General features: G+C 42.5%; 1 protein-coding gene across 1 annotated transcript; it reads right to left on the bottom strand.

Moving 5' to 3' along the window:
* Positions 1–82,338: 82,338 nt before the first annotated feature.
* LOC115459046 (sentrin-specific protease 6-like) lies at positions 82,339–139,455 on the bottom strand (the record flags this gene model as incomplete). Its single annotated transcript, XM_030188911.1, has 6 exons — positions 82,339–82,858; positions 88,607–88,757; positions 88,851–88,919; positions 114,066–114,154; positions 120,195–120,298; positions 139,019–139,455. Coding segments are annotated over 6 exons (1,051 nt in total), but the record flags the coding sequence as incomplete, so codon positions are not given.
* Between the last annotated feature and the right edge of the window lie 4,724 nt (positions 139,456–144,179).

Below are 144,179 nucleotides of genomic sequence, written 5' to 3'. Positions count from 1 at the left end.
AGATCATTGACTACAATATCACAATAAGTCTACTAGGGCCCCATCCCCATACTGAGCCTGTTATTTAAAAAAATGCACTTTCAATCCCTTTCTGAATTGCAAAATGTTTGACTCGCTTTTCAGTGGTTATTCCTAAACTGTGGAATCACCTTCTTTGGGGGGGTGGGGTCTAACATTACAAATTATTTCTAAGGAGCATAAAAAAACCTTGAAAACTGGATCTTTCCTTTAGGTTTGGTTTTTTGTTTTTTTATAAATAAAGTGGTTAATAGAGTGAGGATGTGAGTATTGGGTTTGTATGGATTTTAGCTTATATTGTATTTTTAGTTTGTTATATTTTAATGTTTATGTAGTGATATGTACCATTTTGGACATTTTTGAAAATGGCAAAGCAGGATGTGTTTAAATAAATACATTCCAGAATATATTCTAAGGGACTGCTACTCCATGTAAGTGGGACTGCTATGGAAAATTCCCTTGCTCAGCAGCAACCTTATCTCTAGTGTTAGCATGCACTAATTTTTAATCCACGCCAAAAGGTTTGTGTCTACAGTGTGTAAGCAGGGCCCTAAGTTTGTTGATAGCTTTTACAGACAAAGTCTACCCATCGGCTTACTTCAAAAGCCAAGACCATCAGTTTAAACTGGACAGCCAGTAAAGCTGAGGAAAGAAGCTAAAGTTTTCTCCCTCCTTTTTCACTTGGCAAAATTCTTGCAACTGTGCTCTGGATTATATGCCGTTCTCTTGTGGCCTTTGCTGGTAAGCCAATAAAAGCTGGACCAACAATCCATCACACTGTAGCATGATACGAGTTTAATTGTCAGAGTTATTGATTTTGCTGAATCAGATACAAATGTAAAATATACAGCTGCAAAGACTTATTGGAACAGTATCAGATAAATTCCTTAACAAAGGCTAGCTGGGTGGATACCCAAGTCCATCAACACATCTCCAAAGAACAAAATTCTGAAGATGGACAGCAATCACAGAGACTGGAGGTAACCAAAAGACAGTGAAACTCCACCTATTCTCAGACAATGACAGAGACTGAAAAGCCCATCTACCTATCTGATCTGACAAAAAAAGCCCACCTACTCTCAGACAAAGACTCTTGCCATCCTGTCAAATGCCTTCTGGATGTATATCACAGCAGATGTCCAGACAGAAAGTCTTATGATGTCATTAAATATGTGACCAGTTACCATACTCCATCTCAAAACTAGATGAAACCAGTTTTCAGCTAATCCCGAGTTTTCACTGGATCGAGTACACCCCACCTGACTTCAGCCTATGGTCCAACAAGATATTATAAAAAGCCTGGAAAATGCTCAGTTCGTTCTTCTCTGGCTCTCTTGCACTCTGGCCCTGCTCTCTTTGTCCGCTTCTTGATCTGGACCTTCACTGAGTCTTGCTAGACTTCACCACATCCCAGATAAGACTTTCTCCAGGCTCCAGCAACAACTCTGCAACAAAAAGACTGATCTCCTTCAATCACTCCAACCAACAGCCTCCGTCAAAGTGAGTTACCATTAATCCAGCCTAATTTATAATTTAGATTTGCTATCTTGAAAGCACATTCCCCTTGTGAAAGATTCCTAAAAACTGCCTCTCTCTTGTAACATTATTACATTACCTGCATTGTAAATAAACATTTTAAAGTTAAATATATGGTCTTTATGTTCTGAGCACATGTCATTAAACGTTACAGTGCAGGTTAATGTAATTCAACAATTATTTAATTCTCCCTTTTCTTACATTTGCTCATTCTTATCATATTACATTAATTTAATTGGTGAATATAATATAATATACTAGTAAAAAAGGCCCGTTTCTGACACAAATGAAACGGGCGCTAGCAAGGTTTTCCTCAGAGTGTGTATGTTTGGGAGAGTGACTGTGTGAGAGACAGAGTGAAAGTGTGAGTGCGTGTGTGTGAGAGAGAGAGTGAGTCTGGGTGTGAGTGTGTTTGTGAGAGTGTGTGTGTGAGAATGAGAGTGTGTGCAAGTGTGTATGTGAGACACAGTGTGAGAGAGAGGTGTGTGTGTGCGAGAGAGAGAGTGTGTGTGAGACACAGATTCTCTGTGAGAGTGAGTGTATGAGACCAAGCGAGTGTGTGAGTGACTGTGTGGCACATAGAGAGTGAATGTGATACAGTGTGAGACAGAGTGTGTGAGAGTGAGAGTCAGAAAGACATTGTATATGAGAGAGAGTGTGTGAGCCCTGCCCTCCCAATCCATGGCCATCTGTCCCCTACCCCCTCCATTCATCCTTTTCCAGCAATCCCCCTCTCCCTGAGCCCTGCCCTTCCAATCCATGCCCATCCATGCTCCTCTGTCACCTGCCCCCTCCATTCATCCCTATCCAGCAATTCCCCTCTCTCCTGAGCCCTGCCCTGCAATCCATATCCATCCATGCCTATCTGTCCCCTCCATTCATCTCTATCCAGCAATTCCCCTCTCTCCCCGAGCCCTGCCCTCCCAATCCATGCCCATCCATGCTCCTCTGTCACCTGCCCCTCCATTCATCCCTATCCAGCAATTCCCCTCTCTCCTGAGGCCTGCCCTGCAATCCATATCCATCCATGCCCATCTGTCCCCTCCATTCATCCCTATCCAGCAATTCCCCTCTCTCCCTGAGCTCTGCCCTCCCAATCCATGCTCCTCTGTCCCCTGCCCCCTCCATTCATCCCTTTCCACCAATTCCCCTCTCTCCCTGAGCCCTGCCCTCCCAATCCATGCCCATCCATGCTCCTCTGTCCCCTGCCCCCTCCATTCATCCTTTTCCAGCAATTCCCCTCTCTCCCTGAGCCCTGCCCTCCCAATCCATGCCCATCCATTTTCCTCTGTCCCCTGCCCCCTCCATTCATCCCTATCCAGCAATTCCCCTCTCTCCCTGAGCCCTGCCCTCCCAATCCATGTCCATCCATGCTCCTCTGTCCCCTGCCCCCCTCCATTCATCCTTTTCCAGCAATTCCCTCTCCCTGAGTCCTGCCCTTCCAATCCATGCTCCTCTGTCACCTGCCCCCTCCATTCATCCCTATCCAGCAATTCCCCTCTCTCCCTGAGCCCTGCCCTGCAATCCATATCCATCCATGCCCATCTGTCCCCTCCATTCATCCCTCTCCAGCAATTCCCCTCTCTCCCTGAGCCCTGCCCTCCCAATCCATGCTCCTCTGTCCCCTGCCGCTCCATTCATCCCTTTCCAGCAATTCCCCTCTCTCCCTGAGCCCTGCCCTCCCAATCCATGCCCATCCATGCTCCTCTGTCCCCTGCCCCCTCCATTCATCCTATCCAGCAATTCCCCTCTCTCCCTGAGCCCTGCCCTCCCAATCCATGTCCATCCATGCTCCTCTGTCCCCTGCCCCCCTCCATTCATCCTTTTCCAGCAATTTCCCTCTCTCCCTTCCATGACCTCGCATCCATGCTCCTCTCTCTCCCATGTCCCAGGCTGGCCCGCCCTCTTCTCCCCCCCCCCTTCGCATCCATGCTGTCGTTTCTCCCCTGCCCTCCCGCTCCCATTGTTCTACTTTACTGCCACCCTCTTCTCTCCCCCCAACATCCCTTTTCTTTTTTTTTAAATTTACCTCCGTGGCGGTTCCGGCAGCGCAGCGTCAGGGAAGGAGGCGGCGCTCCCGACGTCTAGCCTTCCCTTCGCTGTGTTCCGCCTTCTTCTGACGTCATCCTTGACGTCAGAAGAAGGCAGAACACAGCGAAGGGAAGGCTAGAGACGTCGGGAGCGCCGCCTCCTTCCCTGACGCTGCGCTGCCGGAACCGCCACCACGGAGGTAAATCTAATATAATAAAATGCACCGTGCGTGGGTGTGATCCATTTGTTTGTTTGTTTTTCCCGCCCTCGACGTCATGACGTTTGACGCGAGGGCGGGGCAGAGACGGCTGGGTGGCTTCACACCATGAATCCACGAACCCTACAGGGAGTGTTTGAGTGACTTCAGAACGTTGTCTTCAGAACGTTCACGGTGCGTTTTATTATATTAGATAATATAAATATGAATGTATTATTTTACAACACTTATTATCAAAGCCTGCATTACAGATCAAAAAGCTTCCTCATTTAAATATGGTCTTAATTGCTTCACTATACAAGCACTGAGTCACTCACACTATCTGCAGCTTACAAGAACCTTCCTTATCCAGAAGCACATTCTAAATCTGGCAAAACCCTAATGGGAATTTTATGTTTCAACAATTTTTATTGATGAATCGACATGTCAAACAAAACCAGAAAGTTGAGGAAACAGTATTGTAAATTACCAACTTTACACAGTAAAACAGTAAACATATAGCATCCTTCCTTCCATCATCAAATTTTTACCCATTGTTCTCCCTCCCCCATCCAACCTGCTCTCCCATTATCGTATTCTACCCCACCCACAACCAACATCTTAGGAACCAACCTGCCACCCCCCCCCCCCCCAGTCTCAAAACCCCATCCTCTCCCCTCTACCAACCCATTCCCCTCCCTCCCTTCAGAAGCTATCAGATCTCACCGCTCACCAACACTGAGCGGGAATGACCTAACTCGGTCCTGTCTCATAAAGTATTATTTATTTATTTATTGATAGCATTTATATCCCACATTTTCCCACCCATGGGCAGGCTCAATGTGGCTTACATCAGTCTGCAAAACATACATTAATTCAGCAAACAAAGTCATTGAAGCAAAGAGATTAGCAAGTAACAGCAAAGGAGAGAAAAAGGAGAAAGAGTAACAGAGTTCAATATGTCGTTACGGCTGCAGTAGTTCAGAAGCTAGAGATGCTAGACGGGTCTGTAGCGTAAGCTTTTCCAAATAATAGGGTCTTTAGAGATTTTCTGAAGGCCAAATGATCTTGAATAGATTTTGCAGATTTTGGTAAACAATTCCACGTGTGAGCGCTAACATAGGGAGAGGTGGATGCGTAGGTGGTTTTATACTTGATGCCACAACAGGCTGGGTAGTGAAGATTCAAGTACATGCGTGACGATCTGGAAGAGTTCCTAGGTGGTAAGCTGATAAGGACATCCATAAATGCTGGAGCTTCACCATAGAGAATTTTATGCACCAGGATGCAAACTTTAAAAGTTATCCTGTCCTTGATAAGAAGCCAATGCAGTTTCTCACGCAGTGGTCTTGAACTTTCAAACCTCGATTTACCATAGATCAGTCTAGCAGCTGTAATCTGGGCGGTTTGAAGTTTTTTTATGAAGCAGGGCTTTGCACCCCGTGTAAATTCCATTGCAGTAATCAAGGTGACTTAAGACTAAATGATTGAACTGAATTGCGGAATACATCTCTTGGAAAATATGGTTTAATACATTTCAGTTTCCAAAGTGAGAAGAATACTTTTTTAGTGGTGGAGTTTTTTGCTGCTCCAGTGTTAAGTTTCTATCGACAATTACACCTAGTAGTTTTAGAGTCTCTGAGATTGGCAGGGAAAGTTCTGGAGTGATTAAGGTGATTGGTTTGAACTTATTATAAAGAGAGGAGAGTATAAGGCAATGAGTTTTCTCAGTGTTGAGTTTTAATTTAAATGAGTTAGCCCAAGCAAGCATGGTGTGTAGACCAAGTCTGATTTCCTTGCCTATTTCGCAAAAGACTACGCCCCTGTAGGCTTAAGGTCTGGAGATATGGGTTCCAGATCGCCAGGAAGGACTTACGCCCCCTTAGGGAGCTCCTTGCATCCCTAGCCACCCAGGATGCTAATAAATGAATCTGATTCCTCCAATGCCAATATGCCGGAGGGTCTGTAGATATCCAATATTGTAAAATAACTTTTCGGGCTATAAGGGCTAATTTACGGCACAAAAGAACTGCAAATCTATTCATATTAATAAAGGCCCTAGGAGCATCAAGTAGCAATTGTTCCACCGAGCATCCTACATCTCGAGCTAACATCAGACTTATAAATCTTTTGATCTGCTCCCAAAAGGGTTTAACCTTCGGGTAGCTCCAGAAAGTGTGTGCAATAGTGTGAGTGAACCATTTACATTTGGAACAGTTATGATCGCCCCTCACCCCCACATGTGCCAATTGTGCCTTAGTCATATAAGCTCTAAGCATTACCCTCTAGCCACATTCTCTTAGTCTTGTACCTTTAGTCAACAAGGGAATGCTTCTACGTGTGGCAGCAACATCCCAATCCCCTATAACCACTCCAGGTCCTCCGCCCATTTGGATTTTAAGGAAATAAAATCCCTATCTGGATCTCCTTTTAGCAGGGCCTCACGCAGGTTCGATACTGAGTATTCTACCTCCGAGACTTCCTGGAAGAAGTCTCTAATTCGTGTGCCCAAAGGGATCCGCAAAGCTGACCTATCAAGAGAGGATATATATTGTCTAATCTTTGCAAAGGCAAAACGATTGCCCCATGAAACACCCAACCTTTCTTGGAGCTGTTCAAAGTTTATCATTTCTCCCTCACTCGACAGTAAGTGCTCCAATCTTAGAATGTCCCGTTGTTCCCAGAGTTGAAAAATAGGGTTATCTATCGCTGGAAAGTTAAATTGCTGGTTCGAAACATATGTGTTGCCCCCCCCCCCCCCACACACACACACAATTTATTCACTATCACCCTCCATAGATCCTGCATTGAATTCAGAGATCCAGGAATTTGGGCCCTCCCAAGGGTGCAACGACGAGTAAAAATCATAAGGGGCATAAAGCGCCTTTTCTAATTCTATCGGTGTATAAATTTGCGTCTGTCCAAACCAATCTCCCATATGTCTCAGTAGGCATGCCCAGTTATATTGTTTTAAATCCTGAATACCCCCACCACCCTGACTCCAGGAGCCACGCAACATATCCATCCTGACTTTCGGCTTTTTGCCTGCCCAGCAAAATTTACTAAACAATTAATAAGCCTCTCTCAGATCTTTCTGCAGTAACCTCAATTGTAAACTCTGAAGTGCATATAACCACCGGGGAAATATGTCCATTTGTACTAATCCCACTCTTCCCATTAAGGACACTGGAAGGTCTCTCCAACTAGTTAATTGTTTCCTATTGGCCTCCATTAGAGCTGTTATATTTAATCTATACAGAACGCCTATATGCATTGTCAGGTAGACACCTAAGTATTTAAAGGAGCCAACAGCCCACCGTAGAAGGAACTCTAAACCCCATAGGGCCTTTACTTGTGGTTAAGATGGTAAGGCCTCTGAATACTCTAAGTTAAGATGGAATCCCGCAAAATTCCCATATTCCTTAAAAGAATCTAACAAAGCCCGTAAGAAAGTCTGTGGGCTTCTTAAGTGGACCAACAAGTCGTTAGCAAAAGCTGCCACCCTGAAGCAACGGGGACCAAGCTGAACTCCCTGGATATCAGGGTTCTCCATTATATCTCTTATCAGAGGATCCAATGATAAGAGATGCCCCCTTTCCCCGCTTCTCTTTGTACTATCAGAGGATCCAATGATAGTACAAAGAGAAGCGGGAAAAGGGGGCATCCCTGTCACGTACCCCAAAGTACTCGAAAGGATTCAGATTCCTGCCCATTAACCAAGACCCGCGCCTGAGGGTCAGCATATAATGCCTTAATTACCGAGACAAAACAGCCCGTAAACCCATAGGCCTTCAAGGAGGCAAAAAGAAACTCCCAATGCACCCGGTCAAAGGCTTTCTCAGCGTCAAAGCTGATAAGAATTGACGGGAAGTCCCTCCGACATCTATATTCTAGTGTAGACAGAATGGTATGTAGATTCTTATCTACCATTCTTCCCCCCACAAACCCCACTTGTGCTTCGTGTATCAGATTGGGTAGAACCGTAGCCAGGCGGTTTGCCGTTATTTTAGCAAACAGCTTCGCCTCATAGTATAGGAGTGATATAGGTCTGTAAGATTCCGGTCTTGTAGGGTCTCTACCTGGCTTAGATAAAACTATAATTTGAGCCATTGCTAGCAAGGGGGGCATTGCTTCCTCATCCACACATTTATTGAACAGATTAGTAAGGGGGGGGGGATAATTTCCAAGCCCATCATTTTGTAAAATTCTGCCCTAAAGCCATCCATTCCTGGTGCTTTCAATAGTGGGCTCTGATTTATCAGCACTATCACTTCGTCTTCTGAAATTGGAACATTCAAGCGCTCCGCTCCCTCTCTTTCTAAATGAGGGCAGCTTTATGTTATTTAAGTATAAGTCTCCTGGAAGGCCCTCCTCTGTCGGTTCCCCATACAGTTTACCGTAATAATTATAAAAAGCTTCGCAAATGCCCTCATCTGTGTGGACAACTTGGCCCGTACTATTCCAAACTTTGAGAATATTCTGTATCCCTCCTCGCAGGCGTGTCAACCTCGCCAACAGCCTACCTGCTTTATTACCGTGCCCATAGAGTTGATATCTATAATATGTTTATGATTTAGTTGCTCGCTGAAGTAAAAGCGAATTCAATGCAGTTTGTATTTCTAACAGTTTTTGGTGATCTTTCCCTGTATGAGATTGCCCATAGTGGCTGGGCCCTCCGCAAGACAGTCCCCAACCACAATTCTTTATCCTAGAGAGACTCTTTTGTAGTGTGTATAGCTTATAATTTCCCCCCTAAGTACTGCCTTGGCAGCCTCTCAAAATAACACCGGGTCCTCTATGTGTTCTACATTAGTTAATTTATAGCTTTCCCAGTAGGCTGTTGGCGAGGTTGACATGCCTGCGAGGAGGGGTACAGAATATTCTCAAAATTCAGAATAGTACGAGCCAAGTTGTCCACACAGATAAGGGCATTTGCAAAGCTTTTTATAATTATTATGGTAAACTGTATGGGGAACCCACAGAGGAGGGAGGGCCTTCTGGTGTCTGTTTATTTTGGTAATAAGAGACCTGATTAATTTTTGAGCTGGGAAAATTTGCCACTTAATGCTATTCTATAAAGGACACTCCAGGATGAACGCTCTTTATAAAATAACAAGTAGCGCTAAGTCTTGTGACTAAAATTGGGAACAAGGACACACGCCTGCTGAAACCAGGTGTAAATCCTGGCATGTAAGCTTGGCAAGCACAATCCCAAACACTATGCATAATTTTTGGGAATGCCCATGCCCCTCCCATGGCCACAACCCCCTTTGGATTGCGCACAAGAGAATTTAGGCGCAGTTCTTTATAGAATTACGCATAGGCAGTTGCGTGCACAACTCCAAATTGGTGCCAATTCACGCCAATAACTGATTGTTAGCAGCCAATTGTGTTAATCGCTCATTATCTAATTTAGATGTGCATGCAACTCAGAATCAAGTCCAAAATTTGGGTGACCCTTATAGAATCCTGTTTACTAAGGTGCGCTAGCGTTTTTAGCACGCACTAAACGCTAGACACCCATGTATTCCTATGGGTGTCTACTGTTAGCGTGTGCTAATTTTTAGGACGCCTATAGCATGGCTTAGTAAATAGGGTCCTACATTTTTCATGAACTACTGCTGCTGCTGCTAAGGCAGCATTCGGAGGCTAGGGGTTGGAGAGACATAGGGAGAAGACAGCCTGGCCATTATGCAACAGTGACATCTACTGGCTCAGAGGGTTATCACTTCAATAGGTGGTTTAGATGGAAGAGATAAAAACACCTGGAAGCTGTCCATGAATGCTCATGGCACTGTACCCTTAATTCAGCTGAAAGCACACAAGAGCACAAGGAAGAAGCATACAAAAAAAAATGGAAAACCACCATAATATAGAATCTGGAAAAAACAAACACACTATCAAAAAATAATCTTCAACTAAACAAACAGTTATCTCTCTCTCCTTTGTTCTCATATTAAAATTAATCTTCCAATGCCAAACACTTCAGACACAGCAAACCCAATATGAAAAATAAAGTGGCATGTGCAGTATATTGATTTTGTTCTTACGCATGCCTAACCTAGTTATCCTGTTAATAATCCCCGGGAGACATACCCACGCCAGCACTCTTAGTGCAATTAAGTACACCCAGGCGTGCTCAACAGTGCTCTGCCTGCAACTCTCGTTCACACCCCGAGTGTGTGGTAACTAGTAAATACATGATGGCAGCCACCTGCTCAGGTACTGTGTCTAAAATAGCATTCAACTTTCTTCTCATAAAGCTAAAATCGCACAATTAATTTGGAAAATGGATCTGCAAACCAGAAAGCTCATATCACTTATCAAACTTTTGGTAAGTAATAAGAGTCTTCTGTTTTGAAGTCCATTTTTCCAATAATTTTGTGGCTAATTTTATTGGAACAGAGATGATTGCCTATTCAAGTGATTTAACCCTAGTAGCGCTTTAGAAATATCAAGTAGTAGTAGTAATTTCCTATTTTGTTTTCAATACTAGTTTATCAAGATTAAATAATAAACACATTTCTAACACTGATACTTCCAAAGTATTAAGAGGAAAGAGCAAAATTAAACCGCCATCTGTATGGTCAGATTAAATACCATGCATCAAACTTTTCACAGTCAGCATATCGTGATCTGTATCATTCTACAGAAATAAATTAATCAGATCTCTTATTACCAAAATAAACAGACATCAGAATCAAAAAGGTGTTTGTTAATAAGAGCTACTCTGTAGCTTAGTTCCTCTCTAAATTTTCTGTAAAAACTAGTGAACAGAAGAATACATTTTTTAATTATTACTACTACTACTACTACTTAACATTCTAGAGCGCTACTAAGGTTACGCAGCGCTGTACAAATTATTCCGCTACTTTTCCAGCACCAAAAAATACAAATCAAACATAAGCCTGTTCACTAGCACTAATTACTATGAGAAAATGACTAATACAATCTGAATAAAAATCAGTGGTTTTGTTTTTAAACCAAGAAAACCTGAATTCTTTTATTTAAAAAAAAATATATATATCTTGCTGACCATTCGGAGCCACTGTTACATCAGCTTTGTTTACACAATGTATGTTCCTGTTCTTGTCTCTTTGACTGCTTAATAAAAAGATTTAAACATTAAAAAAAAAAAAAAATTTTTCATAAAGCATTTTGAAAAAAAAAAAAAAAAAAAAGAGAACCCTAGTTTGAGAGACATGATCAATAATCTTAATTTCTAATTATATGCCATGACTGTGTTAACAACACTATAGGGAGATAAAGGACAACAGACCTCATCAAGCTTTGCAGATGGTGTACCTGCACAAACACACATACGCAAGCCCTCACCTGTTACTCTTAAACAGTGATCAGCATGCAACTGTGAACATTCGGTGCTCAATAGGAAGAAGCAACGAATTATGAAGCAGAAATGTCAGTCCAAAAACTTCAGGCAATGCAGAAATCAGTCCTATTTTTACCACAGTTTTATCTCCACCAAAGTACAGTAGAGGAGTAGCCTAGTGGTTAGTGCAGTGGACTTTGATCCTGGGGAAGTGAGTTCGATTCCCACTGCAGCTCCTTGTGACTCTGGGCAAGTCACTTAACCCTTCATTGTCCCTGGTACAAAATAAGTACCTGAATATATGTAAACCGCTTTGAATGTAGTGGCAAACACCTCAGAAAGGCGGTATATCAAGTCCCATTTTCCCTTCCCTTCCCTCTCTCTACTTGTGACTCAACAGCTGAGAACTGTCCAATTGTGCAATCCCTACTTTTCATTCATCATCAAATATGATTCATCCCTGATAATTCATTACACCTCTTGCAAAGGTAGCAGAAGAGCTATATATACAGTATACATAGCCTTGCGCAAGAGTTATAAGGAAGAGAGCTTTTCCCCCACACAGTACAGCAAGAGACCTTTGCTTTGCATTTTCAGTCAGGTGTGCCAAGAATGCTTACCTTTGTGATATAGAACTTATTACCAAAACAAATTACCTTTGCTTTAAAAGGTACACAAAAATGTGTCAGCTTATGTTTTTCTGGTTGGGCCTCCTTCATTTCAGTATGACTGGGTGTGTATTGTATTTCACTCATAGTCCTCCCTTTGATTTCTGTAAATGACCGAAATTAAAAAGGCAGCACCCAAGAGGAGTCTCAAAATATCAGTTTAGTTTCCTGACTCTCCTTCCAGGAGAACAGAGTACAAAAGGAGAAAGAAAACAAAGGTTCAGAACAAACCAGCAGCCAGGCTGTATGGCTGGCAGTTGTAATATATCAGTGGCATAGCCACAGGTGGGCTCAGGTGGGCAGGGGCCCACCCATTTTGAGTTTATGACCACCAAGCAGCAGTGAACCCCAGGCCCCGCCAGCAGAAGACCTCCTCGGAAGGCACCCAGAGCTCCCTGCTGCCAAGCTTGGAGGTTGGCGGCAACAGTCCTGAGCAGATGCCTGCACCCCACACATGCTCAGTTCTCAGAAAAACTAAGCATATTCAAAGCGCCAGTGTCAGCAGCTCAAGAACACTACCACTGATTGCCAAGTTTAGCAGAAGAGAGTTCTGGGTGGCTTCCAAGGAGGTTTTCAGTTAGCAGGACTTGGAAATCCCCGCCAGCTCAGGTATCTATATTTAAGTTGAGTGGGAAGAGGGAGGTGGGGGGCAGAGAGGACATTTCATACCCACCCATTTTGCTCATAGGACCACCTATATGGCAACACCACTGGAACATATCCTTGGCACTATGGACAAGAATAAATGGGCACACAGCCCTCAATTACAGTGTCATCCTGAAGCTTTTTTGTTTGTTTTGTTAATTTGTGGTTCTCATTTCTATTCTCTCCAAATAAATTTTATCCTTTATATTTTTAATAGGCATATTTTAAGAGGCACATAGATTAATATGCTGGCCATTTCCTACCAAGGGATTTCTCACCTTTATGCAAACATAAAATCATAATAACAGTATGAGCTACTGGAAGTACTGAGAAGTACAACCTATGAATTCCCTCCAGGAGGAGTCCAATTTCTACCACCATTCCGAATGGGGAACAGCCAGCTACTGCCATTACAATCTAAATATTACACATCAACATTAACTCTCCAAAAACACATGAAGAGGCTCATTTTCAAAGTACACAGACTTACAAAGTTACATATGTTACTATGGAACATGAGCACCAGAATAACATTCTTTCAACACATACAATCACCCACCCTGGATGGATCTGGATGCAGCTTGAAAAACAGCCATATATTTAAAGCAGCTACTGAAGTTTGTTTTGGTTAGCCTAACTATTTTGGGGCATCTCTGATGCCATCAGCCATCCTTGTAATCAGCTCCAAATGACCAGAGATGTTTTTCCCCCATCACTAAAATCAAGAAGGTAAGAGTTTACAGTTACCCATATAAATGTATATTGTTCCATTTCAGAACACAGAGATTTGACTACCTGTAAAATAATTACCGAGAATCAGCCTGTAGGGAAGAGAAAAAGAGATTTAACAATTTTGGCAAAGATTCTAGTAAACGGCACAGGGGAGATAACGTTAAAGAATGACTGTGCAAGACTGGAGACAATCCAGCTTCATTTCCCGGATACACTTGGATGTCTTTTTGAAAATGCCCCTCTTAACTTCTAAGTCCAAAATCAAAAAATCCCATCCATCTCACAATCATAATCAAACACATCTAGATTTCCTTTTTGATTATGGCTGTGAGATGGACATTGATGATACAATGAAACCCTCTACTCAGTGTAAAGCGGCGGCTAAGAAAGCAAATAGGAAAGGAATGGGGAAAACAAAAATGAGGATGTTATAATACCTTTGTATCGCTCCATAGTGCGACCGCACCTCAAATACCATGTGCAATTCTGGTCAAAGAATCTCAAAAAAGATATAGTGGAATTAGAAAAGATACAGAGAAGGGCGACAAAAATGACAAAGGGGATGGGACGAATTCCCAGGCTAAAGCGGCTAGGGTTCTTCAGCTTGGAGAAAAGATGGCTGAGGGGAGATATGATAGAGGTCTATAAAATAATGTGTGGAGTGGAACGGGTAGTCGTAAATCGCTTGTTTACTCTTTCCAAAAATACTAGGACTAGGGGGCATGCAATGAAGCTACAAAGTAGTAAATTTAAAACAAATCAGAGAAAATATTTCTTCATTCAATGTATGATTAAACTCAGGACTTCTTTGTCAGAGAATTTAGTAAAACAGTTAGCCTAGTGGGGTTTTAAAAAGGTTTTGGATAGCTTCCTAAAAGAAAAGTCCATAAGCCATTATTAATATAAGATGGATTTGGGATTTCTTCATCGTAAAAAAATTCTCTCCCAATTATGTCCCGAGAACCCCCAAAGTAAAAGAAATAACAGGAGGTATTTTACCATCAGAGAGGGGTGAAGTTGGGTTGATCATAGTGGTTGAGGGAGGGGGGGCCAAGAGACCCGAAAGTTATTTGTTGGTACATAAGGCTGAAGGTTTGCCTAGGGTTCCTAGTATCCCCGCAGGGTCTCTATAGTCCGATGGCTTGATTGAATGCCTCTTTTGGCTTAGAGTGGGCTAAATGATCTTGAATAAAGGTGAGAAAGCGCATTTTCATTAAATGTGAGCACAAAAAAAAAGTTGATTTTTTTTTTTCTTGCATTTGTTTCCCATCATGAATAGAACGAAGCACGAGGCCAGAGTAACATTAAAAACATAGTGCAGGAGTGACTAATTCAGGAGCAGAAGAATTATATACATAAGCACGCCCTACTGGGAAAAGACCAAGGGTCCATCAAGCCCCAGCATCCTATCTCCGACAGCGGCCAATCCAGGCTTCAAGAACCTGGCCAACCCCCCCCCCCCCCCCCCAAAAAAAAAAAAATAATAATAATGTTATAAGTACACAACTTTGGAATGCACTACCCCAAATCAACTCAACGTATTAGAAAAAGGGAAAAAAGACTAAACGTCAGCCGGCGTGGCCTAAACAGTAAGATAAAGGAATCATTAGAGCCAAAAAACAATCCTTCAGAAAGTGGAGAAGAGAACCAACTGAAAGTAACAGGATAGATCATAAGGAATGCCAAGCCAAATGCAAAGCGGAGATAAGGAGGGCAAAAAAGGACTTTGAGAAGAATTAGCGTTGGAAGCAAAAATACATAGTAAAAATTTTTTTAGATACATTAAAAGCAGGAAACCGGCCAAAGAGTCGGTTGGGCCGCTGGACGAAAATGGTGTTAAAGGGGCGATCAAGGAGGACAAAGCCGTAGCGGAGAAATTAAATGAATTCTTTGCTTCGGTCTTCACCGAGGAGGATTTGGGGGGGACACCGGTGCCGGAAAGAAATATTTGAAGCGGGGGAGTCGGAGAAACTAAACAAATTCTCTGTAACCTTGGAGGATGTAATGGGTCAGTTCAGCAAGCTGAAGAGTAGTAAATCACCGGGACCTGATGGTATTCATCCCAGAGTATTAATAGAACTAAAAAATGAACTTGCGGAGCTACTGTTAGAAATATGCAATCTGTCCCTAAAATCGAGTGTAGTACCGGAAGACTGGAGGGTAGCCAATGTTACTCCGATTTTTAAGAAGGGTTCCAGAGGAGATCCGGGAAATTATAGACCGGTGAGTCTGACGTCGGTGCCGGGCAAGATGGTGGAGGCTATTATTAAGAATAAAATTGCAGAGCATATACAAAAACTTGGACTGATGAGACAAAGTCAGCACGGATTTAGTGAAGGGAAGTCTTGCCTCACCAATCTAATGCATTTTTTTTGAGGGGGTAAGCAAACATGTGGACAATGGGGACACCGGTTGATATTGTATATCTGGATTTTCAGAAGGCGTTTGACAAAGTGCCGCACGAAAGACTCCTGAAGAAATTGCAGAGTCATGGAATCGGAGGTAGGGTATTATTATGGATTAAGAACTGGTTGAAAGATAGGAAGCAGAGAGTAGGATTGCGTGGCCAGTATTCTCAGTGGAGGAGGGTAGTTAGTGGGGTCCCGCAGGGGTCTGTGCTGGGTCCGTTGCTTTTTAATGTATTTATAAATGACCTAGAGATGGGAATAACTAGTGAGGTAATTAAATTCGCCGATGACACAAAATTATTCAGGGTCGTCAAGTCGCAGGAGGAATGTGAACGATTACAGGAGGACCTTGCGAGACTGGGAGAATGGGGCATGCAAGTGGCAGATGAAGTTCAATGTTGACAAGTGCAAAGTGATGCATGTGGGTAAGAGGAACCCGAATTATAGCTACGTCTTGCAAGGTTCCGCGTTAGGAGTTACGGATCAAGAAAGGGATCTGGGTGTCGTCGTCGATGATACGCTGAAACCTTCTGCTCAGTGTGCTGCTGCGGCTAGGAAAGCGAATAGAATGTTGGGTGTTATTAGGAAGGGTATGGAGTCCAGGTGTGCGGATGTTATAATGCCGTTGTATCGCTCCATGGTGCGACCGCACCTGGAGTATTGTGTTCAGTACTGGTCTCCGTATCTCAAAAAGATATAGTAGAATTGGAAAAGGTACAGCGAAGGGCGACGAAAATGATAGTGGGGATGGGACGGCTTTCCTATGAAGAGAGGCTGAGAAGGCTAGGGCTTTACAGCTTGGAGAAGAGACGGCTGAGGGGAGATATGATAGAAGTGTATAAAATAATGAGTGGAATGGATCGGGTGGATGTGAAGCGACTGTTCACGCTATCCAAAAATACTAGGACTAGAGGGCATGAGTTTGAAGCTACAGTGTGGTAAATTTAAAACTAATCGGAGAAAAGTTTTCTTCACCCAACGTGTAATTAGGACTCTGGAATTCGTTGCCGGAGAACGTGGTCGGGCGGTTAGCTTGACGGAGTTTAAAAAGGGGTTAGATAGATTCCTAAAGGACAAGTCCATAGACCGCTATTAAATGGACTTGGAAAAATTCCGCATTTTTAGGTATAACTTGTCTGGAATGTTTTTACGTTTGGGGAGCGTGCCAGGTGCCCTTGACCTGGATTGGCCACTGTCGGTGACAGGATGCTGGGCTAGATGGACCTTTGGTCTTTCCCAGTATGGCACTACTTATGTACTTATGTACTTATGTAGAATCATCTAAATTTCAGAAAATTATTGAAGACCACCTTGTTCAAGAAGGCTTACCTTCCAGACTCCCTAAATTACCTCTTCTTGGTGTCAACAAAATTCATTGACCCTTTTATCTTGTATTATCTTTGCTGTTTTATATGATACCTATTTGATTACTATTACATTAATTGTACTTTTCTGAACTGTAGCCTACCTACGGTTATGTGTAAGCCACATTGAGCCTACAACTAGTGGGAAAATGCAGGGTATAAATGTGTTAAATAAATAAAGTAATTTGCATGTTGATTGCATTCTGCTTTCAGGAGAGAACATATCCTACTGTTTACAGAATAAATAGCAAATGCAAGCAAAGCTGTACTATTTATAACATGACTCTGATATCCAACCTGCAGTTTGTGGTGCACTGCTCAGTGGTTGAAGCTGAGGAACATTCTGAGTATTTGTATTTACATTAGTTTTCTGCAGTTGTCATTCTAATGTGCAGGTAGAAAATTTGTATATGAAAACCACAAGTGATGATGGTAGCCCTTTCACAACATGACAAGTTGGTATGTGACTTTCACAGTTCTCATAAGAACATAATAGCCAAATTGGGTCAGACCAATGGTCCATCTAGCCTAATATCTTGCTTCCAACAGTGGTCAATCAAGGTCACAAGTACCTAGCAGAAACCCAAATAGTAGCAACATTCCATGCTACCAAGCCCAGGGCAAACAGTGGCTTCCCCATGTCTGTTCCTCCAGGAACTTTTCCAAACCTACTAGTTATAGCACAGAATTTCATAGCTCAGTTTTTCCATGTCATGTTGAGTTGTATAACACATATATTATAAATTAAGAACATTTATTTAATGACTTTGTTGATTGCCTAACTCTAAGGCTTACAGCAAAGTACGGTCAACTGATATAAATACAAGGAAACATAATAATGACAGTACATAGAAATTATAAATATTGGTGAAACAAAATTTTCAGTGCAGACAATCCCAACTTCCTCTTCAAACCCAACAAAGAAAGACTGAGTAAATTAACTACAAAACAAAATTATTTCTTGCTCCTAGAACGAAAATAGGTAGATATGTGAATTGATTTGCACTTTTCTGACCACTGACAAGTCAGTTATGACCCATGAACTGCATAGCTAAACCAGGCTCAAACTTAAAATGCTTGAGCTGCATATTTCTTTACTTTTTGCTGAAGCTGTGAATACGAGGTCATGCTGATCTAGCAAGGAGCGCTCTTCACCATCCCCTGACAGAATTGGTGTCACTGACTGTAGCTCAGCAAGGACACAAAGAATGTTTACACAGTTTGAAAGTGAAGATGTGTTGAGGTTCCCAGACAAAACAGTGATAAGACCCGAGTTTTGGAAAGATTCCTGTAGCAAAGTGGCGACCGCAATCTTCTGTAAAAGAAACCTTGGACTTCTGTTTTTCATAAACATTTAGATATTGTGTTCTGTATTCCATAACATTCAGATAGTGTTTTCCATTTTATGTAAACAGTGAAGTAAGACAGAAAATAGTTGAATTTGGAAGGCTGTATGATTTTCCATTGTACAAAAGAGTATATAAGTAACTGCTGTGTGGTACTTAGACAGAGGTTGAGATGATCAACAGTGAGTAGGTCTTTACCACGTTGGTCTCTCTCTTCCTCTCATAACAAATCGCTATTTGTTATTGCCTGATTGCTTTGTCATTATCTAGATTGGTAAGTAATAAAAACTTTCTACTTTGGAAGAAACATAGCTTCTGTCTTTTCTGTCACCCCACATCATGAGGGTGGCTGGTCCACTGTATCTTGGGGTGGGTGTAAGGAGGCTTATTTGCCCCACAGTTCCAAATAGTATATTTCCTATGGTAAGTAGAAATATATCAGAGAAAGAATTCCCATATATTATAGCCCTTCCCTGAGACTAGGTAGTTATCAGAAGGGACAATGGACTCCACTATAAACATATGTAAGGACTAGGTTCTGTGTTTTGTGCATTTGAGTAACAGCCCGACCTCTGAAATTCTTTCCTCGAGGTTTGTTTTTTTTTAGTGTGGAAAATTAGTAGTACAGGAAGCCTTCAAAAGCTTTCTACAATCTTGGATAGCTAATTATGGATTTGATTTCTCACTCTGTTGCTTACTTTGTCCTTGGATCCGTTGATTTCCCTGTCAACGTTCACAGAGAAACACTGGTAATGTTGCATGTGATTACTGCTTCTGCTACATATATATAGTCACAGTAATAAGATTAATTTTTGTAGAGAGTTTGTAAAAGCAAAAGAAGTCATCCGAAAGAGACTAGGCACACTTAGAACATGGTGCAGAGACAACCATCTCTAGTGATACTTTGCATATTCTTTGTGTTGTTTTGCTTGGCCTTTTCAGGCCCTTGGATGATTATTTCTTGTTCTCACATTTTCTCCTCAGCATCTCATCTTGTGGAGTTGATCTTTTAGTAAATGAGGCCTTAATTGCAATTCCTAAGCTTTTTCTTTTCTCCCTCCTTCCTCCCCCACAGGCATAAAATTGAGAGAAACAAGTCTTAGTAAATCAGGCCTGAAAGGAATGAGACAATTACAGTCCTGGTGTGTATTCATAACGGCAGCAAATGCTGACCACAGAAGTGCTCTTATTTGGATTTGGATTTAGCACTCGCCTCAGTAGCTCAAGGTGAGTTCTGTTTTGGTACACTAGGTATTTCCCTGTCCTCATCAGGCTTCAGTCTAAGTTTGTTGGGATAATGAGGGTAAAATGACTTGCCCAAGAACATAAAGAGCAACAGCAGGATTTGAACCTGGCTTTTTGCTGGTTGTCAACCAGGTGCTCTAGGCATTAATGCTAAAAATAGGGGCTGCAAAATAGATAGTGTTGGGATAGATAACTCTATTTATCTGCTTACTAAAAAGAGTAGCCAGGGACATTCTGGCTGGAGCCAAAATTTATCCATATATCACAGATGGTAACATAGTAAATGCTGTCAGATAAAGACCTGCACGGTCCATCCAGTCTGCCCAGCTATGCGGTCAGAATTAAATCTGGCACTCTACACAGGTTCCACTTCTTCATGATCAAACACTGGTATACTTAATCTCTATTTCTCCGGCCAGTTTTTGGCAACAGACTGTAGAAATGTGCCTGGCACAGGTCCTTCTTCCCAAGTATTAGAGGTAGTGTCCTATTGTGGATTAAAAACTGGTTAAAAGAAACAGAGAGCAGGGTTAAATGGTCAGTATTCTCAATGTGGAGTGGAGGAGTGGCCTAATGGTTAGAGCATCAGTCTTGAAATCCAGAGGTGGCTGGTTCAAATCCCACTGCTGCTCCTTGTGATCTTGGGCAAGTCACTTAACCCTCCATTGCCTCAGGTACAAACTTAAGATTGTGAGCCCTCCTGGGACAGACAAATTATCCAGTATACCTGAATGTAACTCACCTTGAGCTACTACTGAAAAAGGTGTAAGCAAAATCCAAATAGAAATAAAATAATAAAGGAGAAGGGTAGATAGTGGGGTCCCCCAGGGGTCTGTGCTGGGACCACTGCTTTTTAACATATTTATAAATGATCTAGAGATGGGAGTAACTAGTGAGGTAATTTAATTTGCTGATGACACAAAGTTATGCAAAGTTGTTAAGTCGCGAGAGGATTGTGAAAAATTACGAGGACCTTACGAGACTGGGAGACTGTGCATCTAAATGGCAGATGATGTTTAATGTGAGCAAGTGCAAAGTGATACATGTGGGAACAAGGAATCCAAATTATAGCTACGTAATGCAAGGTTCCATGTTAGGAATCACCAACCAAGACAGGGATCAAGGTGTTGTCATTGATACTGTAAAGGGGGGTCCGCTTCCTCCTCTTGGGTGGAGCCAGCAAGCCTGCGGGGCTCCCAGGGTTCCAGGACAGAATGCTGCTGATACTGGGACTCAGGGCCAAAGTATTTTATTATCAAGGCAATTTCATACCAAACCATGGAATCTCTTTCTCCATTTGTCTCTCCTGGTGACAGAGCCTCCAGGAAATCTGCTCTTCCCTTCTCACAGCTGGGGGGAATTATATACTGATGGCGAAGCCATGGCAACTGAGCTTCCTTGTCACAAACAGCAGACGAATTCAGGAATTGGTGGGTTGTATCCATCTACCAGCATGTGGAGATAGAGATAACAGAACTCTTGAGAGTAAAGAGACGGCCAGCCCCTCTATCCGTCAGTATATCTCTATCTCCATCAGGTGGATGGACGGCTTCTCTCCAGCTCCTGGATTCAAGGCCACTGAGAGTGCTCCTGGGCCATTGGCCAGTTGAGTTTGGAAGGGGTGTCTGACTGAAGGAGTCAGCTTTGGAGGCACACCTTACTGCAAGGTCCCTGCCTCACCTTGTACTCTCCATTATCAGGCATTGATTTTCTCTGGTTTGGCTCTCTCCCTCCCTCCTCACTTAAAACAGAACAAAGCAAGATGGGGGTGGGAGATACAACTGTAACAGTTGAAGAATTGTTGATAAACAATTTTATTGTAATGTATGTATTTTTTGTGGAATGGTCTCTAGCAGTGTTTAGCATGATTTAGTACCAACAATCCTTTACAATTTAAGAACACTAGGGAGGGTGGGAGGGGTGGGGGGTGGGGTGAAATTGTTAAAATGTTTGATGATGGATTCTATTTTCTAGTTTGCTTGTGGAAGTTGCGATGTTGGCATTTCGATCTCGGCCAGAAATTGAATATTCTGTATTGTGTTTGTCATCAATAAAAATGTTGAAACCTAAAACAGAACAAAGCAAAGAGAACCATAAAATTTATTTAAAAAAAGAGATTTGTTAGAGCGGAGGAGAATTGTGTTCTGTCTATATTGTACAGCGCTGCGTAACCCTAGTAGCGCTTTAGAAATGTCAAATAGTAGTAGTGATTGCTGCTGTTGTTGAGCCAGAGCAGTTTCCCTTGACTCCAGTTGCCGGTTCTTCGCTGCATGGGGGGGATCAGCTGGTAAGTGTTGGCTTCGGGTTTCTTTCCTGATAGCAGGACAGCATAGCGGCGGAAACGGTTAAACGCTGCTCCTGGTGTGGGAAGTGGTGATCGGTGCCGGGAATTTGTAGCGCCAAGTGCACTGAGGTGCCTGGGGACGAGGGCCCTTCTTCCTTTGGGGAAACGGCATTTTCCCGCGCTGAAGCGCACAGTTCTCACACGATTTTGTCTGGAGCTGCTGATGCTGTTTCAGTAGCATTTCCTGCTCTCCCACCTTCTCCTTCAAGTGGGGTTGTTTCGGGGGGGGGGGGGGGGCAGAGATGTGGGTGGCTACCGGGCCAGCGGTCCCCGTTGCTCCAGGGGAATTTTTTTCTCCAGAATTTGTGTTATTAATGCATCAGGCATTTGTCATGAAGCGGGCCCTTCCCCTTTCGTCCTCAGGGGTTCATATCCCTTGTCACTTCTTGGGACGCAAAACGAGGTCAGGGGGCCTCTGGGGAATGATGGGGCTGCGTCCAAACGCATCTTATTCGGTTACCTTTTAGGGTTAATGCAGTGGATTGTGAATCAAAGGACCCAGGTTCAAGTCCCACTTCAACTTTTTTTTTCTTTTTTATAATGCTGAGCCTTCTAGAAACAGAAAAATACCTATTATACCTAAACTAGTAAAAAAGGCCCGTTTCCAAAACAAATGAAACGGGCGCTAGCCAGGTTTTCCTCGTAGTGTGTATGTTTGAGTGAGTGTGTGTGTGAGAGTGACTGTGCGATTGTGTGTCAGAGAGTTTGTGTCTGTGTGGTTGTGTATCTGAGTGTGTGTGTTTCAGAATGACTGTGCGACTGCGTATGTGAGACACAGTGAGTGTGAGAGAGTGAGTGTGTTCCCCCCCTCCTACTCCTCTCCCCCCCCCCCCCCCCCCCCCCCCTCTTATGATAGCTAAAGTAGCATCCCTTCCCTTACGGGCGAGGGCAGGGCGAAAACACTCATGTGCAAACTTTGATCTACACCACCACAGATTTAGAATGTTGGGACTTATGGAGGCTTCATTAGAATGTTGGAGGTGCGTTTTATATATAGAGATATATGACACCTACAAACCTGAAGGCTATGCAAGCTGCATGCATTCAGGTACAGTGGGTATTTTTCAGGTCCTGGACGGATCACTTTTTTTTTTATAAAAAAAGAGTTGAGTTATAGTGGGGTCTGAACCTGTGTCCCTTGGTTGTCCACTGCACTGACCACTAGGCTACTCCTAATTACTAGGCTGCTACTCTGTTCTACGGGGACATCTGTGTGGATATATTTTTGAAAATGATGCCAGATGTTCATGTCCCTGTTTTTTATGTCGTTCAAAAGTAAATGGCTAAGTGTTGCCATACTGGGACAGACCGAAGGTCCATCAAGCCCACCGTCCTTTTTACAACAGTGGCCAATCCAAGTTACAAGTACCTGGCAAGATCCCAAAACAGTGCAATACATTTTATGCTGCTTATCCTAGAAATAAGCAGTGGATTTTTCCCAAATCCATCTTAATATTAATAATGGCTTATGGACTTTTCTTTTAGGAAGCTATCCAAACCTTTTTAAAACCCCACTAAGCTAACTGGTTTTACTAAATTCTCTTGACAAAGAAGTCCCGAGTTTAATCATACATTGAGTGAAGAAATATTTTGTAAAAGACCTACATACAGATATAGCAGCATCTCAGGAGACTTGGAGGCATATAAATGACCTAGAGATGGGAGTAACTAGTGAGGTAATTTAAATTTGCTGACAACACAAAGTTATTCAAAGTTGTTAAATCGCGGGAGGATTGTGAAAAATGACAAGAGGACCTTACGAGATTGGGAGACTGGGCGCCTAAATGGCAGATGACGTTTAATGTGAGCAAGTGCAAAATGATGCATGTGGGAAAGAGGAACCCGAATTATAGCTACGTCATGCAAGGTTCCATGTTAGGAGTCACGGACCAAGAAAGGGATCTAGGTGTCGTCGTTGATATGTTGAAACCTTCTGCTCAGTGTACTGCTGCGGCAAAGAAAGCAAATAGAATGTTAGGTATTAGGAAAGGAATGGAAAACAAAAATGAGGCCCTTATAATGCCTTTGTATTGCTCCATGGTGCGACCGCACCTCGAATATTGTGCTCAATTCAGGTCGCCGCATCTCAAAAAAGATATAGTGGAATTAGAATAGCTGTAGAGAAGCCAATGAAAATGATAAAGGGGATGGGATGATTTCCCTATGTGAAAAGGCGAAAGCGGCTAGGGCTCTTCAGCTTGGAGAAAAGGCAACTGAGTGGAGTCGAACAGGTAGCCATAAAGCATCTGTTTACGCTTTCCAAAAATACTAGGACTGGGGGGAATGCGATGAAGCTACAAAGCAGTAAATTTAAAACGAATCTGAGAAACGTTTTCTTCACTCAACGTGTAATTAAACTCTGGAATTGTTTGCCAGAGAATGCGGTAAAGGTGGTTAGCTTAGCAGAATTTAAAAAAGGTTTGGACGGCTTCCTAAAGGAAAAGTCCATAGACCATTATTAAATTGAACTTGGGGAAAATCCACTATTTCTGGGATAAGCAGTAAAAAAAATGTTTTGTACTTTTTTGGGATCTTGCCAGGTATTTGTGACCTGGATTGGCCACTGTTGGAAACAGGATGCTGGGCTTCATGGACCTTTGGTCTTTCCCAGTATGGCAATACTTATGTATTTATGTAGTGGAATAATGTACATTATGGGATGAAGTCCAAGTATTGAGTGAAAATGACAGCCAAGGTTAGATGTGAATGTTAAAGACATTGCTTATATGGACTTCAATAAAATTATCTAACATAAATGATGCAAATGGAAGACTTGGACACTTTACTTACTCTTCTCAAGATAAGTGATATTCCACACTATCTACTAGAAATTTTAATTTGGTAGCAAACATTTTTCAAAGTGAAACAATTTGTAGGTAGAGCAATGATGAAAAAGAACACTTATCAATGGGTACAGCTGTGATTGGCTGAAAAAGGGTGGGGTGATTTTTGAATGCTCTATCAAGAAAACAACACAGAGGTTGGAAGACTGGACATCCAAATGACAGATGAAATTTAATGTGGACAAGTGCAAAGTGATGTACATTAGGAAGAATAACCCAAATTATAGCTACATCATGCTAGGTTCCAAATTAGGAGTCACCACCAAGGAAAAAGACTTGGGTGTCACTGTAGACAATACATTTAAATATTCTGCTCAGCATACAGCAACGGCAAAAAAGCAAATGTAGGGCCCTGTTTACTAAGCCGTGCTGTAGGCGCACTAAAATTTAGCGTGCGCTAACGAGAGATACCCATTATATTCCTATGGGTGTATCCAGTATGTTTTTTCTAGCGAAAAAGGGGCCGGTACTTAAATGCCAGGCCACCCTTTAGGGGTGGGATGATCACTGAGGGACCTACCCCACAACAGCCAGGTCCCCTGCAACCAGTCACAGAATCTGTGACAAAGGCAGAATTGGTGTGTAGAACCTGAGCTCTTTCATTAAAACTTGAGGACCATGGGTCAAATTTAGCAGACAATAGAAAAGGTGCCGGTACTCAGTACCCCCTCAAAAAAAAACCTGGGTGTATCCAGCATTAGCGTGCACTAAAACATTTGTGCGTCTACAGCACAGCTTAGTAAACAGGTCCCAAATTGTTAGGAATTATTAGGAAAGGAACAGGGGGGGGGAGAGCTGCATGCTTGAAAGCCAAGGCATTTCTCAATAGACAAAAGAAAATGCATTTGAAAATGCTCAGAAAATCAAGGACACGTGGTGGGGATGGATGTCATTGACACACACTGATCAGCAGTGTCATGACCCTACACGGGAAGATATCTGGCAGCTCTCCTTAAGCACATTAGAAACCAAAGTGGCCCCAGCTTAAAAATTAATGAAGACCACTGTGTTATTGAATATCAGCCTAACGGCCCTGTTTACTATGCCACGCTATAGGCGCGCTAGCATTTTTAGCGCACGCTAACGCTACAGACACCCTAGGAGTATACGAGCATCTCTAGCGTATTGCGCATGTTAATTTTAGCTCACGCTAAAAACGCTAGCTCACCTTAGTAAACAGGGCACTAAGTTTGTATCTATGTGCCAGCATTTAGGCACACCCACTTATGTCAAGTCAATAGCAGGCATAAATGTGCACACCTAAATGACAGCAAAAAAACATGCATTCTTTACTCAGCACCAGGCCTTTTCATTGATGCAATGTGCATGTGCACGTGTGGGACTCCCAATGAAATTATCCGAAAATACTTTTTTTTTTTTAAACAAATAGGAGGAAATATTTTTCACTCAAAGAATAGTTAAGCTCAAGAAGTTGCTGGAGGATGTGGTAACAGCCATAAGCATATCTGGTTTTACAAAATGGTTTGGGCAAATCACTGGAGGAAACAGTCCATAGTCTGTTATTGAAACAGACATGGGGAAGCCACTAGTTACCCTGGGATTGGTAGCATGAAGTGTTGCTACTAATTGGGTTTCTACCAGGTACTTGTGCCCTAGATTGGCCACTGTTGGAAGCAGGATACTGGGCAAGATGGACCACTGGTCTGACCCAGTACGGCTATTCTTATGTTCTGGTTTATATTTATCCACAGCTCTGTTTTCAAATAGGAGAAAAACTGTAGAACTACGGGGATTGTTCAGTAACAATGCTATTTCCAGACAGATAAACTCGCAGAGGAACGAAAAGTCATAGCGGCTGAATTCATCCTCATTCTGTCAAGATAAACGTGTAGGGTCAAGCCGTACTGTCCAGACACGTCACGAGAGTATGGGCTATTTCTACCCTTTGTTCTGGGATCAGCCGCAATACACACTGTCTGTACGTCAACAGGACACCCCTTTTGCTAACACGCTGCAAACAACGTGCAATGAAGTATTTAAAAGACTGAAAACTAAATCTGAATGAATAAAGGGCTCAATGCTACTCTTTGTTTGAAGTGCTGCTGACAGACTATATCTGACATAGTTGCTACTTGTGTTATTTTTTAATAGGCTCTTTTCATTCCAGCCAAACTAATAAGACAGCGAAAACGTTTCCTCTGACCAAGCCTTGGCATCCATCGGATAAGCACAACAAAAACAAACGACAACATGTCATGCAACTTCAGCCACACTGTAAACCCCAGGACAGGCAAAGTGGCTGCCTGAGCCTAAGCGATCTGCAACAACAACAACAAAAAAAAGAAGTTCCTCGGGATCTTTGGCTCCAGCTTCTGGGATCCTGAGTCAATCATTCACTAACAAACAAAAAGTAGGCTTTCTTCTTATCCAAAACAAAACCTCATTTTAAATACAATAAAGACAGCGCGTCAAGAAACAGCTCCTGTTCCTCCGGCGGATCGGCTGTCAGCAACAGCACCTGCCCAAATCGCAGTTCTCTGCTAGGGGATCCCCCCAACCGAAACCCCGCAGAGGGAGAGATGATCCTCGCTTCCCTTATCAGACGCTCGGCAGCTGCAGAGAGAGAGAGAGAGAGAGAGCACCGCTGACCCCTGCCCTCGCCGGCCCGGAAGCCCGAAACTGAAGAGGAAAGCAGGAAAGGCAACATGAGGAAAAAGAAAAAAAAAACAAGGAGAGCGGCCTGAAACTCACCGGGTCGTGCTGGGGCGGAGGCGCCAGTACCGGACTACGAGTGTCGTCGCTGACCGGGTTGTTGGTGCAGCTGTCACTGCGCGGCCGCGTCTGCTGCTCCTCTTTTCCCGGCTCCCAGTCAGAGCAGAGTCCAGAAGAGAGGGGGAGGGGGGAGGGCTAAGGAGATGGAACGCCGGTGACGTCAACACTTCGCAGAGCCGGAGCGCGCGGATAAAAAAAAGGAGAGGCGCGAGAGCGCGCCGCCTACTCAGGAACGGCCTTGCACCTGCGGGCCTGCGGCGGCCAAAGCTGGGAAGCGCACCTTGGGGTGGAGGTGAGAAGAGAAGAGGCAGCGGGGAAGGAAATGCCGCTGTGGAGCTCGAGCCCCCCATCACACTCCTCTGCCCCCAGTTAAAGTGCGGTCGTTTGGTGAGAACCTTACCAGAGATGAGAAAACTCACTCACTGGAAGCGTAGATGCTAACTTTTCAAAATTGATTGCGGGTGCTAAACGCAGCACAAATATCGCCCCGGATACAACAGGGAGATGTGTTCAATATAGGGGGGCAGAGATGCCAAGTTACCTAGTTCCAGATTGGAGATTTTGGAATGGTCATGGATTTCTCTGCAACACATGCTGGTGCATTATGGGACTACTGATTTCAAAGGCCAAGATCAAGCACTACAAATCCCACACTGCTTTGGGATGTAAGTTCCAAAGCAGGACTATCCCAAAATCCCCAGTCTGGAACTAGGTAACTTGGCATGGCTGTAGGGCAGTATTTCCCAAACCTGGCCCTGGAGGCACCCCAGCTAGTCAGGGTTTCAGGATAGCCCCAATATTCATGAGAGAGTTCCACATGCTGTAGAGGCAGTGCGTTCAAGTCTTCTAACATGAATATTTATTGTGGGTATCTTGAAAACCTGACTAGCTGGGGTACCTCCAGGACCAGGCTTGGGAACCACTCAGCATCCTCTGCAGCCACAGTACTAGCACCTATATTTGGAAAATATGGAAATACTCATTTGAATGCTCTTTCTATCCCAAGGGATCTCAACCCAGTCCACACCAAACCAGTCACGTTTTCAGGCACCCACAATGTATGAGCGAGGTTTGCATACAATAGGGGCAGTGTGCATGCAAATTTCTCATACATATAGTAGAATCCTACCCTATAAATAACAGTACAATACTCATAATATGCTTTCTAATATTATCAAAATAGTTTATGATAATTCTTACACTCTTTAATTTACAAACTCTTACTCCTGTCCAAGATTCCACGCACTCCACACTCACACGCATACACACTACCCACTATTGCACTGTAGAACAAACCTTGTTACAAAAAATTGTAGAATATCACATGAACAACACAATATGTAGTACAACAAAAAACATTTGTACTTGCAGTACTCAACGCCCGCTGGGCGCTACCTCCAAAGTCCTCCAAAATGAGTTCCTATATATAACTTGCAGTCCATGTGTCTCTCCAATTAGAAAACCAAAACTTCTGTCCTGAAGAACTTGAAAACCTTCAGCACACTCGCTCAACAGTGCTCCCCTCCACGGATAACTACAAACGTCATCAACGTGCACCACACCGCTAGCGCTGCTTGTTCCACCAAGGCGCCAACCGCTTGAAAAATCCAATATTGTGTCTCAGCTATTCCGTGCACATTAATATTCTCTCTCCACAGAGGTGTCAAATCAATGTACTGTTATTTATAGGGTAGGATTATAATAGATCATAACAGGATTAAGTTTTTCACTCTATGGGGAGGATACATATAGTAGAGAGATGCGGTAGCCTTGTTAGTCCACTTCTAAACGCAGTCAATAGAAACAGAATAAAATTAAAAGTCATTCACAAAGGAAAAATATTCAACATAAAGAAATCCTTCACATGCTCATCTTCCAATGTAGTATATGTCATCCAGTGTAAAAAATGTGACGAAGGGCATGGGAGCCAACTTTTCAAAATTATTGGGGGTGCTAAGCCCAGTGGAAATAACCCCTCCCTGGACATATACAAGGAATTTTCTCAACATTGGGGGTGCTCAAGCACCCACAGAGCCAGCTCCTATTACGAAGGGTGCTATATTGGAGAAACAAGCCAGCTGCTAAAGAAGAGATTTAATTTACATAGACATCATATGAAAAATGCCAGTGCCAACCAGGATGTTACCTCTGTGGGACAGCACTTTACAAAACCAGAACACTGTACTAATGATTTTATGGTGAGAATACTTAAGGGAAACTTTAAAACAATACAGGAATACAAGACCTTTTGACGCCCACCAGACAGGACTTAACAAAGATCTGGGTTTTCTAGCCCATTATAAACCATTAAATTTCACTGCTTTGTCACCCTCTGATCACCATGCATATCTCCCTGTCCCCCATCCTCTCAGCCCTCTCTGTTTCTCACCTAGCCCACCCCTCCCTCATCCTTTCAGACTGTCACTGAAATACTTTGATGTTTCACTTATATATGCTGTTACTTATCAAAATTTGCTTATTTTTGATCTGACGAAGAAGGGCTACCTTCGAAAGCTAATCAAAAAATATATTAAGTTCAATAAAAAAGGTATCATCTTATTTTCTTTTCTATGTTTTATTTTATTCTATTTCTATTGACTGCTCATACATATACATTGTGAATATCTTGAAAGCCAGGCTGCCTTGGTGTGTCCTGGCTTATTAGAACAGGACAGTGGTTCCCAAACCTGTTCCTGGAGGCACCCAGCTTCCTGCTCCAGAACTTCCAAGGAAGCTGAGTGAGTCTACAGTTCCTCCAACCTAGTCCTTGAATAGCCTAATGGTTAGTCACTTAACCCTCCCATTGCCCCAGGCACAATTTGTAACTTGCTTTGATTGTAACTGACATAACATATGTAATACTGTAACATAGTAAATGACGGCAGCTAAAGACCTTATACGGTCCATCCAGACTACTCAACAAGGTAAACTCATAGTATACGGCATGATGTGATACAACATATGTATGCCTAATCTTGATTTGCCTTTGCCATTTTCAGGGCACAGACTGTAGCAGTCTGCCCGTCACTGACCTTGTTCTCCAACTTCTGAAGTTGTCATCAAATCCCCAATCCAGCCCATCCAAATCTGTCCAGCCATGTTCAGGGCACTGATAAACAAATTCTATACAGCTCACAAAACAATACACACTGACACATAAAGGGCTAACAAAACCAACACCCTTTCCAATTATAACATCTCACCATACACGGAAACCAATTACCATACACGGAAACCAATTTTCCTTAACTACTAAAAAGATTATTTGTACAGCCTCAGACGTCAGCCACTACATTTACAACATCACAAACTAACCCAGAGCTATCATGTCACCCATTCCAGGAGGGAGATGTTTTGGCCAGTCCTGGATTTCTGCCAACCTCATCCTGGTGCATTATGAAACTTGCAGCACTGAATTCAATGGGTAAAATCATAGACTACAAAATACTACACTGCTTTGGGATATAAGTTTACAACCAGGACTGGCTAAAATGTCTCCCTCCTGGAATGGGTAACTTGGCAGGTTCTCAGGATATCCACAATGGATATGTATGAGACAGATTTGCATATACTGCCTCCATTGCATGTATAATTCACATGCATGTGGATATGCTATAAACCTCAGTGAGTGAATATGCCCCAAGGACTGGGTTTGGAACCACAGTACTAATCTGATCCAGTGTCCAAATGGTAATATCCAGTGATTTGTGGCAGCCTCACCCATTAATAAAGCTTCCTTTTAGAGCAAGTTTCCCTGCTTTTGTCCTGTACTACTAAAAGAAGCTTTTTACATCAGAATACTGGATGGCTTATAGTTCAGCCAAGTGAAAGTGCCTGTATTGCTACCAGCAACATCCCTTTTATTCTTAAGTAACAGGGCAGTGATGTACCCACATGCCTCTCATTCTAAAAAGAAGGTCAGGTGGGGCAGTACATTAACACCACAGCTGCTTCCCACAACACAAAGCCTGACAGCCACATAACAGAAACCTCCAGATAAATTCACAACCTGCTTGGACATAAAACTTATTGTCCATGGGGGGGGGGGGGGGGTAGTGTAAGGGATACTTTCACTTAGCTACATAAGCTGTCCTCAGTTTTGAGCACCATAAGATTCCTCTTAAAACGTTTGTAGATATGGGATAGGAAAATATATCTTTGGCGATGATAAAGGAAGATCTCATATTTTAGAATGACGTCATTAACCTTTTTGTGGTGAATGACATAGGAATACTATTGAAATAAGGATTCTCTAGCCAGGCAGAGTTGTTTCATTTGAAGCCAGAGGTCACTGATTCTAGCTGGGCTGCATTTCCTTACACAGGAAGTAGGAACAGTTTTTTTTACTTATTGAAAGAGAGTGGAGGACAGTCTGAAATAGTGAAAGGACATGCATCAGCCACACAAAAAAGATCTAATCTTTTTCAGAGACAAGGAAGCAGTAGAACTAGAGGTCATGAGTTGAGGTTGCAGGGTAGGAGAGTTAGGAGCAATATTGGGAAATACGTTTTCACAGAAAGGGTGGTGCATGCCTGGAATGCCCTTTTGGGGGAGATTGGAAAGACAAAAACGGAGATGGAATTCAAGAGTGTGTGGGATAAACACAGAGGACCACTATATTTTTAAAAAAATTGAATCAAATTTAAAGCAAAATTTAAACAACCTCATCTGGAGTGAGCTGCCACAGCAGCTTCAAAGGTTGGGAAGTAAAACACTGGGCAGACTTCTACAATCTAGGTCCTGTAAATGGCAAAAACAGATCGGGATCAAGGCCAGAGTGGGCTTCAACGGCAGCTCCAGTAGTTGGAAAATAGGACCAGTGCTGGGCAGACTTATATGGTCTGTGCACCAAAATTGGCAGGGAGAGAGATTAATTATACCAGTGTTTAATCATGAAATGAAAGCTGAGCAGAGTGCCAGATTGAACTCTGGCCACCTTGTTGGGCAGACTGGATGGACCATGCAGGTCTTTATCTGCTGACATTTACTATGTTACTATGAGATGCTCTAGCTGAAATGGAGAGGTACGTAATATGGTTTCTGAACAAAGCATACTTCAGGTTTATAGGCTATTGTAGCATCTACGTTATTTTTCCTTTGAACAATTGCGAAAAGTATTGTGGTTTTAGAAACATGAGGGCAGATAAGGGCCAGATGGCCCATCCTTTCTGCCCTTCCTCAGTAACACTAACTCCTCCTCCTTTTCCTAAGGGATCTTGTCTGATTGCATACATAGGAATTAAAGTGAACAACTAGTTGGAAAGTGCATACTAAAAGCATGATGCAAAGATACAAATTAAACATTTTGAGAGTGGGTAGAAGGTAAGGGGTGCCCACAAGTAAGAAAGTGGGTTCTTTGTGGGTAATGCTGTAAAATAGGTGGCGAAAACAAAAAATCCTAAAGTCACTGGTAATAATTTTGTTTGCAGTAAAATAGGTGGCAACAGTTACATGCTGGAACATGCGTATCTAATTAGAAGACTGGCATGTAGGCGTGAATATGCACTATATGCTGTTCTATAAATAGATATAGAGGGGCATTTTCGAAAGGGACATCCAAGTTGCGATTTGGACGTCCTTGCAAAATGGCGAAATTGAGGGACGGGAAAACCCGTATTTTTGAAACAAGATGGACGTCCATCTTTCATTTTGAAAATACCGTCAGGGACGTCCAAATCCTTAAATTTTGCCGTCCCTAGATTTGGACGTCCCTAGACATGGTCGTTTCTGATTTTCGGCGATTTTCAAAACCAAAGACGTCCATGTCAGAAAAGACCAAACGCAAGTCATTTGGTCATGGGAGGAGTCAGTATTTGTAGTGCACTGGTCCCCCTGACATGCCAGGACACCACCCGGCCACCCTAGGGGGCACTGCAGTGGACTTCATAAATTGCTCCCAGGTACATAACTCCCTTACCTTGTATGCTGAGCCTCCCAAAACCCCCTACCCACAACTGTACACCACTACCATAGCCCTTACGGGTGAAGGGGGGCACCTATATATGGGTACAGTGGGTTTCTGTGTAATGTTGCATATTTGCAGGCTTATTTTCGAAAATGAAGGGCGCCCATCTTTCGACACAAATCAGTGGTCACTAACCCCCTCCCATCCTAAAAAAATACTTTAAAAATATTTTTGCCAGCCTCTGTGCCAGCCTCAAATGTCATACCCAGCTCCCTGGAGCAGTTTTAGTGGGTGCAGTGCACTTCAGGCAAGTGGACCCAGGTCTATCCCCCGCCCCCCCACTTATGGTGGTAAATGTGAGCCCTTCAAAACCCACCACAAACCCACTGTACCCACATGTAGGTGCCCCCCTTCACCCCTTAGGGCTATGGTAGTGTTGTACAGTTGTGGGTAGTGGGTTTTGGGGGGCTCAGCACCCAAGGTAAGGGAGCTATGCACCTGGGAGCAATTTGTGAAGTCCACTGCAGTGCCCCCTAGGGTGACCGGTTGTTGTCCTGGCATGTGAGGGGGGCCAGTGCACTACGAATGCTGGCTCCTCTCATGACCAAAGGGCTTGGATGTGGTCGTTTCTGAGATGGGCGTCCTCGGTTTCCATTATCGCTGAAAACCGGGGATGACCATCTCTAAGGACTACCATCTCTAAGGTCAACCTAAATGTTAAGATTTGGGCGTCCCCGACTGTATTATTGAAACGAAAGATGGACGCCCATCTTGTTTCGATAATACGGGTTTCCCCCGCCCCTTCCCGAGGACGTCCTGCGGGGACGCCCTCAGGAAAACTTGAGCGCCCCGTTCGATTATGCCCCTATATGTCTTTCTCTGTATTGTTATTTGAATATTTGTATTGCTATAATTGTCTGTTCCTTATATTTTACTTATTCTTGCTGTACACCATCCTGAGTGAATTCCTTTAAAAAGATGGTAAATAAATCCTAATAAATACATTATGTGCATATTTCTGGTGTGACTCTAGGTAAGTCACTCACCCCAGGATTCTATATATGGTGCCTTAATTTCTACACGGAAGTTGAAGCGTATTCTATAACAATGCGTGTAACTTAATTGGTTAACTAGCTAATCAACACTTAATCGGATGTTAATTATCAGCACTAATTGACGTTAATTAAAATTTACACACACAACTCGCTAAGCGTATTCTGTAACGTGGTGCATGTAAATTGTAAGTCGCCTAGTTGAAATGTGGTCATGGTTATGTGAGTGGAATGGGTGGGTCATGGGCATTTCTAAAATCTATGCGCTTTATAGAATACACCTGCTCCGTGCCAAATTTATGCATCAGGATTTACACCAGGTTTCAGTTGGCGTAATTAAATCGTGACTAAATTTAGTCAAGTGGAGCAGTACTCGGCGTATTCTATAACATGTGCTTCAACTAAAGCGTACTTCAAATACGCTTTGATTTCCACAGAGAAACTGAGGTGCAGTATATTTAATATAGCCCTTAACCCTCCATTGCCCCAGGAACAAAATAAGTACCTGTATGTAATATGTAAACCGCTTTGATTTTAACCACAGAAAGGCAGTATATCAAATCCACCTTGTTGCACTTACAATCAAAGTGGTTTACATATATACTGGTACTTATTCCCTTTTATTCTTTCCAAAAGAAAGAAGTGCACAAACAGACCAGCTCTATAGCTGGTAAGTGCTCAGCATCGAAGCAGATACACTTCTATATGCAGGAGCCTCCTTTTCCTTATATAATAAGTAAAAAAAAAAAAACTGTTCCTGCTTCCTGTGTAAGGAAATGCAGCCCAGCTAGAATCAGTGACCTCTGGCTTCAAATGAAACAACCCTGCCTGGCTAGAGAATCCCTATTTCAATAGTATTCCTATGTCATTCACCACAAAAAGGTTGATGACTTCATTCTAAAATATGAGATCTTCCTTTATCATCGCCAAAGATATATTTTCCTATCCCATATCTACAAACGTTTTAAAAGGAATCTTAAGATGCTCAAAACTGAGGACAGCTTATGTAGCTAAGTGAAAGTATCCCTTACACTCCCCCCCCCCCCCCCCCCCCATGGACAATACGTTTTATGTCCAAGCAGGTTGTGAATTTATCTGGAGGTTTCTGTTATGTGGCTGTCAGGCTTTGTGTTGTGGGAAGCAGCTGTGGTGTTAATGTACTGCCCCACCTGACCTTCTTTTTAGAATGAGAGGCATGTGGGTACATCACTGCCCTGTTACTTAAGAATAAAAGGGATGTTGCTGGTAGCAATACAGGCACTTTCACTTGGCTGAACTATAAGCCATCCAGTATTCTGATGTAAAAAGCTTCTTTTAGTAGTACAGGACAAAAGCAGGGAAACTTGCTCTAAAAGGAAGCTTTATTAATGGGTGAGGCTGCCACAAATCACTGGATATTACCATTTGGACACTGGGTCAGATTAGTACTGTGGTTCCAAACCCAGTCCTTGGGGCATATTCACTCACTGAGGTTTATAGCATATCCACATGCATGTGAATTATACATGCAGTGGAGGCAGTATATGCAAATCTGTCTCATGCATATCCATTGTGGATATCCTGAAAACCTGACTGGGCAGCACAGCTGCCAAGTTACCCATTCCAGGAGGGGGAGACTTTTTGGCCAGTCCTGGTTGTAAACTTACATCCCAAAGCAGTGTAGTATTTTGTAGGCTATGATTTTATCCATTGAAATCAGTGCTGCAAGTTTGTCTTTATATACCGCTCTTCATGTGGAGACTAATCGGAGCAATTCGCAATCAAACAAAAAGGTAGGAAGCAAATACAATTTATGATAGGAAAGAGGTGGGGAAGGGGGTGGTAGGAAGGAGAAGGAAGTAAATCAGGCTCATGGCTAAAGCACCACATTGTGCCTACTGTCAAGTTTTATTATATACTAGTAAAACAGGCCCGTTTCTGACACAAATGAAATGGGCGCTAGCAAGGTTTTCCTCAGAGTGTGTAGGTTTGAGAGAGTATGTGTGAGATTGACTGTGTGAGAGAGAGAGAGAGAGAGAGAGAGTGAATGTGCGAGTGTGTGTGTGTGACAGAGAGTGAGACTGCTGGGTGCGAGTGTGTCTCCTCTGTCACCCCTGCAGCCACCCAGTGATTCTCCTCTCTCCCCTGCCCCCCTTCAGCCACCCAGCGATTGTCCTATCTCCCTTGCCCCCCCCCTCCAGCCACCCAGCGATTCTCCTGTGTCCCCTGCCCCCCCTCCAGCCACTCAGCGATTCTCCTTTTTCCCTTGCCCCCTCTCCAGCCACCCAGAGAATCTCCTCTCTCCCCTGCCCCCCATCCAGCCACCCTACAATTCTCCTCTCTCCCCTGCCCCCCTCCAGCCACCCAGCGATTTTCCTCTGTCCCCTGCCCCCCCCCAGCCACCCAGCGATTGTCCTGTCTCCCCTGTCCCCCCTCCAGTTACTCCTCCACTTTAATCAGCATATATTAAATTTCCCCCATGTGCTACAGAAAAGCACCGACCACATCCTATATAATAAAACGCACCTGCAACGTTCTGAAGCCATAGTTCTGGAATGTTGCAGGAATGCTTCAAGGCTTGAAGGCTTCACTTTCTCGGCTTCAGAACGTTGGAGGTGCGTTTTATTATATAGGATTTAATATACCATTCAAGACAAAGCTATCAAAGTGGTTTACAAAAATGATAAAATGCAAATTGCAAGCCATGAAAGGAACTATAATTACACAAGAAAGAGGATGGGCACAGAATCCAAGAAAAGAGATGGGCTAAACTACTGCACAGGGACCAACCCACAACCCGAACCAGCAGCGAATCCAAATGCCTTCAGGAAAATGTATGTTTTAAATTTAGTTAAGGAAAGCTCTAAACCAAGATCCAGCAGAATATAATTCCAAAGGGTAGGACTTTCCATACTAAATAACCATTTTCTAACAGTGGAGAAATGGACAAAATGATGTGAGGAAACTTGGAAGTTTCCATGTGATACTACTACTACTTAACATTTCTAAAGCGCTACTAGGGTTACGCAGCGCTGTACAGTTTAACATGGAAGGACGGTCCCTGCTCGAAGAGCTTACAATCTAAAAAGACAAATGTACAGTTAATCATATAGGTCAGACAGATTGGGGCAACCTATATGTTCGAAAGGTTAGGTTCCGAATGCAGCATTGAAGAGGTGAGCTTTAAGCAAGGATTTTAAGATGGGTAGGGAGGGGGCTTGGCGTAGGGATTCAGGAAGACTGTTCCAGGCATAGGGTGAAGCAAGGGAAAATGAGCGGAGCCTGGAGTTGGCAATGGTGGAGAAGGGTACTGAGAGGAGGGATTTGTCATGTGAGCGGAGGTTACAGGCAGGAACGTAGGGGGAGATGAGGGTAGAGAGGTAGGGTGGGGCAGCAGAGTGAGTGCATTTGTAAGTAAGGAGGAGAAGCTTGAATTGGATGCGGTATCTGATCGCATCCAATTCAAGCTTCTCCTCCTTACTTAAGGAGACCTAGACTGAAGGGACCTAGAAGGCCAGTAAGACAATAACAACTGAGAAAGGCATACAGGATGACCTAAGTGAAGAACCTTGTAGAACAAAAATCAGCAGCTTGTACAATGTTCTATAGGACAGAGGAAGCAAATGTTCTGCTCATAGTATGGGGGGCAATATGATTGAACCATCCCGCACCTGTAAGTAGCTGTAAAGTAGTGTTCTATACTATTTGGAGGCAGTTGGTGTCCTTCTGCCTGACTCCATGAAGTAAGGCATTACAGTAGTCTAAATTAGAGATTACCAATGCATGAACTAAGATACGGAGGGCACAGTACAGCATTTTTAGTTTGGAAAAACAGGTCTTAATAATAATACTTGACATGTGCTGGCAGTAGGACATCATGCAATCTAAAGTCACCCCAAGGACCTGGACATGCCCCACCTCAGACAGTGTGTGATCTGCCATCTGAATGCGTTATGCCATCAAACTCTGAATGGAAAAGGTGGATTTTCAGTGCAGTTTGAAACTTAGTAATTCAAGGCTCTAACTGAGGAGCTCGAGGAAGAGGGTTCCACAAAGTAAGGGCCAAATAGAAAAAAAAAGCACGGTATCTGGTTGTGTTAAGATAAGCTAAGGTTACAGGAGGAATCAACAGCGGCAGCACAGCAGAAGAACACAAGTGATAGATGTATAGGGGGTAATCACAGATGATGAATAATGGGGGCTGCCTTTATAGACAGCCTTCTGTGTAAGAAGCTTATGTTCGCTCCAGTAGGGAGCAGGCAGCATGAGATGCTGAAACAAAAAAGGAGTAAACTGGTTTGTTCTCCAGGCATGACAGAGGATACAAATTACAGGGTTTTGAACCAATTGCAATTGTTTAATAATTCAAGTGGTGAGGCCTGCATGAATGAAATTGCAGTAGTCGACTCTAGAGGCTACTTGAACACACAAAAGAGATAATTGACAGGCTTGGGTGAGATAGCAAAGAATAGACCTAAATTGTTTCCAAGCCTAAATTTTCTCCTCCTCTTTTGTTCCTTCCCTCCCTCCCTTTATAACTGGCAAGTCTCTGTTTGCCTGGATCGGGTCTGAATGTTGAAGAAAGAATTTATTACTGCTATTATAATTTTCCTGTAGGTGAATGAAGTTATTTTTTTGGTTTCAAGTTGAGCTTTTTTTTTTTGTTCTTACATTTGTACGCTGCGCTTTCCCACGCATGGCAGGCTCAATGCGGCTTACATGGGGCAATGGAGGGTTAAGTGACTTACCCAGAGTCACAAGGAGCTGCCTGTGCCTGAAGTGGGAATCAAACTCAGTTCCTCAGGACCAAAGTCCACCACCCTAACCACTAGGCCAGCTTTGAATGTAGAATTGTTCTTTGTTTTTTTTTATAAGCTCATGTGAGAAATTTCTAAAGACATCCCTTCCTGACCACAAAAATACACCAGACATTTTTACAAATGCCCTTAGTGTGCGCAATGAGCATCAGGGTGGGCTACTTAAAATAGTTTATTGGATTGGCAGTTGGAAGCAGGACAAGGATTATCAAAAGCTAGGAGGTCAGATAGAACATTAATCCACACACTCTTTTGGTTAATAAACACTCCAGGCCAGAAAAGTTCTGAACCAACAAAGATTTACTCAAACAAAGTAATTAGATAACTGGGACCATGCTTCAGATCAACTATTTACAATCAAGATATAATTTTAATTATCTGTCTCTAAAAAAATAACTTTTTTCCTGACTCTGCTATGAGTTCCACTAAAATCCTAGGTAAAGGTGATTTCTTCCCAGAGGGCTGTCTGCTGTTCAAGTCTTTACCTCTGCTGCTTTTCTTGGGACTCCCCTGGCGCTGCTTTCTCCTTTGCTGGGTAGAAGCCCTTTTCTTCTTCTCCTTTTTGCTCTACCACAGGCAGTGGTGATAGACTGGTCTTCTGCCAATTATTCTAGCTCTGCACCTACTACCCTGACTGTAAGAACTCAATAAAATAAACTACAGTTTAAAATGAAATTGTTTTTTTAATAAATTCTGAACGGGTGTGCAGGTGAGTGAAATTCTCTTCACTCTTTGGCACTGTCCATAACTATCAAATGAATGGATAACAAGAGTTCCTTCTGTTTTCCCTCCCACAGATTGTTTCTGATTCACTCTCTCCCTCTCTCACACATGCATGGATTTCCCTGAACAAGTGTTCTGTCAAAGGTGAATGAGAGTTGTGAGAAACCTTTCTTGCAATTACTTCTAAAACTTGTCACATTTGTTTTGTTTTGTGCTATATTTTTTTACAATCCAGCAGTACCTGCCAGCAGCTTCATACAATGGATGGGTTTTTAAAGTTACTGAGGAACATTTTTTTTTTATTATTTAAACGAAGGAAAATCCAGTGTTACTGGGACTTGTTCCTACTTATCTGGCCCAGTTTCTGATTTCTTTGAGCTGTGAAACCTGCCTCTCTATAAGACTTCCACACAGAGATGGATTTTCACTAAAATGTAAAAAAATCACTAAATTTGTTGACAGCTAACAGATTTCTTTCACACCAGAGCTTGTTTGTTCGTGTCAGCTCTCTTTCCAGTCTCTTTCACTTTCACACAGACTTACCCTCAGCCAGAAAGTTTTTGAAATAACACTTTCTCACATATAAAATTCTGTTACCACAACCATTTACTCTTTTTTTTTGTCAAATTTAGTCAGAGTACAATGTGATTTTAAGTATGCTTTTTTTTAAGAGTTTTTTTCTGTGGCTGACACTCACCTTATGCCCAGGTCCTCCCTATCAGCTGTTGCCCTCCCAACTGACTTTTTAAAACCAACAGTAGTTAGAATATTTATCCTAATTGCTAGGTCAACCACCAGGCATGCGCATGCCTGCACAAACCTGTGTCTTCTAGTAGCCTGCAGTCCCTGAATAATACAGACATGCCAAGTCACATGCATTTGGCATGTGACACATGCAATTGGGCCCCTTCTCCAGCTCACATGCTTAAGTGGTCCGATCTCATGCATTAGCTTCCTGTACTCCCCTCACCTCACTTCCCCTCCCCCATTCCCTCAGGCAGGTCCAGCAACTCCCCTTCTTACATTGGCCCTCTCTTGCCAGCTCCAGGATCCTTCCATCAATTGCAACTTCCTTTTACCGCATAGGCAAGACATGAGAGAGGGAAAGAAGCCTCAGAGTTGGTGTACAGAGTTTGATACATTGGCAGGTTATCAATAGAAATCAAACAAAATAAAACATGGAAAAGAAAATAAGATGATACCTTTTTTATTGGACATAACTTAATACATTTCTTGATTAGCTTTCGAAGGTTGCCCTTCTTCCTCAGATCGGAAATAAGCAAATGTGCTAGCTGACAGTGTATATAAGTGAAAACATTCAAGCATTACTATGACAGTCTGACAGGGTGGGAGGAGGGGGGTGGGTAGGAAGTATGCATGGGGACATCAAAGCATATCATTGATATTCTAACAGGGTGGGTGTGGATAGGTGAGGGGAGGGTGATCAACAGAGACATACAGCTTTATGGTTTATAATGGGCTAGGAACCCCAGATCCTTGTTAAGTCCTTTCTGTTGGGTGTTAAAATATTCAATCATTCTGACTTCAAAGGTCTTACGTTCTTGTATGGTTTTAAAGTTACCTTTGAGGATTCTCACTGTGAAGTCACTGGTACAGTGTCCTGGTCCTGTAAAATGTTGACCAACAGGCGTGGGAACCCTGCTGGCACCAGTATTGTTCATATGATGTCTATGTAAATTGAATCTTGTCTTAAGCATCTGGCCTGTTTCTCCAATATAGCATCCTTCGTTACATTTTTTACACTGAATGATATATACCACATTGGAAGATGAGCAAGTGAAAGATCCCTTTATGTTGAATATCTTTCCTTTGTGGATGACTTTGGGGTCCTGTGAAATATTTTCGCATAGTTTGCAACTGGATAAATTACAGGGAAGTGTGCCCTTTTGTTCCTTTTCAGTCTGTGAAGGAAGTTTACTTCTGATTAGCTTGTGTTTTAAATTGGGTGGCTGTCGGAAGGCCAGTACTGGTGGGGATGGGAATATCTCTTTCAGTAATTCATCCTCCTGGAGTATAGGTTGTAGATCTCTTAAGAGATCTACAACCTATACTCCAGGAGGATGAATTACTGAAAGAGATATTCCCATCCCCACCAGTACTGGCCTTCCGACAGCCACCCAATTTAAAACACAAGCTAATCAGAAGTAAACTTCCTTCACAGACTGAAAAGGAACAGAAGGGCACACTTCCCTGTAATTTATCCAGTTGCAAACTATGCCAAAATATTTCACAGGACCCCAAAGTCATCCACAAAGGAAAGATATTCAACATAAAGGGATCTTTCACTTGCTCATCTTCCAATGTGGTATATATCATTCAGTGTAAAAAATGTAACGAAGGATGCTATATTGGAGAAACAGGCCAGATGCTTAAGACAAGATTCAATTTACATAGACATCATATGAACAATACTGGTGCCAGCAGGGTTCCCACGCCTGTTGGTCAACATTTTACAGGACCAGGACACTGTACCAGTGACTTCACAGTGAGAATCCTCAAAGGTAACTTTAAAACCATACAAGAACGTAAGACCTTTGAAGTCAGAATGATTGAATATTTTAACACCCAACAGAAAGGACTTAACAAGGATCTGGGGTTCCTAGCCCATTATAAACCATAAAGCTGTATGTCTCTGTTGATCACCCTCCCCTCACCTATCCACACCCACCCTGTTAGAATATCAATGATATGCTTTGATGTCCCCATGCATACTTCCTACCCACCCCCCTCCTCCCACCCTGTCAGACTGTCATAGTAATGCTTGAATGTTTTCACTTATATACACTGTCAGCTAGCACATTTGCTTATTTCCGATCTGAGGAAGAAGGGCAACCTTCGAAAGCTAATCAAGAAATGTATTAAGTTATGTCCAATAAAAAAGGTATCATCTTATTTTCTTTTCCATGTTTTATTTTGTTTGATTTCTATTGATAACCTTAAGAATGGACTAACACGGCTACCACACTCTTATACATTGGCAGCAAACTTGCAAGTTTCTAGGGTCCATACGGGGGGGGGGGGGGGGGGAGGAGAAGGAAGAAGCCAGACACACAGGTGGAAGAGAATAGGAATGCTGCACTTGAATGGAAGGAGTAGGAACAAGGGAGTGGGGAATGTTGCACTTGCTACACTATGCTATGCTACTGGGGTTTTATATCCCGCAAAATCCCTTTTCAGTTTCAGAGCAGGTTACAAAAATATAATAAGCAATCTTAATACATAGCTTGTCTCAGAAATAGACATGACATAAAATAGTATCAAACAAGATTCTCAAATAACCATGTCTTGACTCGCTCGTCCCCATATAAGGTTTTAAACACCTCACAACGTATCTTAAATTTAATCCTCAACTCCAACGGAAGCCAGTGTAGGTCCAAAAAATAAAGGAGTCATATGATCAAATCTTGGCTTTTGATAAATTAATCTTGTAGCAGTATTCTGCACCAGCATAAGTCTTCCTGATATACCAATATAGAAAGAGTTGCAATAGTCCAATAAAGATAACATCACAGCCTGGACTAATACCCTAAAATGTTGCTGGTGAAAATAGGAGCGAACCAAGTGCAACTGTCTCAGTTTAAAAATGCCTTTCGAACCACCGAGATAATCTGGGCATCAAAACTAGAGAGTCCAAAAGGACACAATACTTTAGACAGTATCTATCTTAAAGATCATAACATTAGATAGCTGAATAGAAGCTGGAATACATTCCCTTTCAAACTAAACCATTAAAATGTTGTCTTCTCACTACTGAGTTATAAACAATACATTAATGACCACTGATTAAACTTTTTCCTTAACTTCCAGTAGTCTACGTGTCAAGGCCTCTTAAAGTGTAATATTCTTAAGGCTTTAATATCCAAGAACTGTAACCTCGGCACATCAGCACATCCAGAAGTCTCTTTTATTTTTTTCTGAAATTTATTTAATTGAATAAATGTAGATAGTTTACTTACAGTCAGTAGATGTTCAGGAGTTCATGTCCCAAAGCAAGAGGCTTCATAGTTCTGAGAGCTGCAAGGGTGGGTGGAGGTAGAAATCTGAAGAAAGGAAGCTTGTTGCAGAGATGGGAGGGTGATTAGATAGATGGAAGCAGTTCAGAGATGAGTTGCTGGCTTTGTGCAATATCTTATGAGAAAGAATGAACGAGGTGAAAAGATGAGTTGTCTTCAGGGGAACAGAAAGACAAGTGTTGCGGTAGCGAAGATGAAGAATGAGCCTCGTGGAGACAGGGAGGTCAGGAAAAGCCCCACACAAGCCCAGGGAGGGGGAGGTAAAGAGGCTAATAGGGACAGAACCTGAGATCAGGTAGCAGGGGTGTTCACAGAGGGCAGTCCTCAATTGGAGAGAAAGGTCATATCCTGGCTGACCCATCAGACAGATAGTGAGAATAATCAGGAAAATGATAGCAGGTAAATAAAGGAACCAATCTTGGCTGAGAAAGGGAGGAGGCCTTTGCAGGAGAATAGACCACTAGTAACAGACTGTATACAAACAAGCAGGGGTGGCTGCAATACACGTGAAACTACATTTCACACGATGCATTGCTGATATATCTTTGCCGTGAGGAGTGCAGCGGTAAAAATCCTTAGAAATGAGGATAACAATAAAGGCATTAAGCACATTTTAGGGCCACACTATAAACAAGTGTAAGGCTGTCAGGGGACAGAACACTACAAGTGAACAGTTTCATATCTGTATAGACAGCAATAAAAATACATTGTTTGCATATGAAAATGTTTTCATTAGAACGCAATGAAATCATAGTTAGTGTACTCATATACAGATTGTAAAATAAGGGAGATAATATGAGATCCTTGTGGTACACCACATGGAAGAATCCAACATTCTGAATAAAGCCCATCTTTTAACACTTTATATTGCCTGTTCTTAAAAAAAAAAAAAAAAAAAAAAAAACCTTCAAACCACTGCATCACCACACCAGAAACTCCTTATTTCTGATAGTTTATGTAATAACAGATCATGACTCATTGTATCAAAAGCTGCAGAAACATCAAATTGTAATAAAGCACCACCTTTACTCAGTTCTTTCCTTACATATGATGTTAATTCAATCTATCATGTTTCAGTGCTAAAGAAGTTTCTAAATCCGCGTTGGAAAGACAATAAGATGTTTGAATCTATAATAAATCTGTTCAAGTGAGAAGCCAATAAAAACTCAATTAAATTTGTAATAAAAAGTATACCTGCAACCGGTCTAAATCTGGAGTCTAAAGACAAATCCAAATTAGTACCTTTAGGGATTGGAATAAGAACAATTTCTCCAAACAGAGAGGAGAACAAACTCTGAGACAAAACAAGTGTTCACAAAACCAACCAACCAACCAGTTCACCACACTCACAGAAACATTAGCCAATAGAAAAGCTGGACAAATATCCAATATACAGCATGTTCACGATAGTGTCTTAACAATTAAGGTTAAAAACTGACCAGTGCCTATCAACTAATACACCCGCCAAAGAATCAGACTCCAACCCAACTATTCTGTTATGAAAGTAATCATTCAAATTGTCATTAAAAGATTTATATATCATGTCTATTTTACTTGAGAAATACAGTGCAAGAGCATCAGCCATTGGCTGAATCGTCCCAGAAGCAGCATCAGCAGAGCATGTTGTCAAACACTTAAAAATACCAAATAACTTATTGAGATCTGGACAGTCCATACCTATCAGTTTAGAGTAATAATCCTTCTTTGCTTGCTTAATCTGAAATTTATAACAAGAAAATAATCTTCTCCATTTCTCTCCATAACCGCTCCGCCTGGCGACATTCATGATTAAGAGCATTCAAGGTAGTAGAAAACCAACGATTGCTAACCCTTCCCGATATCTGCTTCTTACATTGTAGAGTCTACATCATCCTGTATAGAAGACACACTTACTAATCAATTCTCCTGAGAAATGTCAGGATTAGAATAATCATCATTCGATAGAGCTCCAACTTTTTCCCAAACTACCTGTGAATCAAATTTTTCTCTACTATCAATAAAAAATGATCTGAGTGTTAAATAAAAACGAAACAAACTAACTCATAAAATAAATACGTGAAATGTGCTCAGAACCCAATGTTACCCGACCAGGATGACACCCACCAATCCCATCATTACACACATATTATATATATATATATATATATATATTCCCCAAAAAGTAATTCAAAGCTCCTAAAAGAAATACATCAGTCTGAAAGAATCCACAATGTTGCATTAAAAAAATCATCAAAAAATCACCACCGGCTCTGGCACAGACTTATACGGTCTGTGCCAGAGCCGCTGGTGGGAGGCGGGGATAGTGCTGGGCAGACCTATACGGTCTGTGCCAGAGCCGGTGGTTGGGAGGCGGGGCTGGTGGTTGGGAAGCGGGGATAGTGCTGGGCAGACTTATACAGTCTGTGCCCTGAAGAGGACAGGTTCAAATCAAAGTAGGGTATACACAAAAAGTAGCACATATGAGTTTATCTTGTTGGGCAGACAGGATGGACCGTGCAGGTCTTTTTCTGCCGTCATCTACTATGTTATGTTACTATGTATCACTTCCAGAAAAAGCTATATAGTTTAGAGAACCACTTATCTGAGAAATGAAAATATCTATCGCCCTCAAAGGCAGATCTTCTTCAGGAGTTGAACTCCTCAACCGTTGTTGGAAAGCCTGCAGTAGGTAGGTGGGTGTTTCATTATCCAGCTGGGTATTGATAGTGCTTATAGTGTCAACAAAATAATCCCCAGCACAAGCTGTGTTCTATGATAATGCTTCCTCAGGGGGATATAAAACCCTGCAAACATAAAAATTAAAATCTGAACAAAAAAAAAGTCACACATTTTCAAAAAACATTCATGGGTTTTTTTTTTTTTTTGTTACATCTGTACCCCGTGCTTTCCCACTCATGGCAGGCTCAATGCGGTGGGCAATGGAGGGTTAAGTGACTTGCCCAGAGTCACAAGGAGCTGCCTGTGCCGGGAATCGAACTCAGTTCCTCAGGCCCAAAGTCCACCACCCTAACCACTAGGCCACTCCTCCATATTATTATGTGTTACATTTGTATCCCACATTTTCCCACCTATTTGCAGGCTCAATGTGGCTTACAAAGTACCGTAGCGGCGTTCGTCGGTTCCGGTCTGAACAAATACAAAGTGTGCACAAGTACAAGGTGTGGTTGTGGTGTGGGTGTTTATCATTCTCTGTAAGGCATACTCCCCAGCAGAGTACTCTTCCAATCTGACAAGTTTAATGGATCAAAAACATTTGCTATTTAAATAGAATTTGCCACTTGATGATGCTGTCCTTTTCTTTCTCTCACATGCACGCATGTTCTTTGAAACTATTCGATACATATAAATACACTTACAAACTACATTTCCTTTATCAGGAAATCAGTGTCACAATAGATGGGAGGAAACCAACCACCTAACAAATCAGAAAGCAAAGATTTGAGGGCAGTGGCGTACCAAAGGCAGGGCGGTGGGGGCAGTCCACCCCGGGTGCACGCTGCTGGAGGGTGCAGAGAGCAGCCATGCATCTCTCGGCTCCGCTGGTTCCCTGCTCCCTCTGCCCCGGAACAGGCTACTTCCTGTTCCGGAGCAGGGAGCCAGTGGAGCTGACAGTCGCGCGGCTGCTACCAGCAGCTAAGAATGCACCCGGGGGGGGGGGGGGGTTTGATGCGCCTGGGGGGGTGTCATGCTGCACCCTGGGGGGACGGACGCTGCTGCACCCGGGGGGGGGGGGAGGTGCGCAGCAGCGATCCACCCCGGGTGTCAGCCGACCTAGGATCGCCACTGTCAGAGGGGATGTTCAAGATTCCAGCATCCATATCAGCATATATGTAAAGGAATTTATTAATTTCAAAACACCTTAAAATGGTTAATCTCAAGCAGAAAAACTCAATAAATAGAATAACTGCTACGGCACACAGAAAATACTTCAACCAAAATAATCATATTAAAAATAAAAAACTGAGGGTCCTTTTACTAAGCCACTTAGGTGCGTACACAGGTCCTATGCTGTCAATTTTGAACTACCGCCTGGCTACCGTGGCCTGGGCAGTAATTTCATTTTTTACACACATCCACTAAGCATGGTAGAAATTTTCTGACGTGCGGCGCTAACCAGGCAGTAATTGGCATTGTACACACGTAGACCATTACCGCCCAGTTAATATGTGAGACTTTACTGTTAGGTCAATGGGTGGCCCAAAATGGATGCACGCCAATTTTTATTTTGCCACACGTTTATTTTCGGCCAAGAAAAAGGACTTTTTTTTGCACAAGGCACTTAAAAATGGACCTGTGCACGTCCAATACATGCGTGTGCACCAGCACAGTCCATTGTTCGGCACACCTTAGTAAAAGGACCCCTGAGGGGGCCTTTTACTAAGGTGCACTGGTGTTATACCTCGCTCTAAATGCTGAGACAGCCACAGGAATGTAATGGGCATCTCAGCATCTAGTATACCTTAGTAAAAGACCCCCTTAAGTAGAAAAACATGTGCCTAGAGAGTCACCTTATCCCCTGAGGGCTCATGTAGGCTCATCCACTTCAAATCATTTTACACAATTAAAAAAAAAAATCCCAAAGTGGAAATTATTCAGCAGCCTCATCATTCAAACAAAATTTGAACAGAAAATTGCACTTATCTGAAAAGAAAGTGTCCCAATTAAAAAAAAAAAAAAGGCACACATCCATCAATGTACTTCCAACTGAAGAGTTCATGTGGCTTAGGTTTTCTCCAAAGACTCAAACAAGATATTTCCCCCTGAAGCAGCAAAATCGAAACGGTGATTCTCTGTCAGGTTGTAGATATACAGCTATACAGTCTGGAAGTTTGCTTTTGTGGGAGAACAGCTCCAGATAAGTACAGATTGGTGGATTTACATTAATGTACAGCTACTGAACTCTGTTCCTTTTTATACCATTACAGTTTTCACTCTTTTTGATCTCTTGGTAAGTGGTGTTAAATGTGATGTCCTGCTCATTTTTGGTTGCGCAAGGACTTTACCTCAGAGGTCTTATTTCTCCACTGTGGGCCTCTTTTACTAAACTGCGCTAGCGATTCCTATGTGGCAAATACGATGCTGCGGCACATTTGCTATGCTGGGAATCACTACCAAGGTTTAGAAAAAGAGGCCATTTGTGTTTAAGATTGATTTTGAGTGGTACTGTTTGGTTTATAATTGAATATTTTATTTAGATGTACTCCTACATGCTCCATGTTTTGCCAAATTAGGGCTTTCTCAGAGAGATAAAATGGCCATCTGCTTCAAAGGTACACCTGTGCTGCAATTCTAATTTCCTAGAAACAATATTGGGCTCATTTTCAAAAGAGAAGGATGTCCATCTTTCGACATAAATCGGAAGATGGATGTCCTTCTCCCAGGGACGTCCAAATCGGTATAATCAAAACCCGATTTAGGATGTCTCCAACTGCACTCCGTCGCAAGGACGGCCAAAGTTCAAGGGGGCGTGTCGGAGGCGTAGCGACAGCGGAACTTGGGCGTGCCTAACACTTGGACGTCCTTGACCCATAATCAAAAGAAAACAAGGACGTCCCTGATGAACACTTGGATATTTTCACCCGGACGTGTTTTTATTACGACTAAGGCACAAAAAGGTGCCTGAAATGACCAGATGACCACCGGAGAGAATCAGGGATGACCTCCCGTCACTAACCCCCTCCCACCCTCAAAAAAACATCTTTCAAAATATGTCGTGCCAGCCTCAGACGTCATAGCAGTATGCAGGTCCCTGGAGCAGTTTTAGTAGGTGCAGTGCACTTCAGGCAGGCGGACCCAGGCCCATCCCCCCTACCTGTTACGTTTGTGGAGGAAACAGCGAGCCCTCCAAAACCCACCAGAAACCCACTGTACCCACATCTAGGTGCCCCCTTCATCCGTAAGGGCTATGGTAGTGGTGTACAGTTGTGGGTAGTGGGTTTTGGGGGGGGGGGGGGCTCAGCACACAAGGTAAGGGAGCTGTGTACCTGGGAGCAATTTATGAAGTCAACTTACATTAGGACGTTTTTGACATGGACGTCTTTGGTTTTGAAAATCGCCAAAAGTCAGAAATGTCCATGTCTAGGGACATCCAAATTTAAAGGATTTGTACATCCCTGACGGTATTTTCGAAACGAAAGATGGACGTCCATCTTGTTTCGAAAATAAGGGTTTCCCCGCCCCTGGATTTTGCTGTTTTGCACGTTTCTTTCGAAAATTCCCCTCCACATCTCCAGTTACTTCAACAATATTTATAATACAATTATAATACAATTTTCTTATATGCCAACGAAACAACTTAGATATTGGTTACTATCTAGTGGTCTCCACTTCAACCCTGGTGTTCTAACCACCCAGACATACATATGGGGCTAGATTCTATATATGGCGCCTCAAAAATCACCCATTGGTAGCACTGGTTTCAACCGATATAAAAAATGAATCTGAGAAAAGCATGCTCGAATAACATTAAGATTTATTTTTGTTACATTTGTACCCCGCGCTTTCCCACTCATGGCAGGCTCAATGCAGCTTACATGGGGCAATGGAGGGTTAAGTGACTTGCCCAGAGTCACAAGGAGCTGCCTGTGCCTGAAGTGGGAATCGAACTCAGTTCCTCAGGACCAGAGTCCACCCCCCTAGCCACTAGGCCACTCCTCCACTGTTGCTACTATTTGAGATTCTACATGGAATGTTGCTATTCCATTAGCAACATTCCATGTAGAAGTCGGCCCTTGCAGATCACCAATGTGGCTGCGCAGGCTTCTGCTTCTGTGAGTCTGACGTCCTGCACATACGTGCAGGACGTCAGACTCACAGAAACAGAAGCCTGCGCAGCCTTCTACATGGAATGTTGCTAGTGGAATAGCGAAAAATAAAAAGGTGGGAAAAGAAGCCAGGCTATCCAAAGAATGGAACCAAATGATCTTTACTTAAAACAAAGTTTAATAATCTTCAAACAAATAAAAATATAACAATACCACATTAAAAATGACTCGACACAACGTTGTGTTTCGGCCGAGTGGCCTACATCAGGAGTCTATAGACAAATAAAACAGTAGATAAATAAATTGAGCATGTAGAAATAAATATTGACAATATGAAACCAAAATTATATTGAAAGAGGAACATGTATAAATTGTCAAATAATGAAAATCTATAAATATAACTCAAAAAATACATGTATATGTGCATATATGCCAAACATTATGTTGAACAAACTTCATAGGGAAAACACAAATCAAAATATACATACATGGAGATAAGATTTGTGATTTGTGTTTTCCCTATGAAGTTTGTTCAACATAATGTTTGGCATATACGCACATATACATGTATTTTTTGAGTTATATTTATAGATTTAAGGAGAATCCACAACAAGTGGAGAACTCAATAGATCCCACGAGATTTTCATTATTTGACAATTTATACATGTTCCTCTTTTAATATAATTTTGGTTTCATATTGTCAATATTTATTTCTACATGCTCAATTTATTTATCTACTGTTTTATTTGTCTATAGACTCCTGATGTAGGCCACTCGGCCGAAACACAACGTTGTGTCGAGTCATTTTTAATGTGGTATTGTTATATTTTTATTTGTTTGAAAATTATTAAACTTTGTTTTAAGTAAAGATCATTTGGTTCCATTCTTTGGATAGCCTGGCTTCTTTTCCCACCTTTTTATTTTTCGTTTCACGCCTCGTGGGATCTATTGAGTTCTCCACTTGTTGTGGATTCTCCTTAGACAAATAAAAATATAACAATACCACATTTAAAATGACTCATTTGAGTCATTTTTAATGTGGTATTGTTATATTTTTATTTGTTTGAAGATTATTAAACTTTGTTTTAAGTAAAGATCATTTGGTTCCATTCTTTGGATAGCCTGGCTTCTTTTCCCACCTTTTTATTTTTCGTTTCACGCCTCGTGGGATCTATTGAGTTCTCCACTTGTTGTGGATTCTCCTTAGGCTAGTGGAATAGCAACATTCCATGTAGAATCTCCAATAGTAGCAACATTCCATCTAGAATCTCCAATAGTATCTATTTTATTTTTGTTACATTTGTACCCTGTGCTTTCCCACTCATGGCAGGCTCAATGCGGCTTACATGGGGCAATGGAGGGTTAAGTGACTTGCCCAGAGTCACAAGGAGCTGCCTGTGCCTGAAGTGGGAATTGAACTCAGTTCCCCAGGACCAAAGTCCACCACCCTAACCACTAGGCCACACCTCCACTAGGGCATTCTTAAAGAAAGGGATATAAAAACTGAGGTGACCCAATATGGCTTTTGAAATTGTACTCATTTGTGTTCTGAGCAAACTTTAAAGATGGAAAAACACTAATGGACAGAAAAACAAGAACTGAGATAGCTGCACAAGACGAAATCTTATACATACACAGGTCTACCTGTTTGAATGCCCTATGAACTTTGTAACAATTTTTACCACTCTTTGCTCTGTCAGATGATGCAATCATATGTGAGGACTTAACATTCTGCTTGTCCTCAGAGAATCAAGTATGATGCATGAAACCTGAATTATGGGATCTTTGTAAGTTGATACCTTATATCCAGAGGTGGGAAAACTATGGCCTGTGTATCAAAATTGCAAAAGTTTTAACCCCTTAATCCTGGACACTCATCATTAAAAATAGTTTAACTGAATAAAGAGGGCTTATTGGCCTGCTTGGTTTTCTTATTATGTAGCCTTGGTCTATAAAGAGCCCTGTTCTTTTTTAATTTTCTAACAGTTTTACTGGAGCTCTGATGGGGATCCCCTGGTATAAGTGAGAGATACAAATATTGCTCTGCTTAATAATAATAAAAAGCACATCCTTCACTCAATGTATAGTTAAGCTCTGGAATTCATCACTAGAGCAAGTGGTAAAAGCAGTTAATGTAGTTGGGTTTAAAAAAAGGTTTGGACAGTTTCTGGAGGAAACGTCCAAGAACCATTATTAACTTAAACATGAGAAAAGCATTACTTATCCTGGGGTTAAGTTGCATGGAATCTTGCTTAATTTTGGGACTCTGCCAGGTACTAGTGGCCTGGACTGGTCACTGTGGAAACAGGATACTGGGCTAGATGGACCCAGTACAGCAACTCTTATGTCCTTATCTTTTCCTTAAATTGTCCCAATAAAAATAGTTATAGTACATTTTCTTTAGAATCAATATATTATTGCTCTATAAAACATATGGGCTCATTTTCGAAAGAGAAGGACGCCCACCTTTCGACATAAATCGGAAGATGGGCGTCCTTCTCACAGGGTCGTCCAAATCAGTATAATCGAAAGCCAATTTTGGACATCCCCAACTGTTTTCCGTCGCAGGGACGGCCAAAGTTCAAGGGGGCATATCAGAGGCGGGACATGGGTGTATCTAACACTAGGACATCCTTGACCCATGATCGAAAGAAACAAGGACGTCCCTGATGAACATTTGGACGACTTTACCTGGTCGTGTTTTTCTTACGACCAAGGCACAAAAAGGTGCCCGAAATGACCAGATGACCACCGGAGAGAATTGGGGATGACCTCCCCTTACTCCCCCAGTGGTCACTAACCCCCTCCCACCCTCAAAAAAATCTTTAAAAATATTGATTGCCAGCCTCAGATGTCATACTCAGCTCCATCACAGCAGTATGCAGGTCCCTGGAGTAGTTTTAATGGGTGCAGTGCACTTCAGGCTTGCGGACCCAGGCCCATCCCCCCCTACCTGTTACGTTTGTGGAGGAAACAGCAAGCCCTCCAAAACCCTCCAGAAACCCACTGTACCCACATCTAGGTGTCCCCCTTCCCCCCTAAGGGCTATGGTAGTGGTGTACAGTTGGGGGGTAGTGGGTTTTAGGGGGGTTTTGGGGCGGCTCAGCACACAAGGTAAGGGAGCTATGTACCTGGAAGCAATTTATGAAGTCAACTGCAGTGCCTCCTAGGGTGCCCGGTTGGTGTTCTGGCATGCCAGAGGGACCAGTGCACTACAAATGCTGGCTCCTCCCATGACCATTTGGTCATTTCTGAGATGGGCGCCTTTGGTTTCCATTATTGCTGAAAATCAGAAATGACCAAGACTAGGGACGACCATCTCTAAGAACAACCAAATTTCAGGATTTGGGCATCCCTGACCGTATTATCAAAATGAAAGATGGACGTCCATCTTGTTTTGAAAATACAGGCTTCCCCGCCCCTGGATGGGGGACGTTTTGCAAGGACGTCCTCATCAAAACGTGGCCGTCCCTTTCGAAAATGCCCCTCTTAGTGTGCAGTAACCGCTACTGCACAAGTGCAGTAATGGGTTTTATGATATTTTGACAGTTACCACTCGCTAAACTGTGTGTTAAGGGCATTTGGTGTTAGGGGGGCGGTAACTAGGTGGGGCATGAGCAGGAATTGGCATGGAAGACATTTTACAGTTAGTGCGTAGCACATTCTGCAAACTAACCATCTGCAGTTAGCACAGATCCACTTACTACAGCCTAAATAGAAAGCACTAAGGATGAGATTCTATATATGGCGCCTAAAAAAAATCAGCACTGAAATCAGTTCTAAGGATATTCTATAATCGGTGCATAGATTTAATATTTCAGCGCTTAAATCTACACACATCCATTTTATACCAATGTAAATCCCTGCACGTAGATTTAGTCACACTAGGCCATATTCTATAACTAGGTGCCTAAATTTCAGAATGCCCGCAAAACACCCTTTTCCTCGCCCATAATCACGCCCCTTTTTGCTTGCACGTGTTAGAAGTTCAGCGCACATCGCTACAGAATACACAGCGAGCTGTTCTACTTTAAAAAAAAAAAGAAGTGGCACCACTCTACTTTAGAGAATTCAGTTGAAAAATCCAACGTTGCTCTCTTTGGAGCAGCATACGCTTTCTGTCACTCCCTATTCGGTTAGTTGATGACAGTATGTGTTCTAGCACAAAGCACTTCAGCAGGGAGAATGGGTGCTGCATAGCATCACAGTGACTTGCAAGAGGTGAAGTGGATTTCTTAGTCCTGATAGCGCTCTTATGTTCTATTATTATTATTAGCATTTGTATAGCGCTACCAGACGCATGCAGCACTGAACACCTGATACAAAGAGACAGTCCCTGCTCAAAAGAGCTTACAATCTAAATAATACAGACAGACAAGACGGTGAGGGAGTAGTGGGAGCTAAAAAGCAGCAGTGAAAAGGTGGGTTTTCAGCATAGATTTGAAAACAGGTAGAGATGGAGCTAGACGTATAGGTCCAGGAAGTCTATTCCAGGCATAAGGTGCCGCGAGAGAAAAGGAGCAAAGCCTGGAGTTAGCAATGGAGGAGAAGGGGGACGACAAGAGAGATTTGTCCAGTGAGCGGAGTTCACGGGGAGGAATGTGGGGAGAGATGAGAGTGGAGAGGTAATGGGGGGGGGGGCTGCAGAGTGGATGCATTTAAAGGTCAGTACGAGAAGTTTAAATTGAATGCGGAAGCGGACAGGGAGCCAGTGAAGTGACTTGAGGAGTGGGCTAGTGTGGGTATAATGATTCTGGCGGAAAATAAGTCGTGCCACAGAATTTTGGACAGATTGGAGAGGAGAGAGATGGCTGAGCGGAAGACCAGTGAGAAGTAAATTGCAATAGTCCAAGCGAGAGGTGACAAGGGTGTGGATAAGGGTTCTGGCAGCGTATTCAGAAAGGAAGGGGCAAATTTTGCTAATATTGTAGATAAAGAAACGACAGGTTTTGGCGATCTGTTGAATATGTGCAGAGAAGGAGAGAGAGGAATCAAAGATGACTCCAAGGTTAAGAGCCGAGGAGACAGGGAGGATGTGAGAGCCATTAACAGAGATAGAGAAAGGGGGAAGAGGGGAGGTGGGTTTAGGGGGGAAGAACGAGAAGTTCAGTTTTGGACATGTTGAGCTTTAGTTGAGCGTACAGTGGGCGTGTCGTCTGGCCCACATATAGCTTGTTGCAGGGACACATGATACAGTAAACTACATGATCTGACAGAAAGCGTATGCTGCTCCAAAGAGAGCAACGTTGGATTTTTCAACTGAATTCTCTAATCCCTGAGGGTATGAATGCGAAAGTAGAGTGGTGCCACTTCTTAAAAAAAAAAAAAAAAAGTAGAACATAAGACTAAATAGAAGAAATAGAAATAAACCTAGAAAATAAATTATAAATAATTGAAACATTTTTCCATATGACGTGTAGGTACTGTGTATTCCTTTAAGAAATCACTGTGATTGGCTGCCTTGTTCACAAAACGTCTGACTTAAGTGCTTATATAGAGGGGCCATTTTGTTGGGTTTCAGTCTTCCTTCTCTGCTAAGATACGCGCAGAGGTATTGTGCCACATACATGGATTTGACAAGAAACTCTGTTTAACTGTTTGTTTTGTCTTGGTTGCCGATTATAAGCTAACGTAATATCCTTTTTCAACAGAGCATTTTTTGACCGCCAGACCCTGAAGTAGGCTGACAAAACGCTGGCCATCGTAGGTCACGGTCTTTATTGATGAAAAAGGAAGCAGTGGAAGAAGCTAAGACAAGCTAAGTGAACGCTAACAGCTGTTTACTGCTCTATTGAATATTTTTGTCTGCACTTTAGAGCATAGGCTATTAATTTGAAACAACTGTGGTCCAACATAAGATTGTTTGGCTCAAAATTTAAGGGGCGTTACAACGTTTATAATAGGAGTTTTTTTTTAAGCCAGTGATGAAGCAGTCCTGCTCCTATAGCTAGATAAAGCTGGGAGCTTCTTGAGGCTTTTTTCCTCCTTACGCCCCCTAATTAATCTGCATGTTCAGACCTTGAGAAGAGTATCTCTTGTATTTAACATTAGCACCCAACCATTAATAAAAAAAAGAAAAGAAAAGAAAATTGGGGTTTTCATGGCTGCAGTAAAAATGGCCTTAGTGCATGGGAATGACCCACATAAGAGCATGCTAAGGACATTTGTTTCTGCAGCTTTGTAAAAAGGATCCTAAAACATTGTTTTTTGTAGATCAAATATAATGAACCAGAACCTGCAAAGATTCTATTTTACTCCAGGCCAGGGCTACTTTGTGAAAAAAGTGGCCCTGAGAAAGATGCAAGTTAAACAGTTCCAGTTCTCTTTTGTGTTGATGTACGCAAACGCCACAAAGAGAAACTAGGACAACTTGGAATCTTTACCCTCATTTTAGTGAGTAATTTTTTGTTGTTGTTAAGTTTTCTCTTGTGCCATCTATGAGACTGATTTTCAAAACACAAGAAAATCATTCATTTCCTCGGTTTGGATGAACTGGTATAACAAGGCCCATTATTTTCAAATGCTGCTCTGCATAACCTTCAGTAATGTTCAAATTGTCTGCATGTAGTAGGCCAAGGAATAAGGCGAAAATACAGAGTACAATTAAATTCTTAAATGTCACAGTGACTTCTGCAACTACCTTGCAAATGTTCAGCAGAGATGCATACATTTTTCATGCTGAGTAATCTAAAACTTCTGTACAAGAATTATTAACTGTTATTTTATCCCACCATGAAAACCAATACAACAGATATACCTAATTAGTCAGTCACTTGATAGTTTTCTCTGTACAGAGAGCCATGGTAATTCCAAAGAAGCAGCTTCAGAAATACAGATCCTTACCGCTTAAACCTACATCAGAATACACTATCTTTTACTTAATTGAAAATCTTCAGACGGCTCTAAAAATAAATTTGGAGTGAGGATCATTAAGCTAACCAAAGTGTTCTTCCAGGTTTTGGCTGTAACAAATTTTTGAGAATAGTACTATACCATGAAACAAGGTTTCACTAACTTTTTCAGGCACTCAACAATTTAAAACAAAGGATGATGTAAACTGATCTGATTCTCCTTTAAAGAGATGGCTTGATATGATTGGAAGGGCATAATTGAAACAACCTTCTTCCAAACATTGTGTCCACAATTAAATATGTACAATACCCAAGTCACTGTAAGCCTAGTACTTCCTTTGATATCTTGCTACTCATGTGTTTTTCAATTATTTTATAAAGCATATTTTCAAAGCACTTAGACTTACAAAGTTCCATTGTAACCTATGGAACTTAAGTCTGAGTGCTTGGGGCTCATTTTCAGAACAGAAAACTGTCCAAAAAAATAGCATAACAGGCAGATGGACATTTTTCTAGCAGAAAAAACGTCCAAACCATAGCAAAAACAATGTCCGAGACAGCTAATTGTTTACAAGAAATGTTCCCAAAGGGGGTGTTTCATGGGTGTGACATGGGCGGTGTTACGTGATGAACGTCTCTAGCACATAACGGATAACAAAACGACTTCCTAGTGATGATAAGAAAAATGTCCGGCTTTAGACTTGCTTTAAAAGCGTCCAGGGTAAGGCCAAACTTGTCTTTAGACCCATTTAGTCTTCCAGTTTCCTAAGGTCTTCCTTCAATATTTCACAGTCTGCATATGTTTTAACAACCTCAAATAGTTTTGTATCATCTGCAGATTTGATCATCTCACTTGTCGTTCTAATTTCCATATCATTTATAAATGTTAGATAATACCGGTCCCAGTACAGATTCCTGCGGCACTCCACTGTTCACTCTCCTCCATTGAGAGAAATGCCCATTTAACCTTACCCTCTGTTTTCTCCACTAACCAATTCCTAATCTACACCAGATGTAAAATGAGTTTATCTTGTTGGGCAGACTAGATGGACCATTCAGGTCTTTATCTGCCATCATTTACTATGTTACTATTTGTGATTTTGCTGAGTTGGAGACTGGAGAACTGGAAGCGGTCGTTTGTGAGAAAGAGTGGAGAGTTGCAGAGTGCTTTGTTATCTTTGTCTGTTTGTCCCTGTCTGAACCTTTTCACCTTTACATTTCCAGTGTTGCCTCTTCTGTGTCTCACCTCCTCAGGTCCTTGCTCATACATGCTAGCCCCCCCCCCCCCAGCCACACCCATTCCTTCCTCTGTATCTCTCTCACCCCCTTCCATCATCAAAATACTGTCCCCAAACCCCCACACCTCCCATTATACATTCCTACTAGTTTGTCCTCTGCTTCTCAATGTTCATCTGCTTGCCCAGTTCCAGTTTGTCACCATGCTCTGTGCTGCTGCTGTTTATGTGAGGGCTGTGTGTGTGCTGTTGCTGAGAGTGAGTGCTTTGTGCTGCTGCTGTGTCAGAACTGTTTGTTAGTGGTGGGAGAGTGAGTGTTTTGGGCAGCTGTTGTGTGTCTCACGACAGTGTGCTGGTGCTGGATCTCACAAGGTGCAGTAGGTGGAAGTGTGCACAGTGGTGTTTCTGGGCTCAGTGGATTGCACTTGTGGTGAGACACTTGCACACCACTCATGGATGTGTTGAATGGTTTGGAACACTTTGCCGGAGGATGTAGTAACAGCGGTTAGTGTCCCATTTTGAGGAGGAGGTGGTATACTGCTCACCAGTTTTTGAACATGTAAGGACTTGGGTCAGGTTTATTGACGATATTTTCTGTCTATGGAAGGGTACAGAAGCCGATTTATTGAGTTTTGTTAAAGTACTGAATGAGAATCATCCCAATATAAGATTTACTGTGAAATATGAAAGATGGGAAATTACGTATTTGGATGTTTTAGTAAAAAAGACATGACAGGATTCAATACTAAAATTTTCTGAAAACAGACAGATGGGAATACCCATTTGGACTACAAAAGTTGTCATTCATGATGTTTGAAAGACAGTTTACTCTTTTCACAGTTCTTGTGATATAGAAGGATCTGCTCTGATGTAAGTGACTTGAATATCTATTAATCCCCAAATCGAAGGATGAAGATTCAGGCGATGTATGTACGTGTGTGAAGCAATATAAGAGCACAACGTTGATGTTGACAGCGGCAATTAGGAGACACTGGCCAGTGCTACAGACGATACCAACACTGGTGGAAGTAAAATTAAGATTGGCCTACAGTCGGGGTAAAAATCTCAAGGAAATTCTATCCCCGGCAGTGCTGAGAAATAGATTGGAGGAACGAACAGAGGCACTAGGTCACTACAGCTGTAGAGGCTGTCAAATGTGTGACATAATGCTGTATACAACAGAGTTTGTTGATCCTCAGTCGGAGAAGAAGTATATTTTGCATTCTAAGGCCTCATGTTCTTCTAGTTACGGTGTGTATTGTGTTCAGTGCCCATGCAGAAAATTATATATTGGTCAGACGTCAAGGAAACTGTCAACCCGTTTGACAGAATACAAGAGTAACATCAACATAAAGAAAGCGGGAGCTGTTTTTACATCCTTAACAATATATGACCTCCAAAACTGAACACAATACTCCAAGTGGGGCCTCACCAGCAACTTGTACAGGGGCATCAACACCTCCTTTCTACTGCTGGTTATATTCCTCTCTATGCAGCCTAGCATCCTTCTGGCTGAGGCCACTACCTTGTCGCATTGTTTCAACACCTTGAGATCCTCAAACACCATCACTCCAACATCCCTCTCCTGAGCTAAGCTTATCATTCTCTCTCCTCCTATCTGGTACATCTCCTTTGGATTTCTGTACCACAAGTACATCACTGCACTTCTTGGCATTAAATGTTAACTTCTTTACTAATAAGAAACCTAATAATAATCCTTCAATCCTTATTCACGTAAAAATATTTTTATAAATAATTATTAATGATGATTGGTTCTCAGAAAAATTAGAGTGACAGTGTATCACACATTGAAAGAGCAATCCTCAATGATGTTGTAGTTCACTCGAAGAGTCCAGGGAGTAGGGTAGGTTCCAAAAGACCAAGGGAGACACCAGTACAAAAAGCTGCTGTGTTTCAACATCAAAATGCCTGCTTCAGGAGCCTCGTGATGTTCGTTATACAGAGGTCAGCAATGTTTCCAAGATCATATACAACTTCAAATGGTTAAAGTAGATCCAAAGTATTTGGACACGCATGAAATATCTGTCAGCTAAACGCTGAGTGTTCTGTTCTCTTGAAGATGCCGGGCATGGCAAAATATGGGACCATGTCGGAAACAGAGTGAGATTTGGAAGCACGATATCGATTGCACTATATCACCTGTTTTTAATTAAAAAGTGGATCTATTTTTTAGTTTGCAATCAAGTGGAGCACCAGAAGCTCCCACCTTGAGAACATTCCAGTTTGCAGATAAGTGATTTTTCACTTGATTACTGAAATTTTGGAAATACTGAGTATTGAGCTATATTGGACTATTTGAACTAAACAAATATCCCAAAAAAGTCTTGTAAAGTCTTGTAAAGAAGTGAGATTATGATCACCATTACCTTCTGCACCAGATCATGTGCTCCACTAAGGACTAGGTCTAGAATTTTTCCTTCTCTTGTTGGCTCCTGTACCAGCTGCTCCATAAAGCAGATGACGTTTAATGTGAGCAAGTGCAAAGTGATACATGTGGGAAAGAGGAACCCGAACTATAGCGACGTAATGCAAGGTTCCACGTTAGGAGTCACCGACCAAGAAAGGGATCTTGGTGGCGTCGTTGATGATATGTTGAAACCCTCTGCTCAGTGTGCTGAGGTGGCTAAGAAAGCAAATAGAATGTTAGGTATTATTAGGAAAGGAATGGAAAACAAAAATGAGGATGTTATAAAGCCTTTGTAACAGTCCATGGTGCGACTGCACCTCGAATATTGTGTTCAATTCTGGTCACCCATCTCAAAAAAGATATAGTGGAATTAGAAAAGGTACAGAGAAGGGCGACGAAAATGATAAAGTGGATGGAATGACTTCCTTATGAGGAAAGGCTGAACTGACTAGGGCTCTTCAGCTTGGAGAAAAGATGGCTGAGGGGAGATATGATAGAGGTCTATAAAATAATGAGTGGTGGAAAGGGTAGATGTGAATAGTTTGTTTACTCTTTCCAAAAATACTAGGACTAGAGGGCATGCGATGAAGCTATAAAGTAGTAAATTTAATATGAATCGGAGAAAATGTTTCTTTACTCAACGTGTAATTAAACTCTGGAATTCGTTGCCAGAGAATGTGGTAAAGGCAGTTAGCTCAGCGGGGTTTAGAAAAGATCTGGACAGCTTCCTAAATGAAAAGACCATAGACCATTATTAAATTGACTTGGGGAAAATCCACTGCTTATTTCTGTGATAAGCAGCATAAAATGTATTGAACTTTTTTGGGATCTTGCCAGGTATTTGAGACCTGGTTTGGCCACTGTTGGACACAGGATGCTGGGTTGTTGTACCTTTGGTCTGTCCCAGTGTGGCAATTCTTATGTGCTTATGTAGACGTGGAAAATATCAGAGATGTACATTTCCCAAATGTGTCACATTTCAATTCATAAATACAAAATATGATACTTTTTTTCTACCTCTGGAGTCTGAGCATTTTATTTTTCCATTTGATTTGGCCCCTTGTGCTTTTGTCTTTTTTTCCTGTCTTTTCAGGGTGCCCTGTCCACTTGACATCTCTTCTCTCTCCTGTCCACCATCCATCATTTCTGCAACCTTATTTGTCCTTTCTCTCCTCTCCACCATCTATCTTCTCTCTACAACCTTAGTTGTCCTCGCCAGTATTTCTCCTCATCCTTGATCCTATCCTCATCACATGTTTAGCATCTGTTCTCTTTGGTTCCTATCCTCCCCTTATATTCAGCTGTTTCTTTTGTGTCCCTAACTCTATGCTAGTAGAACCTGGTCTCTCTCTCCCCTCCCTCTTCCCAGCAGAGCCAACACAACACCATTGCCCTATATCGCCATCTCCTCACCCTACAAATCCTGCTCCAGCATATCTCCATCCCCCCCCACTCCCAGTTACAGCATATCTCCATCCTACCTCTCCCCCATCCCAGGTCCAGCATATCTCCATTCTACCCTCCCATCCTAGGACCAGCATATCTCCATTCTCCTCCTCATCCCAGGTCCAGCATATCTCTTCTTCCTCTCCCCTCCCCCAAATCTGGTCCAGCACATCATCTTCTAAGTTCCAACCCCCACCCCCTCCATCCAGCATAACTATCTCTCCCTCTCTCCCCCTGCCCCCACCCAAATCAGCACATCTCCATATCTCTCCCCCCATGTGTGAATCCAGCATTTCTCCTGCACTCCCCACCCAGGTCCTCCACTTAGTTCATTAGTGGCTGGCAATGATTAAAGCACTCTGCTTCTGGTCAGGCTCAGACGTGTTCCTGTTCCTTTCCAATGTCCTACCACCTCTGATGCAATTTCCTGTTTCTACAAGGGCTGGACATTGGAGAGGAACAGGAATATGCCTGAGCCTGGCCAGAGCGCGAGTGCTTTAATCATTGCCATCCACTGATGCATGGGAAAGGAGCGGTCAATGATTAAAATAAACAGCTTTTGGGGGTCATGTGATGGTTGTAGCCTGAGCGGACATCTGGCAGCTCGGCTTCTCTCCCCTTACCTCTTTGCTGCTGCTTAATTGTCTGGGCTTTGGGGCTCCCTCCGGATGTGGGCCAAGTCTATATGGAGTGAGTACATTGAATTAGTACATAAGTACATAAGTAATGCCATACTGGGAAAAGACCAAGGGTCCATCGAGCCCAGCATCTTATCCACGACAGCGGCCAATCCAGGCCAAGGGCACCTGGCAAGCTTCCCAAACGTACAAACATTCTATACATGTTATTCCTGGAATTTTGGATTTTTCCAAGTCCGTTTAGTAGTGGTTTATGGACTTGTCCTTTAGGAAACCGTCCAACCCCTTTTTAAACTCTGCTAAGCTAACCGCCTTCACCACATTTTCCGGCAATGAATTCCAGAGTTTAATTACACGCTGGGTGAAGACAAATTTTCTCCGATTTGTTTTAAATTTACTACACTGTAGTTTAATCGCATGCCCCCTAGTCCTAGTATTTTTGGAAAGCGTGAACAGACGCTTCACATCCACCTGTTCCACTCCACTCATTATTTTATATACCTCTATCATGTCTCCCCTCAGCCGTCTCTTCTCCAAGCTGAATAGCCCTAGCCTCCTTAGTCTTTCTTCATAGGGAAGTCGTCCCATCCCCGCTATCATTTTAGTCGCCCTTCGCTGCACCTTTTCCAATTCTACTATATCTTTCTTGAGATGCGGCGACCAGAATTGAACACAATACTCAAGGTGCGGTCGCACCATGGAGCGATACAAAGGCATTATAACATCCTCACACCTGTTTTCCATACCTTTCCTAATAATACCCAACATTCTATTCGCTTTCCTAGCCGCAGCAGCACACTGAGCAGAAGGTTTCAGTGTGTTATCGACGACGACACCCAGATCCCTTTCTTGGTCCGTAACTCCTAACGTGGAACCTTGCATGACGTAGCTATAATTCGGGTTCTTTTTTCCCACATGCATCACCTTGCACTTGCTCACATTAAACGTCATCTGCCATTTAGCCGCCCAGTCTCCCAGTCTCGTAAGGTCCTCTTGTAATTTTTCACAATCCTGTCGCGAGTTAACGACTTTGAATAACTTTGTGTCATCAGCAAATTTAATTACCTCGCTAGTTACTCCCATCTCTAAATAATTTATAAATATATTAAAAAGCAGCGGTCCTAGCACAGACCCCTGAGGAACCCCACTAACTACCCTTCTCCATTGTGAATACTGCCCATTTAACCCCACTCTCTGTTTCCTATCCTTTAACCAGTTTTTAATCCACAATAGGACATTTCCTCCTATCCCATGACCCTCCAATTTCCTCTGTAGCCTTTCATGAGGTACCTTGTCAAACGCCTTTTGAAAATCCAGATACACAATATCAACCGGCTCCCCTTTGTCCACATGTTTGTTTACTCCTTCAAAGAATTGAAGTAAATTGGTCAGGCAAGATTTCCCCACACAAAAGCCGTGCTGACTCGGTCTCAGTAATCCATGTCCTCGGATGTGCTTTGTAATTTTGTTTTTAATAATAGCCTCTACCATTTTCCCCGGCACCGACGTCAGACTCACCGGTCTATAATTTCCCGGATCTCCCCTGGAGCCTTTTTTAAAAATGGGCGTTACATTGGCCACCCTCCAATCTTCCGGTACCACGCTCGATTTTAAGGATAAGTTGCATATCACTAGCAGTAGCTCCGCAAGCTCGTTTTTCAGTTCTATCAGTACTCTAGGGTGAATACCATCCGGTCCAGGAGATTTGCTACTCTTCAGTTTGCCGAACTGCCCCATTACGTCCTCCAGGTTTACCGTGAAGTCAGTAAGTTTCTCCGACTCGTCCGCTTGAAATACCATTTCCGACACCGGTATCCCACCCAAATCTTCCTCAGTGAAGACCAAAGCAAAGAATTCATTCAGTCTCTCCGCTACATCTTTGTCTTCCTTGATCGCCCCTTTTACCCCTCGGTCATCCAGCGGCCCAACCGATTCTTTTGCCGGCTTCCTGCTTTTAATATACCGAAAAAAATTTTTACTATGTTTTTTTGCCTCTAATGCTATCTTTTTTTCGTAATCCCTCTTGGCTTTCTTTATCTGCGCCCTGCATTTGCTTTGACACTCCTCATGCTATGCTGCTTCTTGTTATTTTCAGACGGTTCCTTCTTCCATTTTCTGAAGGCGTTTCTTTTAGCCCTAATAGCTTCCTTCACCTCACTTTTCAACCAGGCCGGCTGTGTGCGCAAAGACAGTTGGAGGCCGTGTCAGTTACTGCACATTTTTTGAACTATGCAGTTAAGGCTAAGCTGCTAGAACTATACAAGAAACAGCTCTCTGTTGAGTATAAAGGATCCCGCTTGCTGCTATTTCAAGATTTCTCTGCCGAAGTCACAGAACAGAGATGGCTCTTAACGTGTATGGGACTGTTTCTTTAGGAGAAGTATTTGTTGCTTTGGTTGTGGCTATTTCATATTGCATTTTCATTAGTGGGAGGGAGGAGAGGGGAGGCGGGTGTTTTGTTTCTGGTACATACTTGGGGGTATGGGTGTCAATGGGGGATAAGTAAATGGGGGTGTGGTTGGACTGTGTGTGTCTGTTTTGGAAAATGGCTAGTATGGATGTGGGGAACATGAATGTTTGGAGTATGGGTGGATTGGGGAGGAAAGGGGTTGGAGGTGTGATTATGGCATGGGTCAATTGGGGGACAGGGTGGACTTGAGTGGCAGTTGGAAGTTACTATTCAGGGGGGGGGGGGGTAGATTAAGGGGTTGAAGTATCCCATGTCTGGAATTGGACAGATATTGGTACAAATGCAGCTGAAACTATATACTTCATCCCGCTGGAGAAGTCTAGCTAGGACACTGCTACCTGGGTGTTTTACAGAGTCTTGTTCTTTTAAGGATAGTGTGGTTTTGTGGTGGGATGGGTAGTTTGTGAGTGGCCACTCTCACTGTGGACAGAATTCACTCTCCAATAAAATGAACGAAAATTCTGAGTTACAGCAAGAGCGTACGAAAGTAGACGTTCTCCTGGTTCAGAAGACCCATCTGTCCCCTTCAGAGCATGCTAAGTTGAAACAGACATGGGTTGGGGAACTTGTCTTTGCTTCTTTTAATAACAGGCAATGAGGGGTGGCTGTACTTATTCACAAGTCACTACATAACATTTGCCATAAGACTGTGCAGGATCCAGAGGGATGAGTTTTGATCTGGTGGGAATTCTTCAGGGTCATAGAGTAGCCTTGTGTTTTGTTTATGCCCCGAACGTGTACTCTCATGGATTTTTCTCTGCACTGCTGGCTGCATGGGTACCACTACGAGATTACCAGTTTGTGGTTGGAGGTGACTAATATTACAGCAGACCCGCTAATTGACTGCAGCCCTCCGAAGATGTGGCCTAAGGGGGTAGAAGGTAGGAGCATAGGCTTTCTTCAATGTGAATTGGGCTTTGTAGATATTTGGGGGGTGCTTAACCCTGATTGATGTGATTGTACATTTTATTCCCATGTTCATAAGGTCCAGGCCAGGCTGGATTATATCTTGCTCTCTCCACCTCTCTTTTCATGAGCCTGCACAGCAGAAATTGAAGCAGGAGTTGTGTCGGGTCATAGTGTGATTTGGGTTTATCTGGGATTGTCACAGGACAGGGCTTCTATGGGGAGGCAAATGAACCCCACATTGTACTTGGACACTGATTTTCGGACCTTTTTAGTGGAGAAGTGGAGACATTTCTCAGTGACAATGATCCCGGACATATGGACCCTGTTATGTATTGGGAGGCAGGTAAGACGGTGATGAGGGGGAAAATCATAGAATATACCAGTGGCGTAGCCAGACTGCCAATTTTGGATGGGCCTGAACCCAAAGTGGGTGGGCACAAAATTTTCTCTCTACCCCCCTCCCCCAGCAAAATTTAGTCACGCTAATCAGATGCATTTGTCACACAGGGTAAAGTGCTGCTTTTCAGTGCATCAGATTTCAGAAAATTTATTTAATAGCCTAACACCCTTTTCAGTGAGCTTTCAGAGGCCAAAACCTCCTGCCTCAGGTCAGTATACTGCTGTTACGGTATCCTCGCCTGACCTAAGGAAGGAAGTATTGGTCTCTGAAACTTCATTAACACAGGTACCATATTACTTTATCCTAAATTAAAAATAAAATTATTTTCTTTACCTTTCTTGTATGGCCATTTACTTTTTCTCATTGTGTCGCTCCCAGTCTCTAGATTCTGCTTTCCTTCGTTTTCACTTAACTCTTCTGCCACGGTTTCCTGGCCATTTCTCATTTTTCTCTCCTTTTTCTTTGCTTTCTTCAATATTTTTCTGCCTCTCTCTCTCTGTCCTGATTTAATTCATTCTTACTATCCATTCTTTCATTTCCTTCATCTACTTATGGCTTTTCATCTTTTTCTCACCCTTGTTCTCCCCATGCCCCTTCCTCTTATTCTCCAGTCTTTCACTACTCTTCTTTTCCATCCAGCAGCTCTCTTCTTTCTCTCCCCATCCTTCCAGTCTCCCCTCTCTCGCCCCATCCTTCCAGTAGTCTCCCCTCTTTCTTTCTGCATCCTTCCGTCCAGTGTCACCTCTTTCTCCCTACCCTTCCATCCAGCGTCTTCCCTCTTTCTCTCCCCATCCTTCCATCCATCTACCCTCTCTCCTGATCCTTCCATCTAATGTCTCTCTCTCCCTCTTTCTAACCAGTGTCTCTGTATCACTCTACCCTTTTCTGTTCAGTGTCCCTTCTCTCTCCACATCCTTCCAGTCTCTCCCCTTTCTCTCTGCATCCTTCCAGTCTCTCCCCTTTCTCTCCCCATCCTTCAATCCAGTCTCTCTCCCCATCCATCCATTTTCCCTCTTTCTCTCCCCATCCTTCCATCTGTTTTCCCTCTTTCTCTGCCATCCTTCCATCTATTTTCTATATTTTCTCCCCATCCTTCCATCTATTTTCCCTCTTTCTCACCATCCTTCCATGTTTTCCCTCATTCTCTGCCATCCTTCCATCTGTTTTCCCTCTTTTCTCCCCATCCTTCCATGTTTACCCTCTTTCTCCCCATCCTTCCATGTTTTCCCTCATTCTCTGCCATCCTTCCATCTGTTTTCCCTCTTTCTCACCATCCTTCCATGTTTTCCCTCATTCTCTGCCATCCTTCCATCTGTTTTCCCTCTTTTCTCCCCATCCTTCCATGTTTACCCTCTTTCTCCCCATTCTTCCATGTTTTCCCTCTTTTCTTCGACGAGGCCCGCCCTGCATGCCATCGCCAGCCAGCCCCAGCTCCCATTGCCGGCCACAGCTGCTTTTCCTGTTGAGCAGCAGGGCCGGCGCTACAAAAAGAAGAAGCGCTAACGGCGCTAAGGACGAAAAATGTTTAAAAAAAAAAAGCGCGGCACCGGCAGGCACTGTCTAGGCAGCCTTGAGGCATTGGCTGCTGGCTCGCAGGCTCCTCCCGTCTCCTACGTCACTGCAGTGACGTAGGAGACGGGAGGAGCCTGCGAGCCAGCAGCCAATGCCTCAAGGCTGCCTAGACAGTGCCTGCCGGTGCCGCACTTTTTTTTTTAAAACATTTTTCGTCCTTAGCGCCATTAGCGCTTCTTCTTTTTGTAGCGCCGGCCCTGCTGCTCAACAGGAAAAGCAGCAGTGGCCGGAAATGGGTGCTGGGGCTGGCGCTGGGCGGGCCTGGGCTGAAATTGGGTGGGCTTGGGCCCAGCCAGGCCCACCCGTAGCTACGCCCCTGGAATATACCACCCATACTCATAGGAAGCGGGATGGGGAGCTCTTCGCCATGGTTTAGAGACTACAGGCTGCCAGGGCTGCAGCCATGCATGGTGGTGACAGGCCTTGGGACATTTACAGGGAATTGAGGGGACGGATCAACGAAATTTTGAACCAAAGGGCCCTGAGGGACATTCAGGTATACAAGCATAAGCTTCATTGATGGGGGAACAAGGCGGGCAGGTTGCTGGCCACTTTGGCTAGGAATAGGCCTGCTAAATCCCAGCTGGAAATAGAAGTCTTGCCCTGGCTACCCTACCCAATGGTTTTGGGTCAAGATTTTCCAAACTTCAGAGCCATCTGGGCCCAAAGAAGGAGGGGGGGGGGGGTCTTTCCCTGAGATCTTTCCACTGGAGGACCCCGACTTGTATATGGAGAGCCCAAAATGGCCTAAATCAACGGTGATTGGAGAAATTGATTGCATTCTGAATTTAAGAGCTGCGGCGGATGGGGAACCGGAGCTGGGGGAAGATGACAGTCATGATATCCCAGATCCTTTAGATAGTCTATCTGAGTGAAGTAGCGAAGGGACCACAGGGAATTTTAAAACAGCCCAGTCAGAGGATGAGTCCCTTAGAGCAGCATGAGCCATGGTTCTAATTATAGATGAGGATCCCATAGGCAACCAGGACCTTTCTAAGGTAACATTCCCGTATTTCATAACAAAGAATGACTTGCTGCATAGGGTGGCTAAGGGAACCCTGGAGGGGGAGAGGTAGAGCAACTGTAAGTCCCTCATCCCTACCGTAGATATGTCATGCAATTAGCCCATAATCATCTGTTATGAGTTCACTTGGGAGAGAAGAAAACCTGGGAACAGATTTTGGCATGTTTTTTTTTTTCTGGATAGGTGTATTCAAGCAAGTAGATCTTGCCAGCTAAGTAGTCCTGCAAGGGTTCCACCTGCATTTCTCGTGCCCATGTCCACTGTCAACATCTTATTTAAGAAAGTGGCTATGGACTTCATGAGGCCACTTGAATTAACCACCCGTGGCAACAAATATATCTTGGTTATTTTAGATTATGCCATCCACTACCAAGAAGCCATTGCCCTGTGCAATATGAAAATTAACACCGTGTCCAATGCTCTGAGGGAAGTCTTCTCCTGCATGGAGTTTCCTACTGAAATACTGACTGATCAAGGCACCATTTTATAGTAACATAGTAGATGACGGTTGATAAAGACAGTTGGGCAGAAAAAGACCTGCACGGTCCATCCAGTCTGCCCAACAAGATAACTCATATTTGCTGCTTTTTGTGTATACCCTACTTTGATTTGTACCTGTGCTCTTCAGGGCACAGACCGTATAAGTCTGCCCAGCACTATCCCCGCCTTCCAACCACCAGCCCCTCCTCCCAACCACCGGCTCTAGCACAGACCGTATAAGTCTGCCCAGCACTATCCTCGCCTCCCAACCACCGGCTCTGGCACAGACCGTACAAGTCTGTCCAGCACTATCCCTGCCTCCCAACCACCAGTCCCGCTGCCCACCACCGGCTCTGGCACAGACCGTATAAGTCTGCCCAGCACTATCCCCGCCTCCCAACCACCAGCCCCGCCTCTCGATCTTGACTAAGCTCCTGAGGATCCATTCCTTCGGCACAAGATTCCTTTATGCTTATCCCACGCATGTTTGAATTCCGTTACAGTTTTCATTTCCACCACCTCCCGCGGGAGGGCATTCCAAGCATCCACTACTCTCTCTGTGAAAAAATACTTCCTGACATTTTTTCTTGAGTCTGCCCCCCTTCAATCTCATTTCATGTCCTCTCGTTCTACCACCTTCCCATCTCCGGAAAAGGTTCGTTTGCGGATTAATACCTTTCAAATATTTGAATGTCTGTATCATATCACCCCTGTTTCTCCTTTCCTCCAGAGTACACATGTTTAGTTCAGCAAGTCTCTCCTCATACGTTTTGTAATGCAAATCCCATACCATTCTCGTAACTTTTCATTGCACCGCTTCAATTCTTTTTACATCCTTAAGATACGGCCTCCAAACCTGAACACAATACTCCAGGTGGGGCCTCACCAACGACTTATACAGGAGCATCAACACCCCCTTTCTTCTGCTGGTCACACCTCTCTCTATACAGCCTAACAACCTTCTAGCTAAAGCCACCGCCTTGTCACACTGTTTTGTCGCCGTCAAATCCTCAGATACTATGACCCCAAGATCCCTCTCTCCGTCTAACACATACATCTCCCGTGGATTTCTAATCCCTAAGTGCATCACTTTGCATTTCTTGGCATTGAACTTTAATTGCCAAACCTTAGACCATTCTTCTAGCTTCCTCAGATCCTTTTTCATGTTTTCCACTCCCTCCTGGGTGTCCACTCTGTTACAGATCTTAGTATCATCTGCAAATAGGCAAACTTTACCTTCTAACCCTTCAGCAATGTCACTCACAAATATATTGAACAGAATCGGCCCCAGCACCGATCCGAGTCATGTTTAGAGTCATGAAGCAAGTGTGTGCTCTGTTCAAAGTAAAGACATTTGCAGACATTGGTTTATCATCCACAGACAGAAGGTCTGTTGGAATGCTTTAATAAGACTCTGAAGCAAATGCTGAGGAAGCTTGTAGCCAAAGACAGAAAGAACTGGGATACTCTGCTCTAGTATGTAATGTTTGCTGTCCAGGTTGTGCCCCAGATTTCGATCGGATTCTCTCTGTTTGAGTAATTACATGGTCGGAAACCTAGAGGAATCCTAGATGTGGTTCAGGAAGCCTAGGAGGAGGAACCTAGCAGGGGGGAATACCTTGGCCAAATTCAGGTGAGGTAGCCAAACTCTGTCTAGAGAAAGCTGAAGCCCGAACCTACAACTAGAAGGCCATGCAGAGAACCTTCCAGCCAGGGGAGAGTTTTAGTGCTCCTGCCCTTATCAGAAAAAAACTATTAGGCAAATGGTAAGGGCCTTACAAAATAGTAGTCAGGAACTATCAATTACAAGGTGGCCCAACCAGACAAGATGGATAAGGCAAAAATCTTCCACATTGACTTGTAAAATATGTACCTGGTGACTGTGGTGTGGTGCTGAGATTACAAAAGAATCCAGGCCCCTGCAAGTTCCATACAGAAGACCGACCTGGACCCACCTTGCAACTTATGATTATCAGTAAGCCTGGAGTGGTAGTCTAGCAATGCTGCTATTGAATCCTGGAAGCCGAGCAGCAGGCCATGGCAATAAGTAGCTGAGATGCTGTAACTGCACGTTATTGAGGAGTCAGCCAGTAATTAGTCATCCCTCATTGTGCTGGTGCCAAAGCTGGATGGGAGCATCTGGTTCTGTACTGAGAAGCTCAGAGAGAGGAGGACATTTCTCTGGATAAGCATTTTTTGCACTCTGTGCTTTGGTGATTTAAACGTTGGGATTTAAAAGAGGAAAGGTAGGTTTATTGATAAAGACAGTTGGAATTTAAAAAAAAGCAAACTTCATTAACTACTCTCCCTACCCTTTTCCCCATAATTTTTTAAACTTGAACCACAGCATATAGCATTAACAGATAGCCTCTAGAAGGCACAGTAGGGCCTAGTTCAGTCTTTACTCCCACCCCAGCACACCTCTTCATTTATAGTCTTAACTAATAGTCTATTATTCTAATTAGGGTAATGAGGAGAGTTTTAATTCAATTTAATTACTTTCTGAGAGGCAAACACTAAATAAATCACACAATATACCACATAATCTTAAGGGTTTTTTTAAAAAATATTAATCTATTATCCCTAGTTCCTTAAGAAATTTAAACAACACAATAATACTAAGATGTAGACAGCAGTCCAGCAGCAAGAGAGGTACTATCCAGTCTTTTGGATTGTCACACATATGTTAATCTCCCAGTTGGCGAGGAGTTGTATGTGTGTGCTCAATGAAAAGAGCTCCTAGCTCTCAGAGAACAAGTCCGTTCTCTTGAGACTAGATTAGCAGACTTGGAGAAGCTGTGGTAGACAGAGAGGTATATACAGGAGACCTACAGAGACATTGTAGAGAAGTCCCAATTCCAGTCTTGCAGCCCCTATGCTGCCTTGGAGAAGGGAGGTCTCCTAGAAGGAGAAAATCATCCTGTAGCCAGGAACTGCCTACCAAAGGATGCAATATCCTCTCACAGTGAGGATGTCTCTCCAGGAGCTTCTGCCAAGGAGGGAAGGATTAGGGGATTTTTTGCCTTTTTTTTAATTTTTCTCTTCGTTTCAGTTATAACCAGTTTACTGATCATATTTCTTTGTCATATGATTGCAACTGTTTCCGATCTAAGTCTATGTATGTGACTATTGTTTAAGACTATGTATGCGACCATTGCTACCCGCCTTGGATAAAGACAAGATACAGTAGTTGGTGATTTGATCATTAGGCATGTAGATACCTGGGTGGCTGGTGGGCGTGAGGATTGCCTGTCACTTGCCCACCTGCTGCGAAGATGGCGAGGCTCACATGTCACCAAGATCAGTGTTTCCCATGTCCAGTCCTGGAGTACTCCTTGCCAGTCAGGTTTTCAGAATATCCACAATGAATATGCATGAACTTGATTTGCATACACTGCCTCCATTATATGGAAATCTCTTTCATGCATATTCATTGTAGATATTCTGAAAACCTGACTGGCAAGGAGTACTCCAGGACTGAACTTGGGAAACAGTGACCTAGACAAGATTTTAGATAGTGCTGGAGAGAAACCTGCTGTCTTGGTACATGTGGGTACCAATGACATAGGAAAATGTGGGAGGGAGGGTCTGGAAGACAAATTTAGGCTCTTAAGTAGAATGCAGAAATTCATATCCTCCAGGGTAGCACTTTCAGAAATGCTCCCTATTCCAAGCACAGGACCCAAGAGGCAGGCAGTGCTCTGCTGCCTCAATGCATGGTTGAGATGATGGTACAAGGATGAGGGATTGAGATTTGTTAGGAACTGGACAACATTCTGGGGAAGGGGAAGCCTGTTCCAAAAGGATGGACTCCACCTTAACCAGGATGGAACCAGGCTGCTGGTGCTCACTTAAAAAAGGAGATAAAGCAGCTTTTAAACTAAAATGGGGGGGGGGGGGGGGGCAACAGTCACTCAGCAGTGCATGGTTCAGTGTGGAGTATCCTCAAAGGATACTATTGCAATAGGACATTTAAGGAATCCCAATTGAAAGGTTTCAATAATGGTGAAAGGAAGCCAGGAGAGTTTAATGGGAGAACAGCGTAAAGGATGCAAATTATCCCTGTAAACTTCAAAGTAGTTTGTCGATGCTAGGAAAAACAGCACAATTTGAAGCGTCTATATACAAATGCTAGAAGCTTAAACAATGACAGGAGAGGTGGAGTATATAGCAGTAAATGAAGAGGTAGATATAATAGGCATCTCAGAGACCTGGTGGAAGGAGAACAATCAATGGGACACTGTCAGGCTCATTTTCGAAAGAGAACGCCCATCTTTCGACACAAATCGGAAGATGGGTGTCCTTCTCAAAGGGTCGCCCCAAATTGGCATAATTGAAAGCCGATTTTGGGCGTCCCTAACTGCTTTCTGTCATGGGGATAACCAAAGTTCACAGGGGTGTGTCAGAGGCACAGCGAAGGCGGGACTTGGGCGTGCCTAACACATGGGCGTCCTCGATCCATAATGGAATAAAAGGGCGTCCCTGACAAGCACTTGGACAACTTTATCTGGTCCTGTTTTTCTTACGACCAAGCCACAAAATGACCAGATGACCACCGGAGAGCATACAAAGGGAGCTATGTACCTGGGAGCAATTTATGAAGTCCACTGCAGTGTCCCCTAGGGTGCCCGATTGGTGTCCTGGCATGTCAGAGGGACCAGTGCACTACAAATGCTGGCTCCTCCCATGACCAAAGGGCTTGCATTTGGTCGTTTCTGAGATGGGCGTCCTTGATTTCCATTATCGCCGAAAATCAGAAACGACCAAGTCTAGGGACGACCATCTCTAAGAACGACCTAAATGTCAAGATTTAGGCATCCCTGACTGTATTATCGAAACGAAAGATGGACATCCATCTTGTTTTGATAATATGGGTTTCCCCGCCCCTCCACCAGGACGTTTTGCAAGGACGTCCACAGCAAAACTTGGGCATCCCTTTCGATTATGCCCCTCTGTGTTATCAGGATATAAATTATATCACAATGATAGAGTGGATAAAATTGGAGGGGGGGCATTTACGCTATATGTTAAAGAGGGAATTGAGTAAAAAAAAATATTCTACATTAAACAGATGTGGACTCTTTGTAGATAAAAATTTTGTGTGTGAAAGGAAAGAGTACACTGGTAGGGCTATACTACCCTCCATCAGGACAGAACGAAAATATAGATGAACAAATGTCTGCAGAAACTAGGAAAGCTGACAAATTGGGCAACATTATATTAATAGGTGATTTCAATTACCCCAATATTGACTGGAGCGCTAGGGAGGTAAAATTCTTAGATGTAATAAATGAATGCTTCTTGGAGCAACTGTTCCAAGAACTGACATGAAGGGGAGCTATTTTAGATGTAGTCCTTAGTGGAATACAGGGCATGGTATGAGAAGTAATGGTGTTGGATCTGCTGGGAAGAGGGATCATAACCTGATCAAATTGGAGCTATCTAGAGTAATCTCACTAAAGAAATCTACTGTAGCAGCATTCAATTTTCGAAAAGGTGACTGGCAAAAGAAAGAAATGGTTAAAAAGAAGCTGAAAGGGTTGGCCACAAAGGTTAGGTGTGGATGTTGTTTAAAAATACTATTGAGGAAGCCCAGACCAGACGTATTCCACATATTAACAAAGGTGGAAAGAAGAGCAAACAACAGCCAGCGTGGTTAAAAGGTGAAGTGAAAAAGGCTTTAAGAGCCAAAAGAGCATCCTTCAAAGAATGGAAAAAGGACCCAAATGAAAATAAGAAGCAACATAAGTAGTGTCAAGCTAGATGCAAAGCACTGATAAAGAAGGCTAAAAGAGAATATGAAGAAAAACTTGTCGTGGAGACAAACTCATAGTAACACCTTTTTCAGGTACATCAGAAGCAGAAGGTCTGTGAGGGAATCTGTGGGACCGTTAGATCATGAAAAAGCAAAAGGGGCACTCAGGGAGGACAAAGCCATAGTGACGAGATTGAATGAATTTTTTGCTTCTGTCTTTAAAGAAGATGTAAGAGATCTACCTGTACCTAAAATGATTTTCTGGAGTGACGATGCGGAGGGAACTGAAAGAAATCTCAGTGAACCTTGAAGACATACTGAGCCAAATTGACAAGTTAAAGAGTGATAAATCATCTGGAACAGATGAGCACACACCCCAGGGTACTGAAAGAACTGAAACATGAAATTGTTGATCTGTTACTGTTCTGTAACCTGTCATTAAAATCATCCATAGTATCTGAAGATTGCAAGGGTGGTCAATGTAGCAATGATTTTTAAGGGTTCCAGGGGTGATCTGGGAAATTATAGACTGATAAGTCTGAATTCAGTGCCAGGGAAAAAAGTGGAAACTATTATAACAAATAAAATTATGGAACACGTAGACAAACATGGTTTAATGGGACAGAATCAGCATGGGTTCAGCCAAGGGAAGTCTTGCCATACCAATTTGATTAATTTTTTTGAAGATGTAAATAAACATGTGGATAAAGGTGAGCCAGTTGATGCAGTGTATCTAGATTTTCAGAAAGCTTTTGTCAAAGTTCCTCATGAGATACTCCTGAGAAAATTAAAAACTCATGACATAGGAGACAATGTCCTTCTGTGGATTAGGAATTGGTTAATGGACAGAAAACAGAGGGTATGGTTAAATGGCCATGTTTCTCAATGGAGGAGGATGAATAGTGGAGTGCTGCAGGGATCTGTACTGGGACAAGTGCTGTTTAACATATTTATAGATGATCTCGAAAACAGAACGAGTGAGGTGATTAAATTTGCAGAAGGCTCAAAACTATTCAGAGCTGTCAAAACACATGTGAATTGTGAAAAATTGCAGGAAGATCTTAGGAAACTGGAAGACTGGGCATCCAAATGGCAGATGAAATTTAATGTGGACAAATGCAAAGTGATGTACACATTGGGAAGAATAATCAGAATCATAGTTACCTGATGCTAGGGTCCATCTTAGGAGTCAATACTCAAGAAAAAGGTCTAGATGCCATTGTTGACAATATGCTGAAATCTTCTGCCCAGTGTGTTGTGGTGGCCAAAAAAGCAAACAAGATGCTAGGAATTATTAGGAAAGGGATGCAAATTAAGACCAAGAATGTTATAATGCCTCTGTATTGCACCATAGTGAGACCTCACCTTGAGTATTGCATTCCATTCTAGTTACCTTATCACAAAGATATAGCATAATTAAAAAACGTTCAAAGAGGAGTGACCAAAATGATAAAAGGGATGGAACTCCTCTCATATGATGAAAGGCTACATATGGTTAGGGCATTTCAGTTTGGAAAAGAAACAGCTGATGGGGGATATTTATGATTGACGTCTATAAAATCCTGAGTAGTGTAGAACGTGGTAGAAGTGAATCGATTTTTCACTCTTTCAAGGGTACAAAGGTCAGGGGACACAATGAAATTCCATGGAAATAGTAAAAAAAAAAAAAAGAGTAAAACTTTTTTTACTCAAAGAATAGTTAAGCTCTGGAACTCACTGTCAGAGGATGAGGTAACAGTGGTTAGCTTATCTGGTTTTAAAAAGGGCTTGGATAAGTTCCTGGAGGAAAAGTCCATAGTCTATAATTGAGATGGGCATGGGGGAAGCCACTGCTTCCCTCGGGATTGGTAGCATGGAATGTTTACACTAATTGGGTTTCTGCCAGTTACTTGTGACATGTATTGGTCACTGTTGGAAGCAGGATACTGGGCTAGATGGACCATTGGTCTGACCATTTTTATGTTCTTATGATTTTTGGAAGGTAAACGTCGTCTCCAAACTTGGGGCTTACCTGGTGTCAAAAGTTGATGCTGTGAAAAGTCCAGTTCATCTTGATCCTAGACCTGGCCAAAGGGTATTGGAAGGTACTCCTCACTTTGGCTGCCAAGGAGAAGAAAGCCTTTTCAATGCCCCAAGGTCTAGTCCAGTTTACTGTATTGCCTTTTGGTCTTCATGTCTTGGGAGGTGGACCCTGAAATGAAAAGTGCTCAAACAGGCATGGCTCAGCCGAGGGGAAGGTATGTTAAGGGAGTCTAAGGGACGTTGCCCCTTTCCATTAAGAATACTCCCTCATAATCAAACCACCTTAAGCTACATAATCCCAACCAAAGAGGAAATGACATGAGAGGGGTGGAGCCAAGACAGCTGCCAGGAAGAATAAAAAGCAAGGCCAGAGTTGGGTTAAGGAGGCCCAAGGAAGGGAGAAGCCACTCTACAACATATGCTTTCATTACTTATGTGTGGCTACCAGAACCCTACTCAGGTAGGCCAAACTTTAATAGTTGAGAGAATTTTGTTCTTGAGGCCTATTTTGGATCCTGAGCAGCATTTGTGCAACCTTGCAGACTGTCTATACTATACCTTTGGGCCTGTTAGTCACAGGCCTATGTAAAGATGGCACTGACTCGCAAAGAGATTTTATTCCTCATTTTCTGGGCCTGTGGGCTTTGTATTTATAGTTTTGCTTTACCTTTGTAACAGTGTCTGGAAGGCCCACCCTCAACCCTCACCCATACTATCACAGTGGAGTTGCAAGGAATATTCCTGAAGGCAGGAGTATTAAAAAACAAAATCATAGCTCCAACGTCATATATGGGAAATAAACTGGCAAGCTCTCAGATACAGCATTTGGCTTGCAAATTATGATTACCCCTTTAACCCCACCTCCCAGCACAATTCACTCTAACTGAGCAACTGAATCCTTAAAAACAGCAGGTGGTAATGGTTGAACAACAAATACTGGTGTTATTTCCTGTGGATATTTGTGGGTTACCTACAAAACAAAACACAGACCGCCACCAGCCATTTTGGAAGTCATTTTAGAAAAAACACTGTACCACATATATATGTACTACACAAGTAGGTAGTGATTTTAGATAAACCACTACATACACATATATATCTGCAACAGAGTCAGATTTCAAGGATGCAGGTTTTGGGAGCATTCAAAATACATGTACACTTCCCACTTTACAAGGTGAATATACATATATTTTAAACTTCCACCTTCTCTGAATCAGACATATGAGCCAACTACTTAATGGGTCCTGGGGTTTTGAGAAGTGAGCGAGAAGTTAATTGTACTTCTCTCTCTGGCCTTAAAAGCCTCCCCCCCAAAACCTCCTTAACTAGCTCCTCTTGTACACGTAGGTTTGCAAAATTCAGTGCTTTCAAGTACATCATCTTGAGTGAAATTGCTGTTTTTGCACTTTTTTTTAAATGGCTTTTTTGAGGGGGTACTTGGGAGTACCAAGTACAGGCACATTTTCCATTGCTAAAATTGCACCATGGACCCCAAGTTTTAATGAAAGAGGTCAGGCTCTACACGCCGATTCGGCCTTGTCATAGATTCTGTGACTGGTTGCAGGGGGCCTGGCTATTGTGGGGTGGGCCTGATGGATGGCCTAGCATTTGAGTACCAACACCTTTTTTGCTAGAAAACACGCACTGTTCCTACTGAACATGCCAGCAAACACTGGTGTACTCCTCCTCATATATATTTCACATAAGTCTACAGGTTCATTGAGCTTTGTGTACACTATATTGGAAGTTTTAAACACCCTGACTTAGATGTCTCTTTTCTGTGTAGCAGTCCTCAGGTTCTGTTTGCTAAAAACAGCTCAGCAGATACCTGTAATGGCTCTACCAGTATAAGGCGATTGACAATAGTAGGAAGACACCCTTTGGAGGGAAACTGTGGGATTCATACAGAAAGCTATTATAGGCAGCAGTAAGTAGTTAACTAAAAGTAGACGCAAATGTTAACCAGTGAACAATGCAGATATGGGTTCAGCATGGGAGTTAGCTCACACGGTAGCAGTTGGCACTTAGTGCCTTAAAATAAATCTAAAAGCAGGCTATTAGCTATTCCACCCTGAAGTAGAAAACTTTTTAAGTGAGCACAACATGAGAAAATTACTGCCAGGTCTAAGGCAACATAGAAGGGTTAATCTAGCCCTCTGCATTGGGACAGAAAAGCTAATAAGCTCTCCTGAGCCCCCAGAACACCCATCAGCTCCTATCCCTGGTAGAGTAGTGGACTTCCTCCCTCTCCCCTCCCCAATATTCCTGGTGTCTAGCAAAAACCCGCTAAACCTTCCCTCTGCCCAACTTAAAAAAAAAATGCCTGGTGTCTACTGGCACCCCCTTAACCTGATCCCCCATTCTCACTACTTAAAAAAAAAAAAAATTCTCTGGTGTCTAGTTTCACCCCCACACCTGATTCCTCCTCAAAACTTAAAAGCCCCCCCCCCCCCACCAGGGCAAACCTGAAAAGGGAAAGGAGCGATGGCCACTTGCTCCTGGTGTCACCATCTTGGAAAATTGCATGGGGGCGGCAGTACCACTATGCAATACGGAATTTTTTTCAGAAAGTGGGAGCCACTAGACTAAAAGGCATTTTTAATTTTTTTTTTTTTTGGGGGGGGGGGGGGGGGGGTGTCAGATCATACGGGTCAGGGGGCTGCTACAGTACCAGGAATTGCAGGGGCCAGTGTAGAAAGCTGAGTCAGGATGTAGACCCAATGGCTTGGTTTTTTTTTTTTTTTTTTTTATGTCACCCTTCCTGTCAGTGTGTTAGCCAGTTACCTTCTCATGCATTGACAAGAAGGGGGCATTTGGAAATGAGCTGCAGATTATTGCTGTGTTTTCAAAGCAACAGTAATTAGCATGCTTATTTCTTACTGCATAGCCATGGAATGTTTTAATCATTAATTTCATAGTAGAAGATGAGCATTGAGCCAGGTCTACTGCATGACTTTTGCACTGGCCCCTGGTTTGGTATAAATACCAAGCCCAGTGTGAAAAGCCTTGTCTTTGGTATCAGCTCTGTAGCCATAATACTATCACAGCAAGCAGAAGAGGCTTGGCTGTTGCTTCCATAACTATATATATTTACTAAAAGAGTAGAGGGTTTCTGGTACTGCAGCCAATGTACTTGGAGAGACAAGGGGAGGGGTACACCTAACAGAGCCTAGAAAGACTGCTGAATCTACACAAGGAGGAACTGGAAAAGGGAACCTTCCCTCTACCACAGATCCTGACAAAGGAGAAGGGAGACAGTAACAAGATCAAGCCTGAAAAAACTGGAGGAGAACAGAGGAGGATCCCAAGAGAAAAACACGACAGAGAATTCCAGTAGCTGAGTGCCCATCAGGGAAAAGACCATCTACAAGGACATTGTACCTGAGGGCTCAGAGAGATCTACTACTTAACACAGAATTACAGAGCAGCTCTTCTCTGGAAGAGGGGTCCAGAGAGTACACCATAAGGAGAAATTACATAGTAACTTAGTAATTGTTGGCAGATAAATACCAGTCTGCCCAGCAAGGTAGCCAGATTTATATCTGGCACTCTGCACATGTTACACTTCTTCATGATTAACACTGGCATCATAAATAGGGCAGTCAGCAACCTCAAATAGGCAGTTATACAAGCTTGAAACAAAGTACCACAATACCATTGCTTTCAATCCTAAGAATGTCTTCCCATCCTTCCTCTGCTGACTAGTATCATTTATTCACTGATATCAACTATATGATTCTACCTCTCCTTCAGAGAGATATGTAGCACCTGCAGTCATAGCATATGATTTGAATGTGACATGATATAAGCCTACTTAATCTTCATCTCTCCCTGCCAATTTGGGGACACAGACCGTAGAAGTCAGTCCAGCACTGGTCTTACTTCCCAACTACTGTGAAATTAGAACTTACCTGCTAATTTTCTTTCTTTTAGCCCCACCAGACCAGTACAAAACTTGAGGGTGCTGTGCTCATCAAGCAACAGATGGAGACAGAAAATACAGAATTGTGTGCTCTGCCCTATAAGGGTGCTGTGCAGACCCAGCACTTCAGTATTTCATTAATAAAGCAGTACTAGCTAATGAAAAATCATTCAAATCTTATAAAATCAAAGCTAGTTATACTCTCTTCTTGTACTTCTCTCTTTCTCTACTGGAGGAAAAGACTTCAGATTCTCTGAGTTTCGCCCTACTGTGTGTCTCGTGAGCTGCTACCTCTCCTTTGCAGATTGCTTGTCTGCTATAATTAGGAACATGTGCAGGATCGTCATTAGCCTAAAAAACCTCCGTGTCTTTTACTTCTTTGTACTTGATATATTCTTTGTTTTTAATCCTTACATACTTTATGTCTTCACTATGCAAAATGAAGTTTCTTATGATATAAGAATGTAATCCTATAAATATTTATTTTTTTAAGCTCAGAATTTGCTATTTTAAGTTCTATTAACAGAAATACAAAACAAAAAGCTTCCTAACAAGTGAAAAAAATAATTACAAATTCAGAAAAAAATTGGCCTCATTAACATATGTACAGACTCATTTACTTAGTACACATCATCTATCTGGGAACAAATTAATTTTATATGACACACATTTAAATAACCAGTGTCAGTCCTAGTCATTTGAGTACTGAACCTTCCATCTCATTAGACTTCTCAACCAAGATGAAGTTCAATTCAATTTAAAATCATAAATCTAAGATGCAGAACAAAGCATTTAGTCCGTGTTGCTGCTAATAAATTGCTCTGTTCCTTCCTGTAAAGGTGACTCTGTTATGTTAAACTCCTTCTGTCTTTTCTTTTGATCTTCCTGCAGATTAAGAATTAGGTGTCGAATTTCTTCTCGCTTAGTTTTCATTCTTTGCTGAGGAAACCAGTCAGTCAAATTCATAGGCAATTCAAAACTTGGAATGGGATGCTATGGAGAAAGAGAAACGTTTATATAACTTAAAAATCAGTTCTGTATGAACTCAAATAATATATTCAGAAAACTTTATAAATACAGCACCCAATTAGCGCTTGTTTTATCTATCATATACGTATGGAAGGTGACAAGATTTCAGTTTATGAACCATAAGCTTATACAGATGTATTAAGGTGACTACACAAGACGAGTCTACAAATATCATATATTTAGAGACAAGAGATGTTCCCTAGTCACAGGAGAGACTCGCTTCCATGGGCAAAATTGCCTATTTTAATACTAGGGATGTAAAATAATTTAAATGTTAATATTTGCTAGTATAAGCAACTGACTTGTATGTTCTCCTATCCTGGTGTGTTGCACATGCCCCACATTGGAGAAAGCTGTGCTGCTACTATTTGCTAGGGAGCATGTAGATAAATTGGGAAAGGGGAATACATCCCTCCTTTACATTCACACACAGAGTGGCCGCAGGCCACTCTTCTAGCTCTATATTGTTTAAATAGTCAACAAAGTTAAAGTATTTAAATTAAAAATAATTACACCTTTATCTAGTAAGTGCAATGTTCATGTCAGCATCTCTCTCTCTCTCCCTTCATCCATCTATCTATCATGCTTGGTTTGTAGTTTTTCAGTAGCCATGGGTAGACACACTCTATATTTCAGTGCATAGATTTGCAAAGCTGTATCACCCCAAAAATACAGCTGCATGGCCTGGAAGTAGTACGGGTCCTTTGGAGGTTGCAAGACACAATAGACCATCAAGTACAAAGGGGGATACGGATATGCATTGGTTGGTCCAGGGAGACAGGAAAGAGTGTTAGGATCAGAGACCAGATGGGTTGGACCAAGGGGATAACAGAGTTATGTCATTCTTCTCTGTTTGTTTCAATGGGTGTTAGCTAGTATCAGTTATGAATTCTAGAAGTTCTTTGTAAAATCATAAATGAGATAACAGATGAAAGATTAAAATAGCATTAAAAACTCTTGTTAGCTGTTTTCACATTCCTCTCTTTTTAAAATGTCATTCCCATGGACTGAAAGCTGTCTTCCCAGAATACCCTTAACCTCATCAGAACCCTTGTATCAGACTGCGGCACATAACTTGCATTGTAGCTTGCCTATAATTCCCTGCTGTGGCATTGAGTTTGGCTATGTTGTATTACAGTGATGTCAAAAAGTTTTCTCCTATTACTGCATATATGCCATATTGAATGGTTCAAATAAAATGTAACATAAGACAAAGGGAACCTGCCAGGCTGTGAGTGTCTCATAATGCCTCTACCCTCTTTTGTGATTCGGTGGAGGTGGCTCAGGAGCTGTTGGGGAGGACAGAAGCAGGAGAGAGCAGGTCATAAACTTCCATGGCCTGACCAAAGGTGGTGATACCCCAGCTTGGCTGTTGATGGCTATGCTTATTGGCGGGATATCCCCAAACATGCCTACTTGCTTCTCTTGTTCCACGTTTGGACCAGGAGGAGATTTGCCTCCTATTGACTGGTTGGACTCTTTCTCTGGTAATTAACAGAACAAATATATGAACCCTCTTTTTTTTTTTTGCGTTCTACTGCCTGCTCTTGGATTGCTGGACGGCACCTTGTGCCTGCCTGGATTTTCATACAGTGGGCGCCTGCTTGTGACATTTTCATACTCTGCTGCTCACTACTTCACTTGCCTTCGTATCATAATTCCATCCGGTATTGCCTCCTTTTACTTCCATCTTGCTGGATTAGAGTCTTGCTGTTGATGGCATCACGGTGGGCTGGCATTGGAGTTTATCACAGTCTGAGATCCTGCCTTGGATAGGTCTTACTCTCCCACCTGTGGTTGATTGCATATTTCTAAGGGCCTCCTCCATATGTGTCATCTATTGTATTTGCTAGATGTATGGAGAGTCCTTCATCCAACGGAGCAGGATTATAGAGCACATTCCACTCACTCGCATTGACTATTTCCTCATCTCCTGAGAATTGTTTGGCTTTGTAATTAAGGTGGAGATAAGGCCATACGTTATATCTGACCATGCCTGGGTGTAGCTAGGCTGGAGTTCGCAGACAGGAGGGCCCAACAAAGGGACCTAGGTCTTTCCACTGGCATTATATCACGACTCTTGTTTTCAAGAGAGATTACTTCAATGCTGGAAAGGCTATAAAACTCAATCTTGGCCATGCAACATCCCCAGTGCTATACTGGGAAGTGGCAAAGGCAGGGAGGAAGCCATTAATTATTCTTCTCATGTAAAGAAGGCTTGAGATCATGAAATTTTATGGTTTGGGGGGGGGGGGGCAGGTGTCAACTTGCGGTGTAGCACTGCTCATGGATAACAGATGGGAGGATCTGTTATCCATGAGACAGCCATGGGTTTTGTCTCACGTCGGTCTATAGCTAAAAATCTTAGGAAAATTCTCACCACGCTAGAATTTTCGGAACGGGAAGATTTTCAGTCTTTACTTATTAGTTTTGATGTCGAGAAGGCCTTCGATCATTTTCACTGGGACTTCCTTTTTGCTACTCTGGATAAATACGGATTTTCTAGCTGCTTTGTCTCAGCGATTAAAGTGCTGTATTCGTCCCCAAGCGCGAGACTGGTGGTTAATAGCTTGGAATTGGAGACTTTTGGAATTTTTCGGGGTACATGACAAGGTTGTCCACTTTTGCTCCTTCTCTTCGCATTGACTTTGGATCCTTTGCTTAGAGATCTCATGTCCAACCCTGCTATTCATGGAATACAAATAGGTCCAGTCTGTTTCAAGGTGGCTGCATTTGCCGATGACCTTTTTAGTCCATCTGACTAATCCTCAAGATTCACTTTCAGCTCTACTGGAAACCTTTTGGGAATATGGCGATTATGTGGGATTTAAACTGAACCTTATTAAGTCAGAGGCTCTTCTCTTCAGCTTCGAGTATCCCGAGGGCCACATTTTCCCTTGCGCAAGGCAGACTGTTCCTTTAAATACTTGGGGATTCATTTGACTATGGAGATATCTATGTTATACTCATTGAACATCTCTATTACTAGATACCACTAAACGCCATCTTAAGGGTTGGCGAGACTTATCTTTGATTTTGTCTGGCAGGGTTATTGCACATGATGATTTTCCCCAAATGGTTATACGTTTTGCAAACGTTACCTTTACGTTTGTTGCAGAAAGACCTGATAAGCCTTAACCGCCTAATATCTAGATTCTGTTGGGCGGGAAAGAAGCCCAAATTAAGATTTCACTTTTTGCTGGGAGGTTGGGGGGGTCAAGGAGGTTTTAGTTTGCCTAACATGAAGCTATACAATTAGGCGTGCTTGTTGCATCATGTTGGCGATTGGATGTTGCACCGTCACTTTTACACCCTTTTGGAGATGGAGCAGGCATTTTTACAACTTTTTCTCCCTGCTGCATAGTCAACAATCTAATCTTCCTTGGAGCCTTAGACGTAGTGTTTCGCTCTGTCCACTGTAGTAGATGTGAAATGTGCTTGTTACACACTTTGGGGGTGACCCATATCTTACAGATCAACTCCCCTTTCGAGGCCATATGGCTCTGGAGCCCGGGATGGATAACAGCACATTTGTCCTACGGAAACGTAAGGGTATAGTTTTGTTGGAACATCTTCTAAGTCAGGACGGATAGCTAGTCTCCTATGAGGTCCTACAACACTGTACAGGTGTTGCTTGGGGCAGCCAGTTTGCCTACTGCCAGGTGAGACTATGTTGCCTCCTTGGATAGTGGGAAATTAAGCCAACATATGGGGGCCTTAATTCAAAATTTCTTCTAGGATATTTCTGACTCTGCATTATCAATCACTAAGATACATAAAACCCTGCTTACATGGGAGCCTGAAAAGGACCACAAGCAGTTCAATAGAGGCGGGCCAATGACTTGCAAATCTCTTTGGCAGACTGGGAGCTTTTGATTAATATTAAGTGTATACCCTCCCTTACCCTATGTGCAAAACTTCAGGAATGTTATTTTCGAGTATTGCAAGGAGCCTATTTCACCCAGCAACAACTCACTAATTTAGATAGCAATTCCTCCTCCCTCTGCCTTACATGTGGGTGGGATATTGGGTCCCTTTTTCACTCTTTTTGGTTTTGCGCAGTGATACAGGGTTTTTGGGCAAGATTAACACGCTATATGAGGAGGTAGTTGGGCGGTGGGGGTGCTTGAGTCAGTGGAACAACTTTTACTAGATAAGCCGGGGCATTCCGGGGGTCAGACAAGGAGGCAATCCTATTGTTTCATAAAACGTATTTGGTGGGCTGTAAGTGTATTCTCCAGTATTGGACACTGTTGGCTCCCCTGGCATATTGACACTGGAGGAATCAGCTGTATCTCTTGGCCATATGGGAGGCCAGAGATGCTAGGGGCTCACAAACGCAAAACAACGCTAGTATGGGATTCTTACCTGAAAACCCTTGGTTCACATAGCCGCAGTTTGCTCCTTAATACCCTATAGACACTACAGTTATTATTTTACTTTTGCAACTTTATAGCAGTTTACCGTGATGTTTGTTGAAGTCTCCATAGACCCCTTCTCTTGCTTTTGGGAGAGGGAGGGGGTGATATAGTTTGGAGTCTGAGGTTTATCCCTGTGTTGGTTGGTTGCTGCTTGGAGGACCCTAAGAACACTGGTCCCTCTGTGGCTGTAATTGATGACTTTTTTTTTTTTTTAGTTTGGGGACAAGGGAGGGGGTCTGGAAGTTTCTTTATTGTGTAGGGTAATTTTGGTTAGTTGTGGAGGGTGGCTGGGGGTGGAATTTTGGGAGGAGAGGTGTACGGTTTTCTTTCGATGTTTATTTAGAAGGAAATTTCTTATGACAGTATTATGTCTAATTACTGTACTTTTTCTTAATAAAATTGTTTAAACATAGTCAAATGGAACCTGAGTAAACACATAACAGTTCTTAAATTATTACTTCATTTATTTAAGGAACAAAGTTATCAGACACCCATATTACCTGTAACTGCCTCCTTAGTTATTCAATCAAATTTAATTGATAATTAGATTCAGCTAATTGAACAGAGCCAGGCTCGACTGCAGCCAGTCCTGTTGAATCTAAACCTCACTACATATTAACTACTTGACTTCCATGGAAAGGTTCATCATAAAGTTTCGACAAAAATGCTAAGCCATGATCAAAGGTAAAGGCCTTTTCAAAAGTAGCATTGTTGAAAAATCAGTGTCATCTAATCTGGGATCCTAATTTGCTTGTACTTTGAGGAAGCTAAGCAACATCCGCCTTATCCTTTTTACATTTGTTAACATAAGCAGTTTGAAAGGTTCTATTCTGGAGAATAGAATTATCTTGTCCCTTTTTGCATGCTATAGAAGAAATGTAAATTACTGATTTCTCTGTAGTCTGTGAAATATATATTTCCTGGTTTGATCTTGGCAAGTCTCTCTCAATATCTGCATATTTGTGGGAAGGGGGAAGGAAGATGAGGACGTGGGGGCCTAGTTATTATTCTGTGTCAAATATTTCCTTGTTGATGACCAGTTTAAAGTAATAAAGAAAATGCTTTATATACACTCTTCTGTAATTACTTAGTTGTAAATTACAATTTCTTTGTGTTGGAGCACAATTACCAGGAAGATTATCATTTAAATATGAATCCATACATAATGTTGTAATTAGTGCTTCTTGTCTTTCTCTGGTAGCACCCAACTGCATATGATTGGTTTCAATAGTGTGTTTCAAAAATGGATATTTATAAGCTAAGTAATTTATTAAAAAAATAATTTACTCACCTCAAAAAAGCTCTCCACATACTGCAGTACATACACTCCGCAATCACTGAAATTGTTCTGCTGTGGCACTCGGGGATTGGAACCTTTCATGAATTCCTTTGAAAAACTCCTTTTACTACCTTTCCTGACTTCCCACTCTATTTCAAGGTACCTGTGACCAATAAGTAAATAGACAATTTCAAACTGAATGCTGTATAAAGAGAGGAAAAAAAAGCATCATGGTCAGAAGAATTATAGAGCTTACTCTCGTAACGTTTTAACAACATTTGATCGAGAAGGTCCTCTGAGTGAGTCCATAAGTAAAATACAGGGCCTGCACAAACAAACAAAAAATATATATATATCACTGCAATTAAATAAAAATATGTCATACTAATTTAAAAAATAACATCTAATTTGTTTTTATACATTCCATCAATTCAAACCATTCACTCTTCTTTCCCTCCAGTTTTGTTCAATATCCCAATCAGCCCTGTCACATCTTTCCATTACCTAGAAATTATCCTAGATTCATCGCTGTCCTTTCAACAGCAAGTCTCAGCTATTGTCAGAACTGGGTTTGCTGTTTCTACAAACTATGCTATCTGTAGTTATCTTGATCATACAAAACTGCAGATACTTATCCATGCTCATGTAATATTGCGGCTTGACTACTGCAATGTAGCTTATGTAGGCATTACAGGAAATTTACTTAGTTCAAATTTTACATAACACAACAACTAGGCTCCTCTGCGGTTCTAAAAAAAATCTAACCATATTACTTCTCTGTTTATCCATTTGCAATGACTCCCCATCCCATTTTGAATTCAGTTTACGAACTTATGCCTGATGCACAAGTCCTATTATCTAGGTCCTCCTTCGTTTCCTTCCACTCTCACAAATCCCTGTGTTGTTTCTAGGCACTTGAGATCCCTAGACTCCTGCTGCCTTGTTAGCAGGTCCGAAACGAGCCCACTATGAGTCTACAAGGCAGCCTGCGTTTTATTTTTTAGCACCAAAACTTTGGAATAGTTTGTCCCATCCTTGTGTGCAGTCATCTTTTTACAAATTTAAGTGCTTACTAAAAACATATTTCTTCCAGCAAGCCTTTGGGTCTCAGTTGCTGGGCTAGATGCGTGAGCAGCTACTGTGATTTTAGTTATGTTTGAGTGTGCTTGCTTGTTTGTGTACTTTCCAGTTGAATTAGAGTTCCTTTCCTTTTATTCTTGTTTCATTGTAAGCTGCTCTGACCTGCATGTTAGATAGAGGTGTGTATCATACTCCATTTTCCCTAGTCAGAAGGTTAAAAAGCAAACACCCCCTCCCCCACTATACCCACGAACTATGAACACTGCATCTAAAGATGCCACAGTAAGTAAGCCTGATGACATGCTTAACTGGTAAAATAACTACCATAAAAAAAAAAATTCTTCCAGATACTCTCAAGAAGATTGTCCAAAGCCTTTGTTACAAACACATATGTAACAGTGTCACAAATTCACAAGCGGTTTAGCTAATAGTGCAGGAGCACAGCTTAACTTAAATAAATTTTACAGAACAAAAAAGGAAAACAATGCATGCAGTATGTTTCTGCTTGCCCTAAAGATTTCTGAAATACAATCCTGCACAGAAACATTATGGACTTCATGCACAACCTTTTTCTTTTTTCTCACAAAAAGCATAGAAGTGCCAGCAATCTTTCAAATTATTATTTCTTGCTCTAATAATGTAAGACAGAGCTGAAAATGATTTGCATAACAGATTTGTACTTCTATCAAGAGGTGTGTGCAGTTCTAAAACACCTTTACAAAATAAGCTTAAAATAGGTGTCTTTGCTATTTGGACACAAGATGTGTTTTTATAAAATGACTCTTAACTGAATTCAAAAATAGGCCAGATTAGACTGGAGGTTCCAGAGAAATAAACTCCGCCCCACCCCCCCCCAAAAAAAAAAAAAAAACCCAAAACCCTGGCCAAGTGCATTTCAATAGGAGAACCAGTTCCAGTTTCTGCAGCATATAAACTTTGATATACTGAAACAAAACGGTCATGGAATTGCTCCTTTGAAACTGCTTCTTTCCTTTTATTTAATTGCCCAGTCACAAAACACACATGGACACAAACAAAACACAAACACACACTCAGAGATTGGAAATATTTCATGAGGCATGCTTTCTTCATTACACATTCCCTGTGTTGCCATACCCCTATTCCTGCTTGGCTGGCTCTTAGTACCATACATACTCAAATATAAACTTATCTGGATATAAGCCAAGATAACATTTTTCCCCCTATATAAAAAAAATGTTATCTTGGCTTATATAGGGGATGTTAACTCTAATATAAGCTGAGGGTTTATATTCAAGTATTCTTCCCCCATGATGATTGGCATTTCTCTCCTTCTTCCCTGTCCCTCATCCTCCTGCGATAACCAGCATCTCTCCCTCTCCTACCTCCCTTGTGGTGACTCTTTCCTCCCTTCCCCTTGTGGTTACCAGCATGTCTCTCTCTTTCCCCCACCTACCCCCCCCCCCCCCCCCCCCCAGAGTGGCAGGCATTTCTCCTTACTGGTAAGCCTAGACGCTGATGCAGAAGTACATTCTTTGTACATCTTGAGAGCAGTTTCCAGCGCACAGACATAACAGGGAGAAAGTGGCCTCTCTAAAACAGAAACTGGTAGGTGACATCATTAACTGTATTATTTAAATGTGTGCTGCCTCCTGAGTTTGCCTGTTCCAACTCCTCTGTCTGCCAGCAGTTTCCAGTCTCCAAGCTGTCATATACCAACAATCGCAGCCTGAGGCACTCTTTCGGGTGCTGATATAAGCGCTCAGCCAGGCTCAAGGGAAATCAAGCTCCAAGGCATCACGCCGAAGGGGCGTGCCAAAGGGGCACCAGGACACTACACATCAGAGACATACACATTTATCAAATATCTGCCTTCAATTCATCATATGCAGTACGTCTACTTCCAGACATTATCTCTCACTAGTCTCAAAATGTTCTTCCAGTAATTCACATTTAATTGGCTATGTATTACTATTCTATATCACATTTTAACTGGTTCTCCCTCTATTGCTTTAGAAACCTACTTCAATATCCCAGTCATTATTTCTAACAGGTTTACGTTAAAGCAGGAAACCAAAAAACATAATATGACATTCAAATTCCCCTCCTCCCCCCCTCTTCCCTCCCCTTCTCATGTGCACTGTGGAATGCCCACTCGGTCTGCAACAAACTTCCCTTCACCCACGATCTCTTCATCTCTCATTCCCTTCACCTGCTTGCCCTAACTGAAACCTGGCTCTCCCCTGACGACTCTGCCTCAGTTGCGGCTCTATGCCATGGAGGCTATCTCTTCTCCCATACTCCCCGCCTAGTTGGCCGTGGAGGAGGCGTCGGGTTACTACTCTCGCCCTCCTGTAGCTTCCAACCCCTCCTCCTACCACAGTCTCACTGCTTCTCATCCTTTGAAGTCCACTCCATCCGTCTATTCTACCCGTTGCCACTCACAGTGGCAGTCATTTACCGCCCCCCTGATAAATCCCTCCCTTCCTTCCTCACCGACTTCGATGCCTGGCTTTCTGTTTTTCTTGAACCCTCATCTCCATCCCTCATTCTCGGAGACTTCAACATACACGTTGATGACCTGTCCAACTCTCACGCTTCTCAGTTCCTCACTCTAACATCCTCCTTCAACCTCCAGCTTTGTTCCACCACCCCTACTCACCGTGATGGCCATTGCCTTGACCTCGTCCTCTCCTCTTCCGGCTCACCCTCCAATTTCCACACCTCAGCTCTTCCTGTCTCTGATCATCACCTGATCACCTTCACACTTCTTCACCCTCCCCCTCAGCCCCGCCCAACATTAACCACTACTTCCAGGAATCTCCAGATTATTGACCCTCCCACCTTATCATCTAGTATTTCTAATCTCCTCCCCTCCATCATGTCCTCCGAGTCTGTTGACGAGGCTGTCTCCGCTTACAATGCCACTCTCTCCTCTGCTCTGGACACCCTTGCACCATCCACCTCCCGTCCCACAAGGCGTACTAATCCCCAGCCCTGGCTGACCCCTTGCATCCGTTACCTTCGCTCCTGCGCCCGATCTGCTGAACGCCTCTGGAGGAAATCTCGCACCCATTCAGATTTCCTTCACTACAAATTCATGCTATCCTCCTTCCAGTCCTCACTATTCCTTGCCAAACAGGACTATTACACCCAATTGACTAATTCTCTCAGCTCTAACCCTCGTCGTCTCTTCGCCACCCTTAACTCCCTCCTCAAAGTGCCCTCCGCTCCCACCCCCCCGTCACTCTCTCCTCAATCACTGGCTGACTACTTCCGCGACAAGGTGCAAAAGATCAACCTTGAGTTCACTACCAAGCCACCTCCTCCTCTTCACCTTTCAACCCTCTCCCTCAACCAACCAACCCAGACCTCCTTCTCCTCCTTTCCTGATATCTCCGAGGAGGAAACCGCCCGCCTTCTTTCCTCCTCAAAATGCACCACTTGTTCCTCTGATCCCATCCCCACCAACTTACTTAACACCATCTCTCCTACTATCACCCCCTCCATCTGTCATATCCTCAACCTCTCTCTCTCCACTGCAACTGTCCCCGACACCTTCAAGCATGCTGTAGTCACGCCACTCCTCAAAAAACCATCACTAGACCCTACCTGTCCCTCCAACTACCGCCCCATCTCCCTCCTACCCTTCCTCTCCAAGACACTTGAGCGCGCAGTCCACAGCCGCTGCCTTGATTTTCTCTCCTCTCATGCCATCCTTGATCCGCTTCAATCCGGTTTTCGCCCTCTTCACTCGACAGAAGCAGCACTTTCTAAAGTCTGTAATGACCTGTTCCTTGCCAAATCCAGAGGCCACTACTCTATCCTCATCCTCCTGGATCTATCCGCCGCTTTTGACACTGTCAATCATGACTTACTTCTTGCCACACTGTCCTCATTTGGGTTCCAGGGCTCTGTCCTCTCCTGGTTCTCCTCCTATCTCTCCCACCGCACCTTCAAAGTTCACTCTCATGGATCTTCCTCCACCCCCATCCCCTTATCTGTTGGTGTTCCCCAGGGATCGGTCCTTGGACCCCTTCTCTTCTCAATCTACACCTCTTCCCTGGGCTCCCTGATCTCATCTCATGGTTTCCAGTATCATCTCTATGCTGATGACACCCAACTGTATCTCTCCACACCAGACATCACCGCGGAGACCCAGGCAAAGGTATCGGCCTGCTTATCCGACATTGCTGCCTGGATGTCCAACCGCCACCTGAAACTGAACATGTCCAAGACCGAGCTTATCGTCTTTCCACCAAAACCCACTTCTCCTCTTCCTCCACTTTCTATCTCAGTTGATAACACCCTCATCCTCCCCGTCTCATCTGCCCGCAACCTCGGAGTCATCTTTGACTCCTCTCTTTCCTTCTCTGCGCATATCCAGCAGATAGCCAAGACCTGTCGCTTCTTCCTCTTTAACATCAGCAAAATTCGCCCTTTCCTCTCTGAACACACCACCCGAACTCTCGTCCACGCTCTCATTACCTCTCGCCTGGACTACTGCAACTTACTCCTCACCGGCCTCCCACTTAGCCATCTATCCCCCCTTCAGTCTGTTCAGAACTCTGCTGCACGTCTCATATTCCGCCAGAACCGATATACTCATATCACCCCTCTCCTCAGGTCACTTCACTGGCTTCCGATCAGATACCGCATTCAATTCAAGCTTCTCCTTCTTACCTACAAATGCACTCAGTCTGCTGCCCCTCACTACCTCTCTACCCTCATCTCCCCTTACGTTCCCGCCCGTAACCTCCGTTCACAGGATAAATCCCTCCTCTCAGTACCCTTCTCCACCACCGCCAACTCCAGGCTCCGCTCATTCTGCCTCGCCTCACCCTATGCTTGGAACAACCTTCCTGAACCCTTACGCCAAGCCCCCTCCCTGCCCATCTTCAAGTCTTTGCTTAAAGCCCACCTCTTCAATGCTGCGTTCGGCACCTAACCCTTACCGTTCAGTGAATCCAGACTGCCCCAATTTGACTGCCCCTATCGGACCGACCGTTCACTTGTCTATTAGATTGTAAGCTCTTTGAGCAGGGACTGTCTCTCTTTGTTAAATTGTACAGCGCTGCGTAACCCTAGTAGCGCTCTAGAAATGTTAAGTAGTAGTAGTAGTAGTAGTAATTATTGTAATCAACAATCATACACACATCAATCAAAAAACACCTGACTCAAAGCTACCCTACTCAAATACAAAACATAACCCTTTCTCCACAAGAAAACATCTCATAAATGTACTCTAATTTACTCCAGTCCCAATTGGATATGTTAATGCCAGATCTACAATAAACAAAACACAGATAATCAGAGAATGGCTAGAAGAACAATTAAACCTCCTATTGATTAATGAAACCTGGTTACATGCGCAAGATGATCCAATATTAAATGACCTATGTCCCCAAGTTACAAAAATGTTCACCAAGCTAGAAAAGGGAAAAAAGGAGGATACATTCCCATAATATATAAATCCCTTTTCAAAGTAGAACTGATATCTCATATTAACTCCCCTACTCTTGAAACAATTGCTTGGAAAATCAACGACGACACTCTATCTGCATCATCCTTTTTTATTGCCCACCAGTAAGGTGGCAATCAACAGAAAATATCTTAACTGAATTTGTATCTAACATATGCACTAAATTTGATAATGTCCTACTAATAGGGGACATCAATTTACACCTAATCAGAATGACAATACAAAACATGTACTTGACTTTTTAAACTAATGGCAACTCACACAGCCATAGCTCTCACAATAAAGGCCACTTACTTGACCGATCAGCCTATAAATCTGCAAACAACTTTCATCTAAGTAACCATACCTAGACTCAAACTCCCTGGTCAGATCGCAGTAAACTCGAATTCTCTCTCTATTGGAGGGAAAATACAAAATCAATGAAAAATAAAAGTACTAGGACTCCTCACAAAACTAGAGGAAAAATAAACACCACAACCTTCTGGTCTAACATCATGAACAATCCTGCTCTTCCTCCAGCAGACAATAACTTCAATATTAAATGGGATGACCTATGTGAAAATGTCTTAAATAACATAGCTCCCCTCAAATCCACATTCAAATCAACCTAGAAAATTTCATCTTGGTTTAATCAATCTATCATTCTTTTGAAAAGGAAATGTAGAAAACTGAAAGAAAATTGGCTAAAGACAAATCAAACGAAAACAAATGAACATTGGAAAATTTCCATCAAAACATATAAAAATGAGATCAAAAGTGCAAAAACTCAATACTATAACAAAATAATCGGTGGTAATTTCCTTAATGCCAGCAAACTTTTCAATTTATTTATTGTTAACACTTATATCCCACAAAATCCCACTGAGGCAGGCTCCATGTGGCTTACAACATTCAAGGAAAAGAATAACATAGAAATTCTAGAACAACAGAGAATAAGACAGTAGAGGGCAAGGGAGGGAAACAATAGGATAAATCTGATAAAAAGCTTATTATCCACAAAAGAAAAACCACAACCACTGAGTCCCCACCAACAGCAGAGCAACTGGCTACTTCTTTTGAACAAAAAATAGTTAAAATCAGGAGGCGGCGGCGGCGTATTCAAATTGAAAATCAATCATCAAGATATTTACGAAAAACAGTCAGACACACATACAGGAATAGCCATTAACAGAATCTGGTCTTCCTCCCAACCACCAACCCATGACACAGTAAAACATTACCTTCTAAAATACTCTGCCTCACAATGCATACTAGACCTTTGTCTTATTTACCTTATGAAGGAAGCTCCTAATATATTCATTATTCTGCTTCAGCAGAATAACTCCTTCTTACTATTCCACAGCACTTTCCCTGATAATAAAGGCTCTATTATCCTAACACCAATATCAAAAAACAATTCTATCACCTAATGTAACAAACCAGAGACCAGTAGCCTCCACTCCTTTGATGATAAATGCGATGGAATGAATAGTAGCAGCACAAACTATGAAATACCTTTCACATTTCTCCCTACTACACAAATTGCAATCAGGTTTCAGACCATGCTATAACACCATAACGGTCTTTACTACCCTAGTATCAAATCTCAGAAAAGAAATTAGCATAGGGTCTAAGATCTTAATAATGCAGTTTAGTGCATTCAATGTAGTGCATTCAATGTAGTAGATCATAATAAAAAACATGTCTCATTCTTTCTTCACAACATAACACGAGCAAATCCACCACTATAAACACCCCAAACCATACCCTTCCTGTTTCAGATAGCTTGAAAATACTTGGAGTTACAATTGACCGAAATCGCACACTAGAAAGCCATGTGAAAAATACAACTAAGAAAATGTTCCAATCAATGTGGAAACTCAAAAGAGTAAAACCTTTCTTCCCAAGGGAAATATTTTGCAGCCTGGTACAATCAATGGTGCTAATCACCTTGACTACTGCAATGAACTCTATGCTGGATGTAAAGAAGAATTACATCCAGCTGAGATGTCAAGAAGCTCCAAACAGCCCAAAACACAGCAGCCAGACTCATATTCGGTAAAAAAAAAATACGAAAGTGCCAAACCCCTAAGAGAAAAACTGCACTGGCTCCCACTTAAAGAACGTATTATGTTCACAGTCTGCACTCTAGTTCATAAAATCATCTACGGTGAGGCCCCGGTCTACATGTTAGACCTCATAGATTTACCACCCAGGAACACAAAGATTAGCACGCATATTCCTGAACCTCCATTACCCCAGCTGCAAAGGACTAAAATACAAATTAACATATACATCCAGCTTTTCCTACATAAGCACGCAGCTATGGAATGAATTATTACCACTCGCCGTGAAAATAATGCGCGACCTAACTCACTTTCGGAGATCACTGAAAACTTACCTGTTCAACAAAGCATATCATAACGATCCATTCTAATTACCAGACAACGAAACTCAAGCCTGAACTGAAACCTAACTCTCTCCACCGACTACGAAACCCTACTCTACCACGAATAAACTTTAATGCAATACCACTCTTCTCTTATTCCGATTATGAACTCTTTATACTGACTGCTTAATCTACTATGTCAATCATGATCTTTAATGTAATACCACCTGTTTCTCTCACTCCGAAATGGCGATCACCATGACGGAACAATGTAAGCCACATTGAGCCTGCAAACAGGTGGGAAAATGTGGGATACAAATGCAACAAATAAATAATATCCTATTAAACATACTAGACAACTTTGGTATATGTGGCACAGTCCACAAATGGTTTCAAGGATTCCTGAAATCATGATCTTACAAAATGAAACCTTATCCTCTCCTTGGTCACTGGACTGTTGCATCCCTCAGGGCTCTCCACTATCACCCATACTGTTTAATGTAATGATGTCATCACTAGGTAACAGGCTAGAAACAGCAGGATTCAAAACATTCATAGTTGCTGATGATGTTACCATATACATAAACTTCCAAAGGAACATTCAAGACATCTTACAAAAGGCAAAACTTGGCTTAAATTTGATGAAAAAAAACAAAAAACAAAAAAGGAGGTAAAAACCCTCACGGTACCGTGGGATATAAAACAAAAAGTGAGGAGAGTGGATGAGGATACCAACAATAATGTATGTATTTATTTACTTGTAAAATAAAAATGTACAGTGTCATCTTTTAATTTTTTAATCTTTTATTTTACAAGTAAATAAATACATTATTGTTGGTATCCTCATCCACTCTCCTCACTTTTTGTTTTAAATTTGATGGAAACATGGGCCTCAGAATCCAAACTAAAGCTAAATAAAGAAAAAAGAATGAAATTCATGGTCATTACCAACCTATTTGACCGAAACGACTGCAACAGTTTCACAATTGACAACAATCTGAAAATTCTAGGTATAATTATAGACAAACATTTAACATTTGATACTCAAGTTTCCTCAGTAATCACAATCTCTTTCAGGTCTCTTTCGAAACTAAAAAGGATCAAACCCTATTAGAAACATTCAGACTATTGGTACAATAATTAATATTATCCCAATGCTGAATGTAAGAAGTACCTGTTGAAAAAACTCCAAACAGCTGAAAACACTGCAGGCAGGTTCATATACAAAATCTCTCGTTTTGAAAGTACCTCCCCTAATACTGGCTTTCCATCAAAGTGAGAATCATCTTCAAATAATGTACCTTTATCTTTCAAATCCTAAATGACACAGCTCCAGACTATATGGTACCATTAATAAACTTACCTCAAAGAAACGATAAATATGAGGCAAGAAACTCTCTCACACTACACCTCCTAAATTGTAAAAAGGTGATCTACAAAACTGTCTACTCTGCAGACTTCACTTACCTAGGAACCAAATAGTGGAACTCCTTACCACCTAAAATAAGAAATAAATATACAGGAATATACTAGATTCTACAAAATCCTCAAATCATTCCTATTCAAATAAACCCTCACAAAGAACAACTATATCTCAAATAACTAATTGTTACCTAAATTGGTTATTACTCTATTTACCATTAACCTTCTCTTTGCTTCAAGTACAATTCCTCATTCATAATAATTTTCTAAATGTTTAACATCCATAGCTATCCCAGTACATTTATGATACTGTATTGTAAAACTGGATTCTTACAACAAATTATTCTTATGCATTATTCTTTGTTATGTATCTTATACCAGTGGCGTAGCCACAGGTGGGCCAGGGCCCATCCACTTAGGGCTCAGGCCCACCCAACAGCAGCACACATTTAGCGGTAGCGGGTGGAGATCCCAAGCTCTACCAGCTGAAGACTTCCCCCTGATGGTAATGAAAACGCTACTCTCCACGATACTGGCACCTGCGCATGTTCAGTTTTGAGCGCATGCCTGCTGCAGACTGCCAAGGTGGAAAGAAGCATTTTCCTGCCAGCTGAGATGTCTTTTTGTGGTGGTGGGGGAGAACATTTGGTGCCCACCCACTTCTTACCTAGGCCCACCCAAAATCTGTTGTCTGGCTACGCCCCTGTCTTATACGGTTTATTGTAAGCTACACTGAACTCAAGCTTGTTTTGCATAATGTGGGATAGAAATGTCACAAATAAATAAACAAACTGCAAGCAGGGCTTGCCTGGGGCCTTGAGCATCACTGCGGGGGAGGACAGAATATGAATATCGTGCTGACTATAACCAAGATCCTAATTTTTGGGTGTTTTTTGGGGGCCCCAAAATCTCACCTTATAGTCAAGTATATACGGTAATTGAGATGGGCATTTCATTTTCTTTGTTGTAAATTATACTGTGAAAATGGGTAACTGAACTGTATGCTCTTTTAATGGTTGCTATGTACAGTGACACAACAGGGCAATTCTATAAATGGGTGCCTGGGAGGAGCCTATTCTAGAAAGCAATGTAAGCATCTACTTTTCTTTATAGAATACTAGGTTTCTTCTAGATACTTGTGACCTGAATTTCTTTCCGAGCACTCTACCAAAACCCTCATCCACACCCTTGTCACCTCTCGTTTAGACTACTGCAATCTGCTTCTTGCTGGCCTCCCACTTAGTCACCTCTCCCCTCTCCAGTCGGTTCAAAACTCTGCTGCCCGTCTCATCTTCCGCCAGGGTCGCTTTACTCATACTACCCCTCTCCTCAAGACCCTTCACTGGCTCCCTATCTGTTTTCGCATCCTGTTCAAACTTCTTCTACTAACCTATAAATGTATTCACTCTGCTGCTCCCCAGTATCTCTCCACACTCGTCCTTCCCTACACCCCTTCCCGTGCACTCCGCTCCATGGATAAATCCTTCTTATCTGTTCCCGTCTCCACTACTGCCAACTCCAGACTTCGCGCCTTCTGTCTCGCTGCACACTACGCCTGGAATAAACTTCCTGAGCCCCTACGTCTTGCCCCATCCTTGGCCACCTTTAAATCTAGACTGAAAGCCCACCTCTTTAACATTGCTTTTGACTCGTAACCACTTGTAACCACTCGCCTCCACCTACCCTCCTCTCTTCCTTCCCATTCACATTAATTGATTTGATTACTTTATTTATTTTTTGTCTATTAGATTGTAAGCTCTTTGAGCAGGGACTGTCTTTCTTCTATGTTTGTGCAGCGCTGCGTATGCCTTGTAGCGCTATAGAAATGCTAAATAGTAGTAGTAGTAGTACCTGAATTGGCCATTGGTCTGACCCAGTATGGCTATTATATTACTAGCCTTACCAGGTTTATATGCATGAGCACTTATACCACCTATAGAGCTAGTGTGTAAGCATCTTTATTCTGAAATTTATATAAGCATGACCCCCACCCATGTGTATATCCCTCTTGTAAACAAATGCTATATAAAATGTATTTCTAGAATAGTGCTTAGACAGAATTTTGACAGTAGCGTATCTATGCACATACACATGGAAATGCCATTATTCTATATATTTACATGCATAATGGGTGCTTTAAATGTTGGTGCCTGTGTTACAAAATTGCCCAAGTAACTGAACTATGTTGTTTGCTACTAGATGGTGTGTGTACTGTCAACTAATTCTGGAGAAGCACACCGATACTCGTTGCCATGGAACAGTAGCAAACTGTGGTTAAGCTGTAATAGCATTCCTTTGAAATCTGCTGATGACAGCATCTAACATTTTGATATATTAATCACTCAAATTCATTTTATAATTCTTTCTGAATCAACAGAATGCTTGGATACCACTCCATTCAAACTGCTTCCACCTTCCACTTCAGGATATAGATGGGAAATTTCCCTCTCCTGGATTTCGGGGTGGAAATTCCCTTAATGTTACCAGGAGAAAAAGAGAAAGAGAAGCACTCATTTTCAAAAGAGAAAAAAGGTCTCAAAGACAAAGTGGAGATAGATGTTTTTCTTGCAAAAACGTCTAAGTTGTGATTTTCCAAACTCAGAATTGGGACGTTTTACTCCACAGTTTGTCTAAATCGCAAGGGGGGGGGGGGGGGGGTGGTATATGTTGGAGGTGTGTTTTGGATGAGCTTAAAATCTGGATGTTTTTCAGCAAGAATAGAACAGAAAAATGTTCTAGGGCATAAAAGAAGTATGTTTTTATCTAGACCTGTTTCAGTCACAAACTAAGTCAGAAAAAGGTGCCCTAACTGACCAGCTGACCACGAAGGACTAAGCATGACCCCCTTTAATCCTTCAGTGGTCACTGACCCCCTCCCACCCCCCAAAGATGTGACAGTAGATATCAGGATCTATGACAGCTCCAGATATTATGGTCATTCCTAAGAAAATAGCAAGTAACTGGATAGAGTAGCCTAGTGGTCATTGCAGTGGACAGTGAACAACGGGACTCAGGTTTAATTCCCACTTTAACTCTAATTTCAGTACAAATAAGTGAGCCCTCCTGGAACATAGACATACCTTCTGTATCTAAATATATAAGTGACCTGCAAGCTGAAGGCTGTAGTGGTGGACCTTTTGGTACAGCAGGTTTTCTCTGTTCCTCAAGGACTCACAATACAATACAGTATGAAGGGGATTAGGTGGTATTTGTACCTGGGTCTCTTTATGTGAAGTCCACTGCATTGACCACTAGGCTGCCCCTTTGCACTGCCGAGATGTCTGTCTGGCCAGTTTACTAGGAATGCTGCTAGACAGCTGTCCCTATGGGCTTGTTTTTCTACCTTTTTCCCCCCTAAAAATGGTACTTATAGATGCATGTGTTGAGCATGAAAATGTCTAGCTGAAAGCCATAATTGAACTAGAAATTTAGATGTTTTTCTGGTTTGGTTATGGCTGTTCTTTTTTCTTTTTGAGATGTTTTCAGCAAAAGTCTCAATCTGGACTTAGACTTCATATCAAAAATGTCCCTCAGAGAGTCCACAATGACTGCACAAATTGCTGGGGGGAATTAGGAGCGGAGCACTGCTGAACTAATCTGTCTGGGGAAATGGACGGGACTATTTCCAGGGTGGGAAGGAGAACAATAAGACGTGACAGACCAGGGAGATAGGGAGTCTTTGGTTTTTGGCCTCCTGCCAAGGACCCAGGGGAGCAAGGGAGGATTCCAGACCTCAAGAAAAGTGGGAATAAAGTATATAAGTACTGCCATACTGGGACAGACCAAAGGTCCATCAAGCCCAACATCCTGTTTCCAACAGTGGCCAATCCAGGTCATAAATATCTGGCAAGAAAGTAGATATGGATGGGACTTCTTTTTGCTCCAAAGCAGAAGCAACAGGAGTAAGTCCCTCTTCCGGAAAGGGGAGGAGGGTGCAAAGAAGTAAAGCTCCTAGAGGGAGAAAACACTCAGGATTGGGAGAGCCCTGTTTCTGGAGAAGAAATGGAGAAGAAATGGAGAATGGTGGGGGAATTGGGGTGGGGTGGGGGGGTGGGGTGGGTAAGGGCCCTCCCAGGACACTTGTGAGACTTAAAAGACAAGGGAACCCTTCAAGGTCTGGGAAGGAACAGTATGAGTGTACATGAAGAACACTGGAGTATATACAAAAACATGGACTGATGAGACAAAGTCAGCACGGATTTAGTGAAGGGAAGTCTTGCCTCACCAATCTAATGCATTTTTTTGAGGGGGTAAGCAAACATGTGGACAATGGGGAGCCGGTTGATATTGTATATCTGGATTTTCAGAAGGCGTTTGACAAAGTGCCGCACGAAAGACTCCTGAAGAAATTGCAGAGTCATGGAATCGGAGGTAGGGTATTATTATGGATTAAGAACTGGTTGAAAGATAGGAAGCAGAGAGTAGGATTGCGTGGCCAGTATTCTCAGTGGAGGAGGGTAGTTAGTGGGGTCCTGCAGGGGTCTGTGCTGGGTCCATTGCTTTTTAATGTATTTATAAATGACCTAGAGATGGGAATAACTAGTGAGGTAATTAAATTCGCCGATGACACAAAATTATTCAGGGTCGTCAAGTCGCAGGAGGAATGTGAACGATTACAGGAGGACCTTGCGAGACTGGGAGAATGGGCGTGCAAGTGGCAGATGAAGTTCAATGTTGACAAGTGCAAAGTGATGCATGTGGGTAAGAGGAACCCGAATTATAGCTACGTCTTGCAAGGTTCCGCGTTAGGAGTTACGGATCAAGAAAGGGATCTGGGTGTCGTCGTCGATGATACGCTGAAACCTTCTGCTCAGTGTGCTGCTGCGGCTAGGAAAGCAAATAGAATGTTGGGTGTTATTAGGAAGGGTATGGAGTCCAGGTGTGCGGATGTTATAATGCCGTTGTATCGCTCCATGGTGCGACCGCACCTGGAGTATTGTGTTCAGTACTGGTCTCCGTATCTCAAAAAAGATATAGTAGAATTGGAAAAGGTACAGCGAAGGGCGACGAAAATGATAGTGGGGATGGGACGACTTTCCTATGAAGAGAGGCTGAGAAGGCTAGGGCTTTTCAGCTTGGAGAAGAGACGGCTGAGGGGAGATATGATAGAAGTGTATAAAATAATGAGTGGAATGGATCGGGTGGATGTGAAGCGACTGTTCACGCTATCCAAAAATACTAGGACTAGAGGGCATGAGTTGAAGCTACAGTGTGGTAAATTTAAAACGAATCGGAGAAAATTTTTCTTCACCCAACGTGTAATTAGACTCTGGAATTCGTTGCCGGAGAACGTGGTACGGGCGGTTAGCTTGACGGAGTTTAAAAAGGGGTTAGATAGATTCCTAAAGGACAAGTCCATAGACCGCTATTAAATGGACTTGGAAAAATTCCGCATTTTTAGGTATAACTTGTCTGGAATGTTTTTACGTTTGGGGAGCGTGCCAGGTGCCCTTGACCTGGATTGGCCACTGTCGGTGACAGGATGCTGGGCTAGATGGACCTTTGGTCTTTCCCAGTATGGCACTACTTATGTACTTATGTACTTATGATTGTGGAATTAATTTTAAAAACCCTGTTATATCATCTGTGGGGTGGAGTTGTAAATATGTACAAAGTTAAAGTCCACAATCCTGGACACATTACTATTTTTGACTATTTTAGTAAGGTGAGTTTGTTGAGTACAGCTCTAGTATGGCATGGATCATTGAGTGTTCAAAAGACATGACAAGATGAGAAATGCCTCTCTGGCCACAACTTCAGTCCTAACCTGCACCCTCAATTGATACTGATTATGGATCCCAGCCCATCTCATGCTGCTGTGGACCTTCGAGGTGAGATCCGGTCGAACTCCTGAACAGGCAGGAGTTACACAGACAAAGATACCACAGATTCATATATACATACATTTTATACACATATCTAGCTACACACAAAAAAACAAATTCTGAGAGCCATGTTTTGTATGCCTTGCCCATATGTTCTATAATAAACATTTTTCTTGAAATGTCTTATTTCTTTTGTACACGTGCCCTGACTAGAATGTAAGTTTCTTGAAACAAAGACCATCTTATGTGCATATGCCACAGAAATAAGTAGTAATGTTCTGACCCCGTTTGCATGGAGGCAGGCTATTTGTTGTTTTGTGCAAGTCAATCATTGTTTGTACAGATTCAGTGCCTGTATCTGTAAGAGAGACTGAAGGTTGCCATTGGACTACAAATCCCTGTAATCCTGTAGTTCCCTGTGATAGGTTCTTACAGATCCCTGTTGGGACTCTTCCTATTAGCTTGCTTCGCTCTCTGTGCATGTTGGGCTAGTGCCCCTCCCACACCTTTTTTTTCTCTCTTTCTCCATCTGGAGAGATGGTCTGCAGCTTCTGCAGGTGAACTGAATCTGCCTTGCTGTACGACTTTTTCAAGTTACTATGACATTATTAAGATTTCACCTGTATCAAAGTAAATACAGCATCTCTATATCAGCATGGGGACTCAGAAAACTCTCTCCCCTAATAGTACTATAACCAATGCCTAAAATAACAAAATGTGTTTAAATGAGCAAATTGTTAGCACAATCTTGCAAATTCCTAATAGTGCAATTACTCACAACAGCAGCAATATCACTCAGAGCAAATCTGCTCCTCCTTGAACAGTTGGAAAAACAACCATTGTATTAGGCTAGCAAGTTTATATGCATTATACTGGTAGCCAAAGGCTATCACCAGTGAGAATTGCTCCAAATGCTTCTAAATGTCATAAAACCTTTAAAGTTTCATAATAGGTATTCTTTAAATCAATAAAACAAATGGAAACGAGCACAAAAACTAAAACATCAATACTAAAAAAAAGCCATTTTTAAAACAGATCGATTTGTTTATCATCATAAAACTGAAAAATAATCACTGATAGAGGAACATCCCTCCTACCTGGAACCGCTATGTTTTAAAATTAAAAAATGCTGCAAGAAATGCTCAAAAATGCTAAAAATAAATTTAAAAGTTATGCGCTCCAGGCAGCTATTTTGTATGTATCCCATGACGCTGATGACATCATCAGAATGGGAGAAGGCTCAGACAGCATGCAAGTTACCAAATACCAACATAAGAACAGCAATACTAGGTCAGGCCAATGGTCCATCTAGCCCAGTATCCTGTTTCGAACAGTGGCCAATCCAGGTCACAAGTACCTGGCAGATACCCAAATAGTAGCAACAGTGTTGTTCAAAGTACTAGGTCAAAATACTTGAGTAAAAGTAAAAATAAATGTATATTTTAATAAGTACAATGAAGAACACATTAAAAAATTTACTTTAGTTAAAGTTAATGCCTAATACAATACTTTTTGAGTAAAAAGTAAAAGTACCACAACTACAATGAATGCAACTATTGTTAACCTTTTTAACCCAACAACTTTATTGTCCTACTAGTCAATCCACTGTTTTTAGTAAAACAACATTTTTGAAAATGGCAGTCATTCATGCGAGTGCACTTGTGAATCATTAATCCAGCATAGCTGAAAAAGTTTTCAACTGACCTAATATAAAGTGCAGTTTTCAGGTTGCAATATTATTAATGTCTTCTGACTGGGTCTGCAGATTTTAATCGAATCTCTGAAACATTTGACTTCCTTATAGCAAAGAATTCTTTATCATTATTGTCATTACCATCTGAATTAGAAGTAGTTTAATTCATCACTTGCATCTTCACCTTCACTATCGTCATCATGCTATCCAATTACAGAGGTGGCTTTCTCAAAGTTGGAATCATTGTTGATCTAATAATTTTTCATCTGACGGCGAACTTTGTTTGAATATCTTTGAGAACTGATGCAAGAATTTCAAATGTGTTACTCCTGCCGGAATTCTGTGCCACAAAAGTCTAAATTCTGTGCACAAAGTTTGCAAATTCTGAAGGTTTATTTGGTAGAACTTAACCATTACAGCCCCCTCTCCCTGTAAAGATATACCATCCATATTTCCCAGAACCCACAGCATCCACTTTTTTTTTAAACAGTTCCCCCATACCAACACATAGCATCCCTTTTTTTTCCATCCCCCTCTCCCTCTGTGCATCCACATAGAATCCCCCTTTTTTGCAGCCTCTCCCTCCCCCAGAGCATCCTTTTTTGCAGCCCCTTCCACCCACAGCATTCCCCTTTTTTTCCAGCCCCTCCTTCCCCAACATACTGTATAGCATCCCCATTTTTTGCAGCTCCCTCCCTCCCTAGCATCCCCCTTTCTTTTTTTTTTTTTTTACAGTTCCTTCCCTCCCTCGCACCCTTTTTTACAGTCTCCTCCCACCCACAGCATTCCTTTATTTTTTTAACAGCCACTCACAGCCCACACATAGCATTCCCGTCCCACCCACAGCAGCTCCCCTTCTTTTTGACAGCCCTTCCCCTCCCTCTAGCCACCCCCTCACTCACCCTTGAGGTAGAATCAGGAGCTGCAATGGGAGAACCTCTTCGGGGTGGGAAAGAACCCCCAATCTTTCCTGCACCCCTGCCAACGCTCTCTTGTTGGTGCTGTGCCTTTTCCATATGGCTGCCGAGACTTTAAGAGGTAGTCTGATGAGATTACCACTTGAAGTCTGGGTGGCCATTTTGAAAAAGCATGGCACTAGTGAGAGAGCGGCAGCAGTGGGGCAGGAAATAGTGGGGTTCTTTCCTGTCCCCAAAGAAGCCACTAGCCCACCAGGGAGTTCTGTGCTCAGGTAGGCTGGGCAGGCAGGAGAACGCAGAGATTCTGCCTCGAAATGTTGAATTCTGTGCGACTGGGGAATTCTGTGCAAATTCTGTGCTCTGTAGTTGCGCAAAATTCTGGCAGGAGTAATAAGTACATAAGTACATGCCACACTGGGAAAAGACCAAGGGTCAATCGAGCCCAGCATCCTGTCCACGACAGCAGCCAATCCAGGCCAAGGGCACCTGGCAAGCTTCTCAAACATACAAACATTCTATACATGTTATTCCTGGAATTGTGGATTTTTCCCAAGTCCATTTAGTAGTGGTTTATGGACTTGTCCTTTAGGAAACCGTCTAACCCCTTTTTAAACTCTGCTAAGCTAACCGCCTTCACCACGTTCTCCGGCAATGAATTCCAGAGTTTAATTATGCATTGGGTGAAGAAACATTTTCTCCGATTTGTTTTAAATTTACTACACAGTAGTTTCATCGCATGCCCCCCAGTCCTAGTATTTTTGGAAAGCGTGAACAGATGCTTCACATCCACCTGTTCCACTCCACTCATTATTTTATATACCTCTATCATGTCTTTCCTCAGCCGTCTCTTCTCCAAGCTGAAAAGCCCTAGCCTCCTTAGTCATTCTTCATAGGGAAGTCGTCCCATCCCCGCTATCATTTTTGTCGCCCTTCGCTGCACCTTTTCCAATTCTACTATATCTTTCTTGAGATGCGGCGACCAGAATTGAACACAATACTCAAGGTGCGGTCGCACCATGGAGCGATACAATGCAATTATAACATTCTCACACCTGTTTTCCATACCTTTCCTAATAATACCCAACCTTCTATTCGCTTTCCTAGCCGCAGCAGCACACTGAGCAGAAGGTTTCAGTGTATTATCGATGACGACACCCAGATCCCTTTCTTGGTCCGTAACTCCTAACGTGGAACCTTGCATGATGTAGCTATAATTCGGGTTCTTTTTTCCCACATGCATCACCTTGCAATTGCTCACATTAAACGTCATCTGCCATTTAGCCGCCCAGTCTCCCAGTCTCGTAAGGTCCTTCTGTAATTTTTCACAATCCTGTCGCGAGTTAACGACTTTGAATAACTTTGCGTCATCAGCAAATTTAATTACCTTGCTAGTTACTCCCATCTCTAAATCATTTATAAATATATTAAAAAGCAGCGGTCCTAGCACAGACCCCTGAGGAACCCCACTAACTACCCTTCTCCATTGTGAATACTGCCCATTTAACCCCACTCTCTGTTTCCTATCCTTCAACCAGTTTTTAATCCACAATAGGACATTTCCTCCTATCCCATGACCCTCCAATTTCCTCTGTAGCCTTTCATGAGGCACCTTGTCAAACGCCTTTTGAAAATCCAGATACACAATATCAACCGGCTCCCCTTTGTCCACATGTTTGTTTACTCTTTCAAAGAATTGAAGTAAATTGGTCAGGCAAGATTTCCCCACACAAAAGCCGTGCTGACTCGGTCTCAGTAATCCATGTCCTTGGATGTGCTCTGTAATTTTGTTTTTGATAATAGCCTCTACCATTTTCCCCAGCCCCGACGTCAGACTCACCGGTCTATAATTTCCCGGATCTCCCCTGGAACCTTTTTTAAAAATCGGCATTACATTGGCCATCCTCCAATCTTCCGGTACCACGCTCGATTTTAAGGATAAATTGCATATCACTAACAGTAGCTCCGCAAACTCATTTTTCAGTTCCATCAGTACTCTAGGATGAATACCATCCGGTCCAGCAGATTTGCTACTCTTCAGTTTGCTGAACAGCCCCATTATGTCCTCCAGGTTTACCGTGAAGTCAGTAAGTTTCTCCGACTCGTCCGCTTGAAATACCATTTCCGACACCGGTATCCCACCCAAATCTTCCTCGGTGAAGACCGAAGCAAAGAATTCATTCAATCTCTCAGCTATGTCTTTATCTTCCTTGATCGCCCTTTTGCCCCTCGGTCATCCAGCGGCCCAACCGATTCTTTTGCTGGCTTCCTGCTTTTAATATACTGAAAAAAAAATTTTGCTATGTTTTTTTGCCTCTAATGCTATCTTTTTTTTGTAATCCCTCTTGGCCTTCTTTATCTGCGCCTTGCATTTGCTTTGACACTCCTTATGCTGCTTCTTGTTATTTTCAGACGGTTCTTCCATTTTCTGAAGGCATTTCTTTTAGCCCTAATAGTTTCCTTCACCTCACTTTTCAACCATAATATGTGGGAACCCTGCAGACTTTAAGGCTAGACAAGCAGACTTCTTCTCTAAAGACTATCAATCCAATGGATGGTCACCCCAATGTAAAATTTTCCATAGGATGACCAACAAGTCTGTTGTGAAAACATAAGTCTGTTCACCAAGAATTGCTAAAAGCTTCAGCTTCATCTCCATTTTAAAGTGACCCAACTCATCGCTGTTCTGTTTTGCTGGAGACCGGTGACCAGTTCAAAAAACAAAAGCAATTCCACTGTTCTCATAGGCTATAGCCACTGAACAGCAAAATTTAAGATGAGATGATCCACTGTTTATGTGACAAGGTTTGCAATAGCAAAATGCTGTTCCCAAGTTTTTCTGTTTCATTTGGTTTACCATCATTTAAATCTTGCTTTTACCTTTTACTGCAGGCATCATATATAACTGAGTAAAAATTGGTGAAATTATTACTTGAGTAAAATAACAAATGTTATCCTTTACTTCTTTACAAATGAAAGTAACAAAACACCTTTAAGTACAGTAATTACATTTTACTTACTATAAAACTGCCAAATATAGCTCAAAATCACATTCAAAAGCTATCTATAAAATTCACTTAAATAATTGATTAAATCAGTAAAAATATTGAATTAACATATACATAGTAAAATGGAAGCCCTAATATAAATAGCTAATCTACAGATAAAATACATACTTAGAAACAAATTATAAATAACTAATAAATGAACATTCATATAAAACCAAATGTTCATCATTGAGGCATAACTATACCATAAAACAAACATATATAAATCATAAAATCAAGTAATAAAACTAGAATTATAAAAATAGAGAAAGATCTGAGTCCACACTGAGACCATTTGGTGACATGGTGTTATATTTAAATATGAACGTCTGTTCCTCTTGTAAAAGCTAACAATTCATGTCTCTACCTCTCCAATGAACCAGTATATTATGGATGGTAATGAAACGTAATTCATTAAATTTATGTTGTTCAGCAATCATGATCTCTACAAGAGGCTTCTCCACAATTTTCCTCTTAATGGAACTTCTGTGCTCAATGTTTTGTTTTTTTTTTGTTCAAAGCTCTGATGGTTTCCCAATATACAGGAGTTTGCAAGCACAAATCACTACATAAACAACTTTCTGTTTCATAGTTCGAAAAGTGCCTTAGCTCATATCTATCTCCTGTGACTGGATGTTCAAAAATATAGTTTTAAGATTAAAGTGGCATACAGAACCGTTGTGGCATGGATGATGCCACAAAATAGCATCTCTCCTATTTTTGGAAGGCATAGGTAGTGCTGATGGTGCCAAAATGTCTTTCAAATTTCTATATCTTTTAAAAGCCATTAATAGATTCATCGAGGGACTAGGCAGGGATGTCCATTATCGCCTCTGCTTTTTGCTTTGTATCTGGATCCTTTGATCCGGGATGTTTGTTCATGTTCGGCTATTCATGGGGTGAAATTTGGAACCCAGGAATTTAAAGTTGCTGCTTTTGCTGACGACTTGTTAGTGATGCTTACAAAACCCCGGGAATCTTTGGAAGCTCTGTTAGAGATACTTAAGGAATTTGGAACATACTTGGGGTTCAAGTTAAATTTTGACAAGTCTGAAGCGTTAACTATACCGGTAGATACGAGACGATTATGGGGAGGTCAGTTCCCATTGAGGTGGGTGGATAACTCATTCCGTTACTTGAGTATTCTTCTTACAGCTCGAACAAGGGCAATATATAGATTAAATGTCCAGAGGCTGGTGGATAAGACAATGCTGCAATTAGAGACTTGGCGAACCTTGACATTATCTCTATCGGGTCGCCTCTGCCTGGTCCGAATGGTAATTCTCCCTAGATGGCTATATGTGATGCAAACTCTGCCACTGTGCTTGCTATTAAAGGATATTAGATGTTTCTACCGATTAGTGATGAGATTCTGCTGGGCGTACAAAAAGGCTAAGATTCGATTGCCATTCCTTCTAGGTGGGTGGAATCAGGGAGGGCTGGGTTTACCTAACCTTAAATATTATAATCTTGCATGTCTCCTGAGACATGTAAGAGATTGGGTTTTTTCTTCAAGTTACCACACACCGCTTGAGTTGGAAGAAAAACTTTTCAGGCCATACAAATTGATTTCTCTGCTACAGGGGGATAGAACTTCTATGTCAATATCATTTAGACACTCGGTACACCTAAGTCCCTTACAGGAAGCGTGGAAGTTTGTGGGGAAATGTTTGGGAGGAGATCCTCGAATAACTGAGCTTCTTACCATTCGAGGGAACCCGATGTTTTTACCTGGGCTGGAAAACTCAACTTTTGTGAGGTGGGAACAGCTGGGTATAAGTCGAGTGGGGGCAATAGTGAATTTGGAGGGAGAAGTCAAACCTCTAGATCAATTAATTTCCCGTGACTCTATTAGCTGGGGTGACTCTTTTCTTACAGCCAGATAAAGCATTACATTCAATCCTTAGATAAAGAAGTGCTTAAATTTAGATTGGGGGAGAAAATTCAGGAATTATTTGAGGAGTTATCGGAAGAGGCTCCCTCTATTTCTAGTATTCAGAAGAAATTGTGGTCCTTGACACCTGGAGAGGAGCTGGCCCAGCTTCAACAGAGATGGAAAGCAGATGTGGGATGTGATCTTTCTTCTTGGGATATTGCTGCTCATCTACTCCTCATTACACATTTCTACCTCTGTACTCACTATTCTCCTCTCACTCATCTTCTTGCCACCCCATTTCCGGAATCTCACCGTCTCCACTCTTGTAGCCCACCCCATTCTCACTGCCTGATATCTCTCTGTCCCTTCCCCTCCACCCCTTAGATTCTACCTTTTCACCTCTCTTCCCTCCTACCCTCCCCCATAAGTCTATCCTCATCTCTCTCCCCAACCCAATGGTTCCAATATTATTCCCTCTCTTTTCTGTTCTTCTTCCCTCTCCACTGATGCAGCATCTCTTTCCTCTCTCCATCCCATTATTCAACATCTCTCCCTCCCTTCCACCTCCAGACCCAACATTTCTCCCTCTCTCTTCCTTCCCTCCTTCCCATACCCAGGTCCAACTTTTTTCTTTTTCTTCCAGGCTGACTTCCCATTCAGTATCTCTTCCTCCCTCCTCACCACCTCAGGTCCACCATCTCTCCCTTTCTCTTAACAACTTCTCTCTCTTCCTCCCTGCCACCCCCGGGCCCACCATTTCTCCCTTTCTCTTCCCAACTTCTCTTTCTCCCTCCCCACCATCACCAGGTCCACCATCTCTTACTTTTTCTTCCCAACTTCTCTCCCTCCCTCCCCACCACCCCTAAGAACACCACCTCTCACTTTCTCTTCACAACTGCCGTCCTATCCAGTATCTCTCTCTTCTTCCCTTTGTACCAACACCCCCATGCAACTTCTCTCCCTTTCTCTTCCCTCCCTCCATCCTATTGGCCACTATCTCTCTCCCTCTCCTCTGTTTCTGGGCTGGGCCCATTATTCCCCCACCTTTGGTCTGGCATTAACCCTCCCCCCATCTGGCGTCTTTCTCACCTTCTCGGTAAATGCATTTTTCATTACAGAGGGTTGCCAACATGGCAGTAATTCAGACATGCTGCTCCTGACCTCCTCGGTGCTCTCCCCCTGCTGCGATCTGCCCCCACCTCTGATAATGCAACTTCTTGTTTCTGCCTCCGCAGACTGCAGCAGAGAAAGAGCACTAAGGAAGCCAAAAACATGTCTGAATTGCTGCTGCACCAACAAGGCTAGTCTTGCCGAAGACCTGCATGCTGCTCTAATGGTCTTGGTTATAACATCTGAGGCTGTCTTAGAGACTGGCGAGTACTATTTTTATTCACATTTTTGGGGGGGTGGGAAGGGGTCATCTATGATTCCCTCCAGTGGTCATCTGGTCACTTAAGGCACCTTTTTGTGTCTTATTCACATTGCTTTTTTTGTAGAAAAAAAGGTGCCGGTACTCATTATGGGCAGGGGTCACCACATATGGATCCACCCCTATTATAGCCACACCCACATCAGCCACACCCCTTATATCAGATCCATGACCCTTTTCTGCCAATATTACATTCTGTGAAATAACATTTGTATGAATAAAACATTTATTTTTTCCTAAGTGCTGATGACATGAAAAGACAAGCCAAATATCTACTTTAGTCTGCATATTATCCTTTTCCATGATACTTAAGATTTTACTGTGTGTAAAAATAAATGACATGAAATTATACTTACTGTTTACAAATAGTTGATTTTAAATGCCATTTTCCTGCTTCTGAAGTAAAATTTTCATCTGCAAGGCCTCCATCATCACTGTTTTCTTCCTGTAACAATTATAAGTGCCAGTCAAAAAATGAGAAAAAAAAATCCCACTAACATGCCGAAAGGCTATTTATTTACGAAGACACTATGGCACAAATAGTTTTATACTTGATAGAACCCAATTCACATAATTGAACATTTTCATTTTTTATCCACACTCTACTTTGGATGCCCTTAACTTATGTTCAGTCCTCTTTTAACAATATGGAGGACATCTTAAAACTTGAATAGACCATCATTAATTTGGCTTGTAAACAAAGAATACACACATTGGATGAAGAAAAAAATCTCTGTAGCCAAAGTAATAATCCATCCAAAGAAGGCCATACGTGTACTTCATATTACCTCTCTCAAATCACAATTTTAGAAGGTTCAGAAGTAAATCAGCATACCAGTGGCATAGCAAGCCAATTTTTGGGTGGGCATGAGCCCTAAGTGTGTGGGCACAAAACTCTCTCTGCCCTATCCTACCCACACCTCAAAATTACTACTACTAGTACTTATCATTTCTACTACTAGACATACGCTCCCCAAGCACTATCAGCAAAAGGCTTTCTCTGAGGATGACCAGAACTTAACCAAGTTTGGCAGGCAGCAGCAACGTCTCTAAGCCACTAATGCTGGCACCCCATGCATTTTTAGTGGTAGAAGTGAGGTCTTATCATCTCTGGAGAAGGTCTTCAGATGGGGATCTCCACCAGCTATACAGCAAAGGTCAGGACTGGTGGTTATACACGCTAGAGCCCAGGCCAGAAAATAAAAAAAAAAATAAAGGAGGGGCCCCCATTCCCGATCCCTTCACTTCCCTGCCTCCCCTCTGTTTTCCCCAACTTTCATTACAATCACACCAAAGACCCTCACCAAATATAGAACAAGGGATCAGAAATTTCTGTCAAGTTAGCTGTATGGAGGTTTACTACAGATGCTGCAGCTGCTCTCAGAAGGTGGGGCCCCATTTTGCTCAGAGGCTGTAAGTCAGCTTGCTGATAGGCTCTGAATGTATAGCTTTTTTCCTGAGACAGAAAGGGTGAACCTGGATACAAACTGTCCTGGATCGTTCAGGTTATGAGTAATAAACAATTGTGAACTCTTGTGCAAGTCTCTGGGGGCATTAAGATAATACAGCAATGCTCTTCTACAATACAGAGTGTGTAATTACTTTTTTGAAGTGCTGAAATGGTGCCCATGGAAGAAAGCAAGGATGACTAACTGATTAAATGAGTGGAGGAGCTGCCTAGTGGTTAGACATCCAGAGGTGGCTAGTTCAAATCCCACTGCTGCTCCTTCTGATCTTGGGCAAGTCACTTAACCTTCCATTGCAACAGGTACAAACTTAGATTGTGAGCCCAACTACCTAGTGTACCTGAATGTAACTCACGAGCTACTACTGAGAAAGGTGTGAGCAAAAATCCAAATAAATAAAATAAATAAATATGGAAATCAGAGATGACTTTGGAAGGAACTTTATATGAATACATTAAAAAGCTTATTAGAGAAGAACTGAATATAATAGATGTGGAGGGACATTTTGTATATGATGTCTCAATGGCTGTCTGGAAAGCTGAAACTGACCCCCTACACTGTCAATTGCCACACAGGCAGTACTGTAGGAACACTGCAGAAGCCAGAAAAAGTTCCCCCTTTTCTTTTTTGAAAAAACTCTTGTGAGGAAGGCAATAGGCTAAAGGGTCCAAGGGGTGGGGGAGGGACATGGCACCACCAGGTGTACCCCCCCAAAGCCAGCACCTCAGCCTGGCACCCCCAAGCTCGACAGAACTGGTGAACCAGAACAGGACCTGACCGAAGATGAATCCAGGAGCAGGAGATGCACTGTCTACCGCCTGCTGGAGATAGAGATATACTGATTGACCAGGAACAGTAACATCCTATAAGGAGGAGTTCAAGTCGGTACTTTCTATCTCCACCTGCTAGTAAGATGGTCACAACCCACATGTCTCTGGATTCATCTGCTGCAATTCCTAAGGAATGTAACATACATACAAGATTAAACACATACAGAACAAAAACAGATACCCAGCACAAGTGGTTATAACAAAAACAAGAAATGGCATTACACACATTTACTAAATGATTAGCGCTTCTTAACAGTGCTATGTGCCATCTGTTGCAGAACCCCTAGAAATAAAATAATCCTTGCAGCAGAGCAGATACAGCGTTAACACCATTAGTGTGTGCTAATGCTTAGTATATGACTTCCTAAATTTATATATTGAAGGAAGGAAGGGAAAAAGGGATAAAATAAAAAAAATGGCTTATATTATCTAAAGCTGTTTTTGGGCTCCCTCAATTGCTTTCCATCGCGGGGACGACCAAAGTTCCCGGGGACATGTCTGCAGTATAGCGAAGGCGGGACTGGGGCTTGCTTACACATGGGCGTCCTCAGCCAATAATGGAAAAAAGAAGGACGTCCCTGATGAATACTTGGGCGACTTTACTTGGTCCATTTTTTTTCACGACCAAGCATCAAAAAGGTGCCCGCACTGACCAGATGACCACCGGAGGGAATCGGGGATCACCTCCCCTTACTCCCCAAGTGGTCACTAACCCCATCCCTACACTGCAGTGCGTCCAAATAGCAGGAAGGTGTGTTGTGGGTGGGATTAGGGAGGGCCCAAATTCAGGACATCCAACAGTGATAATCGAATGGGAAGAAATGTCCAAGTTTAAAAAGGACATTTTTATTTAGACTGGTTTCAATCATGTCCAGGATACAAAAAAAATGCTCCAATCAAGCAGCTGATGACCGGAGGAATTAAGGCATGACCCTCCATGAATCCCCACAGTGGTTACTGTCCCCTTCCTCACCCCTGAAAGTGACAGCAGAAAGGGAAATATCAGGTATTATGGGCATTTGAACACAGCAACAATGTTCATGGATGTTCATGCTGGGAGTTTCTAGTGCATGGACATCCATCTCGTGTATTTTCTAACAGGCTGTATCCTGTTTGAAAATACATGTGAGATGGAAGTCCATTTGGGATGTTCTGACTTGGATGTCCTTTCAAAAATGCCCCTTGAGTCAACAGCTAGAATATATCCTTAGCTATAGCAGTACAGCTGTTAACTGACTGGCTAATGGACTGAGGGCTTTAAACTAGATTTGATGGGGATGGGTGAGAAAAACCCTCAAGTCATTAACAACTCTCGGGAACGTATGGTATCTAAAACTTTTATAAAAATGGGAAAAAACAGCAATACCAAATGCCCACAGTATGGGAAACAAATTTCTGGATCTGGTAATGGTAGAAGTCTACTCGGATTTAGTGGCGGTCACAGAGAACTATGACTGGGATATAGTTATACCTGGCTACAATCTATTCAGGAAAAGACAGGGTAGGAAAAAAGGGTGGAGTGGTATTACATGTTAGGAATAATGTTAAAGTGACAGAATTGCAGCATATATGGTGTAAGGAAGAAGCACTGTGGGATAATATGGAAAGAGGGAATGGAAAAAGTATTTACATTGGTGTGATATACAGGCCTCCCACACAATCAGAAGAAATGGAGAAATTTAATTGAAGACATTCACAAGATAGCTAGGAAAAGGGAAGCACTACCGATATGTGATTTTAATATGCCAGACATTGACTGGGCCATCCTTGCTGAGGGGTCATCTAGAAGCAAGGGAATCTTGGATTCTCTACAGGAAGAACTGTTCCAGCACTGGAACCAATGCGAAATGAAGCTATTCTGGACCTGGTGCTTACAAACAAGGAGAGTGTTTCTGATGTTACAGTGGGTGATCATTTGGTATCTAGCGATCACCGGATGGTGTGGTTCAATATTAAAACACGAGGAGAGGGCTTATTCATGATTGAAGGTTCTAGACTTCAAAAGAACTAACTTTGCCAAAATGGAGGAATATCTCAAGGTAGAGTTAGTTGGATGGGAACAGCAGTGGGCAAAAACTGAAAGGAGCTCTTTTAAAGGCAACAAACCTTCATGTTACAAAAGTAAGTAAAAGAAAAAAAAAAAAAGGTTAGCCTTCAGAAGTTACAAGATGACGCAGAAAGAGGAAGACAGGCAAAAATACCTAGAAAAGTTAAGAGAAGCTGGAAAAGCTATCAGGAAAGCAAAGATACAAATAGAAGAAAAGATGGCCAGTACAGTAAAACTGGGGCCAAGACATTTTTTTAGATATGTAAGCAATAGGAGGAAGTGCCAAAATGGCATACTGAGGCTCAAAGGTGAACAAGAAGAATATGTAGAACCTGATAAGGATAAAGCTGAACTACTTAATTATACCTGGTTCTATGTTCACAGATGAAAGGCCAAGGGCAGAACCGCAGAAAACAACTGTTAATGGAAATGGATGTTTGGTAGACCAGGACCGATTTTCAAATGACTCTGTTTGGAAGGAGCTAGCTAAACTAAAAATATACAAAGCGATGAGGCCTGATGGGATACAACCAAGGGCGCTCAAACAACTCGGGGAAGTTTTGGTGGCTCTATTGTCTGACCTCTTCGATGCTTCCTTAGAGTCTGGAGTGGTCCCAGAGGGCTGGAGAAGGGCAGATGTGGTCCCTTCTCCAGTCCAGTGGAAGTAAGGAGGAGGTTGGGAATTACAGACCTGTTAGTTTGACCTCGGTTATGAGTAAATTAATGGAAACGCTTCTAAAGCAAAGGATTGTAAGGTTTCTAAAATTGAATGGACTGCAGGACCTGAGGCGAAATGGTTTGATTACAGAGTTCTTGCCAGACAAATCTGATTGATTTCTTTGACTGGGTTACTAAACAGTTGGAAATAGGAGGGGCGCTAGATGTGGTGTACTTGGATTTTAGCAAAGACTTTGAAATGGATCCGCACAGGCAACCGATAAATAAACTGAGTGCACTTGGTATGGGTCCTAAAGTGACTGACTGGGTTAAAAACTGGTTAAGTGGAAGGAGATAGAGGGTAATGGTAAATGGAGGTCGCTGCAAAGGAAAGGTGTACGCAGGGATTGGTCCTCAGGCCAGCTTTTTTCAACATCTCTGTAATATTGCAGGACTATCTGGTAAGGTTTGTTTCTTTGTGAATGATACCAAACTCTGTAATAGGGTGGACACCCCGGAGGGTGTGGACAGCATGTGGAGGGATCTGGCGAACCTTGAAGAATGGTCCCGCAATTGGCAACTCAGATTTAATGCTGAAAAATGCAGGGTCATACACTTAAGTTGCAAAAATCCAAGGGAACGGTACAGTAAAGGGGGTGAAGTACTTCTGTGTATGAAAGAAGAGCGAGACTTGGGGGCGTTTGTGTCATATGATCTTAAGGTGACAAAGAAGGTAGAAAAAGCAACGGTCAAAGCCAGAAGGTTGCTCAGATGCAAATGGAAAGAAATGGCCAGCAGAAAAAAAGAGGTTATAGTGCTCTTGTAGAAGTCTCTGGACAGGCTCCATTTAGAATACTGTGTGCAATTCTGGAGACAGCACCTACGAAAAGACAAACAGTATAGAGTCAGTCCAGAGGGCGCCTACAAAATTGGTCAGTGGTCTCTGTCATAAAGCATATGGTGACAGACTTAAGGCTCTCTATATGTATACATAGGAAGAAAGGCAGGAGACAGGGGATATGATAGAGACATTTAAATACCCCTGTGGTATTAATGTACAGGAGGGGAGCCTCTTTCAAATGAAGGAAAACTGTGGAATGAGAGGGCATAGAATAAAGCTAAGAGGTTATATGCTCAGGAGTAATCTAAGGAAATACTTCTTCACTAAAAGGGTGGTGGAGGCGATGAGGACTGTGTCTGAATTTAAGAAAGCATGGGACAGGCACATAAGGGAAAGGAGGAGATAGTGATTGCTGTGGATTGGCAGGCTGGATGGGCCATTTGGCTCTTATCTGCCGTAATGTTTCTATGATATGATCAACTAGCAAACTGGGTGGCAACTGCTTTTTATCTGTTAATATGGTAAACATGTGCAAGGTTGAGAAAAACGAATACACCTTGAAGAGAGATTATGGAATTTGTGAACCATTTTGGTCTATTTAAGTTAAGCGGTACATTAAGATTTTTTATTAACATTATGCTTACCATGCTATCCTGATCTTCAGAGAAATCAATAAGTTCATCCTCTTCTATTTTATGAGCATCAGTTGGCTCATCACTGTAACTTAGTCTGATACTGTTTAAGCTATCTGCAATAAATCAAAGAAAATAAGGACTGAAAGAGCTTTAAAATAGTCATTACTATATTTCACAAATGAGCTTACTATTAAAATTTTACTACACGTAGAGAACTTCATAAATAGGAAAGCCCGGTTATCACTAAGTGTTTTCTGTACACAACCTAATTAGGCACACATGTAGATGACAACACTGCAGGTGCTGATATGGACAGAGCTTAGAAGTTAGTATAAAGTTCCAGGCATGCATGGCCCTTCCCATGTACAGAGGTCTCCTCTGTTCCTCAATTAGTTCCATGGTTCAAGAAAGAATGCATCTTTTGAGAATGTGCCTGCGCATGGAAAGCACCTGTTACAGGTGAGAGAATGGGACCAATATTCAGCGGGCCTTATCCGAGTAAGAGCTGCACTTACTGGATAAGTCCTATTCTCTTAGGCTTCCACGGCTGCGTCTGAGTAAGGTGAACCGACGTTTCAGCCATCGTACTGTGGCTTTCTTCAGGGTATGCTGTGAGGTCTGCAGTTTGTTTTTATATATAATGGATTCTCAAACCTAATTGACTAGGGTTTCAGGTGGGTAGTTTCCTCAGGAAGGAAGGATATTTCGGTAGGAAATTGAGGCAGAAAAGTCTATTGGTCACAAACTGGAATTTTTTATTTATTTATTTATTTATTATTTTCATTTAATGATTCACACAGCAATGTGATAATACAACTCACATTTGAAATTACAAAAGAAATTCTTTTCAAAAGGAGATGAGGAAACAAAAAAAAACATTTTTTTTTCCGTCCACAACTAAGGAAAAACAATTCCAAGAAAAGGAAAAAAGAAATTTAAAAGAAACATGAGATTATTAATGCACACAAGCTATCTCTAAATTCAGACTCCAGCCTGCAGTGTAGGAGGGCATGTAATAATCACTTCAACTCTAGCATCTAGGAAATCTTTAAGCTGTTTAGGGTCTACAAATTGAAATTGTTTACCCTCAAGCATAACAGTACATATACAAGGAAAACGTAAAACAAAATTAGCTTTCAAGGCTTCTACCCTGGGACGGAGTTCCAAAAAGGCCCTACGTCTCATTTGTGTCGGCCTAGAAAGGTCAGGGAAAATCCTAATTTTGGAACCCATAAACAGATCGTCTAAATGTCTCAGGGAAAGTCTTAACACAGCGTTCCGATCAGGTTCCAGCACAAAAGTGACTAACATTGTAGTCCTATAGGTAATCACATCCAGTGAACTTTCCAGGAAGGAAGTAAGGTTCATTTCTTCACCCATTTCTCGTCTAGGGGGATCTCCCAGTGTCCCCTTAATATTCCAGATGTAGTAGGCTCGAGTTATGGGAGGCAATGATTCTTTATCCATTCCCAGAATGTCAATCATGTATTTTTTCACCATCTCCATTGAGGGAATTAAAGGAGATTTGGGGAAATTAAGAAACCGAAGGTTAAGTCTCCGAGACTGATTTTCAAGGTATTCCAAACGTTTGTGTAAGAAATTATTGTCCTTAACCAAAACGGATTCCAAAGACCCCATTTCTTGAATCTTAGTGTCTAATTTTTCAATCTTAGAGGACTGCTGTGCTGTCACCTGTGCCTGGATCAGAACTGCTTCTGAAAGAGTTTTTATATCTTTAGTATTTTCTTTTAACATGGCTTGCATGGAGGAGTGAGTATTATGTACCATATCCCACAGTGACTCAAGTGTCACAATAGAGGGTTTACTTATTCCACTTGTTGGCAAAAGGGAGTGTGGTGGGGTCTCGGTGGAAGTAAGTCTATTGATAATAGCTTGTGGTAATACCTTTAAGGCCAAATCGGCCGAAAACGTAGAATCCGGGGTCCCACTCAGTTTTGCCGCTGTCCTCCCCTCTGGCAGCTCCGAGTTCACCCCTTCGGTTTCGGGTACTGCCTGGTCTGCGGCAAGTTGAACACTTCCTGGCTGTGGAGGTTCCCTGCGGTCTTCGGGGCTCAAGGAAACCCCGTCTCCGCTATCCATCGACGTCGTCACGTCGACAATGGCAGAGGGAGTCGATGAACATAGAGGTCCCGGCGGCGTCCTGGGAAACTGTAAGGTAGTTTGCCTCAGCATCATCGAAGGTCCAGGAACTGAGGGAAGCTCCCTAACCTTCCCCCTCCGTTTCCCCATCGCTAACGACGGGGCGAGGGAATCAAAAGAGGAAATAATTCACAGCGTCCTCCAGGAGCTCAAACAGGTGCGTGTGTGCGAAGCGCCATCTTGGAATGACAAACTGGAATTTTGGCAGGAAAGTTCGTTGGTCACAAATCCTTCCTTCCTGAATCTACTAACCTGATAACTGTGCGGATAAATAGGTATTACCCAAAACCATCTTAATATGTTGTAGTTGATCCAGAGTACAGCTGCTACAATGAACTTTCATAAACCTAAATTTGATCATGTGTCCCTTTTGCTTGTTGATCTTCATTGGCTCACTGTTAAGAGCACAGGTGATTTTTAAGTTATGCTGTCTGGATTTTAAGATTTTGAAGGGCACAGGTCCAGCAACCCAGATATTTATAGTTCAGCTGATAGGAACTTGTAATCGGACTCCTAATTGTTTTGTGCTGCAATATCTTTCTCTTATGGGTATAAAAAGGATTTCCACGCTATGAAAATTCCTTTAAATATCAATTAAAGTGTTGGAATGCTTTGCCAGTAGATGTTCACATGTTCAAATTATGCTCAGTTTTGTAAATTATTGAAGTTTTGTTTTAAGATTTTATTATAATTATTTTTGCCTATTCCATGAGTCAAAAGATATAACCCTTTTGTTATTGTTAGTTCCTGATTAATGAATCAGTTTTCTATATTTACGGATAAGGTGGGCTTATAAGTACTCATCATCATTCAGAACGCCTCAGCAAGGCTGATTTATAGACTCAAAAAGTTTTATAAGTTTCATCATATTTGAAGCATTACACTGGCTCCCAATATCCCAACTAATTTTGTTTAAATCATGTTGTTTATTATTTCAAGTGGTGTATAGAATGACCTATGCTAATTTTTCAACCTCCTTGTGTGAGGGATACCAGTACTTGTGTACATTTAATACCTTAAATCCTTTTTCCATAATTTCTTTATGGAATAGCTTGCCAGCTTGGATTCGACTAAAGCCCACTAACTTGACTTTTCGAAAAAAAAAGTTTAAAACATTTATTCAACAAATGATATTGGGCTATAAGGGGACAGTACAATTGGGAATTATTGTATCTTATATGTTAAACTTTTATTTAAACATTTTGTGAACCGTGTTGATCCCTAAAGGGGATACAGCAGTATACAAGTCATCAAAAGTGGGAGGTTTTTCAGGAGAGTCAATGATAGAATAGCTGTTCTTAGCCGGCATTAAGACTGCATTGCAGCATACTGGCTATGGCACCGACTGAGGCCCCTTTTCCTCCTACACAAAGGGTGTGCAGCAATTTTTTTCTTATACTCCCACAGTCTAGTCAGTCTGAGTTTTTGATCACTTTTTCTGTGGTTATTTAGTGTGCACCAAAAGTAGTATACTATGCCATAACTTTGTATTGTTATTTGAATATTTTTACTGCTGTAATTGTCTATTGCTTATATTTGATTTACTCTTACTGTACACCACCTTGAGTGAATTCTTTCAAAAGGGCGGTAAATAAATCCTAATAAATAAATACTGATAGGCATCCTACTCTCTGTATTTCTGTATAGTGCTGTGTACATTTTTTTTATCATATATAACGGACTACAACTCGTAATTTGTGCAGGAACTTATAATAATCACAATTCTACTCACATACCTGATTGGTTGGGGCAAATATCACAGCAACCAATCACACAAGAGACCACCATTATAACTCAGCATTCAATTTGTTTGGTTGAAGTGTGTTAAGGAAAAAAATCCTTAGATGATGCATTCTGGATAGCGTTCAGCTGGGGTGAGAGGGTAGAAATGTTTAACAACTTTTAAACTATAAAGAACAGCACTGGATTTTTTTCTTAACACACTTCAACCAAACGGACTGAATTCCAAGTTACAATGTTGGTCTCTTGTGTGATTGGTTGCTGTGATATTTGCCCCAACCAATCAGGTATGTGAGTAGCCTAGTCAAAAAAAAAAAGCTGCGGCCATTTTTTGACAATGTGTGAGAGTGTGCTAGAAGTGGAAAATGTAAGTTGCCTGATCTTAGAATATTATGCTAACCTGATTTTTTTTTAAATATGGATTGTTTTTGAGCTTAATATTTTCAGCATGTTTTCAGTGAACCTCTTCCCCTGAGGAAGATTTGAAACCTGACCATGTCAGTGGAGGTTCTCACACTGTGGAAAACAGCTGCAAGATAAGTAATATGTTGGACTAATTTTGAAAGTCTAAAAACTGATTTGAAAATTTGGTAATTTTGAAAAATTTAAATAATTATATACATATAAAATTGAAAAAAAAATGGATCGATGAAGATGTGCATAGCATTGCTTTGAAGATTTTGGACTGCAATGTGTTTGCTGTGAACTCTGATGATCCTTATATAAAAAAACACTTTTACTGATTAGGATATGTTTAGAACAGATTGAAGCATTCATGTATGTGTTTCTGAATTATTGCTTATTTTGTTGGCACCAGAATCTTGAAAATATATTTGCCTGGGAACTGGAATTGTGTACATTTTTTATGCACTATACAAATAGTGTTACAAACTGGTTCAGGATTTGCTTGACAGAATTAATACAGTCCTAATTCATTGTGGGGGTCTTTTACTAAAGCTTAGCTCGAGTTATCTTCAGCAGGACCCATTTTATTCCTATGGGCCCTGCTGCAGATAACGTGAGCTAAGCTTTAGTAAAAGAACCCCTGTATGCAGAAACAGATAATTTTGCATTTCTTAGGGCATGAATGTAAAGCGATAAACCCTGGTCTGGATTAATCCTGTCAGGTAAACAGAGCCAACTGGCAATTCTATAGAAATACTGATATATATATATATATATATATATATATATATATATTTTTTTTTTTTTTTAAACAGTTATCCAGACAGGGCCTTCATTTAGCATGCCTTCATATGTTGCTGGAGCTCCTTCCACCACCTCCACTTCATCTATCACAAATATCTTCTCTTCTCCTGTATTTCCAATTGTTGTACTCTTCCCTTCTCACCAATGGCTCAATGCCTCCCTCTGCTGCACCTCTCCCTTGTACCACACCTCTGTCTCATCATCAAAAAACAATGATCTGTAATACTGTAGTAACTAGCCAAAGATAGAGACTTTTGTTCAGCACACCAAGGGCTGCTATTACTAAGCGGCGGTAAGCCCAACGCCAGTTTACCACTCGCGATAAAAGAAGTACTGCCGGGCTACCAAAGCTCAGCAGTACTTCCCACCCCTAGTGCACCATCATTTCCGGCGCTACAAAAATGTATTTATTTTTGTAGTGCCGGAGTGAACCCGGCAGTAATCCGGTTCCCGCTGGGTTAATGTGGGAGCCTTTACTGCTACCTCAATGGGTGGCAGTAAGGGTTCCCCCCTGAAATGGCTGCGCGGCAAGTGCTTTACTTGCTGCATGGCCATTTCCTGCAGAAAGACGAGACTTCCCTTTTACCAGGTGTGGTAAAAGGGGGCCTAGGCGTGCATGTAAAACTTCCGCCAATGCCAGCGCTGGCCCCCTTTTGTCACAGCTTGGTAAAAGTGGTCCCAAATCTCTTAGGAAGCTCTGCCGTTAGAGATAAGAACAAAAGAGTAGCTATATTGGGTCAGAACAATGGTCCATCTAGCCCAGTATCCAACAGTGGCCAAGCCAGGTCACAAGTACCTAGCAGAAACCCAAATCATGACAACATTCCATGCTACAAATCCCAGGCAAGCAGTTGCTTCCCTATGTCTGTATCAATAGCAGACTATAAGAACATAAGAGTAGCCACACTGGGTCAGACCAATGGTCCATTTAGCCCAGTATCCTGTTTTCCAAACGGTGGCTTAAGCCAGGTCACAAGTACTTGACAGAAACCCAAATCGTGGCAATACTCCATACTACAAATCCCAGGGCAAGCAGTTGCTTCCTATGTCTGTCTCAATACACATTTCATCCAGGAATTTGTCCAAACCTTTTTTAAACCTAGATAAGCTAACTGCTGTTACCACATCTTCCGGCAAAGAGTTCCAGAGCTTAACTATTCGTTGAGTGAAAAAATATTTCCTCATGTAACTTTCTTGCGTGTCCCCTAGTCTTTGTACTTTTGGAACAACTAAAAAATCGATTTACTTCTACTCGTTCTACACCACTCAGGATTTTGTAGACCTCAATCATATCTCCCCTCATCCGTCTCTTTTCCAAGCTGAAGCAGAAGAGCCCTAACCTCTTTAGCCTTTCCTCATACAAGAGGAGTTCCATCCCCTTTATCATTTTGGTCGCTCTTCTTTGAACCTTTTCTAATTCTGCTGTATCTTTTTTGAGATATGGTGACCAGAATTGAATGCAATACTCAAGTTGTGGATTCACCATGGATCGATACAAAGGCATTATAGCATTTTCGTCTTATTCACCATCCCTATCCTAATAATTCCTAGCATCCTATTTGTTTTTTGGCCATCGCCGCACACTGAGCAGAAGATTTCAGCGTATTATCTACGACAACCAGATCTTTCTCTTGAGCGCCAACCCGCAAGGTGGACCCAAACACCAGGTAACTATGATTCAAATTATTCTTTCCAACATGTATCACCTTGCATTTGTCCACATTAAATTTTATCTGCCATTTGGACGCCCAGTCTTCCAATTTCCTAAGGCCTCCTCCTTCAACCTCCAACTGAGCTCCACCACCCCTACTGACCATTCTGGCCACTGTCTTGACCTCATCCTCTCTTCTACCTGCTCACCCTCTAATTTCTGCGCCTCAGCTCTTCCTCTCTCTGACCACCACCTGATCACCTTCACACTTCATCACCCTTCCCCCTCAGTCCCGCCCAACACTAACCACTACTTCCAGGAATCTCCAAGCTGTTGACCCTTCCACCTTATCCTCTAGTATCTCTGATCTCCTCCCTTCCATCATGCCCTCTGAGTATGTAGACAAGGCTGTCTCCACATACAATGCCACTCTCTCCTCTGCTCTGGATGCCCTTGCACCGTCCATCTCCCGTCCTACAAGGCGTACTAATCCCCAGCCCTGGCTGACCCCTTGCACCTTATACCTTCGCTCCTGCGCCCGATCGGCTGAACGCCTCTGGAGGAAATCTCACACCCATACTGATTTCATTCATTTCAAATTCATGCTATCCTGCTTCCAGTCCTCCCTATTCCTCGCCAAACAGGACTATTACACCCAACTGGCTAATTCCCTCAGCTCTAACTCCCTCCTCAAAGTGCCCTCCGCCCCCACCCCCCTCACTCTCTCCTCAATCACTGGCTGACTACTTCCGCAACAAGGTGCAGAAGATCAACCTCGAATTCACCACCAAACCATCTCCTCCTCTTCACCCTATAACCCACTCCCCTCAACCAACCAACCCAGGCCTCCTTCTCCTCTTTTCCTGATATCACCGAAGAGGAAACCGCCCATCTCCTCTCCTCCTCGAAATGCACCAAACCATCTCCTCCTCTTCACCCTATAACCCACTCCCTCAACCAACCAACCCAGGCCGCCTTCTCCTCTTTTCCTGATAGCACCGAAGAGGAAACCGGCCATCTCCTCTCCTCCTCGAAATGCACCACCTGGTTCCTCAGACCCCATCCCCACCAACTTACTTAACTCCATCACTCCTACTGTCACCCCCTCCCATCTGTCATATCCTCAACCTCTCTCTCTCCACTGCAACTGTCCCTGACACCTTCAAACATGCTGTAGTCACACCACTCCTCAAAAAACCATCACTTGACCCTACTTGTCCCTCCAACTACCGCCCCATCTCCCTCCTACCCTTCCTCTCCAAGATACTTGAACACGCCGTTCACAGCCGCTGCCTTTTCTCTCCTCTCATGCCATCCTCGATCCGCTTCAATCCGGCTTTCGCCCCCTACACTCAACAGAAACGGCACTATCTAAAGTCTGCAATGACCTGTTCCTTGCCAAATCCAAAGGTCACTACTCCATCCTCATCCTCCTCGACCTGTCTGCCACTTTTGACACTGTCAATCACAGCCTACTTCTCGCCACACTGTCCTCATTTGGGTTCCAGGGCTCTGTCCTCTCCTGGTTCTCCTCTTATCTCTCCCACCATACCTTCAGAGTACATTCTCATGGTTCTTCCTCCACCCCCATCCCACTCTCTGTTGGAGTTCCTCAGGAATCTGTCCTTGGACCCCTCCTTTTTTCAATGTACTCCTCTTCCCTGGGCTCCCTAATCTCCTCTCATGGTTTCCAATATCATCTTTATGCTGATGACACCCAGCTTTCTCTCTCCACACCAGATATCACTGCAGAAACCCAGACCAAAGTATCGGCCTGCTTATCCGACATTGCTGCCTGGATGTCCAACCGCCACTTGAAACTGAACATGGCCAAGACCGAGCTCATTGTCTTCCCTCCCAAACCCACTACTCCTCTCCCTCCACTCTCTATCTCAGTCGATAACACCCTCATCGTTCCCGTCTCATCTGCCCGCAACCTCAGAGTCATCTTCGACTCCTCCCTCTCCTTCTCTGCGCATATCCAGCAGATTGCCAAGACCTGTCGCTTCTTCCTCTATAACATTATCAAAATTCGCCCTTTCCTCTCTGAACACACCACCCGAACTCTCATCCACTCTCTCATTACCTTTCGCCTTGACTACTGCAACCTACTCTACACTGGCCTCCCACTTTGCCATCTATCCCCCCTTCAGTCCGTTTAGAACTCTGCTGCACGTCTTATCTTCCGCCTGGACTGATATACTCATATCACCCCTCTCCTCAAGTCACTTCACTGGCTTCCGATCAGGTACCGCATACAGTTCAAGCTTCTCCTATTAACCTACAAGTGCACTCGATCTGCAGCCCCTCCTTACCTCTCTACCCTCATCTCCCCTTATGTTCCTACTTGTAACCTCCGCTCTCAAGACAAATCCCTCCTTTCAGTACCCTTCTCCACCACCGCCAACTCCAGGCTTCGCCCTTTCTGCCTCGCCTCACCCCATGCCTGGAATAGACTCCCTGAGCCCATATGCCAGGCCCCCTCCCTGCCCATCTTCAAAGCCTTGCTCAAAGCCCACCTCTTCAATGTCGCCTTCGGCACCTAACCACCATACTTCTATTCAGGAAATCTTGACTGCCCCCACTTGACACTTCGCCCATTAGATTGTAAGCTCTTTTGAGCAGGGACTGTCCTTTTGTTAAACTGTACAGCGCTGCGTAACCCTAGTAGCGCTCTAGAAATGTTAAGTAGTAGTAGTAGTAGTAGTCTTCCTGCAATATTTCACAGTCCGCATGTGTTTTAATAGTTTTGTATCATATGCAAATTTGATCTCCTCACTCGTCATTCCGATTTCCATGTCATTGATAAATATGTTAAATAGTACCGATCCCAGTACAGATCCCTGCGGCACTCCACTGTTCACCCTCCTCCACTGAGAAAAATGACCATTTAACCCTACCTCTGTTTTCTGTCCAATAAACAATTCCTAATCTACACCAGAACCTTGCCTCCTATCCCATGACTCTTTAATTTTCTCAGGAGTCTCTCATGAGGAACTTTATCAAAAGCTTTCTGAAAATCTAGATACTACATCAACCGGCTCACCTTTATGTCCAGGAACATGTCCAAACCATTTTTAAACCCAGAAATGCTAACCACTGTTACCACATCTTCCGGCAAAGAGGTCCAGAGCTTAACTATTCGTTGAGTGAAAAATATTTCTTCTTATTAGTTTTAAAAGTATTTCCATGTAACTTCCTTGAGTGTCCCCTAGTCATAGTAACATAGTTGATGACGGCAGATAATGACCTGTACGGCCCATCCAGTCTGCCCAACAAGATAAACTCATTACATATGGTATGCGATACTATGTATACCTGGTCTTGATTTATCCTTGCCATATTTCTACTTTTTCTACACCACTCAGGATTTTGTAGACTTCAATCATATCCCCACTCCTCCATCTCTTTTCCTAGCTGAAGAGCCCTAACCTCTTTATCTTTCCTCATATGAGAGGAGGTCCATCTCTTTTATCATTTTGGTCACTCTTCTTTGAACATTTTCTAATTCTGCTATATCTTTTCTGAGATTCGGCAACCAGAACTGAAACTGATGTATACCATTGGATGGACAGAAGCAGGAAGACCCATAGGAAAAAGAAGAAAAAGGTTTCCTTCATCAATTCATCTAGTGAGTCGTCTGATGACGGAGGAGCAACACCACAGATGGAAAAAGGAAGTGTTAATTTAGATAATGACAATGTAGCCTCTTTAGAAGGGGGCACAACAATGCAATACAAGCAGCATCAGGTCGGGGGGGGGGGGGGGGGGGGTCCAGTAGCAGGCAGACCCAAGAGGCACAACAAGAAAAGTTAAATGTGGTTTTTAACTTGTCCTCTAAAGTATTGACTGAGGATCAAATTTCAGTGATGCAATTTAGTCTGTCCTTTGTTCCTTCTATCCCTTTTGACTCATATAGTACTAGATTTACAGGAAACTTGAGGGTTGAAGGGAATGAGGATTGTCATTGTCCAGTACGATCACTGGATATGCTGTGTTCCTGGGTGTGGGGATTTAAGTTGGATCGGTGGGATAGGCCTTTCTGAAGAGGTTGGTTTTTAGTGGTTTCCTGAAGTTTAGGTGATTGTGGATTGTTTTCACTGTTTTTGGGAGTCCATTCCATAGTTGTGTGTTTATGTAAGAGAAGCTGGATGCGTAAGTTGTTTTGTATTTAAGTCCTTTGCAATTTGGGTAATGTAGGTTTAGGTATGATTGTGATGATCCTATTCTGTTTCTGTTTGGTAGATCTATGAGGTCTGTCATATATCCTGGGACTACGCCGTAGATAATTTTGTGGCCCAAGGTGCAGATTTTGAAGGTGATCTGTTCTTTGATTGGGAGCCAGTGCAGCTTTTCTCGAAGGGGTTTAGCACTTTCGAATTAAGTTTTACCGTATATTAGTCTGGCTGCTATGTTTTGGGCCGTCTGGAATTTTTTTAGGAGTTGTTCTTTACATCCCGCAAAGATTCCGTTATAGTAATCTGCATGGCTTAGGACTATTGATTGTATTAGGTTTCTAAAGGTTTCCCTGGGAAAGAAAGGTTTTATTCGTTTGAGTTTCCACATTGAATATAACATTTTCTTTATTACGGTGTTTACTTGGCTCTCGAGATTAAGGTGCACTACTCAAACCACATTTGCAGATCATGCTTGGCAGATGAAATATAGTTCTACACAAAGAAAATATCCCCTAAGGTAGTGCATAAGGCACTGAAGACAGCATATAATGCAGAGAGAGAGAGTGGCTGCTTCACTCTGGACCTCACTCTGACGATGTTACTATGTTTTAATCATAGCTGGGATGAAGGCTCTGGTGAGCAACAAAGTCACTTAAAGTGTAATAAATGTATTATATAAGTATTGCCATACTGGGACAGACCGAAGGTCCATCAAGCCCAGCATCCTGTTTCCAACAGTGGCCAATCCAGGTCACAAATACCTGGTAAGATTTCAAAACAGTACAATATATTTTATGCTGCTTATTCTAGAAATAAGCAGTGGTTTATCCCCAAGTCCATTTTAATAATGGCTTGTGGACTTTTCTTTTGGGAAACCATCCAAACCTTTTTTAAACCCCGCTAACTGCTTTTACTACATTCCAGAATTCCAGAGCTTAATTACACGTTGAGTGAAGAAAACTTTCTCTGATTCGTTTTAAATTTATTACTTTGTAGCTTCATCGCATGCCCCCCTAGTCCTAGTATTTTTTGGAAAGAGTAAACAAGCGATTCACATCTACCCTTTCCACTCCACTCATTATTTAATAGACCTCTATCATATCTCCCCCTCAGCCATCTTTTCTCCAAGCTGAAGAGCTCTAGCTGATTTAGCCTTTCCTCATAGGGGAAGTCATCCCATCCCCTTTATCATTTTCGTCGCCCTTCTCTGTACCTTTTCTAATACCACAATGTCTTTTTTGAGATGCGGAGACCAGAACTGAACACAATATTCGCGGCACAGTTGCACCATGGAGCAATACAAATGCATTATAATGTCCTCATTTTTGTCTTCCATTCCTTTCCTAATAATACCTAACATTCTATATGCTTTCTTAGCCACTGCCGCACACTGACAGAGGGTTTCAATGTGTGATCTGACACCTAGATTCTATTCCTGGTTGGCAACGCCTAATGTGGAAACTCGCATTACATAGCTATAGTTTGTGTTCCTCTTTCCCACATACATCACTTTGCACTTGCTCACATTAAACCTCATCTGACATTTTGATGCCCAGTCTCCCAGTAATTTTTCACAATCCTCTTGCGATTTAAAAACTTTGAATAATTTTGTGTTGTCAGCAAATTTAATTACCTCACTATCTCGATCATTTATAAATATGTTAAAAAGCAGTGGTCCCAGAACAGACCCTCCCTCTGGGGAGCTCCACTATCTACCTTCTCCATTGAGAATACTGACCATCTAACCCTAATCTCTTTCTATCTTTTAACCAGTTTTTAACCCACAAGAGTACACTACCTCCTAATTGAAGCTGATGCTGTAACTATCCCTAGCACTCAAACAATAGTATTTGCGTTCTAGAACCGACAGTGAAACACAGCAGATAGTTTTTATTATATGCAACCTGTGTAATAAATGGTACATTGGGCAGACTAAAAGACCAGTTAAATTACACATAGCTCAAAATCTGAGTAATCAGCAAGCAGGTTCCCCCCTGGCAGATCACTGATTATGTTTTAAATATGAGATTAATGAGTTAAGATTTATTGTGCTGAGGTATGTCAGATCACCGAGAGGAGGTGATATTTCAGAGACATTGATTAGAATAGAAAAACAAATGGTCTATATGTGGTAGACAGGAGAGGATCCATTGTGAGGTATTTAAGTGGATGATGTGCTATAGCTGATGGTTCCTGCACGTTGGTTAATCTCAGTTGTGAGGCTGCCACTTTGGGGGTGTATATCCTGGGTTAGTGGTTGTGCAGAAATGTTTTGATATGTATTTGAAATAATGATTAATGTTTATGTATTGTTATAAGGGTGCTATTATGGTGATATGTGCATATGTATTTTTCAGCTTGGACTCCTGATGACGCTATATTTTAGCAAAACATACATCTGTGTTGCGTCCAGTCCTGTTGGATTTCAGTTGGACACTCTTGCATGTTCCCTGGACCATGGAGCTTTTATTTTGATGCACTGCAAACTGGGATTTTTCTTTTGAAGACTTGCTGTGCACTGAATGGTATGCTCCTCCATTTGTCCTAACAGGGTTTCTGTATGCTCAGCTTCCTGGCATTTTTGCTGGAGGAAACATGGTCTCTGGATAAAGCCAGAATGATCTGAAACTTTATGGCAGAACTGAAAGCGGAGTTGGCTCTGTGACAAGCAATGTTTGTGGCTTCTTGTACAAGTATGCTGCCCTGGAATAAAGAAAGCTGAATGATGCTAATTGTATCTTCTCCTGAATTTTTGTCTCTATGGTACTTGAGGACATGTGGTTGGGGTGGTCTGTACTTTATGTTATATCTGTTTTTAAAGTTTCTTTTGTATCAAAATAAAGAATGTGCTTATTATTAGAATACTAGTAAAAAAAGGCCCGGGCGCTAGCAAGGTTTTCCTCGAAGTGTATGTTTCAGAAAGAGTGTGTGTGAGAGATGGAGCGTGTGTGTCAGACAGAGAATGTGTGAGCGAGACAGAGTGTATGTGTTTGTGTGAGAGAGAGAGTGTGTGTGAGAGAGACAGTGTTTGTTTTTCTGTGTGACACTGTGTGAGAGAGAGAGGGACAAAGACAGTAACATAGTAACATAGTAGATGACGGCAGAAAAAAGACCTGCATGGTCCATCCAGTCTGCCCAACAAGATACTCATATGTGTATACCTTACCTTGATTTGTACCTGCCTTTTTCAGGGCACAGACCGTACAAGTCTGCCCAGCAGTATTTCCCGCCTCCCCACCACCAGTCCCGCCTCCCATCACCAGCTCTGGCACAGACCGTATAAGTCTGCCCTCCACTATCCTCGCCTCCCAACCACCAACCTCTCTTCCCCCACCTGCTCCGCCACCCAATTTCGGCTAAGCTTCTGAGGATCCATTCCTACTGCACAGGATTCCTTTATGCATATCCCACGCATGTTTGAATTCCGTTACCGTTTTCATCTCCACCACCTCCCGCGGGAGGGCATTCAAAGCATCCACCACCCTTCTCTGTGAAAAAATACTTCCTGACATCTTTCCTGAGTCTGCCCCCCTTCAATCTCATTTCATGTCCTCTCGTTCTACCGCCTTCCCATCTCCGGAAAAGATTTGTTTGCGGATTAATACCTTTCAAGTATTTGAACGTCTGTATCATATCACCCCTGTTCCTCCTTTCCTCCAGGGTATACAGTGAGTGTGTGAGTGAGAGTGTATGTGAGAGACAGAGTGACTGCGTGTGTGGTGTGAGGAACCCCCTCACCCCCTCCCTCTCCCCCCTTGCAGCCAGGCATGTGCAGCGACCCTCCTCTCCCCATGTTCCCTCTGCAGCCACCCATGTCCATCAACTCTCCTCTCCCCCTGCTGCGTCCTTCCTGTCTCCCCTCTCCCCCTGTGGCCACCCATGTGGTCTCAGGACCTCACCATCCCTCCTCTCCCCCTGCAGGCACGCATGTGCAGCGTCCCTCCTCTGTCCCCTGTCCCCCCTGCAGCCAGCCATGTCCAGCGACCCTTCTGTTCCCCTGCCCCCCCTGCAGCTACCCATGTCCAGCGACCCTCCTCTACTGTGCAGCCACACATGTCTGAGGACGCTCCTCTCCTTTTTCCCTGGTCCACCCCTGAGGCCAGCCATATCCATCGACCCACCTGTCCCCCCTGATGACCAGCAACCCTTCTGTCCCCCTGCCCGCCCTGCAGTGTCCGTCCTGTATCCCCTGTCCCCCCTGCAGGCACCCATGTGGTGTGTGTGGAGCCCCATCCCCATCTCCCTGTTCCCTCCCCCCCCTGCAGCCACCCATGTCCAGCGACCCTCCCCTCCCCCTGCTTCCTTGCAGCCACTTATGTCCAGCGAGACCCCCCCTCTCCCCCGGCGCAGCACCCAAAGAAATCCCCTTGTCCCCCCCTTTGCGCATCACCCGACCCCCCCACTGCGGCGCATCACCAAGCCCCTCCCCCCCACCCTCATCGACCCCCTCGCCACCCGCTAATACAAACTCTGTCTGGCGGCTGCTGCTTCTGCTATTCAGCAGCAGCAGCCCGTACATAAAGAAAAGCAAAAAAAACAAACAAACAAAAACAAATCCTCCTAAAACGCACCTCCGTTGAGAAGCATCTCACATTGGCTGAAGTCTCAGCATGCGCTCCTCCTCTGCCCTCTGACGTCTCGGCGTTTCTCCGGGGTCTTCCGGCAGGGGCACTGACGTTGAGGGGAGAGGAGGAGCGGCTGCAGAGACGTCAGCCAATGGTGAGATGGTTCTCCACTGAGGTGCGTTTTAGGAGGTTGTTTTTTTTTTTGTTTTCTTTATGTACGGGCTGCTGCTGCTGAATAGAAGCAGCAGCAACCGCGGGACAGAGTTTGTATTAGCGGTCGCGAGTGGCGAGGCGGTCGATGGGGAGGGGGGAGGAGGGGCTTGGTGAAGCGGTGGGGGAAGGGGTTGGGTGATGCGGCGAGGAGGGGCTTTGTGATGCCCCGTAGCACGGGTTGTTGTGGCGATGCGGCGGGGGGGGGGGGGCACTTAGAGGTGCACTGTTGAGGCTCTTTGTGTGTGTGGGGGGGGGGGGGGGGGGTTGCAGGTGGCTTTTGTGGTCGTGTGGTTGGGGAGTTTGCCAGCAGTCTGTAGCGATTCCTAGGCAGGGGGAGGAGTAGGTCCTCAACGTCATGACGTTTGATGCGAGGGCGGGGCAGAGAGACATGGTGAGTTGGATGGCTTCACCACCATGAACTGACGAACTGTTTAGGGATTTTGCAGATGGCTTCAGCAGGTTGTCTTCAGAATGTTGAGGTAGCGTTTTTGTACAGATGGGGCGTGGCTGAGGGCGGGTCTATGAGTGAGGGTGACTGGTCCTAGCCTACGAAGACTACAGGATTTTTGTGCTTCTCTACCTTGGAGTGAGCTTCAGAACGTTAGAGGTGGGATTTATTAATATAGATGGTTTAGATTGATAAATAAGTCTGAGATCATAAACCATTCCAGTGTTAAACTTAGTATAGGTAGCAGTAGGCATACATTAGTAGCAATAACTTTTCTTCACTCCCCTTTTCCAGGAGATATCCCTAAGTCCCATCCAAGTTTCCTCTGGTAACAGCACAGAGCTGAAAGTCACCAACTCAGAGTTCTTTTACAGGCTACACCAGGGGTAGGACAAAAGTGGCCCAACTGACATTTATTTTATGTGGCCTACAAGACCATGGAAAGTATATAGAGAAAACACTATTAACCCAAGTTTTGTCATTTTTAAATACTGTATTTTGCAAATATTTACAGAATAACCACTCTATTCAGTTTTTTCATTACATTTAGTTAAATTTGTACTTCTATCACAGGTCTATGGAGCACTGTGCATGTTCAGTTCTTACATTATGTAACTTTACAGCGTGCAAGGGATGGTACTGACATTCATGAGGCCGTGTATAAAGGTGCCCACCCCTAGGGCTACACCAAAACAAAAATCAAAAATTATCACACACAGGGCTTTGTCCCTTGGCATGACCTTTTTTTACTGAAATTTCCTAGATTATGTCAAGCAGGGAAAAGACTATACTTTTCTGGACCCTTTACACTTGGAGAAGTTAATTCAAGCTCATGAAGCTGTATCTGGGGTTGTGTTGTCTGCCTGATGTTTTGACATGAGGAAGTAAATTGGTTTGGGAGGCATTGTAGGTAAGAAAAATATATGAGAGGGTTAGGCTAGGATGTAGAGGGAAGGGGGGGGGGGGGGTTCCTCCTTCCTCTTTATGTTTTCTTCTTAGTGTTCTCTCCTTCCAGATGTTTCTTTCTTTCTTTTTTCAATGGCAGGGTCAAATAATAGAATTACTGTTAAGTTTTGCTAATTACTCTGTCATTTATGGAAAATCCTGGTTAGTATATTTAATTTTTTTTCTTTTTGAAAACCTATTTGAAAATTCTTAATAATAATAATAATAATAAAGTCACACACAAAAATAAAGCCATAGTGAAAAGCAGATTTTTGTGAGATGTAAAAACAGTGATTTAGGTGGAAGTGGCAAAATATTGTGTTTTACTGCCGCTTAATGTAATGTAGGCATAACTAACCTAAAGTAACTCAGTATCACGTTAGTAACTCCAGAAGTAAATGAATAATGCAACGTGCTATCAACCTTGCAAGCTGTGTTGTTGTCCCTGGGAGTATCAGGCCACTAACGCACAGTCCGATTCTCCTAATGACATTTTAAATGGGCCAGCGCTTAATGAACTGAAGTGCAGGACTGCCCCTCCCCCCCCCACCCAGCAAAGACCTCTAGACTTGTTCCAGTGGGGTGGGGTATCTTACAATCTCCAGATACTACCAAGAAAACTCCCCATCTTACAAGAACAGACCCCAGGAGCCCTTCAAAGATCTCCCCCAGGACCTATTGAGAGAGTTCCCTGGTATCTGTTGGGGCAGGAGCAATCACCAGTCACTGTTGCCACAACAAGCTCCGAGTTCAAAATGGCACCAGCTGACTCTTAGCAATAATCTTGCTGTATTACCACTAGGGGGCCAGGCTAAAGTACCACTAGACTACTGCTGGAGGTCATCAGGAGCCATTTTGAACCCGCAGCCTGATGTGTTAGGGGTAGCTATAGATCACGGATTTCTCCTGCCCCAGCTGCTAGAAATCAGGGGTGTGGAATTAGAGGATGTCTGTCAAAGGAGTCTTCAATTTTATAACAACCAGGCCCTTTAAAATGTCCCTGAGAGTATCAGGCAACATTTAGCCTGATTTTAGAGTTTAATGTGGATTGAGAGGCAAACATGCTTTATTCCCTTCATGCACATTAGTAACTGCCCCCTTCCCCTCCACCCCAAAGTGCTGAAGGTTATTTTAGCTTGTGTGCTTATCAAGACCTATTGGTTTGCTGTGGTTTGCTGTAAGCTGCTGGTCTTCTCTACTTTCTAGATACCGTTCCTCTATGCTAATATATATTTTACACAGTAATATCAGCTCTGCAAACAGCTAGCATTCAGTACCCATCTTGAGACTGCTATTTTCATGGAAAGAAAACACATTTAGCCTTTAACAATGTTTGTTTTCTAGCTTACATATTTGATCCTTATTTCTGTTAATAGCTGCAAACTTGACAGCAGGTGAGTAACTTTGCACGCCTGTGGTCAAAATCTTGTAATTATACTATGCAAAGAAAATATATTTAATCTCCACACAAATAAATCTGTTTGTATGTTCATTATTGACTTTACCTTTAAAAAAGGAAAACTTTTACTCAATATCACACAAGCAGCACTAAATTTCAACAAAAATGTCCAGAGTCATATACAAATTCTTTTAAACTGAAACACAGCAAGGAAAACTTTAAAGTAAATAAAAAAACACAACATTATTCATACAAATTTTTCTTTGAAATTTCTTTTGTTCAACAATTTTTTAAGTAAAGCTAAGATAAATACCAAGATACATACCATTAGGCTTTGTAAGAATTCTAGTTTTGCTCTGCATGCCATTTTCATCTTTAGTCCTAAGATCAGCTTTCTGTATTACAGATTCTACCATCCCAACTTCTTCTGCTTCCCACCCATCTTCCTCTGTTTTATTAAAGTTATGCTTTCCAGTGCAAGGGCTTCTTCTGAGCCCTGGTGAGTCACTGTTCTCAATAGCACTGTTTGCCTCAGGTACACAGATGAGCTGCCTTCTGAATGGTGTTCTTTTCAAAATGGATTTGGCAGGAGAGCTTTGTACACTAATGTCTAACTCATTTTGTGACAAAGGACAGTTGTCACTGTTTTCAGTGGTTGAGCTCTCAGCTGGTGTTGCTGCATTTCCTTGGTAGTAAGGATTTGGTTCATATACAGGCTTTTCTAAGCCAGGAAAACAAATCACAGCCAAAAACCAGTGGGCTCTGCAAAGGTAAGAAACAAGTTTAAAATGATTCAAAACAGGGCTTCTAAAATAAGCATCTTCATGCACATTAATCTACATATTAACACCTATACTAATGATTTTGAAAGATTAAAAGTTTTAACAAGCATTACATTTTTTTTCTTAACATGAAAGTGTAAAATAAACCAACAGAATTAATGAAAATTGGGGAAAAAAGTCAAATGAATCTGAATAAGTAGGTTGAGAGAGACTATTAGGCTGTACTCGACACCCATGCCATTAGACTCAAACGTATAATGTAAGCCCTCCATCAATTTGATCCACCCTATCACTCATAGGCGGTCGGTGGCCCAACTGTTTGGGGAGGCTAAAGGGGGTGGAGTTAGGGGCGGGGCCAGGGGCGGTGCTTACCTCCATAATTGTCTGACAACACACAGAAAAAAAAAATAAGTAAAAATAAAATAGTCACAATTAATACCTTTTATTAAATTTAGATATTAGATTGTAAGCTCTATTGAGCAGGGACTGTCTCTTTGTGTCAGGTGTTCAGCGCTGCGTGCGTCTGGTAGCGCTATACAAATGTTAATAATATTAGATATGTATCATATGTCAAAGAATAAAGTGGTTGCTCAAAGCATAAGCTAACCAATCGCTCAACTGCAAAACACTATGCACAACTTTGTGCAAAAACACACTCAGAACCTTACTGTACCATAAATATTACACTGGACAGAATACACCAATATACCACCCATACGGAAAAAGCAGACCATCAACAATATGAAACAAAGGATCATAATATCACAATTCTAATGTAGAGCCACAAAACACCCTTTTAGGGTGGATAGTGTTCACAATGAGCTCCTTTTATTAACAACCATATGTAGATCCTTCAAGAGGTAGTGTGTCATGATTTAGGCTCTACACCCTTTCAGATGTTTTGGTGCCAGCTCAGTAAGGCCAACACACAATCTCTCCACTGCAAAACACTATGCACAAACTTATGCAAAAACACACTCATAACCTTAGCAAACCACAACAGCACCAATTACAAGGACAGGACAAGCTACAACCTTATGTGTGGAAAGGCAGCACTATAATTACACCTGGCTCTAAAACACCAGTACACAACCTAGTGAAAAAAATAAAAAGGGCTGCAAATACTACAAATACTACACGCTAACAGAATACTGCACCTTGATCACACATGAAAAACACATGACACAACAGATATGAAGGCAAAATACTGAACTGGAAAGTTACCTCAAGAAGTCAGACTCAGCATGCAGCAATACTAGAAAAATTTAAACTTGCATGCAAAATATCACAGATGCACATTTCCAAAAGCTGACCTATTTCAATTAATAAATTCTGAATAAAAAAGTTTTCTACCTTTGCTGTCTGAGTATTTAGTTTTTCTGTTAGCTTTGGTCCCAGTTTCTTCTGTTGTGTGCAGCAATTCTCTTCTCCCATGCCCTCACCTCCTCTCCAGGGATCTGTTCTCTTCCCCTTCTCTCCAGCGATCTCTCCCCTCCCCTCCCTCCATCCATCCACCCATGGCCAGAAATTCGCCTCTCCCCTCCCCTCCAGCGATCTGTTCTCTCCCCCTGCCTTCCCCTTCTCTCCATGTCTTGTCCAGCGATGATCTGTTCCCCTCCCCTCCCAGCGATTCTCCCTGCCCTCGCCTTAACCGTTTTACTCTCCCTGGCAGCAACGTGAAGAAAAAGGCACTGTCTGCAGGATCGCCTTCGGCTTCAGCTTTTCCCTTCGCTTCGCTCTTCACACAATGTCCCGCCTTCGCGGAAACAGGAAATGCATCATCGCGAAGGCGGGCGGGACACTGTGTGAAGAGCGAAGCGAACAGAAAAGCTGAAGCCGAAGGCGATCCTGCAGACAGTGCCTTTTTCTTCATGTTGCTGCCAGGGAGAGTAAAACGGTTATACACGGGCGGGGGGGGGGGGGGGGGGGGGGGGGGGGGGGGGGGGGGGGGGGGCAAGGAAGGCTGCCGGTCGGGGAGAGCAGGAAGGAAGGACGGTGGGAGAGCTCCCTGGCTGCTGCGCAAGCCCTGCGTTTGTGAGGGCAGCAGCCAGGGGAAGGTCAAGATTGGGCTGGGGAGGCTCAGCCTCCCCAAGCCTCTTATACGGGGCGCCTATGCTATCACTGCAATATAATTAGAACCCTGGAATGACCATGTCCCATTGGTTATCTTCTTCCACCAGGTTTCAGAGATGCCTATTATATCTACCTTTTCATTTAGTGCTATATATTCTAACTCTCACATCATATTTTTAAGGCTTCTTCTATAAATTCGGTGTGTAGTTCTTATGTCTAACATGAAAACAGAGGATTTGTACCTCTTATAATAGTAGAACTTCCTGTATGAAAAGTTCTGACATCTGCAGAAGGTAGCTGTGGTTTTTCATACTGCCCACAGTTCCTCTGACTTTCTCACACACAAAAAAATGATTTCCTATACAGCAGGGGTTCTCAACTCTGTCCTCTGGACACAACCAGCCAGTCACATTTTCAGGATGCCCACAATGAAAATGCATGCAAATTTATCTCATACATATTTCATTGTGGATATCCTGAAAACCAGCCTGGCACGGTCAAGGACTGCATATCAGACAGTTTCTAATTAACATTCATGAAGTCCTAAAGCACAAATCCATGTTAGCTTTCATGCAGGAATTACTCTAGCTAAAGCTCTGATATTCAAATATATAATCAACGGATCTGATGAGTTGTTTACTGCATTCTTTCCCTATTTGACTGAATCTTTTGTCGATACAAAGCTGAAAGAGGCTCAACTACCCCAAACTATTGAAAGTGTGTGGTGTCAGTGACACCACACACTTTCAATAGTTTGGTGTAGTTAAGCCTCTTTCAGCTTTGTATCAGCATATCTGTTTTATTTTTTCGCTGAAATTTTGTCCAGTGTTATCTGAATCTTTTGTCACCATTTGTCTACATATTTAAATGGAAGCACCTGCTCAAACTACCATGATTAGTGTTTTCATGGAATTTTTTTTTTGCCAGCACACATGGTTCATCTAGTAGTAGCAGAATCAATAATGAGAAAAGCAAAAAAGATCAAAAGACTTTTCCAGTATACCTCTTGGAAGGGACTGTAAGATGTTAGACCAGCTGGGAAAGAAGACTTTCCATATAACCATGTTGATCTCTAGTATAGCAGCTCATGAAGTCTGCTTTTGCAATACACAGACATTTGCTTACTACTACTGCTTATCGTTTCTATAGTGCTACTAGATATACACAGCGCTGTACACATTACATGCAGTTACTTTCTCTGTCCCACTGTCCCTTGTGGAATCACACTCTTAAGTTTTATACCTCAGCAATGGAGGGTAAAGTAACTTGAACACAACAAAAAATAAGGGGGTGGGCCAGTGGTTCCAACAAAGAATATTTATTAAAAAATACAGTAAAATGACAGACTTCAAGAAATCTGCATTTCCGCACCACAATGTGCCTGTATCAGGAGTAACAATAATTTTGATGAATAAGTCAAAAAATGCTGAGTATAATGTCCAGTAAACAAATAATACTGAATTAAAAGTGAGGTACAAAAAAAAGATACAGTGGAATTAGAAAAGGTACAAAGAAAAAATGATAAAGGCGACAACAATGATAAAGGGGATGGGACGACTTTCCTATGAGGAAAGGCTGAGGCGGCTAGGGCTCTTCGGCTTGGAGAAAAGACAGCTGAGGGGAGATATGATACAGGTCTATAAAATAATGAGTGGAGTGGAACGGGTAGACATGAATCGTTTGTTTACTCTTTCCAAAAATACTAGGACTAGGGGGCATGCGATGAAGCTACAAAGTAGTAAATTTAAAATGAATCTGAGAAAATATTTCTTCATTCAACGTGTAATTAAACTCTGGAATTCGTTGCCAGAGAATGTGGTAAAGGCAGTTAGCTCAGCGGGGTTCAGAAAAGGTTTTGACGACTTCCTAAAGGAAAAGCACATAGACCATTATTAAATTGACTTGGGGAAAATCCACTACTTATTTAAGGGATAAGCAGCATAAAATGTATTGAACTTTTTTGGGGGATCTTGCCAGGTATTTGTGACCTGGATTGGCCACTATTGGAAACAGGATGCTGGGCTTGGTGGACCTTTGGTCTGTCCCAGTGTAGCAATACTTATGTACTTATGTAAAGCACAAGCCAAGCCTCATCATCATTGTTTTATTTGTACCTCACTTTGATGTTTTTTGATGCAGTATTACTTGTTTACTGAACATTGTGCTGACTCCTGATGCAGACGCATTGTTGTGCCGAAACACAGACTCATTTTAATGTATCTTTTAATAAATATCCTTCATTGGAACCACTGATTCATCCCTTTCTTTTTGGTTGTGTTTTTGATTTTGCCTCTTCAACTAGGGGGTTGTTTTCTCTTTCCTTTGGGTTAAGTGACTTGCCCAGAGTTACAAGGAGCTGAAATGAGAATTGAACCCAGTTCCCCAGGATCTCAGCACACAGCACTAACCATTATATTAGCCATAAGTCTGCATGGCACTGGCCTTACTTCTGAATACTGGAGTTGCCGTCAAAGCCCATTCCAGCCCCTCCTAATCTGTCTTGCCATTTCTGAGACAGACTGAAGTAGTCTATCCAGCACTGGCTTTATTTCCCCTCTGCTGGAATTGCCACGTACGTACACAATTCCTTCCCATGATATCACATCAACAGAAATGATGTCATTTAAATTT

The sequence above is a fragment of the Microcaecilia unicolor genome, unplaced genomic scaffold, assembly GCF_901765095.1.
Source record: "Microcaecilia unicolor unplaced genomic scaffold, aMicUni1.1, whole genome shotgun sequence".
Taxonomy (NCBI): Eukaryota; Metazoa; Chordata; class Amphibia; order Gymnophiona; family Siphonopidae; genus Microcaecilia; species Microcaecilia unicolor.
Note: the sequence above shows the minus strand (reverse complement) of the source record. Positions and strands in the feature narration are given on the sequence as shown.